The sequence below is a fragment of the Tauraco erythrolophus genome, chromosome 1 (genome assembly GCF_009769465.1).
Source record: "Tauraco erythrolophus isolate bTauEry1 chromosome 1, bTauEry1.pri, whole genome shotgun sequence".
In the NCBI taxonomy this organism is placed as follows: Eukaryota; Metazoa; Chordata; class Aves; order Musophagiformes; family Musophagidae; genus Tauraco; species Tauraco erythrolophus.
Window position 1 is genome coordinate 25,318,887 of NC_141465.1, and position 144,179 is coordinate 25,463,065.

Below are 144,179 nucleotides of genomic sequence, written 5' to 3' on the forward strand. Positions count from 1 at the left end.
TGTTTTGAGCATGGCAATAGAATAACTTTAGTTTTTATTCATTTATACATGCGGTTAATTGTGCTACAGAGTCCGTCTAGCTACTAAAATCAAGACAGATATTCCTCTGAACAGTTGTATACAGCTGAAGGGCACGATAACTCTAGAAAAAAGCTCACAGAACATCTAAGAAAACTAAGTTGCAAGCACAGTGTAGAAAATTTCCTACTTGGAGGTTTTCTTTAGCACTCTTCATTCTCCTCTATTCCATTAGAAGGGAGTTGTACTGCAAATGCCCCTCAGCATCTTGACAAATAAGTCTTTCCTCAGATTATTCATCAAAATATATTAAATAATATCGACCAACAAAGAAAAGCTAAGCAAACCTTCAGAAATTTTGCCTCTCACTGTATATCCTCCAGCACAGGTGAAAAAAATTTTACAATAGTCAGTGTATCCGATTAGGTATGCTTAAATTTTTATCTTTTTCTTACCCCTGTGGCTTTATATACATAGGCCACTAGAGCAGATTCCATGGCTCCTTTGAAACAAAACATCTTTTACATTGCTGCTTGTAGTTGTGGTGCATTCCTAAAACACCTGTGTAGATCCATTTGAACTCATATCAATTTCTATTCAATCACCAATTCAGAAAATGAAAGAAATGGAACAATGTGAAGTATGAAATTCAGTAGAAGTATGAAGGGAAATAAATGAAATTTTTTCAGGATTTGAATTTTTCAAAAATTGGAAGTCAGGATCCTTAGTCTTTCTTCTATTGCAGATTACACAGGTGTACCTCAGATTATCTACAATTTGATAACAGGAGGCATAAAATTTATCTTCAATTAAATTTGTTCATCAGGTATGATAAACTTGTTATAAATACTGGAAATATCCAAAGAAACTTAACCAACTATTAAAAATGTGTTTTGAATAAGACCAGTCTAGTTTATAAGATAATTTAAGTTCAGAACAATGAGATAAGACCTTAATATCAGTCATTTTATGTTTTTATAAAACATGGTAGTCCTTATCAGCTACATATCAGATCCAACCCCAACAACAATTATTTTTTTTAGTCTATCAAAACTTATTTCAGTTTTTCAATTCTTGCATCACTGACATATAAATTTATTCCTACAGAATGACTTTGCACTTGCCCATGCAGGGCCAGGTATGTCCTGCATAGTATTCTTAATAGCAAGTTAGCCAGATCAAAACTCAAAACAAAACAAAAACAATTTCCTTTTCCAAAATAAAACTATTAGAGTGGGCCTTACCTTACCTTGATCTACTTCTAGTATCTACTAGAACAGTTTTGAGAAGAAGGTTTCTATCATCGTGCTCCTCTGATATGCTAAAGAAAGAAGGAATCTAAATTGCTAAATCTCTACCTTAAAATGTTAAAGTTAGCCAAGGTGGTCTAGTGTGCATGGCACCAGACTGACAGCTTGGTGGCCTCAATTATACCCGTAGCTTTATCAGTGATATACTTGGTGAACTAAGACACCACCTCGTTTTGCTATTTTTTTTAATTGTCAACTCTCACACACTGTCGCTATGAATCTGATTTGCAGGTATAAAGGCCACATATTTCAAACACCAGCTTTTTTTTTTTAGAGGTTCTTATTAAGGTTACAAAAAGAGTTTGAAAGTGTGATTTCTAAAATAACCAAAAGCAGATAATAAAAGATCTTCAAATGTATTTAAAATATTTCATAATTTGTCGATGATCCTTTTATATCGTCAGTATATTTTAACTATATAAATTTATAAATAACGAAATTTTAAGCTCTTCAAACCATGTCACCTATCTTGTTCTATTTGAATAGCGCTTTTACAGTGCTGACCTAACTTTAGGCAAGGCTTCTAGACATTTTGTTTAATAATTGAAAAAAGTGCTGCCTAAAATCATGGCTACTCTTTCTCACAAAAATAATGTGTAGATGACCTTTTCAATCTAGCACATCCTCAAATTCTGGTTTGACTTTAAAGCAAACTGATGTTTTTTCAATATCCTTACAATGATTATACAAGCATTGAAATGTTCATAAGCAATTGCTCAGTTCATGTTCACCAACCAAGTTTTCTACATTTTCCTTTTTCTTTTTCCTAATCAATACTCTCTAAAATTATTCATTAATATTAAAAATGAAAACCAACCACAATTATGCCACAAATGTGATTGGCTTCTATTCAAAGCTATTTAGCAATAATTAGGGCACCAAGACAGCTGTTAACATTGGAAAAGGATAGCTGCAGTTATTATTAATTCAATAAAACTTGATGGATAGAAATGAACTCTTGGTCCCAAATACGTTTGGGAAAAAGAATCTCACGCTGTAGAAGACAATACTGTAGTAACGATAACTAACAATAAGTGTGACTCAATTATGATTTTTTTCCTCTGATTCTTAATAGTTCAGGTGTTGCCACTGTTATACCGAAGTTGATAAGAAGTAATGCTTCCGATTGATAAAAAAAACACAGCAAAATTGTGATAACTGAAAAAAAAGCCTTTTGTTCACAAGTGCTATTGCACTCACAGATAATTATTTCTGTTGATTCTATAATGAATATTACTTGAGAATTACAAGCTGAAGGAACTAAGAGGTACTTAAGGTTTTCACGCTTATCAGTACAACAGTATGTCAGATTAAGGGCACCAATTTTCCAGATTCCCCTTGTCTCACTTTCCAGCCTGGTCTTCCTGGAAAATTACAAGGAAGAGCCTTAGTTATCCAGCTGTTATAGCTCACTGTCTGGAGTTTCAGAGTTGCTAATATGTGTCAAAAATTAATATGCAGAAAGTAGCAAATTCAAAGAGAGATTTATCTAGTGTATACTGTATATCTTATTTAAACTTAATCCCACATTTTTATAGCAGTAAAAAGCAAAAATTCAAGAAATGTCTATGGGCAGACATGAGTCCAGATGTTAATTGATAAAGGCTGTCATGTGAGTCTCTTTATATTAAAATCATAACATTAAAAAATTGGGATTGATTTAAGAAAACTTGCTGAAGCTTGTATGAAGTTCAACTTCTGATAACAAGCAAAGAAAGAAACTCTTTAATCCTTTTTTAATCAACATAATTGACTGTTAAATAGGTAAGTTATGTTTGGTATTTTTCCTTTAAGTAAGTATTTTTCCTGTAAGCATTTTTCCTTTGTTTATATTAAGGTTCCCTACGTATCACTATTATAAAATAAATTAGATGTAGTGGTGCGTGCTTGTCTCTCCCTCTCCACTTTCCCAAAATGTTACTCTTCTTTCTCCCCTGTTCCCTCGTCTCAGATTCACATTCCCTAGGCTATTCCCTAGGCTACTCCTCAGGCACTACTGCCTCTTGTGCAAGCCATGTGGTGAGCCAGATCAGGGAACTGGTCTGCCCCAGACTAACAGCAACTACTTCAATTTTCACTGGCTTATCTCCCTGAACAGACCTATTGCTACTGCCACATGCATCAGAACTAGAGCACATGTGCTCCTGAGACCTGCACTTTCCATGTTCATACAAAGAATTACATAGTGCATGGATATTCGTGCAAACAAAATAAAATGGCCTTGAACATGCTGAAAGTTATCTTATGGCTACAGTTTCAGCAATTATTCAGAAGAGGTGTTTTGTCATAATTATAGTCAAAGTATAGGAACTGTCAAGGAAAACAATCGGTCAAAACAACACTAAAAAGACAAAGACGGATAGCAGTGAAGGTTATCGTTGTATTGATTATTGTATTTTGAGCAGGTATGTAACATCCAAAGAGCTTTGCAACCTTGAAAACCTGATGAAATACAGGATGTAATCATTGAATGGTTCTTTCATCTAAGCATCTGGTAATGGAAAGAGTTTTTATATAGTTACTGATGAAATGTCTCACTTTTATACCGTCAATGTTGAACTGTTGGCAGATAGGTACTATTAGGGGAGTTTATTCCAGAGAAGCAGGAGTCTTTCCTATCTCTTTTTATTCTAAGCAAGAGATTGCTAACCCATCTTTAAACAGCTTCATCCTTTTCTTTACTCCTTTTGAGGAGAATCAAATACACTGCTTTCCACTGACTTTGAAAAGTAGGCAAGGAGACGGAAGGTAAAAGTCTATTTTACCTTCATCAAAAAGGAGCACTTCAGTTACAACACTATTTAAAAACTTTGTAAAGTCCCTTTACAGTCTCAAGAAAGTCCCAGATTGAAATAATGTCACAAGGGAAGCAAAGATTGAACAGAGCAGCAGTTTAATATCTGCTATGTCCTCTGCTGGGTGAATGTATGCTGCCCTGGCAAGAGAATGGAATTTTATGATCTAGTAATGGGCCTTTTCCATCTCTAATTACTACCTCACAGGGGCACAGTGAAGATTATTTAGTTAATGTTTGCACAGCTCTCTGACCATGTAAAGTACTGTTAAAGTGCTAAGCATTACTGTTATCAACCAATTGTATAATCAATCCAAATTTGAGTAGCACTAAAGTTCCAGTTCCAATTATGCTAATGAAACTGCAAAGGGACTGTACATCTAGAAGAACCTACAATATCCAGTGCTGTTGCAGTACTTTGAGAATCCTCGTTACACTGACTTTGCTCAGCATCCATTGAATGTGTATTTACTTGAGACCTGACTGTGAACTTCAGGTATGCACCTGTGCAGAGACAATACTGATCTGTAGAGTCCTGAAAGACAGAGGGTGAATATTGGGTCACTAGGCACATATTTACTCTGAGGTCCACAGTACCAAGGCATACATTCAAAACGAACACAAAGTCTAGGTTAATTAATCTCCTGTTTAGATTGGTAAAGGCCTCATCCAAGACTCAGCAGAACCTTGGGACAGAGTACTGGTGGTGGGAATGGCTTGCCTGTATTTTGGAACTTAAACAGTATTCAGGTCACAGACCTGAAGGGATTGTGAAGCTTTCCCATCTGCCCATCACAGTTGGCTGTGGAAATTCAGCAGGAGAAAATGGAGGGAGAAGTTAAATATCTTCTCTGCAGTACTTCTCCGGTTCTCCAACATCACCTTGAATGGCAAAAACCTGCAAGCAGACAACTAGAGAGGAGTGCTGTTTCTAACCATTTCTAGGATCCAGCTTTACTCTAGGATCACCTGTAGTACTTAAAGCTCTTGCACAACTGACAGCTCCTGTGCCCATTAGTAAAAAGGATCTAGATGATGTGGATACTCTGTGAAGCCAGACCCCACAGTCTGATTGTGAATGTAACAGCAGCAGTTCTTGACGTCAGAGCTTGGGCTCACGTGAGCTGTCTGGGATTGGACTAAAGAAATCCAGAGTTGCTACCCAAAACAGCAAATCTCACTGCAGCTAAGAATTGAGGTATAAATATATCATATATATCAGCCTAAGAAACAAACAAACAAAACCAAAAAAAATACTCCACCCAGCAATATCAGCAGAAGCTTCTCTCTCCAACATGGGAGCAAAAGCTCTAGGAGAAAGGAGCTTCCCCCTCTTTAACTAACACTATTCACACAATGTGGAAACTTGATCTCTTTCAACCTGTCCCTTTACTAGCTTAGCTGGTGTTCATACACTCACGATAATCAACTACCAGATTAAAGATGAGGAGAGGATATCTCTCCACATCAGTTTGGAAGAGGCTGTTGGAGTTTTAATGTTGGTCTTTCTTTTTAGCATAGTTGGTGGCCCACTTCCTAGGATTATTATTACCATCCAATTGATTTCCTGGCTCAGCACTGGTACATTAGGTACTGGTTTTGATTTGTCCTAGTGTTTTCCTTTGGTGTGTATAGTTGTAGATTATATCCTTGACTAAGGAGTTTACATGTGTTAGAGGGTCCTGGGAAGATAAATGCAGTACATATTCTAGGAACTCTTCAGAGGTAAGGGCCTGCTACATGATAGCAGGCAGTGTAGCAATTCAGGTGGGGGCTTTCAGACCTGTGCTTGCTGTAATACTGTTAATAAACACACAAATGAGCTATTGAGTGGCCTGTGCCTTGCCTCTAGCTGCTATTTTCTTCCATAACATCTTCAAAAAGAAAAGATGGGGAAAATGACATATTCAAACCATTGTCTCACTACTCAACTTGTATATCGCCCAGTCTTCTTCATGCACAAAGAGTGTCCCGATCTATGGAGGTTTTAAGCACAGCCTCAAAGTCAGTTACAAACCCAAATGCACAAATTCCACCTTCACTCTTCTACACTCTCTCTTACAGACACCAGAGAAGGAAGATGTGAGTAACAACCTCAAAGCAAACAGTCAGTAATTCTGACACACATCTCTCAGTTATCCATCCAAGGGTGTATGTATCAGTTTAAGGCTCTTAGCATATTTGTACCATAAAAGCAGATGTTTTTTCTTTTATTCTTAACAATATTTTATCTGAGTCTTTTGGAGACTTTAAAGCTTTATCCGTATCTAAGGAATCTTAGACTACATAGTTCTACATTTATCTGTATTTTTAATACGTTAAAACCTCAATTTATTAAACTCACACAAGTCAAAACTGCTTCCCAAATACATAATCCTAGCAATCATGGAAATTGGAATCCATGGAATCATTGGAAAGGCAGTGGAAATAAAAGGCAAAAACAAATAAAGGGATTATTTTTTCATCATAAAAACGTGATTCTACAAAACATAACTGTTCAAGAGTACAAAATACTACAACCTATTACGTAACAACTTCGAAAAGTAATGCCATATAATGCTGTGTCTAACAGAGAAAACTGAATCTGAACAGAGTCTTTGGGCATCTGGGTAAAAATGTGAAGATACAAATATCCTGAAAATATTATAGTGTATAACGAGAGCATTATCTTTACAAACTGAATCCCGATCACGAGGCTGCATAAACGATGGGGCAGATTGTCAGTGGAATGAGAGAGAAACTTCTTGGAACTGATCCAAGAATTAGATTTTGATAGATGGAAGTGTCATTTTATTTTCTTTCTGGATGCTTACAGGTAAGGCTGCTAATGACTTTGTTTATATACAAATGACAGTAAATGACCAAAAGAAACCCAGTCCAAACCTAGATGTTCTGTTTCCAGGATATTAAAATTCTTACATGCTTAAACCTGCAGCAGTGCCTTCCACCTCCAGACAAAATATAAGAAATAATATGGCTACTGTTTCATTAAACTGCATGTGCTTGTTGAGAAACTGATAATGCAAGGCATTATTATAGAAAAGAAATCTTCCAGCATTATAATTAAAAATCTTCCATAAATTTCTAACAAACACCCTGCAACATGGGTTATCAGAGGTTTTATTGTACAGTATGGAAGTTTTTGACCACATTGTAAAATATTGTGCAACCGCAGCAAAAAGTACTGTGCGGATGTATTGATCTTAATTATATTTTTGTTTATATTTATTTTACAACAAACCTAGCTTAATTTTTATTACCAAAACATCTTTTTCAAAATTCCTTTGTTCTTAACTTGACAACAACTTTAACCTTATAATTTAATGCATAGAGCATGTGGATTTGAAATTACTAATTGGTATCACTGTTTATAGCCATCTCCAAAAAGAGCAGGCTAGTGCTTCACGCAATTGAAGGCACTAGTAGAAACTTGGCAATTAATGTGAAAGGAAAAGAACAAATTCCTAAAATATTCACTGTGGCAAAGTATAACTAGATTGTGTACCCACATATGAAATAAAAACTGAACTGGCAAAGATAATTGGTAGTTGTATAGCCCTCAAATTCACTTTCTCTCAAAAGGCATGATAAAACTAGAAAAGGCCCAGAATTGGATAGTGACATTCAGGAAAAGCTTCCATATATTGAAGATCAAAATACACTTAACAAAGCGACGAGAGAGGGTACAAGGAAAATAAACAATAAAAGGTGGAAAGGTAACAATTATTCACTGTTTCTCATAACACTGAGGCTGGAGGAAATTCATCTACCAGTAAGATGAAAATGTCAAAAGTTACAGTGGTGCAAGTTGTGATTAGACAGCTATTATTACTATTACTATTATTACTGTCTACTTATGTTAAATTATCATAAAAGTAAGACTTCAAAGTGCTGATGTGATTATCTATCAGTACAGTGAAGCATTGTTTTCAGGAGATTTGAATATCCACCAGCTTTTTTAATCAATCTTATTTTTCTCATATTTTATGGAATATGGAAATTGAAATGTTTTTGTATTTATTTGTAAAGTAATCAAATTGTTTATTTATTTCAACAGTTGTTCAATAACGATTTAACAAACTTCACAGTAAATAAAGTAAATTTTGTCTTAGATGTTGAATGAAACAACAAATGAGCATTCTTAGAAAAAAATCAACATACAACATTTTAACAATTTCAAGCACCATTCCAATTAGGAAAGTCAATTAAGCAAGCATTTTCCAGTCTATAATTTCAATTGAGTTGAACTAACATTCTCCAGTGAGACATATTTATCAGAAAATGTCTGGCAATACGCTTGCCAGTAGTGTCACTGCCTGCTAGAATAATATCTACATCCTTAACTAGAGAGTTTGTTAAAGACATACATTTTGTTTTTAAGAAAAAAAAAAAGCCCCTTAAATTTAACATTTTGATAGTTTTAATATTCTGTAAACTTTAAAAAGTTAATCTTTGAGATAATTAAAGTTAGGAAGTGCAATTATTCTTCAGCTTTCACTTTTATTGAAACAAAATTGTATGCATTAATTTAATTTAAATATGTAGTAGCACGATTAGACAATCAAACATAATTACTTTTGTGATGGCACTAGGTTGTTGCAAGAGCATATTACCTTCATGTGATGTTCCTTGAAGAAAAACAGAAGATATATTGAATTTGTACTTCACTGCTTATACTTCTGCAATATTTTGGTGTTGTTTCAAATCTTTGCTTTTTATTTCAGTTTATGTGTGTATATGTTTATGTATGTGTAGCTATTGTAATTTGGTTATGGGAAGAGATGAACTTTATTCTTGTTTACTGGCTTTTATCAATTTGAAAAGAAAACCCACATGGCTATGCTGTTTTCTTGTACAGGCTAATACAATGTAAACAAATTTCTGGATGAAAAAGTGTAGCACAAATTTCTCGATTATTTTTATTACAGAAGTCTAGAATTGTAATAGTAACAACAACAACAACAACAACTTATTATAGAATCTTCATCTGAGTCTTGACTGAAAAGGTTACATGCCCCTCTGTGGAGCGTAGTAACTGGATTCATCCCATATCAAATCAGAATGATGTTTTATCTTGTGGTGAGTTGACCTTGGTTGGCTGTCAGAGGCCCATCCAGCTGCTCTCTCACTCCCCCATCTTAACAGATAAGAGGGGCGAAATAACATGGAAAGCTCCTGAGTGAGCTCACCTCCAGCACCTCTCCTCTGCACCTCGTTATCGCCACAGGTTACACTCAGTCCTCCCAGTGCAGGCAGTTCTGGTGAGTACACAGCAGCTTCTCTCTGCTGCTCCTTTCTTCTCCCTCATTTCTTCTGCTCCACCATGGTCTTCTCCAGGGACTGCAGGGGATTCTTGTGCGGGTGCCTGAAGCGCTTCCTCCTCCTCCTCTTCTCCCAGGGCTCGCAGGGCTGTTTCTGTCACTCTCCACTCGCCCCTCACTGCCAGGCAGCATCTTGCCCTTTCTTACACATACTTTCCCCAAGGCACCACCATCTCCGCTGAGGGGCTCAGCTATGTCGTGTGGTGGGTGTTGCGGCCGAAGACGGGGAAGCAAGACGCATCAATATGATGAGTAAAAAGGCTTCAGCTTTATTCTGTGACACTGCTCTTTTTATAGCATAGCTCGGTTCTGTACATGCCTTCATGCGCTGTACTTAGCAAGTTAATTGGTCTAGCACTACTGTTCACGCGACAAGCACGAGTATGATACACACTGTGATTGGATACAGATTTCTATATTTGTTACAATATTTTAATATTTTTGCAGTTAGTATGTTTTGCTCAGAATCTTGTTTTTCATAGTTTCATCCTTGTTTTTTTCCCAGGGACAGTGTGTTTTTCACAGCTTCAACCTACCTTCTTATCTCAAGGACAGTGTTCTTTTTATATTCGCTGATACACATTCCTTACTGTTAACACTTTGGCTGCAACATCTCCCCCTCTTTTTTCAAAAACGGTGTGCGCTATAGCTGACAAGCGTTGGGTCACACATTGCATTAAGCATGGTCCAAAAAGCAAGAGAAAGCCTAACAACAAAAGAGGCCCCAAGCACGTTTTGATGAGATCTCTCACCCAACCATCTATTCCCCAGGAAGTCAACCATCCATTGATGCCATCTACCTCTTTCAAGGCATGTAGTTTGTCCTTTAGTTGTTTAAGTTTTCTATGCACTGACTCTCCTGGACCTGTTAAATTCATACAACACATTCCTTCGATCTCTTCGCAACCATGCCCATGGGCTAAAAGCAAATAGTCAATCGCTGCTCTGTTTTGCAATACTGCATGATTGACACTTTCTACATCTTTCGTTAATTCATCTAGAATGCTGGATGTTAAGTTTATCTCGTCACGAGCCCAGCAACCTAGTTGTTTTGCTAAGGTGAGCGCTTTTGCTGCTGCTAACCCTGGGAAAAGTGTGGAGGCAGCTACTCGTCCAAATTCACTCCAAAACGTGGGATTGCCTACACTGCTACAGTCTAGATCATGTAGGCTTCTTTTTCTCCTGGTGTGATTTTCACTCCATTTTCTTAATAGGGATATATTGGGATGGAATAAGGCTAGTTGGCCTAAATAACAAGGACCTCCTTCTGGTTGTTTTGGAATGCCATTCCATGCCCTGTCTCCACAAATTAAGAAAATTCCTTCGGGCAACCTTCGAGGTTCAGTAATGTTGCTGCCATTGCAGCTCGAGTATAGAAAGCGAATTACCGATACGCTGTCAAGATTAGAATCTAAGGTTGCCCATAGTTTCCTGTTTTTATTCAAGTTGTTTGGGTCTAATGGCAAAAATGAAAACCATCCTCCTATTTTCCCAGCGGTAGTGTTTGCATGCATGCTACCAAGCAGGTCTAATTCTTCTGGATCAGACTGGAGGGAAGCATTAAGTGCATGAATAAGCCGGCATTGTACTGCTCCGTCATACTGTTGAGGGGTCGCTCTATAGATTGTTGTGGTATTGAAGTTGCTATATGTTAGGTTAGTGGTGTTTACTAGCCCTCTAAAGGCTGCCACTTTCCATGTTGGTACTCCTATGAGACAGGTACGGAATGGGTTTCCAATACCACCCAGGGCTAGGCAGATTGATGACTGGTTCGTTTTGTTAGCAATGGTTACCCATATGTTGTCTCTCGGGCTAATAGAGTTGATTCCGTAGGCCATTTGGCACCACACTAAGATTCCTGTTACTATAGGTATTATCTTACCAATAAATTCCTCCATCCCTGTCATGATGTCTACACTGCTTCTGATATCTGGTACCCATCACTTGTGTCTTTTGTGCTACTTCTACAACAGTCAGTAGTTATTGTAACCTAAAAGCTGCGTGTGCTAATATAGCTTCTTCTGCACTTTCAAACAACGCAGTTAATCTTTGTCGTGAAGCGTTCTCTATTTTAAGCCAAGCAGCGAGTGCCTGGTATGGGTTAATATCTAAAGCGCGTCTACAATCTGCACAGCCTTGCACTGCGTCACGTTGCGATTCATGACATATGCGACTACAACCTCCACACTCTACAGTTATAACCTGTAAATTTCTACATCTACACCTGCAGTGTGTTAGCGGGTATAATTTTGCAGCTTTGCGTGTACGTATCAAACTACGGATAAAGGCAAAATCTATCTCGTCTGGATCAGAGTCGTCTAATATGTTCTTTGGAAGATTTAGCACTTCTTCTATTCTTCTGCAGAAAGGTCCGAGTCTTTGGGAACTCCTGGATTGCCTCCGCCTTCGCCTTTCAGTTCGCGCGTTGGGGGACATCTCCCCCTCTTTTTTCAAAATGGCAGCGAGTCGCTTTACATCTTAATGGCACCGTTCAATAATAGCCTGACCCGTACTGTTGTACGGAACACCTTTTCTGTGTTCAATTCCCCAATCCGCTACAAATGCAGCACATGTTGTTCCTGCGTATGCAGGAGCATTGTCTGTTTTGATGACTTGTGGTAAGCCAAGGGCAGCAAATGCTGAAAGCCAATGTTGTTTTACACATCGGAAGGCGGTAGAAGGCGCTGGTGTCGCCCATACAGCTCTGCTGCAAGTGTCCACGGTGACGTGGATATGGCGCAGTGGACCAAAGGTGGGAAACTCAGTTACATCAGTTTGCCACACTCCTCTTGGTTGCAATCCTCGAGGGTTGGTGCCTTGCAGCGACGATGGCACGGGCTTGTGCTCACGACAGTGCAAACTCTTTCTGAAGAGGTCAAGCAGATTGGTGAAAAAATTTGTGTGATCGATCAGTGACAGCGTTGCCCCTTTTTCTTTTCTTGCACGAATAAAACCCTATGTAGGAGGCTGGCAATTTCAGTTACTAGCATATTGTTTTGGTACAGCCTTGCAAAAGCAGTTTCTAGTATACTACTTCCCTTTCCGAGGGCCTTACTATTTCCACTATACCCAAGATTTCGCTGAGCAGGAGGGTGTCAATCGGCAGGGTCGTTGTGGAGAAGGGAGGCAGGCACGGCACCTTCAGGGCGTCCCCTGTTTATCCACACAGTGTGCTCTGCAGCCTCCCTCAGCTCCGCTCTGAGCCATCTCCTTTCACCCTTAGCAGAGTCTATGACAAAGGTACTGACACGGCGTTGCCGCACGCGTGGCCAGTGCGCGCAACAAGGCTGCCCAGTATGTGCTCTGCCGGCTAACAGCGGTTTTTGCGAATCGCAACATGTTGTTCAATAACAATCCTCCTAGCTTCTCTTTTCAAAGTTACGTGCTTACAACTAAGTCCAGTTAGTAATTCTTTGTCATTAATTTGGTACCAGTTAATTCTTTTCCTTCCAGTAGCTACGGGTGGAATCCATACACTTTCCGATCGGAGAAAAGACACAAAGCATATATACAAGCAACTTTCACACACATAATATACCTAACAATGAGAAACATAAGAACAGTTGATATATTAACATGAAATCTTCTATTACAAGTCTGTCCATTTGAACCATTCTCTTCATTCGGTGTTTCTGTGATCTCTGCTTGCTCTGCTGATTCTTGGATCTACCCTTCTCTATTTGTAGTTTCAAAAGTCCTGGTTGGCTTTACGTTTCTTGCTGGTAACCAGTATGGACCTGTGGGAAGAACACAAACATACCCTCTTCCCCATGTAAGTAGAGGCGCAGGGCCATCCCATGAGTTGAGTCCAGCTTCTTATAACATGCTGTTGATTTTTCTGCAAAAATGGCACTGGGTTTAAAATTGTGATCCACAGCCATAGTATGTTGCCTAGAAGCAGACAAATTAAGAAAATTTAAAACATATGTGGCTTTGTCCAAGGATTCTTGCGGGGAAATATACGGAAGACTGCCCCTTTTTGTTTATCAAACATTTGTTTTAACATTAAATGAGTTCGTTCAATAACAGCTTGTCCCATAGGTGAATGAGGGATACTGGTAGTGTGAGTCACTCTCCAATCCTGTAAAAAGGCACCATACCGGATCACTGTCTGACCCGATTTTCTTTGGTACTTCCATGGTTTTCTTCAGTGTGAGCAGTAACAATAACAAAGGCAGAAAACATATCAACAGTTACATGCACATATTTAGATCGATTAGACAATTGAATATAAGTAATATCAGTTTGCCATAATTCATTGGCACATATACCTGTTGGATTTACTCCTGCTGGAGTATTTGAAGGCACAATACGTTGACGGTCAGGGCAGGCACGTACAATTTGCTAAGCTTGATTTACTGTCTGACCTGACAGAGAGCATCATCTACTACCAATTGACAAACTGTAGGACTATTCATCATTTCTTGAGGCAGTATAATCCAATGATATTGTTGCGTGGGTCGTTCATTGTTAAGCACTGGAACTGAAAAGGCAAATCTAGGACAATCGTTAGGGTGCAAATAAATAAAAAAGTAAAAAGGTGAAATAACCCAATCTTTTAAATCAATCGCCATCAAATGCTAACATTCTGGAATCATAGTAGGATTTGGTACACCCGGTTGTAATGCACCCATTGGTGAAATGATTGTATTAATAGCTCTTAAATCTTCTAACATAAATCTCCATTTTCCTGATTTCTTTGAGATAACAAATTTTGGAGGGAATTATATGTCCTAATTTGAGCTGTTCATTGACTAATTTTTGAGTTCAGTTCAGTCACTCACCTTTTAGTGGCCACTGATCAACTCAGACCGGCTTGCCAGCTTGAGTCAGGGCTGGACATCAGTGACGTGTGCTAAAAATTTGAGGTTAGCCTCACATTCCACTGATTCAACAAATCCCGACCTCATAATGTACATGGGACATCAAAAACATATGGTCTCAAAATAGCTTGTTTGTTACCTGGGCTTACTGCTAACAAGGTCTGTGCACTCTGCTGTGGGATCTGTGTTCCACCTACTCCGATCACAGCTGCCAGGGCTTGTATCAGAGGCCGAGAGGGCGGCCAGTCAGGATTTTTCATTATAGATACATCAGCCCCTGTGTCAACTAGGCCAGAAAAGCCTTCCCATTAATGATTACTGTTAAAGGAGGCTGTGCAGCTGTGACTGTCTGTGTCCAAAATTCTTTTGTAATAGCAGAGTGACCTTTATTGTTGTTATACACGCAGCTTTTATAGATTATTACTCTGGCCACGATGTGTCTATGCGGCTCTCACCCAACTGTGATTGATTACAAACAATAGTGCACGCACCTATTTTAATTTTACTATTGGCTATGCCTAAAAAGGAGCTATTTTTTACTTGCTAAACTAAACATCATTTTCTCACACACTCTATATCAACTTCCCAAACTCCTCATGTCAACTTCTCACACTCCCTGCACCAGCTGTTCACACTCCCTTTTCTTTCTCATCCTTTTTATCGGTGTTTCCCAACTTCAGAAAAGAGCACAGGCTTAAATCATCAAGGTCAAACCTCAACTGTAGCTGTGTGTATGATGCCACAACAACTCCCCCCTTTTTTGTTTTTCTGTGACCATTACTTGATGAACCGTACTCTGTACCGCCTGCTGGGAGCGTGACAATAGGCAGGGGGTGATTATTGCTATGCATAAAAGAACTACTAGCAATATAATGTCTGCTTTATTAAAGATTTTAACCATCCTGTCAATTAAGAGCATTGATAAAGCAGAAGCTGTAGCATTAGTTTGTTTTGCAAGCTAACAACCCAACTTATTCAGTGTAGTTAACACCTGTGCCACTCCAACTCCTGGTGCAAATATTGAAGCTGCAATGATTTTAGCTGGTTCCCAAAATTTTGCTTTATAGTGTTTCGAGCCCACATTGTGACACGCCTTTACTAAATCTGCAATTGTTTTTGCCCGATTTCTGATAAGATCAAGAGCTTATTGACAGTCTGTGTTAGCATTTTCAATGGCTAGCTGGAATACCAACACATCTGCAGTAGCCGGATTTTCTGTTTATCTCTGAACTGCCATTTGTAGCTGATCAAAGAAATGCTCATAAGGTTCCTGTGCTCCGTGCCGAATGGAAGCAAAGGAAGCCTCCCCTGTCCCAAAAATCAGGGACACGTCTTAATGCTCTCGTAGCCAATTCAGTCAGCTGTTGGAAAGCCACTTGCTGTAACCCTGCCTGTGCCTAATTTTGACATGAGTGACATTTTATTCATCCCAAAATGTTTAGCTCTCGATTTAAGAGATTTAACACCTATAACACTTTAGCTATTGTTTCATTGGGAGATTTCCCCATCATTCCCCTTTCTTGTTTCAAAAGCATATTCTCCAAAGTACCATGTGCGTGTTCTATGATTGGTTGCCCAGTAGGATTGTAAGGAATACCAGAAACATGCTCAATACTTTATGATGACAAAAATACATATGTCTGATAAGAAGTGTATGCCGAAGTTCCTGCGAGCGTAAACCACGAAGATTAACACCATTCACTGGTGGCATGATCATATTTTAACAGCTAGTACACAATTGTACGATTGAGCGGGCTTATTGTCGTGTTAAACCAAATTGTCACTTAATAGCGTCAGTATCCTGATGGTAGAAGTCCTGCAAGATTTTGCCTGTATTAACGAGTTTGGTACCAGAGCTGCACTCGTGAGAGGCTCAGCTCGCCTGTTCCCTTCTGCTATAGGCCCTGGCAGCGTGGTGTGCGCTCGCAGATGTACAATGGAATGTGCATGTTTACGGTTTTGCAACACTGATATTAACTGTTGAAATTGCTGGAACAAAAGAGGATTAGTTATTTCCCGCGATGCCGATCGAGACGATCCAAGTTACGATGTGCTCTCTCTTGGTACAACCTGGGCCACAGGCAGCGGCCGGGCGGGGGGGGGGGGGGGGGGGGGGGTCAGCCCTCCCTCGCCTCAGCCGGGCGGGGTGGCGATGACGACCCAGCAGCCCTGTGCCGCCCCCCCCTTGTTGTTGTTGCTCTTGTTGTTGTTGCCGCAGCTCCGGCCGCTCGCGCTCCGTAACCGCCGCCGCCCCCTCCCGCCGAGGGGACCATCAGCCGCGAACGAACCGGCGCAGCGGGGCCCGCAGCGCGTCTCCGTCCTTTCCAGCCGCGGTTCGTTCCCGCACACGAGCGGCAGCGCCGAGGCAAACGCCGCCCGCGGCCCCGGCCGGCAGCAGCAACGGCGTTCCCGGGGCGCCGCCGGGCGCGGTGGGCGGCGCGGCGCGGGGGTGCCGGTGTACCGACTTCGTTGGAGGAGGGGGAAAGCAATAAGTCTGTCTTTCGTTCGGGGCCCTGGATCAAAAGATTCGATGATGACTTTTCCAGGCCAGCAGAATCCCCACAGGTGGCTGCACGCCAAAGTTTAACGTCTATAGTGTCCCAAGTCCTTGTCAGGCCTCCGGTACATGGGCTGATACCCAAACCAGGAGTACCGGGAGTTTTATCAAGTTAGAACTGTTAGTAGTGCTGGTTTCTCTAGCACTTTGTCCCAGTCGCTTACCTCCTCCTGTTGAGGCAGTTGTTGCTTTTTGTGTTTTGGTTTTTTTTTTTTTTTGGTGGTTTTTTTTTTTGTTTTGTTTTGTTTTGTTTTTCAGTTGCTTACTTCTTTTGCATACCCCCCTGCAATCAGGGGCCAATATCTTTTTCCAAGTTTTAGTCCACGCTCCTCTAAGAAGCTTTTCAACAACGACAATGCAACGTCCCGTTCCATCATCTCGTTCCCAGGCTGTCATTGCAGCATTCCCATCCCGAACCAGACCTCGGTCTGCCTGACTCACCGGTCAGTCCGTAGCGCTACGATTCCGCCTCTCTCGGACGATCCGCCTCTCGGGCTATTCCGCCTCTCTCGGGCTATCCGCCTCTCCCGGGCTATCCGCCTCTCTCGGGCGCCGGGATGGCCGTCCTCTCTCTCGTCCGCGTTGTGGTCGTTGAAAACCCTCTTGATCACGTCGGGGTCACCAGATGTTGCGGCCGAAGACGGGGAAGCAAGACGCATCAATATGATGAGTAAAAAGGCTTCAGCTTTATTCTGTGACACTGCTCTTTTTATAGCATAGCTCGGTTCTGTGCGCGCTTTCATGCGCTGTACTTAGCAAGTTAATTGGTCTAGCACTACTGTTCACGCGACAAGCACGAGTATGATACACACTGTGATTGGATACAGATTTCTATATTTGTTACAATATTTTAATATTTTTGCAGTTAGTATGTTTTGCTCAGAATCTTGTTTTTCATAGTTTCATCCTTCTTGTTTTTTTCCCAGGGACAGTGTGTTTTTCACAGCTTCAACCTACCTTCTTATCTCAAGGACAGTGTTCTTTTTATATTCGCTGATACACATTCCTTACTGTTAACACTTTGGCTGCAACAGGTGGGTCTGTCTTGGTTCCAGCACAAGAAAGCATGCAACATGTGCTTGCCTCATATCACAAATCAGAGATCCCCCTCAGGATATGTTGCGAATGCCTCGGTTGTGGGAAAAGCTTGATCACAGCTCCTATCTCATCAGGCACTGAAAAATTCAAAGTACCTTTTTTATTTTCTACTCTGTTGGCTGATCTCTTAATCTTCAGATAACTCAGTCCCTTCCTGTGTCACTGGAGGAAATGCAAGAGAGTTCCCGGGACAGAAAGTACCAGGACCCTCCTACTCCACCACAGAAATCTTATATATTCCAGATATCTCCTCGACTTCTGACAGGACAAAGCAGACAGTTCTCAAAGCATCTCTTATAAAGGATCATTGCATTTGCACTGTCTCTGGCCACCGAAGATGAATTTGTAGCTGCAAAGCCTTCTTACTGAGCCAGCTCAATGGTGGTTAGCCAAATGAGAGGCACCACAGAGAAGATTACGTGACTTGGGGCTACAGTATTGAGTCTGTATGTTTGACTAGAGGGGAATCTTCTGTTCCCTCACACATAGCAAATCCAATCTCCAGCTGAGATGGCTGCAATTTCCATTCACTCTTGCTCTTGCAGACCCAAAACTCCAAGATAAACATTCAGAAAAGTGGAAAATTATACCAAACAGGCTTCTAAACTTCCTTCTGTGCTGGTGCTGTGATGAAACTTATTTGTAAGAGAATCTCTCCATACTCGTATTGTGCTTGTGTATAAGGAGAAAAACACACTTCAGCCAAAGTTTCTGATCAATCTGCCCTTTCTTTGTCTGACTTCTCACTTTTCTTATCTCCTGACATATCTTCACATTAGAACTACAGTTTATGGCAGGAAGCCAACAGTGTTGGCAAGCAGAGTGCTCTGAGGCAATGTAAATCAACAGAAACACAGCTTTGTCCCAGGGCAGATATTAGGAATAAACTGGAAGGTTTGGAGGTGCAACAGATAGGAGAAAAGAACATTGCTAGGCCTGGAAAAAATTTATCATCTCCAATATGTTAGGTCCAGTTCCACGTTTTTTGCTGTCATTTATTGCCCTCAGCTCTGCAAAATCTGATGAAAAATACTGATTTAAGGAGTTACGTTCTCTTGGTTGTTTATTTTCTTTCTAGTTTTAAGATTTTGCCTTCTGGTTCAGGAACTTCTGTGATGTTTTTTAAAAATCCACTAGAAAAAAATGTTTCTGACAGATTGCCATAGATTCTTCAGCTAAAGAATGAGGTTGATTCCAGATTCCACATTTTGATTTCTTTCAAATGAGTTTGAAAAGAATGCTGCTTCTCTTATTAACTGAAAAGATTTCTCCAGACTCATATCTTAATTAATTCATACAATTTTGTCAAGATTTCCTGTTATCTTCTTGGTTTAATGTTCACAAACCTATCTTATTCTTAGACAATTTGCCCACTAACAAATTTAGAGATGGCAGTCATCTCCAATCAGACATTGTTAGAACTTATTGATTACTGCAAAGTCACAAACGATGGATTTATGGATCTAAAAAAATTTTTGTAAACAAAATTACATATTTTCTACTTTTGTGCATTTTATGTTTAACTAAGCAATTATAGTCAGTGAAATAAAGAAATCTAAAGGTGTTATTCTAACAACATGTTATTTAAAGGAAGTTTTTCAAGCACTTTGCAAATTTAACAAAGTTTTTTTTTCTTTCACTTTTCAGAGATCCTTCATGAATGCTTGTACATTATGGTTATTATATGGAATGTTAAGACACCATATATTTAAGCTGACTGTTCTAGTGATTTAAACACATGTACAAAATAGATTTCAAGCCCTATATGTATACTCAGGTTTGGGAGATCATTTGGGACAGGAAAGTGAGACCTCTTTTCAAATAAAGAAGAAATAAATCCTTGCATATATATATGTTAGATGAATTCTAGTCAAATTGATATTTGTCAAGTGTTGTTTTTAAATCACCTAATACTATCTCTATACGGCTTTTTAATATATTTATGTATATATATATAAAAACACTATATACAAAAAACTTCAATATGAATTAAGAACATTAACAACTGAGCCAGCTTTATGAACAGCAACAGCTACATGTACAAATCTATGACTTCATGAAGTACTAATAATTCCTCTCTCTCTCAAAATCAACCAAGCTATGCTTTGCTGAAACAGCTTAAAATCAAGTCGCATTTTGTGTGTTCCAAAGTTTATCCTGTACTAGCAATAAATTTATATTATTTTTTGCCTCTCTGGCAAAATTGCTTTGAACTTTTTGCTTGTATCTCAAAAATCAAGAGCCCATCTTTCAATTTTCAGGCTACTATCAACTGAAGCTAAAACTCCTTTGAAATTTAATTTCATTTCCAAGCATACCTGAGAAAAACACACAGTCAGAAGCATGTCTCAGGCTTTGTATTATAGATAGAACGAAATAGTGCCATCAACATACTTTCAGAAAAGGAAAGCAGAGCTCTTTTGAGGTTGTGGGATTTTTTGATCCTCTAAAACATTACAGCTATTGCTTAAATATTTTCCCCCTGAAATTTCAGAGATCGTTTGCTAAAAAACACTGCAAAAAGCAAAACAAGCCTCCTCCCCAAATGTCCAAGAATTTGTGTCCAGAGAAATGTTGCCAAACTCTGACTTTCATATTTTGATATAGTTTTGGATTGTCTGTTTTTTTAAGGGAAGAGTAGAAGGAAAGAAGAAAACTAGAGAAAAAAAGAAAGAAAAAAAAGAAAACAGAAAAATAGAAGACAAAAATAAAAGGAAAAATACTGTCCAAAATGAAGTTTTTCCACTTTATAAGCAGTTCAGATTCAGAAGAGGAAGTTGTTCTAGACACACAATTCAAGTGGATGTTTATTCAGCCAAGGGACCACAACCATACTGTATGCTGTAGAAGTACGCACCACTCCAGGAAGTGCTTATGAGGTGGCTTGGTAACATTAACAGTCCAAAAGCACAATAACATCTATGAATGAAAGCTAGAAATTGTTTTAAAAATAATGAACACAGTGATGTTCACCCCATTCAAGACTGCAAAATCTGCAGCAGACGGAGGGAAGGAGTGTTATGGTGGTGAAAGTAGACAACTCATCACCTGACATTTACAAAACTTGCCATTTCTCTCCCAACTCCAGCCTAGCAAAAAAGCATGTTTAAGAAACCACAAACAAATTTAATAGTTTCTCCTTTATGACCTGATCGGCATCACAGAGACACGGTGGAATGACTCCTACGATTGGTGTGCTGGACCAGAGCAGTATAAACTTTTCAGGAAGGACAGGCAGGGGAGACGAGGAGGGGATGTTACCCTCTATGTCAACGAACGCCTGGAATGCATGGAGCTCCACCTGGCAAGTGATGACGAAAGAACTGAGTGCCTGTGGGCCAGGTGAAAGAAAGGGTAGGAGACTTTACAATGAGGGTGTGCTACAGACCACCCAATCAGGAGGACCAAGTGGATGAGGCCCTACATAGGCAGATAGGAGTTGCTGCTCGTTCACAAGCCCTGGTCCTCATGGGGGATTTTAACCATCCTGACATCAGTTGGAAAAACAACATGGCGGGGAACAAGCAATCCAGGGGATTCCTGGAATGCATTAACGATAACTTCCTTATCCAAGTGATAGAGGAATCAACAAGGAGAAGTGCCATGTTAGACCTCGTTCTTGTCAATAGGGAAGGGCTGGTAGGTAATGTTGAACTCGTGGGCAGCCTTGGCTGCAGTGACCATGAGATGGTGGAGTTTGAGATCCTAAGGGCAGCTAAGAGGGGGAAGCTCAGCAAGCTTGAAACCCTCGATTTTAGAAGAGCTGACTTTCGCCGCTTCAGGAACCTCCTTGGTAGTGTGCCATGGGATAAAGCCCTGGAAGGACTGGGAGCCCAAGATTGCTGGTTGACTTTCAAGGATCATCTCCTCCAAGTTCAAAGGCATTGCATCCCTAAAAGGAAGAAATCGGGCAAAACCACCAGGAGACCTATATGGATAAACAAAGAACTCCTGGCTAAAATCAAATACAAAAGGGGAATACACAAAGCATTGAAGCAGGGACTGGTAACCTGGGATGATTACAAGGCAATTGCTCGTGTACTCAGAGACCAGGTTAGAAAAGCTAAGGCCCTGATAGAGTCAAATCTGGCCAGCGATATTAGAAATAACAGAAAAGGATTTTATAGGTATGTGAGAGAAAAAAGAAAAATGAGAGAGAATGTGGGGCCCCTCCGGAAGGATACAGGTGACCTGGTTACTGAGGATGTGGAGAAGGCTGAAATATTCAACAACTTTTTTGCCTCAGTCTTCGCTGGCAACCTCTCGAACCACACCACCCGAATCACAGAGGAGAGATCCAAAATCACTCTGGGAGAGTAAAGATCCCAAATCACTCTGGGATAGTGAAGAACCACCCAGGGTAGGAGCAGACCAGGTCCGGGAACACCTAGAGAACCTGAAGGTGCACAAGTCCACGGGTCCTGAAGGAACTGGTGGCTGAAGTTGCTAGGCCACTAGCCATCATATTTCAGAGGTCCTGGCAGTCTGGTGAGGTTCCTACAGATTGGAAAAGGACAAACGTAACCCCCATCTTTAAAAAAAGGACCAAGGACAACCCAGGAAACTACAGACCAGTCAGCATTACCTCTGTGCCAGGTAAAATCATGGAACAGATTCTCCCGGTAGCTGTACTAAGACACATAAAAAATAACCAAGTGGTTGGTGACAACCAACATGGCTTTTCTAGGGGCAAGTCATGCCTGACTAATTTAGTGGCCTTCTACGACAAAGCTACAGTGCTGGTTGACATGGGGAAAGCAACGGATGTCATTTTCCTGGACTTGTGCAAGGCGTTTGACACTGTCCCACATGACATCCTTGTCTCTAAAATGGAGAGACACGGATTTGATAGATGGACCACTCGGTGGATAAAGAACTGGCTGGATGGTCGCACTCAAAGAGTTGTGGTCAATGGCGCAATGTTGACATGGAGACCAGTGTCAAGCGGGGTTCCTCAGGGGTCTGTTCTGGGTCCAGTGCTGTTCAACATCTTTGTCAGCGACATGGATGACAGCATTGAGTGCACCCTTAGTAAGTTTGCCAACGACACCAAGCTGTGTCGTGCTGTGGACTCACTTGAGGCAAGAGATGCCATCCAGAGGGACCTTGATAGGCTTGAGAAATGGGCCAGTGCAAACTGCATGAGCTTCAACAAGTCAAAATGCAAGGTCCTTCACCTGGGCCGGGCCAGTCCTAGGCACAAATACAAACTGGGCACAGAGTGGGTTGAGAGTAGCCCTGAAGAGAAGGATCTGGGGGTGTTTATAGATGAGAAGCTCAACATGAGCCGGCAGTGTGCTCATGCGGCCCAGATGGCATCCTGGGATGTATCAAGAGAAGCATGGTCAGCAGGTCAAGAGAGGTGATTCTCCCCCTTTACTCTGCTCTTGTGAGATTCCACCTCGAATACTGTGTCCAGTTCTGGTGTCCTCACCATAAGAGAGACACAGATTTGTTGGCGCGTGTTCAGAGGAGGGCCACAGAGATGATCCAGGGGCTGGAGCACCTCTGCTACGAGGACAGGTTGCGGGAGCTGGGATTGATCAGCCTTGAAAAGAGAAGACTTTGGGGGGACCTAATAGCTGCCTTCCAATACCTGAAGGGAACCTACAGGAAGGCTGGGGAGGGACTTTTTACAAGAGTGTCCACTGATAGGACAAGGGGAAATGGGTTTAAGTTGAAGGAGAAAAGATTTAGTTTAGATCTTAGGAAGAAATTCTTCAGTACGAGGGTGGTAAGACTTTGGAATAAATTGCCCAGAGAAGTTGTGGATGCCCCTCTCTGGAGGTGTTCAAGGCCAGGTTGGACGGAGCCTTGAGTAGCCCGTTCTAGTTGAGAGGCGTCCCTGTTCATGACAGGGAGGTTGGATTAGATGATCTCTAAGGTCCCTTCCAGCCTATGCCATTCTATGATTCTATGATTCCTTTACATAAACAAGTGTGAAGATACATAAACATACAGAACTTCACAACTTAGCAGAAAATAAAAGTAATAAAATGTTAAAGCTAAGGAATTATACTGAAGTTAAATCCTGCCTATTCATAGAAAAATACCCACCAAAATAAAACATAAATATAGTGGAAAGTTCTACTAGATCTGGAAAAGTAATGGTTGTCACTCTTGCTAGAGAAAACTCCTAAGACTTCTTTCTTCAGATGGGCTGAAGCAAAAACTATATTGATGCATCGGAGTTCGTTAAACTCACAAAAAATATCAATACATCATCGTCTTTAGATGAATGAATTTCAATTAAGTACTAATGGTGGATTAAATTGAATATGTGTTTATTAAAAGAAAGTAATTTTAAAAGGAATCAGAAAATACTCCTGAATTATCACCACTGTCTAATTTTCCCTACAGCAAAATCAAAATTTTTTTCGAGTATTTTGGTGCTAAATGCTATGTGTATTCTTTTGCTAGTTCAACAGTCCCGGTTTTAAGGTACAGATGGTGAAATTGACTATAACAGTGGTTTACTACTCATGCTCTCTCTAGAGTTTTAAGTTCAAATTGTACCTATAAAAAGGGGTAATTAGTCCTTTCTGGTTTATTGCTGTTAGGGGAAAGGAAGCCGTTTCAGTTAACTGCCAACTAGACGCTACTTCAGATTAAATATTGTAGATTCGATACCTTATACTAGCTTTCAAATACCAAACTGAGAGTTCAAAGAAAGTAGGAAATGTCACCTTCCCAAACACTATGGACTATTAATTATGTCTTCGCACTGAACTTTCTCAGTGCAATTAGTCTACAAACATGAAGATCATTCTTTGTAAAAGACTATGGGCTGGAACAAGGTTAATTCCAATTTAAATTGTGTTAATAACAAGAGTGACTGCATTCAGACAGTTGAACAATTACCTGATAAGCAAAATATGTTTAATGAAGCAGATAAAATTGACTAATTTTAAAATAAGCATAGATATGCAACAGTGTATATGTTTTTCTTTTCTAATACACACACTCTTGTTTTCCTGTGCTGCCCTTTTAACTATCTAGTTCTCTATGTAGAAGAGATTCGTAACAGTTAATCACATTTAGCTATAAGTAAATATGTAGCAGTGTTTGAAACAAATTTGACAGCCGCTTGGGAATGTGGGTCCTTTGGGGCTACTTAATGAAAAAACTGCACAGAAGATTCCTGTCCTTTCAGTTTGACACCACACTGAACTCATCAATAAAGCTGAGTGCCAATCGCACTCGTGGTGGATGGTGACAGGGTGAGCAGGAGATCTCAGGGTGGAATTTCATGTCACAGTTTCTCTGGTGGCAAATCTCGTTTAAAAGATTTCTGACCACTTTTTTTTTTTTTTTTTTTTCCCCCCAGATCTTACTTTTCCCAGTGAATTTATCAGACACTCGATAATACTCTGTAAAATGAATAGGTGACAAGTTCCTGTGCAGAAGGTGCCACAGAGAGAGCTGCGCTGATTCAACTGAAGGGAATATATATGTCAGAAGGAAGGGGAAAGCTAGAAAGTGAAAAGCTTCTTAAACTGGTCTTGCTAGTGTTGAACAGTACCTCCATACCTTTGAACAGTACCTCCAAGCACAATTAACAACTAGACGGACCCAGCCCATAATTTAATGTATTTTAGAAACACAGTACTGGGCCTGTACCTTTTAACATCTGTTAAGAGAGATAAAAATAAGACTCAATGAAATACTCTTAAACAAACAGATAAAACATTTTGCTTTGTAAGGAACTGTAGATAGTGCTACTTTTTATGGAGTGGAGAAAATTGGGTTGTGATTTCTTTCATTGTTTATTTAAGAATAACCTAATTCACTGTCTTTTAATTTCTCTTCCAGGAAGGAAAACAAAACATACTCGCTACTATTCTGGGATTTAAATCTTATTTCTAACAGACATTCAGACAACCACCCTGAAGTGATACTCAACTATTCTGGATCACCCAAGATAAGATAAAAAAATTATTTCAGTATTACTGTGCAGAACAGTACTTTAAAGTCTCTGTGGTGGATTGACCTTGACTGGCCATCATGTGCCCACCAAGACATTCTATCACACTCTCTTCTCAACCAGACAGGAAGACAAAATGCAATAAAAAGCTCTTAGGTCGAGATAAGGACAGGAGATTACTTACCAATTACTGTCATAGGTAAAACAGACTCGACTTGGGGAAATTAATTTATTGCCAATTAATTGTAACAGAGTAGGACAGTGAGAAATAAGAACAAAATTAAAAATACCTTCCCCCGCCCCTCCCTTCTTCCCAGGCTCAACTTCATACCTAACTCTTCTACCTCCTATGAAATTACGAAATATTATGATCCATCAGACAAATACTATGCATCTTTAAGTGCTTCCTGCATGCATATGCATAACCTATGAAGCATAATTTTTATTAATGGTGTCAGACTGGTCCTGGAGTACAGTCATGAAGTGTTCCTGAATTCTATAATTCTACGTTTGAGATACAAATAAATACTAAAAAGACTTCTCAGTTTCAGAGTACTGTATTTACTGTCCTGCTGGTATGCATTTGATTCTGCATGGACACAAGGTTGTATTTTTATTGTATTGGTCAAACCCTGATAAGAGTTTTTATGTTGACAGAAGTACAATGGACAATGATCTTTTGGAATGATTTAAGATTCAGGACATAATGTTGATGTTTTTGTCTCTACTAACAGTCCCTTGCATGAGCACAGGTGAGAGGCAGGACAGCGAATATTGGCCAAAATCACTAAATTGTCATCTTCAAATAAAATGTAAGAGTATGATTTAAGGCTTACCATTTCCCCTATTCTTTTTACTCCCTTTTCACCAAATTTTAAATCTTTCTCCTGGGATTTTCAAACTTGCCTTCCTTCTCTTTGAAAGCTTCTCCTACATTCTAGCCTTTTGTTTATAAATTTCCATTTCTTATCAACTTCTCTCTTCTATACAATACATCAGAATGCTCCTTATCAGATCATCACTGCTGTGTTTGCATACAAATAGCTTCCCTGACCAAAGTCAGTCAGAGGCCACAGTTGCCTCTCAGTTTAAATATTTTTTCCAGGTTCACTACTTCCTTTCAAGAAACTAGGCAGCTGATGCACTGCTAGTTAATGATAATAATAATGACAGTGATAATAATAATATAAAAAAATATTTACCATAGAGCGAACCATACTGAAGACTGATTGCAGGGGGAGTCCATACAGGTAGCTCAAGGCAGATATTTGGCCTGGTGAATTCCATCCTAGGTTTAATCTCATGAACCCATCTGCTCTAAGTTTTATTTATTTAAGATTTTATTTAAATACCCTATTTGTTCTTCTGTCTTCAGCCATTGCATTTCTATAGACAGCATGGCAATTATGGGCATGTTTCCAGTAAATCTGTGAATAATTACTGTGCAATGCAATCATGATCAATTTGTATCATGCAATTTAATTGAGAATTGAGCTGAACTTTGAACTGACTGAATGGCCTGAGAAACAGAAATTAGATGAGTAGTATCTGTGGCAATGCAAAGAGAGTATGCTAGAATCAAAAGAATTTTTTTTTTTTTTCAAAGTGGGGAAAAAAAAAAAGGAAATACATAGTCATGCTTCACAAAAGATACTGTACTTACTTGGCCTCTTTCATTCCATTTCACATGTTTCAGTAAGTAGGACCCTTGTTGATTAGTTTTCCTGTATATGGTGTGAGTCTGACTTCTAGAGAAGCCCAGGCAGAAGGAGGCATCAGTCACTACTTGCACATGGGACTTGTACTCCTTCCTGAGTTGGCCCAAATGTTTCCATAGTTATTGTGGATAAGGGTTGTTTTTCCTCCTGTGTGATAGTTATACTGGACATGTTTACTCCTCTGTGGTTTAGAAGCCTCACACATGCATTGTTCTTACTTTTTAACTCTAAGTGTCAACAAAATATTGCCTCACTACCATGGAACTACAGAAGGAAAATGCTGGTAAGGATAGGACTTGTGAATCTTAGTAATGGATCTGCTATTTTCTAATTCCTAATGAAATAATGTGTTCCTAACTCTTAATTCTAATCCAATATTTTGTACAGAAGAGGAATGCTGATGTGTATGGTGAAATTTATAAAGCACTCTTGGTTGAGGTCTTTTCTCATTTGAGTGAAGGGAAATTCAAAGGCATATCACAGTGGATTCTTTTATTTGTCTAACTGTTTCAGACTGCTAAGTAGTAATTTTCTTATCTGCCAGTTAATTACTTATTAGTGCAATGTCTAATTTTCATAATGACCGACCTCCTCATTCTTCAATACTGAGATGAGTTAGAGACCGGTGGCATTTTTATATGCAGTAGAAGTAAAGAAATGCAATCAAAAGAAATTATGCAAACAAAACCCTGCATTAAAGAATTATTGTAGTAGAACAGCCAAACACTCCATAACAAGAAAAAGTCAGATTGTTGTTTTCTCATCAACCTTAATTGAACTTCCTCAAGCATAGGCAATATGGTGTTTTGGTTAACTACACATTCCTTGTGCTGCCCACATCTTTGCTTCATGTAATGAAGATCATCCTCTTTGCGCCTGCAGCTGGAATTAATTTTTTTTCCTGTCATTCTGCCTGAAGCCTGGGGACGTGTATGTAGTGCCCTGGTCAGATCTTGTTTTGATTGCTTTCCCCATGGCAATGGATAAGTACGTGCCGGTGTAGCGAGTGGCTTCCTCCCATACACCCAAGGAGGCCGCAGCAGAGCAATGAGTCACACTTCTGTGCACCCAAGTCTGTCCTTTTGCCGCCACGGCTCATGGGGGGAGCTCCCTGCAGAAGTTACGTTTGGTATTTCTTACAGTAATTGGGGCCCTGACAGTGCGAGTGATGAACTCCCCCTCCTGATTGCCCGGTCTGTACAACACGGCAACAGGTAAGCCCTCCTTTTGGGAAGCTGATCTCTGTGGTCAGTCTGTGTGCAGAGCACTTCATCAGCCACCTACAAAGAATTTCACTGTTTTCCCCCCGAAGTGTTTCTACTCCAGCTGAGCAAGCCAAATTGCTTTGTGTGGTTTGATTTCTATCTTCTGCGCTCACAGTCGGCTAGTTTCCTCTACCGTCGCTCCAGTGCTTAATGACATTCTGTTTGATATGAGTTTGGAATCCCTTTGATATAACTGGACCCTCATTATCACTCACTAGACACTTCTAGAAGTTTCTGTGCTGTAAATAAGTGTTCAGGGCAGCCGTGACTGCTGTATCCCTGGCAGCCAGCAGTGCATTTGCAGTTTTTTGTTGTGGTGTTTACAGCATGATATGAATTCTGTCCTGACCTTGTTAAAATTTATTTTCCTGCCGCATGTCTCTAAGCAGTTATTTAGTTTTCCTTGTTTCCTGTCACTTTCTAGGAAGGTTTCATTCTCCGTGCCATAATGAAAACATTTTGTCCCTGTAAAGACAGATTTACTTGTTATTCACAACATTAAGAGGTGGTATTTCTGTCATTTTCAAAAAGCTTGTTAATAAATCTAGCACAACAGTGCTCCTGTAAGTGCTGACTTGAACTGATAGACTCTGCTGCTTTCTGAAGTTAGTTTGCCCTCTCACGTTTCCCTTCTTTGTCAGCTGACATTTGCCCCGAGTCTCGGATGTTAACTTGGTACTCATGTCACAGCAGATGCTCTAGAAGTATGCTATCTGTAGTTATTATTTGAGATTTAAACTACTCTCTTTCTAACATTTTATATTTTGTAAATACACTTCAGTAAAATAATCGTGAATCACAAAAATCTTGCACAAAATGTTGTGTTAAAACTCATTAAAATAGGATGCAAATTACACAAGTAAAATGCATCACACTATAGTAATCTTTGTCATATTTACAAAACACATACTTTACACATGCCTATTAAAACCAAACTGAAAATGGAACATATTTTTCTCCACAAAAAGCACAAGCTTTCTGTTAAATTCTTTGCAGAAACACCCCTGTGCATCACTTTTACATTGCTGCTGCTGCATCGGTGACAGATATTCAGAAAGCAGATGGCCAGCCTTCTGAATGACATTATTCATGTTTCCATAATAATATTCTAAAGACCATAATACTGCACCTGTTCTAACTTTTTTCCTTTTTAAGGATGGAGTACTGTCAACTTTCAAATGTGCAGCTCTAGATGCAAGACTAACTGTGATTTTAATGGAACAAAAGTGGTTTATCTTGTACTAACACTTTTTTTTTTTTAAATGCAATTGTCAGGTCTAGATAAAGAGTAAATTTTCTGTTTCTTCTCCTCCCAGTCACTTCTGTGCTTGCGAAACAGCCTCTGACCAGCTTAAAGACTGGAGTTACTTTTCGTTACAGCAGCTCCCTTGAGCCATTCTGTCATGGTTCTACAATCTGAACACGCCAAAAAGATGCTTAATTGTTGCCCTGTAGTAATCTCATTAATTATATAGGATGCTGTCAGACCAGGATATAATCTACCAGTGAGTCTGACTGTAAGGATCACAGTGAGCCACCTTGATTCCTTAGGGAAGAGTTAGGAATATGTAATTGCTGTACTGCATCAAAGTCAGGGTTCACTGAACCCTGTGTCCTGTGTATGATACTGAGAGTAGCTCAAGTGCTTCAGAAGTCTGTATATGACCTCCATGGGAAATACGGATTAATCTTCTGTCTTAAATCTCAAACTGAAACAGTAGCCTGAATACCCATATGGATTTCCAATTTCTTTTAGACCTTTGTTAAAGTCTTGACTTCAAAAATTAAGTCTGTGATACGAGGACTAGTCTGTTCTACACCTTCAGGTGATGGGTCTTGTACAGTCCAAACCAGAGGTCAAACCACAGCTGTAGCTCTCTTCCTGGCAGGGAAAGAAAACGAATGAGACCCAGTGGGAGTGATCTGCACCCAGCTGTCTGTATAAACTGCAGCCATAGAATGCTCAGCAGAGCTATCATCTCTACAGCACAAAGTCTGTGACGCTCTCAGGTGTGGGGCTGTTCAAATATTTAGCTTTAAGAAAAGGACTGACCAGTTTTTAAATTTGTATTAAATGTTATTTTACTCTGGAAAGTATGCTTTTACTTAAAAGTATTTTATTTAGCGTTTTTCCCAGCTAGGAAGCTGCTATCGCTCTAGCCTTGTGGACCTAAATCACATGGAGGAATGTGGAAGATTTCATCATCTGCAATCTACTTTTGGTACCTTTTAGAATACTTTTTCTTTCCTTCTTTGCCTGTGTGTATTTAGTGGCTCAGTTCTCTCTTAATTCCACCCTGTGACAGTGGCAAAATAGTGGGTCCAAAGCTGAACTTAATCTTCTTACCTAAGTTGTCAGATGGGGGCTGAAAGTTTTGCTAGACTTACCTGAATGGCCCTAAAATTACCGGGGAATTTAGTAATTTGCTTGTGTAGCTAAAGGAAAGATTAACCAAGGAGGACTGCAGGAAAAGTAGATAAAATCAGATGTTCATCAGCTACTTTTGTATTTACTGTAAAATTATCTAATTTCTATAGGTTGTTTAAACTTTCATGTGAACTTCTATAGGTAAGATACAGTTCTGTATCTCATAAACATAAAAATACAGTATAAAAAACATAAAGAAGTATCTTGTAAATATAAAAATAAATAGAGCAGAACGCATCCTTGAGTCTTCATAAACTGTCTCATGAGATGTTTTCCAATGACTTTATGTGCTGTTTACAATTAGTGTGGTAAGTACTAGATTGAAAAATCAATCCCATAACTAGATCATGTTTAGTAAATTCAGCCCAGATCAGAACCATACAATAGCTAAAATGTATACAGCTATAGGCTAAACCACATGCATCGTAGGTATGGGGAGGGAATCTCCCTAACATACATGTGGGTTTGAGCGTAATCAGTCAGACAAAACTGAATTCATATCCTATTTCTGTATGAAGAAGGGAGATTTTTTTTTTAATTTTCTGCTCCCTTGGATGCTTATATGTGCACTGGAAAATAAGTACCACATTACAGTCAGTATGAATTATCATATCTTGGCCCTCCAGACAAAGAGGAATGGAACAAAGGCTGTCAATTATTTCCACTGCCACAGCATCATTTGGAAGTTCAACTGTGGTCTGTGTCTTGAGAAAACTTATCACTGTTTGTGAGTGAGAGCTAGGTATAAAAGAGGCAGGAGGATTTTGATGTAGTATGGTTTTTGAATAAAGCTGAGAACCCTAAAGCATGTCAGAAGATGACAACTGTATCATTATTTGAGAGAAATGTTACTTTTAATTTAAATATATATATAAGATGCATTGTTCAACTGTCTTGTACATTCAATAAAACCCTTAAGGAATACTTACTTTTTTATGTAAAGGTAGATGGAAAACTGTCATTAGTCAATAATACAGAGATAAAAAAAAGAAATTTACATGAAGAAGCAACTATATAACCTAAAGTACAGTCTCCTAGTTATTCTGTGACGTGACATTATCTGACATCTGAAGTCATTCAGGTATATTTATGAGACTACGCATGACATTAAGAGTGAAAAATCCAGTTTTTCAAGGTATGAAGTAGCATCACACAGTGTACTATCCTTTTCATAATTTTTTCTTAACAATTTTTCTGTTATTTATATGTATAATAATAGGTGCCTTTACTACCGTGAGACTTTCACACAAGCGTTGGATTTTTTTGTTTGCTTTACATCTTAATTTTTTTAAATGAAAACACAAATATATTTATGATCAAGGAATATGAAGAAATAAGTAATCTAGACTCACAAAATATTGGTCACTTTGAAAAATCTGTCGTGTGCATGCTGCTGCTTTGTTGAGGCTTTATCTTCAAATATGGAATAGCATGACTGAAAATTCGTTTCCCAGTTTATACCAAGTTGTATTTTTTTGTTTTACTTTGTCTGCACATCTATTTTATTTTTCTTTTATTCTCTTCCAGACAACGACTTTTCCTTGCATGCTACTGAGAACAGATCTTTAAATACAAGTATATATTGCTCAAAAATATTGCTTTCTTATTAATAATTTTAGTAACAAATACTGATAGCGTTCAGACTATTGTAGTGGAAACGCATATTGATAGAAATCGAACACTGTCAAGGGAAATGAATAAAATCACTTCTTTCATCATCAAGATTTTTTATTTCCCACAACATTGGTTCATCAATTTATGAAAATTTCTGATTTTTTGAATCAGCAAAATGAATACAGTTGGGTGTCTAACTGGTTGGTGGCATATATTTGCCCATGGAATATGATATTTGGAGTTTCTATCTGGCACGTACTGCATTGCAAAGTTAGTTTAGGTTCAGTGACAGGAAACTCATCTGCACACAAAGAAAGCACAGAGGAACAGTGGCAGGAGGAGTAAGTACGCTGATTAATAACCTGCCTCAGCTGCTCCCAGGCCCATCACAGGAGTGACACCAACTCGTCAAAGGTCTGTCACCACAAACCCGGAAAAGCACAGGGGCACAATGACAGGTGGAAACCCAAATTGCAGATTCTGAAGGAAAAAACACATTGTCTGGACCCCTACCAGGGCTGTTCTAGCAGAAACCCATCATCTCCATGGGATGCCAAGGAAGAGCATTTTGGGATCGCACATGATTTATGGCATGTTTCAAGGCAGAATCAAAGTGAGGAAAGGGATGGACTTAGGTGATTTAATGATGTACAAGTGCAGCAAAACAGAGGGGTAAGTGGATAAAAAGAGTAGTTGCATGGAAAAAGTTTGCTGGTTAGTATGCTTGTCTGGCCACGCCCTGGTCACTGCAGTCTGTCGTATTTCTTTATTAAACTCCATCTTCAGCTGTTTTCCAGTGAGAGGACCTTGCTTCAGGTGGGTCTTTGTGTATGGAGGTCCGTGAAGTCAGTAACTGGAGGGAGCATGGGCCTGCAAGTGAGTGTGTGCTGATGAGCAAAGCTCAAGCCAGATGAGCTGGCAAGCAGGTGTAGTGATCTGGGAGCCAAGGGGATGTACGAGTCTCCAAGTGACAGCTCTGAGCTGTGAGAGTGCCCGTGCATCTCTACACGCAAGTGCATGGTCAGTCAGATACTCGGACTGGGGGAGTCCTGACATATGTGTGCATACGTGTGTGTGTGGTTTGGAGGGGGAAGCATCTGCATCAGCAACTGCAGTGGGGCTGTGGCAGCAGGGGGTTGTATGTCCAGGTGCCAGCAACAGGAGAGATCAGGGCCACAGGCCAGCGACAGGGCAGACGTGAGCCCCGCTGCTGGAGACATCCCGCTTCTGTATATATGCACACAGATATTTACTTGTGCTAGTAGAAATCCATCCTGCCTAGTCAGAAAGTTTAGCATGAGGAGACAACTGGTGCTGTCACTGTTCTGTGAGTGAAAGTGTTTCTATTGGAGAGACCAGGGGCTGAGCTGGACTAGGAGGAACCTGTGCCCCAGAAACTGCCATAGGAGGTCCAGGAGACGAGGGAGGAGGAATCTGCTAGGTTCTTGAGCTTATCTCATAGGGTGATCTCAACAGTTACAATGAAAGGGGTGATAAGAATGACCAAAAAACGCCACACAGGCTATTCACTACAGACATCTCAAGACTGTAATGGCTCTTACAGCGTCAAAATCATATGAGATGCAAGAGAGGATGTGATTAGGTCACAGTGCCTATAAACAAAAACTTGCATCAGTAATCTTGAGAGATTTCAGAGGCTGCTCTAAATCGTGTCATATAGATCAAAACTGGATTACCACTGCTATCCCTGAGGATTAATTGATAAAGGAAATGTTTCTTTTGAGATTAGAAGATAATGGAAGTAGGTCAGGTTAAAGCAGCACTCTAGTCAATCATTATCTCTAGTTCAGATTTATCCCAATTGAGGTAAAGCACTGAGTTAGAAGCTAGTTGTTCTGGTTCTGGTTTCTCTATGCAGAAAAAAATTTAAATATCCAGAGAGCGAATTAGGTGATCAGAATAAAAATGCGATTTTTTTTTTTTTTTTTTTTTTTTGCTTTGAGGGTGGAATGATACAAATTATACAAGTTAAGCCTGGGACAGAGCTCTAATTTCTTGGCCTAGTCTCTTTGAATAATTAAAACACTAAATTACTTTCAAAATAGATGGAGGGGAGTGGGAATGCGCTCGCAACTTTAGCGTAGTCTAGAAACAACAGAAGTGCAAAGTTCTTACTTTTTTCCTGCTTTTGTCAACAGTAGGAATGCATTTTTACATTTCCATCCAGTCTGATGGACAGCTGGATGTGCACCTCAGTCACCAAGACATACAGAGTTATAGAGTCATACCCTGCATTTCAAGGGTAGATTTGGAGTAAGACAGCCTCTGTCTGTCTCTAAAATCTGGTCTATTCAGGTATGAAGTACTTCACTCAAAGGTTAGGGCATGACTTGGGAATCCCTGCCACCATTCCTGTTATAAAAAATAAAAATATTCTAAAGTGCATAGCTAAGCATAAGCCACGGCTGAGTGCACAACTGCTGATACATTTACTTACACATTTAGTACACTACCAATATTTAATTTACAGCTTTATGAAGTGCTCTGTAATACTTTAACGATAAATGATGAAGTAGCAAGGTAAAATACTTCATATTCAATTCAAGTAATCATCCATGTCTAAAGTAGAAAGGTCAGGGAAAAAGAATTTCAAAAGCATAATACGAATTTTCCAGAGCTTTTGGTATCCCTTTAGGAGTCCAGAAATTTTTTCCCCTGTATAGAGATCTCGAAAAATACCTTGTTTGCTGAGTTTTCTCTGTTTCTCTGTGGATATCTCTGCAAATCATCATCACGGTTCCATACCTCTCAAGAGTCACTGAAAAAGAGGGTAAGATAAGAACCATAAGATTTTTGTGGTTCTAAATCACAACAAACTCGGATTGCCTTGTAAAAAAAACGTACTAAAGGAAAACAAAACCCCTCACTTTTCTGCTTCTGAACCACTGCCCATAGAAGGGCAGAATCTTTAAGATTCTCTAAAGATTTAAGAGGAACAGTTCAGTATCTGCCATACCAAAAGAACACAACAAACAGATGACAGAATAGGGAAAATGTCATTCTAGATAGTTGGTTCTGAGTTTTTAGAAAGTCAGTCAATAAAGAACCAACAACCCCCTTGGTACTGAATTCATCTGATTGAGTGAAAAGTAAGGCAGAAGGAAAAATATGTTAATGTAACAATTAGCAGTAACTATTGCAGGAGTTTGTACATGGCTGCTGTTTTCAAACAACATACATACAGAATAATTTAGGTTGGAAGGGGTCTCTGTTAGGCCTCTATTCCATCCTCCTGTTCAAGGCAGGGCCACCTTTGAATTCAGACAAGGTTGCTCAGTGTCAAGCTTTGTCAAGCTGAATCGTGAAAGTCTCCACTGAGGGGGACTGCACCTCTTCGATGCACCTGCTCCAGTGTTTGTTTGGAAAAGTGATCTCCATATATCCACTCTGAATCTTCCCTGTTTCAGTTTATGCCCTTCATCGTTCTTACCATGCTGTGAAGAGCTTGGCTCCATCTTCTCCATGACCATGATACAGGCAGGCAGCTGTTAGGTTACACTCACACTCACACACACACACACACACACACACACATATCCAGGGCAAGCGAGTCCTGATTCCTCAGCCTCTTTTCACAGGGCAAGCGCTGCTGCCCTGACCAGCTTGGTTTCCCTCCCCTGACCTTGCTCTAATTTGTTGATGTTTGTCTTGTACTGGAGGGGAGCAGGGTGTGAGTGTGCAAAACTGGACTCAGTAATACTGATATGGTTTAACAAGAACTGAGTAGGGGAAATAATCACTTCCCTCAATCTAGCAGCCACACTCCTGTTGATGCAGCCCAGGATGCTGCCAGAGCGCAATACTGGTTCCTGTTTAGCTGACCATCCACCAGAACCTCCAGGTTTCATATTTCAGCCAGAGCAGCTGCGTAGCCAGTCATGTTCCCAGCTTATCCTACTGGAGGGGGTAATTCCACACCAGGTGCAGAAATCTGCCTTTGCCACATATAGAACATATTAATCAGGGAATATCGTAAGCATATGTTTGATAGATTTCAAAGTCCAAGAAGGATAGCTTTAAACAACAAATTGAAGAGTTGAGAAGAAGTTGTTAACCTAGTATACTTTGCCCTTGTCCAGTCGTCTTGGGCAGTAGACCAAAACATATCACTAGGCCATATTCTCAATTTCCAAATATTGAGCAAAATTAAAAGCTTTATTTTTTTCTTCGTCAGTTCCAGAGCTTCTGTAATTCTGCTATTATATAGCCATGAAAGGAAAAAATATTTTTCTGATACATGCATTGATCACTGCAGATTGTAAGTAACTTTTGGTCTACAACAACAACACAAAAGAAATCCTAAGAAAAAATATTTTCCAAAATTGAATGTAATTAAGTGACATAATGTAAATAATAACAGATTGATGAAGTACTGTAAGTGTGGAAAAACAAGTGCCCAAATGTTATACAGTTAATAACAAAATAAAATTCAAACTAGATGGATTAAAAACATACTTCTACTTTCATTACAGGCTTTTTCAGAAAGATTTAAATGGACATCCTCACCTAGAGTCTTAAGGGTAGCTTAAATGCTTTTACTATGTATATTGAGTATTTAAAAAGAACTGCATAGAGCCCCATGGCAACTTGACTTTTTGATTTTCAACATCACATATTTCAGAATGTATACTGAACTCTAGTTAAACTGAAGGCACCTATTTAGCTTTTATTTCTGTATGTAACTCTATCAACTTCAGACTCAAACCTCAGACGAGTTGGAAAATAGTTTGCCCCAAGAGTGTCTATGGCTTACAGAATTCAAGCCATTTTCAGAATACCTTCTACAACTGAAAGCTGGTCAGACAAATCAATTATCACTGAATTTTTTTTGCCCTCTTTAAACCAATTTTGAACTTTTTTTATCAGTCTGGTTTCTTTGCAGGCACAAGCGAGCCACTCTGAGTTTGTGCAAAAAAGTTACATTTTCTAGGATCCCTGTCATTTTCTTTACTTTCTCTGACAAAATTAATGCATATTAGAGGGACACCAAACTTAAAATAAAATCAGAGTGAATTTTTTAAAAAAATATTTTTTTTTTTCCATTTATCAGGCTACTACTGGAAGCCTGAGTTGCTTCATAAAGATTTTTACTGAATATTTCTGCACTGAATATTGGCTACATACTGTTTAAAAACTGATCAAAGCAGACATGTATACAGTTGTGATAGACCAGATTCAGATCTCAGCATGGTATAAATCTAGAGACAATTTGATTAAATTTGGTGACATGTAATTGCGTAGAGCTGGCAAAATGGTAATTACTAGAAGTTGAAATGTACCGAGTTAAGTTTAGGTACTGTTACTATTGCTATTGTTTGATTTGATTTTCTCCTCAGAAACAGTGTATTCAAATAAAATTATCTTGGTTTTGAAGCATAAATTATTTCAATGTTACTATTGTAAATTTTGCTCAATCTGTAATTGCATGACTAATCTCGTTCTTCCGGATTTCTTCGTCTTTTTCTCCCAAGTAAGTATTTAGCGATAGAATAACAAGTACCAGATGTCCTAACAGCAGACCTGAATGAGATGTGGCAGCTAAGCCATTTTGCTCCTGCTGGAACCGCTGAGGTTCATCAGGCCAGTTGGGCCCAGCACAGCTGCAGCAGAGAGAGGACTGAGATCTGAGAGAAACAGCTCTGCAGACACCAAGGTCAGTGAAGATGAAGCAGCAAGGAGGTGTGCTGGAATTGAAATTCCCCTTCAGCCCATGGTGAGACAGCAAGTGGTCCCCATGCAGACCATGAAAGAAACGATGGAACAGAGATCCACCCACAGCCCAGAGCAGAAATGCCTGCACCCAAAAAAGATCATGGAGGATTGTCTCCTGTGGGCAAAGACCCCACACTGCTGGAGACTGATGGTGGAGCAGAGATGCATCTGCAGTCTGTGGAAGGGGACCCCATGCTGGAGCAGGTGGCTGCGCCCTAAGAAGCCGTGACTCCATGGCAAAAGCCTGCACTGGAGTAATCTGATGGGTAAGAATTGCATCCTGCAGGAAGCACTCACATCAGAGAATTTGTGGAGGACTGTCTCCCATTGAAAGGGACCTCATGATGGAGCAGGGGAAGAATGTAAGGAGTCCTCTCCCTGAGGAAGAAGGAGCAGCAGAAACAGCGTGGGATGAACTGACTTGAAATCCCTATTCCCCATCCCGCTGCACCGCTGCGGGGAGGAGGTAGAGCCGGAACGAAGGCAGCAGTGTGCGGAAGGTTTTTTTTTAATATTTAGCCTTGTTTCTTGTTATCCTTTCTGAAGCAACTGATAACAAATTAAATCAATTTGTCCCCAGGCCAAGTCTGTTTCACCCATGGTCATGGTTAGTGGGCAATCCTTCCCTGTTATCTCAACCCTCAGACCTTTTGCTACATTTTTCTTCCCTCCACCTCACCAAGGAGGTGGGGGGTGGGGAGTGAACAAGCGGCCATGCGGTAGCTTAGCTGGCAGCGGGCTAAACCATGACATAGAGTGATGCACTTTCTGGAAAATCAAAACCAAACTCAACCTATTTTAATGTCTGTTAAAAAAAAAAAAAAGACAATATGCATTACAATATACTGTAGTTAGTAGAATTATAAAATTACAATAAATTATTGTAATGTATACACCATGGCAAATAAGTTTTGTATACCCTATCAAATTCCTTTGTTTCTTAAAGTGAGACTTTAAGAGAGAACTCTTTCTGAAGAAAAAATAAATTTCAGTACGCACCCTGTAATTACAAAACTTACACAATATTTACAAGACTGTTTCGAATTTAAATTAATCTATATAAATCAATGGTAATTTCACTGAAGTCAAAGATGTTATACTAGTTTTACAGGAATCTGAAGAAACAATCATGCTTACATTGTCTAGAGAATATGGAATAATTTACAGAGGTTTTAGCTGTGTGTGAACACAGCAGTTTTGGAGAAGGAAAAAAAAAGTTATATTTTCTCCAGATCTGTAGTCATTGATACAAAAGATCAATCACTTTCGAATTTATTTGCTTTTTAAAAAGTCTAATAAAAGATACCCTCCCATTATTAGGTCATCTTCATTGACTGAGCTAATGGATTTGGACAGAATACTCTTTCCTTTAACATTGCTGCTTGCAAAGAGCAATGTCATAGGCATCGTAATGCCTTATGGGAAAAGACCTTTCCTTAAACAACCCTTGCACATGACTACAAAAAAGATAGGTACTGTAGACTCGAGTACAAATTCCAGATACATTACTTTAGACTTTGAAGACTTATTTTTTGTCAGAGAAATGAGATTTCTTTTGGATACAGGACAGTGAGTCACTCATCTGAAGAGAAGGAAATGAAGCCTCATGAATATTTCCAATTCTTTGTTAATTCCATAGATGCAAAAAAGAGACAGGAGTCTCTATCAGAACACACATAAGCAATTCATCAAGGAAACTATACACTTAGAAAAGGCTTGCTAGCAAATTGAAACACTATTCAAGATAACTAATGCAAAAAAAGGAAGCGACTGATACCATAAACGCAGCCAATGTGAGAACCAGCAGCCCCACAATACTCATAAACCAGCTCAGCTATAAGCTCGTTATTTGCAACATTTAAAGGTTTCCGGTTCAGTCACCTGTCTTGGCAGAAAGTTTTGCAGCTGGGAATGACTGAGGTCAGTCATTCCTGAGCTGTTTGATTGTACTTCAGCCTCTGTCTCTCTCTCCTTTTGAACCGCAGCTTAGCTCCAGAGCACCATGAGGGCTCTCCAGCCCAGCACCAAACTGGCAGCTCTGAAGTGATGTGCTGGTTTTGGCTGAGATAGATTTAATTTTCTTCATAGTATCTAGTATGAGGCTATGCTTTGGATTTGTGCTGACAATAACGTTGATAACACACTGATGTTTTAGTTGTGGCCAAGCAATGTTTACATTAAGCCAAAGACTTTTCCAGCTTCTCATATTCCCCTGCCCTCCTAGTTTCTTCTCCACAAGAAACTGGGAGGCGACACAGCCAAGACAGCTGACCCAAACTATAACCAAAAGGTTATTCCATACCATAGGACATCACGCTTAGTATACAAGCCAGGGGGAGTTGGCCGGGGGTGGCGATTGCTGCTGGGGGTCTGGCTGGGTGCTCATCGGCAGGCAGTGAGTGGTTGCATCACTTGGGTTTTGTCTCACTCTCTTTTTTGTTGTTTTCATTACAAATTATTATTATTATTACTACTACTATTACTATTACTCCATTATATTATATTTTGATCATTAAACTGTTCCTAATTCAGCCCTTGAGTTTTCTTACGTTTTTCCTCCAATTCTCTCCCCCATCCCACTGAGGAGGAGGATGAGCAAGTAGCTGCGTGGTGCTTGGTTGCTGGCTGGGGTTAAACCGTGACAGGTGGATGGGGACACACCTACAAGAAAGCCATGTCTTCATGAGTACAAGCCGGCTGATGGGCTGCCAAACAGGGCAGCGCCTCAGCAGCAGGAGGTGGTGCCTGGGGCAGGATGGGAGTTTCCTGTAGCCCCATCACCTGAGATTAGATGTATGCTGCTAGAGTGCTGCGATGGCAGCAGAAATCTGTCATGCCTACAGCATGAAAGATTCCCTGGCTTCAAACTGGGCATGAAGCATTTCTACAAAGTATTTGAATCCTTTCATTTCTTTACACTTGTTTTCTCAGTAGAAATTGCTGGTCCCCGAGGTAAATAGAAAGGTCTTATTCTGTGTACTCTGTGGTGTCAAAAGAATACATCTACACAAGATGAGATGTAATTTGTAAGCAGGTCATGTTTCCTACATGGCCCTGGTACCTGCTGATAGCTTATCTTAGAACACTTTAAATAAAAGTGATGTGAGATGATAGCAAGCAGAAGGGAAAATAAAGAAATCTGCAAACCAAGGCAAACTGCAACTGCTGTTGCCAAGAATACAGAGCTTCAGACTCCACTAGTGAATACTTATGAAAAGGGTAAGCCTAAATCATCTTGAACACATACCAAATAACACCTGAACATAATTTCTGAAGACAAATTGCTTTCCAGACTTGAATGAAATATCCTTTTACAGAAAGTTATTAGGTGACCCAGCATCCAACAGTTCCTCTTTGTGATTCTATATTATTATTCAGTCTTTGGAAAGGCACATACATCGACAAATATACTTATCTGATGGGCAGGGACTTGGAATGACACTCAACTGCCTCTAGCAGATTATTAAGCCTGTTAAGTGACCAAGTTTCAGCAGCGCAAGGAACTGTTAATACTCATTTAGTAATAGATCTTGGAATATGAATCTTGCTGTGACTCAGAAGAGTTGAAATATTTGGCTGGCTTTAACACTCAAATTACTCTCATTAGGTCCCCAGGTATATGATTTTCAATGGTACTTTCTTACAGGAAAGTCATACCAATAACTCCAAATTTAATCTAGTCTAGAATATCGAGAGGGAAAAGGTGTGTTCTGAGGACAAAACACACCAAGTCACATAGACTTGAAAAGGAAAGAACAGAAAGAAACATAGCACTGTGATTTGATAAAAAGAATGCTCCTAGACTATAACTGAGTCGCATCTTTGGATTTAAATGTGCCATCTCAGCCCTTTTCAACAATATGAGACAATATCAATGTTGACTCTATCATCATTTTACAGAAATCCACCAACATCTAAAGTCTTCAAAGCATAATACACTATATGTGTACAGTGCTAGTTTCTGAGCTGGTGTTACAGTATCAGTCAACTCGAAGATGCTGATGCACACACAATACAACAATGATGGCATGTCAGTGCCAGACAAGCCAGAGAGTCTTAGACTGAAAGGGATTGTCAGGATCACAGGCTTAGTTTCCTATCTAGTGCTGAACTCGAAGTTTCAGTCAGTAACTTTAGCAGTAGAAGAAATAATTCCTGAATTATGTACAATTGCACATTTCTAGAAAACTTGCTTGTGAGTTTTAAGGGAGAACATACACACACGTCTATAGACATACACCATTCATTGCTGTTACTGCACAGTTGAATAAAAAAGAAAATATACTCCAGTTATCTTAGCTTTAATTTGTAGTATAAAAGAAAATGTGAGCAAGTTATCTTTTTTTCCATGCAATTTCGCTCCACTGAGAATGCCTTACTTATGGCTAGTTTGCTATTAGTCCAGGTGGGAGAAATAAGATTTCAAGAATTGACTCTAATATCAACTCTGTGTTATTGGGAATATTCTGCAGAAGTAGACTAGAGTTACATCTAAATAAAATAATAAGAGATATTCCAGCAAACAGATTCATTTTATCACCCTGTACATAAAACTTTCCTGCTGCCTTATAAATATTCCAGGACTCTGACTTCTGTTGCAGACTTTTTTATAGACAATTTAACATGAGTAATCCCTGGTCAGTTGGAATAATCCGGTAAGGTACACAGTGCAACAGGCTGTGACACGGGCAGAAAGGCTGTTATCTGCTGAATGTGAACGTAGAGATGTATATAAGCATATATTCAAAATATCTAGTTTGACATATAATTCAGAACAAGAAAATGCTAGATGTGTCTGAGCACCTCTGCCTGCAGCCTAGTCAGACCCTGCATCCGTACATAAATAAATTAGATTTCAGTGAACAGCTAAAACAACCAAGTTGGCATGGTTTTTGTTTCATTTGCATAGGGTTGTTTTTCTCATTTTATGATGCTGAAGCTATGAAAGATTTATGAAATACAAAGACTGAGAGTTTTGTCCTTGTTTGACAGTATATTTATATTATGAAAAACTTTAAACCTGCAAAACATGCATGTTTTGCATGGTCAGTCATACTGAGTTTCTTGTACAACCTCTCTGAACAGTACAGGACTAGCCAAAGTCTGTTACCCCTGAATTTCGTGTAAAACCAAAGAAAACCTTTGAATGTCTGGAAGAAGTCACAAAAAGAAGGCTCCAAACTCCTGGATGAGTAAAGGGGTTCCTCAAGTGGGAACTCTAGGCCAGTAGGCGACAAAGGTTCCTGTAACCAGGCACAGCAAGATGGGGCTGAGCCCGGTCTCAAGACAACCTAGTAAAGTCATCTTTAGTCGAACAGATGTAATTCTTGGCCATTAACTGATAATTGAGATTTCCCACTGCAGTCTCATTGCTGGCGATATGCAGGAACCTCAGTTTAAGATTGCATTTGACTACCTGTGGAGCCACAGTCTAGTGACTGCGGAATCAAACATTAAACTAAGTTAACTAGCTTATCAGCAGCTCAAATGTGAGAAACTGTTACTTGTACTGCTATTGACTTGTGTTCTGATCATTATTCTGGTAAGTTTTTAATGGAAACTGAGGCCTTAATGATATAGTTTGTCAGGAAAATCCAAAAAGATGAGACTGTACATCATTGACACCATCAACAGCAACTAATATGCACACATTAATACAGCCAGCTGTTAGTGACCTTCTCTAGAAGAATAGCTTCCAAAGCAATAAATAATAGATATATTCATGTAATGCAAGTTGTTACAAGATTTTATCAGCAGGGTGCATACTTATTTTTGTATTATGTGGTTGATCGAAAAATTCCTTTTGCAATGTTTATTAGTATTCTGAGGCTGAGTTTCGACCCAATAAATAAGAGAAAAAACACAGCTACAGGATTTCAGTTTTCATCTTTGGAATTTTGTTTAAAGCAGTTTTAGAACAGGCTTTTCCAAGGCTGATTCTGATCAATAACTGGCTCAAAGCAGAGAGTTCTTCAGGTATGCATATTTATTTCCTGCTAAAGATTATGTTTACCTAATTCATATTGAGAATCCTAATAGGCGAATATTCAGTTTGGAAAATCCTGGCTGTAATGTTTTGAAGAACTGCTGTGCCTGTACAGCATGGATTGGGAATCACCTTCTCTGGGAATGCCTCCTGTTCTCAGGTTTGCTTCAGCAGAAACTGAAGCAGGAAGAGTTTCGCATAATGAAAATCCATGATACTTATCGAAAGCAAGTGTTTCTGCATTTGTTGATTAAAGTACTAGCTTCAAGTTAATCTCTGTTCATCTAAACTGCCACCATCTCCCACACGAGTGACTGTTGATATACCTCAGGCAGCTACACTGCAGCCTGTGCTGATTTACCTGAGCTCTATCTCTGATGGATATCCATCAAGGCCTGCTTACGAGACCATATCAGGGAAGACTGTACATGAGATAAACTGAGTTACAGTGTAATCTTATTTATATGACCTTGGGATATGCCCTAGTTATATAAATTCTCATAATGTACCACATGAATTCAAATGGCTAAAATGAGATGGGAATCACGAGGTACTCCATCCAGCAATCATTAAAATAGAAATGTGATACATTTTCTATTCCTCTTTAGATAGTACAAGCAGCTTCAGAGGAACTGAAATATTGAAACAAGCCATGACATATGTTTTCATTCAGCTTAGACATCTATTTTTTGATTTACGCAGAAGTTTGGAATGGTTCAGAAGAAGATATGACAGCATCGGTGGACAAGGGTCGACCAACGGATGTCATCTACCTGGACTTGTGCAAAGCTTTTGACACTGTCCCGCACGACATTCTTCTCTCTAAACTAGAGAGGCATGGGTTCGATGGATGGACCACTCGGTGGATAAGGAATTGGCTCAATGGCCGCACTCAGAGAGTAGTGGTCAACGGCTCGATGTCCAAGTGGAGACCGGTCACAAGTGGCGTCCCTCAGGGGTCCGTGTTGGGCCCGGCCCTCTTCAACATCTTTGTCGGTGACGTGGACAGTGGCATGGAGTGCACCCTCAGCAAGTTCGCCGATGACACCAAGCTGTGTGGTGCCGTCGACACGCTGGAAGGGAGGGATGCCATCCAGAGGGACCTCGACAGGCTGGAGAGGTGGGCCCGTACCAACCTCATGAAGTTCAACCAGGCCAAGTGCAAGGTCCTACATCTGGGTCGTGGCAATCCCAGGCACAAATACAGACTGGGCGGAGAATGGATCGTGAGCAGCCCTGAGGAGAAGGACTTGGGAGTACTGGTGGACGAGAAGCTCAATATGAGCCGGCAATGTGCTCTTGCGGCCCAGAAGGCCAACCGCATCCTGGGCTGCATCAAGAGGAGCGTGGCCAGCAGGTCGAGGGAGGTGATTCTCCCCCTCTACTCTGCCCTCGTGAGACCTCACTTGGAGTATTGCGTCCAGTTCTGGAGTCTCCAACACAAGAAGGACATGGACCAGTTGGAGAGGGTCCAGAGGAGGGCCACGAAGATGATAAGAGGGCTGGAGCACCTTTCCTATGAGGACAGGCTGAAAGAGTTGGGGCTGTTCAGCCTGGAGAAGAGGAGGCTCCGGGGTGACCTGATAGCGGTCTTCCAGTACCTCAAGGGGGCCTACAAGAAAGATGGGGAGAGGCTGTTCAGGAGGGCCAGTTATGATAGGACAAGGGGTAATGGTTTTAAGATAGAGGGAGGTAGATTCAGGTTGGATATTAGGAAAAAATTTTTTACCATGAGAGTTGTAGAACACTGGAACAGGTTGCCCAGAGAGGTGGTGGATGCTCCATCCCTGGAGACGTTCAAGGCCCGGTTGGATGAGGCCCTGAGCAACCTGATCTAGTTGGAGATATCCCTGTTCCTTGCAGGGGGGTTGGACTAGATGACCTTTGAAGGTCCCTTCCAGCCCTAACGATTTTATGATTCTATGATTCTATGATTTGCATGTTCAATGTCTTTCTTCTCTCTCTTAGGTCTCTTTCCCCAAGCTGTTTTTCCATCCATGAAACATTTTGGAACTTAAAAAAAAATAAATAAATATATCTGCTAAGTGGTTACTCTTAATTTACCTGTTCTTCTCTGAAACTAGTAGGTTTATCCCAGAAATATCTGAATCAAAGCTTTAATCTGAAGCTTGTAATTCTTAGCTTTACAATACCTTATTATTGATTGCATCATTGTGAACTTTCTTTTTCCCAATAAAGTGTGTCTGTGGCTGACCAGTGCACTTGTACTACTATATCAGCTAAACAAAATAAAACAAATATTAGAAAAAACTGCAGAAGATACTGACTCAGTAAATATCAAAAGCATGCATAAAAGAAGTTTAACACATGATCAAGTAAGGAAGAACAGTTTAATCATGTATATTACACAATTTCACAGCCATGATGCTAAATTATGTTTGTAACTTTCCCAATAATTAGAAATTGCTTGCTGTCCTGGTCCATTTTAAATGGAAATAATTTCATTAACTTTTTAAGGCCTAGTTATAGCATGAAACACGACTCAGAGACTGTTCTTAGCGTTTTGGATGACTACATATTCCCTAAGGAAAAAGAAGGATACAAAGAGCAGGTGCAATGTATCTCTGAAAATTTCATTGATTGGTGTAACAAGCATTAACTCTTTATTACAGAGAAGCCATGTGATTTTAGAATGTTATAATCTATTTCCAAAAATAATGCAAACCAATCAACAAAACCAAAAGACTCTTCTATAATCATGATAGACCTCTTGAAGCAGTCTCCTGAATAAATAGTCATTTTCTGAATATTTTTATATTGGGCATAATTCTCTACTGCTATAGAGATTTTTCCCATTCCTTTGTTCTAGCACATCACTATTATCTATTTTCTGTAGTTCTGTTCACAAAGTTCTCAATCTAGATTAGAATGTTCTATTAACAATTTGAAGTAATGTAAAGGTTTTAAGGTTTGCATTCTGAATATTGGTTTAACCTCAGCCAGCAACTAAGCACCACACAGCTGCTCGCTCACTCCCTGCTGGTGGGATAAAGGATAGAACTGGAAGAGTAAAAGGGAGAAAACTCATGGGTTGAGATAAAAGCAGTTTAATAGATGAAGCAGAAGCCACACACACAAGCAAAGCAAATCAAGGAATTCATTTGCTACTTCCCATCAGCAGGCAGGTGTTCAGTCATCTCCAGGAGATCAGGGTTCCGTCACACATAAAAGTTACTTGGGAAGACAAGTGCCATTACCCCAAAACGTTCCCTGTTCCTTCCTTCCACAGCTTTACATGCTGAGCATGATGTAATATGGTATGGAACATTCCTTTGGTCAGTTGGGGTCAGCTGTCCCAGCTGTGTCACCTCCCAACTTGTGCGTCTCCAGCTTACTTGCTAGTGGGATGGTGTGAGAAGTAGAAAAGGCCTTGACTCTGTGTAAGCACAGCTCAGCAGTAATGAAAACATCCCTGTATTATCAACACTGTTTCTAGCATAAATCCAAAACGTAGCCCCATATTAGCTACTGTGAAAAAAATTAACTCTAGTCCAACCCAAACCAGCACAATATTTAAAAGTAACTAAGGTATTTCTAGGAATGGATATGAAAAATTAAGCTATTTTTTTCTTCCCTTAATATTCTTATTTACCTCAATAACATTCTCCAGGTTGCAAAATTGCTACACTTTCCTGTAAAAATGTGTTTATTTTGAAAACTTGGTGTTTTCAAACTGGACGCAGTTCTGCCTGAAATTTTCATCCGTCTCTGCTTCTTCTACCAAAAAATATCAAGCCCTATGACTCAAGACTATGATTTCTTGAAATAAAAGCACAATTATACAAACATAAATAAGTTGACAGTAATGCATAGTTTTTAAGATAAAGGTTCACGAAAATACATATGCAGACTTCCTCTGTTTACATGAGCATATCAATAACTGGTTTTATGTCTTACAAGTAGGTCTCACAGCTTCATTTTGAATAATGCACTCTTCACTGGGGACAAGGTGGAGAATAGTCAAGTTCCTTATTCACTGGGTTACAGCTTCAGAAATAGGAAAAGAGTTCTTTGGAATTTAAGCTCCAAATCTCATCACTAAAAAGACTTCTAATGAAGCAGAACAGAAAACACAAGTCTACTTTGCCTTTGATTTCATACAGGAACCAGAACTGTGGAGCAGATGGCAGTGCAACACAGCTTTAAATAGCCCTGGCCTTTTAACAGGAGTAGCCTTCTCCTGCCTTTAGTATATGCATTTTCCTAACAGTTCTGGAAGTTAGTAGAGCTCATAATCTGTGTCCCTCCCAAAAGTGCTGCAAAGCACTTGGAAAATGTCACGACTGAAACAAAGGAAGGTTTCTATTTCACAGCCACAAGAAAGGTACTGTACACTAGATTTACATCAATATGCTGGCCAGATCTTCTCTCGCACTGTGTAAAGTGTAGATCTTCTTAACGGATACCTTGACTGAGCAGAAAAGTCCCTACCTGACCTCAAATCAAAGAGAGGTAATGGCAATGGGTACCATGGGAAAAACTTATTTCCGTCTTCAATCCAGCCCCAGTGGCAGTTAGCTTCAAAGTCACTCTTGCATCTGCAGCTGCACGATAAAGGAGCATCTGACTATCAAAACAGGTGGTTAAGTCCCTAGCTACTGTATAGTAAGTGGCTAGGGTTTTAAAATGTTTTTAAATTAGATTTATTTTATTGTTTAAGATGTGAATTTTGAGAACATAGATGAAAATTTCACTGTAAAATAAAATATCAACAACTTCAAAATCAAAGATTATTTAAGATATGAAGATCTTCAAAAGCTATTATTTGGTGTTCATAACAACAGTAAAAATTAGTGAAAGGTCATGGAACATACCTATTTCGTTATCATTTCTATTTTATTATTATAATGTATTTCTTGCGTCCTTGCATCTCCAATAGTTGGCAAAGTATCTTCTTTTGTTGTCTCTGGAGTCATAACACCCAGCAGGACAGCATTTCTCTCAGAAGCATTCCTCCTCATTTCTGTCTGCATTTAGTTAATCTGCTAATACTTTTTACTCCACTGTACCCTTTATCAATATTTAATTAAACACCTAAACTCACCATTTGAGATCTAGAAGCAAAGCTGCCACCAGGAGGTTTGCTACTTTGTACTGCTTTTCTGGTCAGCTCAGCAGAAGCCTTGGTGGTCCTGCCTCTTCTTATGGATAGAATAAAAAAAGTTTAACGTAAAGTTAAACCCAGACTCCGTGCATGGGGTGTGGGTGCCCAGGTGTCAGCAGGGGACTGCAGAAGGACCTCTGTGAGGAGAGGCTGGGGCTGCCCCATGCAAGCAAGTTTATCGTAAGTGACTGAAGCCTGTGGAGAGGACTCCATGCAGGAGAAAGGGAAAAGCATGAAGAGGAAGGAAAGGCAGAGAGGAGCTGTGAGACGACTGACCACAACCCTCTGTCTCCCTGCACTCTTGACAGGGAGGAGGTGGAAGAGTAGAGAATGAAGGCGAGACATTAAGCCTGGAAAAAAGTGTTTGGGGGGAAGTGTTTTAATTTTTTGTCTTTGTCTCTTACTACCCGAATCTATTTTAGATGGCCATAAATTTAATTTTCCCCGAGGTGAGTCTCTTTTGCCCATAAAAGTAACTGGTGATTGACCTGTCTTTATCTCAGCCCACAAGCTTTTCCATCCTGTTTTCTTCCCAGTCCTGTATGAGGAGGAGTAGTGACTGAGCACCTGTGTAGGCTCTGGCTGGTGGCCAAGGCTAACCCACTGCACCTTTTTGTGTTATCTAAACTCCTCTCCACTTCCATCTCCTAATGTATTTGGTTTTCCAGATTCAGAAGCAGCATGAGTCACAGGTGTCCCTTGACAGGTCTATGTGCCTTTATTGGGAATGTTGACAGGAAGTCGTCCTTGAACCTTTACAAAACTCTATTTCAAATAAGCACACGCTTGCTATGGCAGGCAACTTAACTAATGTATGTTCTTACACAGCTATGCATCTCACTCCTTTAACCACGAATAATTACTCAGAGATATCAATCAAATACATGCTTCAGTTGGATAAGAGTTCTTTTCTAGCAGCGTTTTTTAGGATTCATAAATTAAGATGTTTCATCAAAGAAGGACACCAAAATATGGATTTTAACAGTTTGAACCTCTTCATTCACATTTACTCAGATTTCATTTGATCAGTAGTATTTCAAACGTGTAATCCTAACTGTTGCCTGCCTGGTCACAAAGTTTTCAGGTATCATTTGACTCCATTTCCTGATCTCACCTCTTCTCTTCTTTCTATTGAATTGATCTGTATGCTCTACTTTGCAGACCTCTTTTATACATCACAAGAAAGAAGAAGCACGTGCTCAATTTTATGTCTTCCCTTTGCTGATCTTTACAGTTACATAGCATTTTCCTATGCTGCTTCGAATGTCAGAAAGGAGTTAAGAAGAATTAAAAAAAATGCAGCTGAAAAAAATGGATTCAATTTAACAGAACATAACAACCAATAAACTTTCAAAATAGACAGTCAAATAAATAATTTCTAGCAGAAAATCACAGAATTGTCACTGCTACAAGTATTCAGAGGCTATGTAAACTGGATATGAACATCCCTAACAGATGATTTAGAAATAATGAAATGAAATAGCTATAGACTGAAGATAGCTTAGGTAACAGAGCAGAGGGTTCTCTCGTTCAATAGTCATTTTTGTGACATTGCCTGGAAATGTCCAGCAACAATGTTGCTACCAGCAACCCATTGTAGCTGGTAAAAATTAGGACCTACGAAGTTTTCCTACAAACACTAGATTTAATTCTGTGTCACAACTAGCTTGAATATTATCCCTATTAGTTTTGTTGGCAAATCTCTTTTAGACTGAATGTATTAAGTCAGATTTACTTTTCTCTCTTCTATTGAACTGGGAACAGATTAGCTTGTGTCAACTACTACTATCATGACACTAATCTCAGAAAAATATCTCTAAATTCCATACAAAATTTTATAGCCACATGAAAACTACACTCACAGTAGATGCACAATTTTTAGATTAAGCTTCTTTCTTAATTCTTATTCCACAATAATATACTGTTTTCAGCTGAAGAGAATTTGAAGATAATGTAAAACTCAATAGCATATACATTCAACCATCATTGATTAATGCTAGGATTTTAACAAGGAAGAAATATAATCTTCTGCAAAACAAGATATCAGGATACTTCTGCAAACATAATTTAATTTTAAATTTGATCATCATTCAGTCTTGATTTCAATTAGAATTTAACTTATTACATACCATCTATTTTCTAAATATCAACAAGTAATCTGAAAAGATATCTCTAAAGGAAAAAAAAAAACAACAAAGAAAGAAAAAAAAAAAACACCACAGCAAACCTACAAAAACTTGTGCCACGTTGTTTATCGTTGCTTTATACACTGGATTTTTAACCTTGTAACAAAGCAAAAATAAAAATAAAAATAAAATTGATCAATAAGATGAGAAATTAATATGTTAAAAGAATGAGAATGCAATGAATGATAAGCTTTTTCAGAAACATTTAAGCTTTCATATATTTCTGCTTCAACTACATGTACTTCTAAGTAGACCAGGGAAATCTACATAAAAACACAGTTTAAAATATTTTTTTAAATCTAATTTCCTTTTTTTAAAAAAAAATCTATTAAGATTATTATAAAATTCTTCACACAAGAATACAATCTATGCACTCAAAAACTCCCAAGCCTTATGATGCCATCGAGTCCTATAATAGTCAGTGGAACTCCAGTAGTCATAGGTGTTACTCAAGCTGAACTGATTGCGTTACAGAACCATGGCAGAGTACAGCAGCTCCTGGAAGAAGCAGATGGAGAAGTTCTCATTACAGAAACACATACAATTGCCATATAAAATTCATAGAGTTTAAGGTCAGATAAGACCAGTAGATCATACAGTCTGATATTTTGTTTGTTATTGCTACATTTCATGTAGTGGCTGAGGGAACTGGGGTTGTTCAGCCTGGAGAAAAGGAGGCTGAGGGAAGGTCTTATCGCTCTCTGCAACTACCTGAAAGAAAATTGTAGTGAGGTGGGTGTCAGTCTCTCCTCCCAAGTAGCAAGGACAAGAGGAAACAGCCTTAAGTTGAGCCAGGGGAAGCTTAGATTGGGTATGAGGAAAAATTTCTTCATCAAAAGGGCCATCAATAATTGGAACAGGCTGACCAGGGAAGTGGTTGAGTCACCATCCCTGGAAGTATTTAAAAGACTTGTAGATGTGGTGCTTAGAGACACAGTTTAATGGTGGACTTGGCAGTGGTAGGTTAATGGTTGGACTGGATGGTCTTAAAGGTCTTTTCCAACCTAAATGATTCTATGATTCTTCTATGAATTACCTCTGTAAGGAACTCAATAATTTACGTTTAATTAATTCATACATTGCATTTAATGAAGCTATGTCTTCTGGAAAGGCAGACTGCTGTGATCTGAAAACATTGAAGAGATGGAAACCCCACTATTTGTCTTGGAAATTTGTTTCCAAAGTAACTATTTCCATTAATTTGTGCCTAGGAAATTGATAACATTCCATCTCTTGTGCCGAAAGTCTTGTTACGGGCAAAAATGAGACATCATAAACATAAACCCAAGGATTTGTTTTTAGTGTAATTATGATCTCAACAATCTAATTGCAGAATTAGTTCAGATTTACTGTGTAATTAGTATTACCCAGAGAAAGAGGTAAGAAACAAAGAACACAATTACAGAAGACAGGCACAATAATATATTTAAAATTACTGTACAAAATCTTCCCGGCACCTGCCCCTTTCTCAGGTTTTACACTTACTCTTCCAGCCCTCTGTGTCTCAAAGTCAATGACTTCAGTCTGTGGATGGGTGTGGTGAGATGTCAGCACCTCGAGTGTTTAAATAGAATATGAGGAATATAATGTTGAAGTTAACGCTTTTACATCCCAGAATGAGGAAGAAGCTTTGGGTCATTTTTATGTTTGGTATCAGGCTTTTCACCCTGATCTTTCTTCTGTCATCTGCAGATCCATGTTACATCTAAAGTTACTACATATGAAGTGTTTTTACTTATGTTAAACATTCCATTTTTGTTCTCTTTGTTCCCTAAAACTAGCTTTTCCCAGTGCCAGGTCTGTGCTCCTTTAACTGACCACTCAGGAGATTTTTTGTAGCCACATGTCCTCCATAGCCAGCCAGTCCTCAGTGCCTTTACACTGCATCCTGTGCCCTCATGTTTGAGGCCTGCCATACCAAACCTGTACACCTCTACACTCTCTCATTAAGTTAGAGATTTGCATGGCTTTGCTAAATGCTTAATTCTTCAAAGAATAACTATATTCCCTTGGCTTCTTGGACCAGAATTTTTGTTTGTGGTAAACATGCATCACTCTGTTAATTCTACCGCACTTGTGAAGATCCACACAGCCTGTAGGTCTGTCTTGGGAGACAGAAACATCTTTGAATACAAGTTAAAATCCTCTTTTTTTTGTGCAGTTCTTTTCTAAGTTTTCCTCTTCCTTTCCCTATATTTGCTTTTATTTGTATGCACAGTGAGATTTAATATCAATTTTGCATTAAAAAAAAAAAAAGTTACACTTTCTCCTTTACTTTATGCCTCTTAATTTACCTGATAGTATTTTTAGTTTGCTTGGGAACAGGTAGAATAGTCTGAAGCAGCACATTTTTACACTATTCTACAGCTTACTGGAAAAAAACAATTTGTATGATTCTTCTCAAATATCTATCCAGTCAGAAGCTGAATAAGTGAGTTCTTACAAGTGTTTGAGTCATAGAAGAGATGTGATCAAGAGAAAAAAGGGGAAATTCTGTGCATATGTAAAACTAGGAAAATCCAAGTTTTAAAAATGATTGCATTTACCAGGCAGTAAACTCGAATCTTGAATATTTCTGCGCGTTGCATTCTAATCCTCCTGCCCTTACAGTTTTCCCAGAGACTTGGTGCGACGCTATGCCATATATAACCAGGTTTTGTTCACTACCCTGTCAGTGGGCAAATGATGTGATATCTCTGCTGATGCACAAAGAATATGCATGTATTTTACATTGTTTGCTGTAGTTCAGTGAAAGAGCCTATTCGCAATTCAGAAAAATTAATGTTTTGTTGTTAACAATACTGATGTTTCTATATCAATCTGACACTAGCTTCACAAAGTATATTTATCAAAACTTGGTGGGTAGGTACATATGGAAAAACAATAACAGGAAAGAAGAATCAGTGTAGTATTTTAATTAATTTGATATTTCAATTATTTAAGTGTTCAAGTATTTCAATTTTCTGGTATATTAGTAGCTTCAAATGTTCAACTATACTGGAGCTTTCTGAAACTGTAATCCAAGGGGGAAGACATAAGGAAAAAAAAAGGAAGAATGAGGGCAGCATCTATAAAAAAAGATAATGAAAGGTGATCAGGATCCTACTGATTAGGAGTCTCAGGCAGGATTTAGAAAAGAGATAGACAGTCAGGTGAAAGAAAAGAGTTATTTAAAACTCTAGTCACTTCATGAAGCGTGAAAAAAGTCATTGGTAGGTGATTTCTACAAAATGAAGAAAGCCACATATTGAATTACCTTAAGAGACACAGCTATTTCTTTTTTCTTTGTTTGTACAGTGCCTGACACAATGGTATCCTCTGGTAGGATTCAATGACACAGGGGTAACAAATGAAAAATACAAGACGTGAAATCAGGAACTACCTTGCTTATCTGTCTTGTTTCCTAGAAAGAGAACTGTTAGACCACAGTTTCACAACAGATCTGTCTCCAAGACTCCTTCTTTAAAAATCTGGCAGAGGAATTCCTTTCTATATAATCATCATTCAAAGATGTCAGCAGTATTTTGATGCCGTTCTTTACCATCAAGCACCATTAGAAAAAAACCCTCAGACATCTGGTCTTCTGCAAGAAGTGAAGAACTAGGAAAAAACCCCAAGAAATCTAGCATAAACTCTGAAGTCTACGCTGAATTATTAGGGTTAACTGATATAAACGGAATTGCATGTCTGTGTCTGATTCCAATCAGGTGTTTTGTAGTGGGAAATCTTATGGCACCCAGACCTGGCACTCATGACAGTGGGGGCTATGGCATGAGTATGAGACAGAAGCTGAATTCTGTTTTGAATCAAATCTGCCTTTACACCTCAAAGAACAACTCAAACTTCAGAAATTAAAAAAAAAAAGAACTTCAGAAATTTAAAAAAAATTAAATCAAAACCAACCACTTTAACAAAACATCTCTTCTCAACATCTGAAGGCAGAAAATAAAGACTGTTAAGGGGTTTATTAACATTCTAAAAATGTGAAAGGTTTGGCTATTCCACCTGTATTTCAGGTAAAGAACTTTTTTAAAGAACATTTGCTTCTTGATTGTAAAGGGGTATAGTGTATATGTGAGTGTGCATGAGTGTGTGAGCAGGTGAGCCTGGGAGCACATGTGCAAGAGAGGAACAAACGGATTATGAAACTCAAGTTCTAATACAAAGTCTCAGAATATTGGGCTACTCTATGAATTTTTCAGATTCTATGGCTTGACATAAGATGTTTGCAAGGTCATTATGGAGGATAATTATATCTGCAGTTAGAAAGGCTTTTCTGACAATAAAAGATCATTTTATTTGAAGTTTATTTCTAAAAGGTCTTACTGTAGTACTTTTTCACAACTTATTTATGACACTCCTTCCTTGAACCCTGATGATTAGGGACTGAGAAATGACTGACAGACAGAAAAGCAGCTACGAAAAATGTTCCAATAAAAGGACATTGTATCATTTTGATTGTAAAGGCAAATACTAAAAGTAGCTAAGATACCTCTGTGGAATCAAAACCTAAGGCCTTGGCTCTACTCAGTTTCACCAAGGAGTCCTTGTCATGTTTTAGCCCTTCCAGCAGCTCAGCCACCCTGAGATTGCTTGTTCACTCCTCCCCCTCAGTGAGGTGGAGAGAAGAAAAATGTAACCAAAGGCCCGATGGTCGAGACAAGAACAGGAAGCGATCACCCACCGACCATGGCCATGGGCAAAACGGACTCATCTTGAGGACAAATCAATTGGATTTGGTAACGGATTATTCAGAGACGGTAACAAGAAACAAAGCCAGATCTGAAAAACACCTTCTCTCCACCCCTCCCTTCTTCCCTGTTCTACCTCCTCCTCCAGTGGTGAAGGAATATGGGAAATGGGGAGTCGCAGGTCAGTTTATCACACATTGTTGCTATCACTCCTTTCTTAAAGGAGGAGATCTCCTTACACTCTTTTCCACGGCTCCAATGGATCCCCTCCTCATGGGACAGTCCACAGACTTCTCCAACATGAGTCCTTCCTGCAGGATGCAATCCTTACCCATCAGATTGCTGCAGCACAGGTTTCTTCCCCACAGAGTCACAGCTTCTTAGGGAGCTGCCACCTGCTCTGGCGTGGGGTTCTCCACGAGGTTCAGATGCCTCTCTGCCTCATTATCAGTCTGCAGCAGCTCTGGGAGACCATTTTCCATGACCTCGTTCAGGCACAGGCATCTCTGCTCCAGCGTAGGGTTCTCCACGGGCTGTGGGTAGGTCTCTGCTCCACTGTTAATCTCCACGGGCTGCAGGGGGCCATGCCGTTTCTCCATGGGCTGCAGGGGAATCAGCTCTGGCACCTCCTCTTGCTCCATCTTCACTGGTCTTGATATCTCCATAGCTGTTTCTCTCAGGTCTTGGTCTTCTTTCTGCTACAGCTGTGCCAGGCCCGATGAACCTCAGCAGACCTGGCAGGACGAAGTCCACCTGGTAATCATCCCGGGAGCGGGGCGCTGTGGAGCTCTCCAAGCTGCACCGCTGCGGCCATCTCCAGTCGGGTAGGGCAGCCCCCGCCTCCTCACTCTCTTCAGAGTGGGTCCAGCCTCAGTTCGGGCTCCTTTGTCCGAGTCTTAAATAGAGCGTTTGCAGAGGCACTGATGGCTCAGCCCTGTCCTGAGGGGATGGGGGCTCCAACCCGGCCAGAGGCTGATCTGACCAGCTTTGGAGATGAGAAAGCTTTTCACAGCGACTTACAGGGGCCGTTTCTGCAGCCTCTCCCATAAACCCAGCACAGTACTCTTTCCTGTCGAATGAGAAAATACATTGAAAAACATGTAAGAGAAACGTATTTTAAAAGTGAGAGCAAAAAGAGACAACAGGAGGTTTCTATGCTTGCACTTTATCTTTACAGTGCAACCTGCTTATTAAATAAGTACAGTCATGCTAAATCAGGGAAGTTAAATCAGAAACATATGAGGACTCTGTTTTTTTGTGGGAATTAAAAAGATTAATAATAATTTAGAATAATCTAGGTCATTTTTCTTAGTAGTCACCTGGTTTTCTTTCAAGTTCTGAATATTTGCTTCCAAGATGAAGTTTTAGCGAAGCATAACCTTGTGTCCTGAAACGTACAACATTTCAGTCTCCAGAATTTCACAATCAGAAGTGGCCTTTTGATCCCGCACACAATACCTGAGGCACCAGAAATGGCTTATGCTTTTCACTAGTCACTTGTAAGTGAGTGAGGATGAAGAATTTGTCTTAAGAGATGTCAAAAATAGTCCTACTGGACTGACTCAGATATAAAAATTCCTATCAAGTCTTGAGTGTTCCCAGTAGAATAAATCAGCTGGCTTCTTCAACCTGACTAAAAGGAAGAAAATCTCTTTAGATTTTGTAGGTTTTATTATAAACTAATGCTTAATAATTTAGTTAACAGAGCTTTAAATTCAAGCAAAGGTATTACACAAGAACTTCGTCTACAAAATGGACTTTAGTCCTTATTACATTCAGCTTTGTAAAATGCATTTTTAGCAAATTTTTGTACTGTACTGAAACAGACATCTGTGAACTAGTTAATGAATTGAAATGTATGTAAAACTTCATGGAAAATAGACACTCTGGGCTTTGTTGTATACAGCCTATCTCTTCGACCTAAGTTTGACTCTTCGATATCAGGTTACAGCCTGGCTTGGTAAAGCTACTGAAGTCTCGCACTGAGCGTGTGTGCTGACATTAGACGAAACTTCTAAACTGAAACACTACTATGTTTTCAAAGCTAATTTAACTGGAGAGTCACATTTTCTCACCTGCCTTAAAAGTCTTAGAAGTCATATCTGGAGTTCTATTTCTCTGTTATCCTTCTTTTGTATACAAGAGCAAGGCACTCGGAACAGTCTGGTTTGCACCTGGTTTCACTACTTCTTTGTTGTCCTGTTAGTTTCCTCCTCCGTTTTCACAGAGGAGAAAAAAGAAAAAAAAAAAAAGAAAAAAGAATGAAAGAATGATATCTTAAGGCCATCTGATATTGATATCAAGTAAAGAAAGATGAAAAGAAACCAGTGGGATTGGAAACACCTTGTTTCATTCATATCAAATGTAGGTTTTCAAATCACACTGATAAAATAATTGGTATAAGAAAACCCTGTAAAAACCAGGAGCAAATCAATAATATAACAAAATTTTCAAACAGGTAACTAAGTGTAATTTCTTAAAATATTTGGTGTAATTTGCATAATATTAGAGTTATAAGCAATGCTGACTTTAAAGACTTGATTCTGCATCATTAAATATACCGCTTTTTTAAATTAAACACCAGCAATGTAATTTATTTAGCTTTTCCTATTCCCGTTTCCCTTCATTATCTGCTTTTGGCTAGAGCTCCGCTATTCCACCGAAAAAAGTTTTGAACATATTTTCTATTGATGTGCTAGTGTATAAGTCAAAAACTAAAGCTGTCAACCTGTTCTGTGCCTCCAGCATTAAAACCAGCTTTAAAACACTCGTCGTAAGAGGCAAATTTCCTAATTTACAGCTGTTTCAGAATAGTACTGATCTTATTAACAGAAAAATAAATGGTGTTCTATAAAATGCAGTGGAATTGTCTTGTATTTATTTCCAGACATAATTATTTAGGTATTTGTCCAACACACCAAACAGAAAGCTAATATATGTCTTTATTCACACATACAATGTATATATTATATATGGAAACTCAGCACCCATATTTTGTTTTGTTTTCTACCACTCTCTCTAGAAGATATTTTATTGTTTGTAATGTCATTTGATGGGCAGTTAGTGATGATATGCCTGACCAGATACTGATTAGGTATTGAAGTCTTACCGTCAGCAATGGAAAAGCTTAGCAGAAAATCATCATATAACCCAATATCACGCATATGAAATGGATCAGCACTGAGAATCTGAAAATTAATGATCTATTTTTATCATATGAGAATGGCTAATGTCAGCTGTATGGGATGTATTATACAGCTATATGTATATAACATTTTCGTTTTATTTATAGTGGTTTTATATAACTTTCTACTAATATGAGATTTGGAAATCTTGTATGGGTTTAGTTATAAATTCTGTTTTAAACTGCTTTCTCTTTATAGTAGATAGTAGGATATTGGTGGTTTTTTTCAGTCATTTTCAAGAGCCTTCTCAAATTTCTTTCATGAAAACAAATGTCAAAATATTGAAGAGTTATATCATTTTGTGCTGAAAAATATATGGCTAGTACAGAGAAATTTCTTTTCTCTCCTCCACTTTTTGAGGCTGTTTTTTTCCCCTGGTAGCTTCTAACAGTGTACAAAGAGTGAAATAGCTTTTACCATTTCTTTTACTACTTGCAGCTAGCCCTCAGGACACATGGCACCATCCTAGATCCAGTTCTTCCCACCAGAATGAACAAAAAAATAGTGGAAGGTTTGCTTAACAATTATGCAACACAGAACTAAAAGTGCTTCCTCCTGCTACCCCAGTTCTTCAGCATCTTGCGTGTTTTAAGTATGCAAGATAATGATGGATTTGGTTTTTAAAAAGAATATCACCATTTTTCATTTTTCCATGGGAGGAGACGTGTCACCAATTAGGCTATACATTTAAATTAATCTTAAAAAAGTACAATGCTGAAATCTTTAAATGACTGAAACATTTAGGAAATGCAAAGATAAAACTTCTTATCCTTATTTTGGCAGTAGCTGTAAAATCTTTGCCATTGAAAGTCTATAATGATGTATATTTCTGACACGTGCAGGTAAGTTAACCAAAAGATGAGCCATAGGAGGAAAATACAAAAGATATGAAAAAATGTAATTTTTAGAGTATCTACATTGTTACATCACTTAGAAACATTAAAGTATTTTGTTAGATATGTGTTTTGCTGATATTTACTAAATCAATAGCACAAATATGAACTACTTTCTTAGATGAAGGAAAAAAGTTAAAAAATTTCAATGTCTTATTGTGATTTGGGGGTAAATTCTCTTCCAATTTTTCTTTATGGCTTTCAGTTATAGTCGATCTTCAACACGTCATTAGCAAGCATATTTTGTTGAGTTTGTAAGAAATTGTTTGTAAGGTACAATTACTATATGTACCTTTCTTTGGGACATGTAGATAAAGTTAACACAGGCCTTAGATTGGATGAATCCTGAATAGATAGGTTTTATTACCTGATTGTAGTAAAGCTATTACTGAAATACAGTATCTTTTCTGATAGACACTATATGAAACACATCAATAGAGTGCTCAGACTTTGAAAGTAATTGCATAAGAGTAACCTGAATTTTTAAAACCTGTCTATAGTTGGAAACTGTGGCTCAATGTGTATTTAAAATGTGCAAGATAAAGTAATACAACTTGATCTTAGCCTACAGTATTTATACATGAGAAAAAACAATAGATGGATTTTTACTCTAGCAGGTAAAGGTAAGCTAACAGTAGAAACTAGATACACTAATAACAAGGACAATTCAACTGCTCCACTGGCTACCAAGGAATAGACCTTTCCCTGTTAAGTGTTGAAAGCAAGATTAAATGACTTCCAGAAGGCTCCATAACACAGGTTCCTGAAGAAGAGCAGAAGTTCAGCATGGGCAGGTCACATCTGTGCCACACAGGACAGCCCAGCTCCATCCTTAAGCTTCATGTAAAGTGAAAATAAAAGATGAGTGCTACAGAGAGCAAGGGAAAATGATCTGACCACAGTAATTTTCCCCCAAGCGTGGTGTCTGCCTGTCTGTCAACCACTTCCCCTCCAGGCAGGTGCGGGTAAATGCCCACCTCAGCAAACCATGTGGATCAGGAGTGCCTTCCTCTCCCTGTGCCTATTCTTCCCCAGTCCTCCTCACATACTCTACTGCTGCTGCTGGACCACCTGCGGCAGCCTTTCCCCTTAGAGGCTGGCATCCCTGAAGCACTGCAAGCTGCTACCTGCTGTCACTAGCAAGGAATATAGAAAGGCATCTGAGAGCCAAGAGAGGTCCTTTATTGGTGGCAGCCACTAGCAGGACAGTGACTGCTGTGGGAAAGGCAGGCTGGTGCCTGCAGCCAGAGCTGCAAAACAGGATGGGTAACTGGGGATGAGTCAGGTATCCAACTCCTTTCCCAGGCACCAGCAGAAGAGGCAGCTACCTGAGAGCAGGATGCCGGACAGAGTCCTGAGGTCTGGATGTGGCAGGAAACCATGGAGGAAATAGGAAAAAATGGATCTGAGGAGCATACAGACTCAAGGACCAACTCCTTCAACCTTTTAACTAAGGTATCTTCTTACACATTGAAAAAGAATAAAGGAGCGATAGAACCTTTATGCAGGTGAGATAGTCCTAATTCCACATCTGCAATATAAATTTAACCTTGATTAACCTTATTTAATCTCTACTTCTTTTTTTGTAGTCTGTTTTTCCTTTTCATTTTGCTCAGTTCCAAAAAGCTGCCTATTTCTCTTAGTCTCCCATAAGAAAAACAATAAAATGGACAGAAGATAAGCAATGAAAAAGAACAAATTGTGCAGTGCTGGCAAAATGTTCTCCTTAGGAAAAATTCCCACTGATCGTGAGAGACAAGAGATTTCAATTGGAGCTTTGCCTGAAGAAATAACAGAGAATTAAACCCAAATAAAATAATCACATAATATGAGTTCTCACAAGTGGAGAAATTAAATTCTATTTCAATTGTCACATGGACAGCAAAGTCTTTGTCCCACTAATGGGCAATAGGAGTTTGCAATTGATTTTCAATGAAGCCAAAATTTCACCTCAGGGCATTTTGTCTCATATCCTATTTATCATCTCTTTACTAAAACATATCACATAAGTATCAGCTAATACTTGCAGCCTAACGAACAATCAGGTATTCCAAGACCAGATATCAGTATCCATTGTAGGCTTGCATATATAATAAAGCTTTTATTTCTAGAGGGATTATGACATTTTGAAGAGGAAAATAGTATCAGCTGAATTCTAGCATGGAAATTTAAGAGAACCAATACTGACCATTAAATCCTTTGCAGGAAAAGAAATCACTGTACATAGTCAGCTGCTGACTCTGTCATTTCCTAAGTTTTCTGTTGTACTACCTCTTGAGAGAGAATAAATATGCATCTCGTTGACAAATTAAGAGATAAATTCATCCAAATAGTTTAACGCAGTATGGTAACCATGTCATGCAAGTGAAAATTATGGAACTTTAGAAACATATCACAATTGATGGATTGCAGTTTTAAAGGAAAGTATCATAGACTTCAGGGTTTATTATGGTAATAACAAGTCAGTATTTTCTTGCTGCATTGAAGAATACTTGTCAAAAAGCTATGCTTCTATTCAGCAACGATGTCTTGAAGAAGGTAGTAAAATGGAATATTTTGGGGAAAATACTGCTGGACTCTCAGGGGAAAGCAATTTCTGAATAGTTTGCAGTGTATTTTGCTGTAACACAGATGGCTGAAGAGCCGTTAGTAAGTTCTTATACTGTAAGTAGAGAGCAGCTGCAAACTTGTAGCTACAAACTGAGATGAAATATTTTAAGATCTGCAGATGTGTCCTGGGAAACTTGGTTTCCATAACAACAATTTTTGGTGCCATGATTACGAGGCTGTCTGCACCTCTTGATTTCTGTAGCCATTCACTTGTACTTGCCAGTAAAATACTGCTGTTTTGGTTTGGCACTAAATGCTTTACTTGCACTTGTACATTTGCACAGCTAGAGTATTACTGGTGATTTTCGAAGACAAAAAACATAGTCACTAATTTACCTTAAAGCTTTGGTATAGTTATACAAGAAGGACAATCCTGCTTTAATATTTCACTGGTTAATAAATTTGGAACGCTTCTGTGCCACTGAGATATTATAGTAGGATAAATATTTATGTGCTTAAAATATCAAGCAACCAGGAACTAAATATGGAAAAAAAAAGAAGAGTTTTCTTCTGGGGTTATTACTGAATCCAAGCGTAAGAACTCAGCTATTGGGATAACAGACTTGAAATACAGAAGTGAGATACATAAGATAATACAAAATTCTAAATTGTTCTGAGCACAAAGGAAAAAGCAACTCAGACTCAAAGCTTTCTCTTAGCAAGACAGATCCCAGACAGTGCCTGTGAGCATTTTCCTTTTGAATGCCAACTCCAGCTGTGATGGTTTGATGTGGGGGGGTGTTCTGGTGGCAGGAGAGGGGATTTGCTCCCTGTGCCACCAGATCTGAGTCCCATCCCCCTCGGGGGGTTGAGCCAAATTGGCGCCTCTGCGAATTGCCATATTTAAGTTGAGACAAAGGGGCGGGAAAGGGTCTTTTGCCCAGGAACAAGGAGAGGGCCGGAGGGCGCTGCTCTCGCTCCCGGCCGGGCGGCCGCTCGGGCCCGGACCTGCGGCACATGCTCAAGATGGCGCTGGGGGAGCCGCAGGGCGGACTTGGGAAGTGCCCCGCTCCCGGGGTGCCCGCCGGGCCGAGCTCCCCCAGAGAGGATTAAGATCTAAGAGAAGACAACCACAACGACCGGGTCAGTCAAGATGGAGCAAGAGGAGGTGTACTGGAGCTGAAGTTTTCCCTTGCAAATCGGTGTGAAGATGGCAGGCGGCCCCCCTGCAGCCAGGGTGTACTCGGCGGAGCAGAGACCCGCTTGCAGCCTGTGGAGAAACCCACGTGGGGGAAGAGATGCCTGAGCTCAGGAGAGGTCGTGGAGCATGGGGATACACGACGAGATACTGTTAATCATGGGCATGGAATGCACGACGAAGTCGTGGAGGCATCTGGAATCCGTGGGACGACCCACGCCAACGCGAGTGGCAGCAGCTCCCTAAGAGGCCGAGACTGGTAAAGCTCGAACTGGTGCAATCCATGGGGAAGGATTGCAATCCTGTGGGCAGGACTTACGCTGGAAAAGTTTGGGGATTTTTTCCTCGTGAGTAGGGGATCCACCGAAGCAAGGGAAAAATGATGTAAGGACTCCTCCTCCTTTAAGAAAGGAGCGGCAGTTAACATCATGGATGAACTGACCTGCATTCCCCCATTCCCTGTCCCCGTGCGCCGCTGGGGGGCAGGTAGAGCCAGGAACGAAAGGAAATAGGGGGGTGGGGAGGTTGTTGTTTTTAAGATCTGGCCTTGTTTTCTCTTTCTCAAGTAACCGGTTTCGTTCCCTTTTGTCTCTTGTTAAGTAACTGTTAATAAATTGTTTTGTTTCAAGAAAAAAAGCCTGAGTCATGTTGTGCCTGGGACCATGGTTGGTGAGTGCTCCCTCTCGGTTCTTGTCTCGATCCTCAGTCCAAAACCACGACACCAGCAGGCACAGACCTTGTAATGTTATAAGTAGAAAAATTAAGGTCTTTATAGCTGCTTTTTAATAGCAGTACATGACCCCATATAAGAGTATAATATCAGTATCTTTACTACAACACAGTGATTCCCTTGCACTGCTTCTCAGGGAATAGTTACTCTGCCTGAAGTGCAACTGTTAACTGATGATGTTATTTCAGTTTTGAGAATTTAATGTTGTCTGGCCACTGTCTTTGCCAGACTTGCTCTTAAACATATTCCAGTGCAGCTACCTGACTAAATCTCCAACTGTTTTCTCTGATTCCTGTTTTTATAATATGAACTTTGTGTATTGCTACTTTTTTGCTTTCCTATTTTCTCCTTGGTGACCCATCTTCTGCTTTTATCTTCCTCTTCTCTTAGTATCAGGTCATTTTGCATGTTTATTTCTCCCCTATTGCTTCTTTTCCACTTTCAGTTTTTGTTGTTAACCAGTTTGCTATTTTGTGTTCCTATATATCGCTCTTTTTCTTGATCCATATATTGTTTAATGCCTCTCTCCTTTATGAGGATAAATAAATTAATAAACAGCAAAATTTTTGGCAAGGTAGATAGTTGAGACCACATCAGGAGAATATTATTTGGGATTTAATTCCTGCAATAGGTCTGCGAGTCTGTGACTGAGCTAAAAGAGAGAACTGAGTCTTGACAGCAAAAACTAGAGAATCACCTGGCCAGAGCTCACATATAAAGAACCTTTGCTTAGAGGTAAAGGAAATACAGTTACTTTGCAGGGTAATTGAATTTCTTGACAAACTTATTTGTTAGTCTCAAAGACTAAGTGTTTTAAAAAAGGAGCTCCCTGTGGTTTCCCTCACCTGTGCAATATTAGATGAACTTCAGACAACAAAAGCATACAGTTATCTGAGTATAATGATTGTATACTCTATAAAATTGCTAGCAAGCTAAATGTGTTTGTAGGAAAGAACTATTAAAATCAACCAATCAGAACTACGGAAGAAAACAAGAGCTAGATTTTAATAGAAAATGGCCTTCAGGAATGCTAGTCACATCATTTAGTTCACTCTTGGGGGCCCATAGATACTAACATAGTGTATTTGATGCAAGACTTAAAACATGACAAAACCGAACAGAGAAAATGTAATTTTGCCAGCCTCGAACTGAGGGTAATGGAAAGGAAATGGATTCAATGGAACAGGGAGCAGTGATGGGTGTGAGATGAAGGTTAACCATTTCTGCCATTTTTCAATTTCTAACATTCTGCTACGCAAATGCAAATACTTTGCTTCTGCTTTGAGCTCGCATTGAATAGAAAATATAAACATCAGTAAACAGTTGGGAAATCCCAAAAACTTAAACAAAAGTAGGACAAGTAGTATTTCACATGGGAGACCATCTCACACCAAGATCTTCTCCATGAATCCACATGCCCATCCTGGGATATATAATCTGATGTATGACTAAGGTCAAAGTTATGTTTCTGAAAAGAATGGGACACAAATGGGCTTTGTACATGTTTCCTTGGCTATGGAAGGCCTGATTTATATTTACATGGAAGTAAAAAAAATCTCCAAGATAATTTTCTTTAAATAAAGATTATTTTTCTTGCCTGCTAATCGTTCAGAAGTAAAAGTACTCTGCATTCCTTTGTCAATGCTTTGGGCCAAACTATTCCCATTCAGATTTAATTTTATCAGTTAACAAACAAAAAATAACCTTATAATTCTTTTATCAATTATTTTAAATAATTTTTAAGGAGCTGTTAGTGTTTTAGATGCCTTCTTATTTCTGTCTCCTATCATTGATTATATTATGGTAGGATATTAAAAAAAATAACCAAAAACTAAACCAAAACCAAACCTGCATAAAGTGCAAACTGTATTAAACAGTGGCTAGGATAAAAGGAGAGCTGTTTTCACAAGTCCTAGTTAACAGTTTGCAAATGTGCAATTAAAATTCTGGCTCTTCTCTAATTATGGAACACTTCCGTTAAATGGCCTCAATAGACATATAATGATGGCTTTATAAACCTACAGTTACTTATAATCTAAAGTAATTTCTACTTCACTTTAAAAAGCATCCATTAAATGCCTATTATGATCTTTATGTAATTTAGCAAGACATTTAATGAATGCTTTATAAAACTAAACAGCAATTATTACCAAAGACAAGTGTTAACCATATAGATTAACATGCTATTAATGTAAATTAGCTTTTCAGGTTAAATAGTGAAACTTGTACTTAAAGTCTGTTGGGATGAATGTGGATTAAAATGTTATATATGTTTGTAATGGAAAATTTAGGGATGCCTAAAAGGACAAAAAGGTGCTTAATGCAATTTTTCATTAGGGTATCTATTCATTGAAACCCTGGTCAAGCTGCAGACATCTTAGAAAGCTAACTCTATAATAAAAATCCTTATTTTTCTAAAGATAATTGTCTCATGTTTATCAGCTGTGGTCCTCAACTCTGAATCTTCTAGAGTTTTCCAGATAATTATAGAATTCTAGGTTAGTGAGATTTCATGGAATTATATTATTAGAAAAACTAACTCTATCTCAGCTGAAACCAGGACAAACCTCTTCAAGACTATGTACCTAGTTTAAATTTAGTGTAAATGTCCAGGTAAAGGGCACTTTTACCATTTCATCTGAATCAATATTAATTATGACAATGACTAAAGATTACAAAAATGAAAAAAAATAGAATATGTATCCAGAATCCAGTCTTAACATTGTTTCAGTCTTGTGTTTTATGTGTTGTCCTCTCCCCCACCCCGCTCTGCCCCCCAAAAACCCCCCAAACTCCAAACTTTGAATTAGTAACTTTCTTTTTGAAAACATCTAGGAAGAATTAGGCTGTTTTATTCCAGATATACCTAGAACTAGGACATTGTAATTTAAAATATGTAAGCAAAATTTGAACTGATAGAAATACTTGAGTGAGAAATTTTCCCTTGGCAACCACATGTTCCAGTGAAATCAAATACGAATAATATCAGCATATCTAGTACATCATCCATGGAAAATATGTTGAAATAGAATATTTTGACAACAATTTTTGTCAGGTTATTTCATTATAATCTATGTATTGTAGGGAAATGAACTATTTACAGTTTTGCCACTTAATATTTGCCTGTGGTTTAGTTTATTGATATTTAATGTAAGCTTTAAAATGTGATTGATGATTGTGTTGATATTATATGTAGTTGTTTTCCTTCTAAAAGTTCTGAAACTGCCACTATCTTCATTCACAGGAAATCTGAAAGTGTTGAAATTTGCCATGAGATGGAAATCTTCTTTAACAAGTCCTGCTTCTACTGCTCTGTCTTATTTTTGATAATACCATATGAGAAAAGCCTGAAGCCACATAATCTTTGCTTGTTTTCACCAAGCATACCAGGTTACCTTCTGCTTTACTGAAAAAAAGACTTCTAAAGATCTGAATTCTATTTCAGCCTTCATATTACGGTTTGGAGAAAGTCCTTTCTATACCTACCCTGATTTGTGAGCATCTGGTTTATAAAAAAAGAAAGAGCAAGCTGATACCTCACAACTTTTAAGAAGTTTCGATATATAGATTTTAAAATAATATGACCACAAACCAGGAATAGATGATACTGTCTTACCTGTTGTCAGATCAAATATCATGGATCAAGATTTATGTTTGATTTATGTCATAACCAAAGTTAAGACAGAATTGGATCTGATGTCCTGACTTTGAAAGCTTTACTGCCATCTATTTTGGAGAAACCGCAAAAAACAAGATGAAAACCAAGCTTAATAGAGAATAGAGAGTATTTGTGTGCTTGAGGGGAGAAAACAGAAATGGAGAAACTGAGTGTGACAGATAAAAGGCAATGAACGTTTAAAATACGTAATGCCTTCTGCAGGATGCACCTTCTGCTTATTGAGTTTCTACCCTAAGAAAGATTCTGACCATGATTTTTTATAGGATATGACAGAAGTGACACTCTTGGCACTAAAGCACTACATCATGATACAAACAATGATTCAAATTAAACTGTATTGTACCTTTCAATAGCATACTTAGCCTGATAAATTAAACAAATGAGGCTACAGAAAAATCAATTTCTGTTAAGAGAACATTTCTATAAGGAAAGAATGAAAGAAAATCGCATCATATCCTTAAAATGCAATGAGGATTTTTGTTGGTTACAAGTATATATTTATTAATACTTTTTGCTTTTTTTAATTGAACATTAAAAAAGGAATAAATTTTTCCTTTAAGACGTAAGAATGTTTACGATCTCAGACTGATTGACAAAGAATATTTTGTGAACCTTCTAATAGCAGTAACTTTCATGGAACTGCATTCATTCTGACTGTTCTATTCCAACTGTTAATATGATTGTTGTAAATTATTTTTTAGCTAACAAATCCCACATTGCTATGGGAAACTATACTAACAGAATCCTTTTAAAAACAAAGACTTGAGGAGAAAATTGTCCTATATTAAAAGTACGAAATACAAAAAGGCAAGAGTAATTGTTAAAAATCATGCAGCCAATATAATTTTATATTCTTTAATGTCTGCTTCTCTGGATGTGAAGATATTTATATGTATAATACAAAGCTGAATTACTGTTCGTTACTAGGAGCACAATGACCAGTGAAAGTTAAGTAGACTTTGTATTCCAGGAACAAATAGAAATTTTATCAATCTGTTTAACTCAGGAAGGAAGACAAAATTTTACATATCCAGCCCACAAAACAGTTATTTCTCGTGATTTTCGTGTCAGAACTAGGGCAGTAAACCAAGAATTTTTCCTTTCTGTTTTTCAGAAATGAGGAGTTCAGAGAGACTGGAAGACCAAATCCAGACACTGCCATCTTAAAGAAATTGTGGAAAGAGAAGAGTTAAGAAGTACTCTCCAGCTAGAAATTTCTGAAATAATTTATTCACTGAAAACCACATATTTCCTATACTGAAACGGGTTGGTTTCAAATAAATTAGATTCTCTTAATGATGGCAATAGAATATTTGGATACTTTAAATGAAAAGTTATGGTTTCATAGCTCAAAAATAGTTTTCCTTTCAAAAAGAGTTAATCACCTTAAAGTCAGGAAAAACAACAGAAGCCCTCAAAAGATGAAACCAAAAGCTTCAGATTCACTCATGGCTGAATTAATGTGTTTGGATTAAAGAAACAGAATTTTTTTTGTTGGTTTACAGACTTCAGAATGCCATCGTTTCATTTTTATTCAGATTTGTTTTTATAAATTTAAAATTAATTCAATAAGATCACAAAACATTCTCTATTCAATATTAATGTGAATTAGAAAGATAGAGGAGAACAAGGCACAAACTCAATTCTTTAACTTCCTCCAACAGTATTTTATGATGTTAGCTTTACCTCTAGGCTATGATGTGAGGCTTGAAAAAAGAAAAATAAAAGCTGACATTATTACTAAATATTACTATCTGACTACACAAAAGCATTTGATATCATGGTAATACGTACAAACCTTGTATTTCAACTAATAATTATTAAATGTAAACAAAAATAAATAAATCCATGGCTTGTTAAAATTATTTTTCATATGGTAATATTCCTCTTCTCATTAACTTCTGACTGAGTAAAGAGACATTTGAACAAGATGTCAGCACACACTTAAGGACAGCATAAACAACTGAGCACTTAATTCCAATGATGCTCACGGTTCCTAATAAACTTGTATCAAGGCAGAAGAATTAAGAGGTTGTGTCCTTAATATAGTGACTGTTCTGGTGTCCTGAAGTCTTCAGGGCAATATTTTATCACCTACTTTTATTCAGAGCATGAGATTTTCCCTTCCTCCACATATTCGCAGTGTTGGTATCATAGAATAGTTTGGGTTGGAAGGGATCTTTAAATGTCGTCTAGTCCAACCCTCCTGCAATGAGCAGGGACATCTCTAACTAGATCAGGTTACTCAGAGCCTTTTCCAACCTGACCTGGAATATTTCCAGGGATGGGGCATCTACCATCTCTCTGGGAAACTAGCTCCAGTGTTTCACCACTTTTATTGTAAAAAAGGTATTCCTTATATCTAATCTAAATCTACCCTCTTTTAGTTTAAAACCATTACTCCTTGTTGTATTGCAACAGAACCTACTAAAAAGTTTGTCCCATCTTTCTTATTATCCCTTTTTAAGTATTGAAAAGCCACAATAAGGTCTCCCCAGAGCCTTCTCTTCTCCAGGTTGAACAACCCCAATTCACTCAGTCTTTCTTCATAGGACTAGTGTTCTATCCCTCTGATCGTTTTTGCATCCCTCCTCTGGACCCGCTCCAACAGATCCATGTTTTTCCTGTACTGAGGACTCCAGAGCTGAATGCAGTACTCCAGGTGGGGTCTCACGAGAGAAGAGTAGAGTGGGAGAATCACCTCCCTTGACCTGGTGGCCATGCTTCTTTTGATACAGCCCAGAATATGGTTGGCTTTCTGGGCTGCAAGCACACATTGCCAGCACATGTCCAGCTTTTCACCCACCAGCATCTTCAAGTTCTTCTCCACAGGGCTGCACTCAATCCCTTCATCCCCCAGCCTGTATTGACACCAGAGGTTGCCCCAGCCCATGTGCAGGACCTTTCACTCAGCCTTGTTGAACCTCATGAGATTCACATGGGTCCATTTTGCAAGCTTGTCCATGTCCCTCTGGATGGCATCCTACCATTCAGGTGTGTCAGCTACGTCACTCAACTTGGCAGGAGACAAGAAGGCAAAGACTGACTCAGTTCTGACCTATCTTCTGTGTCCCATAACATCCTTGGCATCTCTTGACTAAAATGTCACTCTAACATTGAAGATGATTTTTTTTTTTCGATTTAGGTTTTTTATCTTGTTCTAGGAGGACGTACACTATGGCTCCTGGCTAATAATTTTTCTGACAAGGAGATTACATTTGGACATTCTAAGAATCTCTCCAACTTCATCTGTTTGGCACTAATGAAAAAAATGTTTGCAGCATCCTCTTGCATGCTTTTTTTAATGAGGTAATTAAACAGATGTGATTACTGCAGGGCAATTGTTCTTGCTTTCTAGATAAATAAATAAATGTGCATAGGGGGCTGCCTTTTGTTAGGTAAGTGTTTTTTTCTCATGAGAGAGAGAATGGTATGCTGAAACTGATCAGCTGCAGTATCAAAGCAAAAAAGCAATGCATATCCTGTTTAGTGATGAAGTATGTCTAAAAAAATCCCAGTAAGAAGATGTATTATATTTGGAAGAACAGGAAAGAATCAACACTACCATTTAGCAGGTTGGAAAAACCCTATAAACACCAGTTAGGTCTTCAAAATTGTTGATTAATAAAAAATAAACCTGTATGTTACCTTTAAGCAAAATTGAAGAGTCTCCCCAGATATAATAAACTGAATAATTATTGCTCATTTACAAACTGGCATTTCTGAAGCAGCTGGCCACACCCATTAAGCATTTTGATTATCAAAATCTACTGATTGAGCTTCATTTTTTTTCATTATATATAATATTTTGATTTTACCAGTGTCTTTTAACTACTAATGGTCCTAGTTTATGATATTTCCCTTTAAAAACTAGTTTTCATTGTAATCTGATGTATGCTAAGAATGGCTACTGTATTATGGATTATTGATTTATTAATAAGAGAAACCTAGTTTTGCATAATAATTCAATCTAGATGGTAATATTTTTTAAGACTTCTTTATAAACCAACTTTATCATGTAATGAAATATAATGAAACATAAAAATGTGACCAATACTCTTATTGAGTTATATGTTAAATACAATATGACTCATAAAATTTACATAGATGGGCATCACAGGGTTTTAGCTGCAATGGGAACCCTGTTTTGGATGAAATGTTTTGGAATACAATATTTGTATTTATTTTACTAGAATTTATAAAATATTATGAAATTTTAACATAAACATCAAACAATTAGTGAAATATTTAGAAGAGTTGTTGTTGTTGTTTTTTTTTTAATTTTATTTCTCCAGCAAGATCATTTTTCCTTAAACCTGTGAAGGAACCAATATTCCACTTATCAACATATAAAAGTCTAAAACAAACACCTGATCTACAGATGGAAAAGCAGAGAGACAGAACAAAAACAGAGAGAGTATGAGCACACTACTTATGCTAAAGTCCAATAGGCGCTAAATATACTTGGTGATTTCAGTATTTTAAGATGATATATATTAGAAATTAATATAAGTATTTTGGATGTTGAACTTTCATTTATTATTTTAACTTCATTATTTCACTATTTCATTTTTATTTCACTTTATTTGACTAAAAGTATTTGACTAGTTTGAGTGCCTAACTATTGATGCTTCAAGTAAAAACATTATTCATTTTAATGTCAGGAAATAAGAATCTACTTTACATACCTTTTAAAATATTTTTTTAAAAAACCTTTCCTACTAGAAAGCTCCCTCCCCCACCCCATCCCTTTAAGAGACATGCTTATATGAAATATGAAGAAAACAAAAGTGAAACTTGGTGACTCTGGATATAATGATATCTTAGGTCAGTTAGGATCATGACACATTCGAATCTACCTGCTGGCTTATTGTGCAAAATAATTTCCTTGTTAAACCAGAGGGAGATACATGACAAATTTGTAGAACTCAATCCTTAATTAAGAGCCTACTGTCCTGTCCCACTCAGTAGGGTCGGGGAGGTGAGCTTTTTTAATTGTGTGGTATCCAGGAGTCACAACAATGACCCAAGTGTTTCAACTGAAAATAAAGCTTTACTTGGGATGCAGCAAAGCTGCAAAAGGTGGTAACACCAAACGACATTACTTTTAATGCAGCGAGGTTACAATGGATAATAACTCGGCAAAACTTACAGCAATGTAATGTCTGATGTTGCTAAATTACAAAATATAGCAGATTGACAAATTTACAACAGTTCTACTCTTACGTGCCTATAAATCAAGTCAAAGGTAGAGAAGGAAGTATATGAAAACAAAGGAGAGAGAAAAAATATCACCTTCCTTGTATCCAGCGGTGGTCTCTGCTGGATACAAGGAAGGTGATATTGTTGTCAAGGTCCTCCAGTGGCAGGCGTGTGCGGAGAGATTTGCCCATTCTCCTTCTTCATGTGCCTGTCGCCTGTCCTCAGGGGAAGAGTACTGTTATGTGTGCCCAGTTGTTGCTCTCACAACTTCACGAAAGTTCTCAAAATGGGTGTGGGGGATGTAGAGGTGTTCTAGTGGTCATTTGGGTAAGCACCCCCTACTCATTCTGAGGTGAAATTCACTTTGGGTCACAGCTGTGGTTGTTGCTCTTGCCAAATGCTGGATAAGCATTCTGTCTATAGATTGCTATAAAGTTACATACGAAGTTCCATCCTTGGCCTTGTTAAAGTCCTTCATGATCATTGCAGAACTAGACTATGCATGTGCCCTTAGCCTCAAGTCAAGATAGGGAAGATCATGCAAGAGACAGCAGCGCCCTCTGCTTGCACAAGACTTGCAAGTTATCTGCCACTTCCCTATTTCTGTGGGCCTGCAAAGCCAGTTTATTTAAGGCATCCTCCATAGGTCCCTTCTCGAGTGAGGAAGGTACAATGCCTTCTTTGAATTAGAGCTTGTTTTCTCAAGACAGACATTTGAGATAATCATTCACTCCAACCTGAGGCTCTACAACTATGTGTACACTTCTGACAGCTTATGTGTGGTATTTAAACTGGTTCTAGAAAACTAAAGAATACAAAATACAGGACTTCTTGTCTATGCCTTGCACTTCTTAGTAAGTTGTCTGTTAACCTTAGGTTTACTGCAAAAAACTCCATTTAAGATTCAACCATTGCAATACTAATATAATAATCTTTTATAAACCAGTTGTCTTAATCAAAAATGAACACACCTGGGAATAGCTCTTATCAAGTATATAAGAGAAAAGCAAGAGATGCAAAAGAACGAGAAGGTGAATTAGAAAATTATTCACTCTACACAGACAGAACTGATGCTAGTTTAATTCTGATTACTACTGTACGTATTATGGCCATTTTCAATACAGAACTGAGTGGGGGAACAATCCCTCCTACCCCTCCTTCAACCACCATTCATTTTTTGTGTAGAGGCCAGCCACTCTGAGTCAAGTCACATCTTCCTCATTATCTTTTCCATCTGCTCACACGTTACTTTCTGAAACAAAGAGGTACACACTGGACTCTGGAGCTATGCCTCCCCTGAACCACCCAGTACATCTAGTTAAGTGCTGGAAAACACATGCCCCTATCTGTAGTACAGTCTATACAGCTCCAGAATGTGGTATAAAGTTTGTGGAGAAACCTCATTGTGCAAGATAACACATGTTCTGCTAAACTTAATGGTAATTCTTTTCTTTTTGTTCTCTGAAGTCAAACTTTAAAAGTGGAATGGAAAAAAGTTAAAAACACAAATGCATACTGCTCTTCTGCGTTCGTTGATCATAACATTGAAATACACAGAAGTAGGTCTAATAAGTAGGTAAAAGAGGGAATAAGAAAGTTTGCTTCTTTTCAGCACTTAATTTGAGATTGATAAATTGAGTAGTCTAAAATTTAGACTTTCCTATCACATCTGCCAATGCTACTAGTAGAGCATTGGGATCCACTGTAAGACTCTTGACCTTCATCTACATCCTGACCTGAAGAGATATCCTAACAGGCATGAAAGGCAGAAAGAGATGCCCCTAGGTGCTAGGAGAGCTACAGGGTTTAAACCAAAAGCTGGACGTCCCTCAAAAGAGTTGTAACTTGCATTAAGTCTCTTCTCATACATCTGTTTTTCAAGACTCATTATCTTCTCTTTGCAGTCTTTTTCCTCTGGTTTAGTATGACCCTAGCATAGCTAATCAATACTGAAGTCTTTTAGAAAACTACTACTAAGGGGGGAAAAAGTATAAAGGCAATGCCTTAGAGGACTGATAGCACACATTTACCAGCCATTTCCTGACTTTACTAAACTGTTTGTTTTGGCTGTCTTTGGCAAATAAATTAATGGAAAGCATCAGAACCAGTGCTAGATTCCAGATTTTACATATCAATTGTTTAAATTTTTTTCAAATCAAAGTATACATTTTTAACACATTTGTCTATAGGAAGGCAAGATCAAACTCCAGCAGGAATAGTTTCAACTGACATAATCCAAATTCTCATCCTTTTTTTCCTCCTCTCTTGCTTGAAAGACTGTTACTGTTCTTTACATGGATGTGCCTGTGTGCTCTGTATGACCTAGGTACAGGCTTCTCACAGCTGAGAGAGCACCTTGAAAATTTACTGAGGGACTGAGAAGAGTCAAATATTAGTGGCCTTAAGATTAAAGCAGTTAAGACCTTCATATTGAAAACTCTGGATCTTATTTTGAGAGATTAATGTTGTGATACACTAATATTTCAGACCTTGGCATTTATCTGATCTATTAATTCCAACTGAACAGAACTAGTGAACTGGGAAAATTTACTCTGAACAGTGCAGACTGCAGTTTTACTGCTTCAAATTCCTTCCTAGTTGTCAAGGACACCACCCAGTCCTAGGTGTTTTCTACAACATACCTATGTTTAGCAGGCTTCTTTCTTTCTGTTGTATTTCTGAACGAGTTTCTCAGAAAAAAAGGCTGTACTGACACATAAATAAAATTAATGATATAGAGGTCTTATGTTCTTATTTTACCTAGTTTGCTAATGGCCAAATAGATGCCACCACAACAATTGTCTCATGGGCACCTGGAACAATTTTACTGTCCTTGAATTTTTAAGAATATTTCTCACTCAAACACTTGGAGGTGTTAGTATCTCTGGTAAGAAGAGAAAGAACAAAAGTAGTAAGAACAATCCAGAATATACCAAGCTGTTAATTAAGTTTTGTAACCAGGTGTAAAGGGGTTGAATATAATTCTACACAATCTACAGATTCTTTTGACTTTCTACTGAAAGTTCTTAGACTACCATAAAAAGTTTTGAATGCTTCCACAGACAAATTTAAATCCCTCCTCCACTTATTTCCAAAGCAAGCTAATTTTAAGTTAGGCAGTCTCCAGCATGTGCAAAATGGACCCTTCCCCCACCCACCCCCCCAAAAAAAACCCCAAAAATAACAGTTTCAAATTTTGTCAGTAGAGATCAACAAAGATATTCACTAGAAAGGTCTTCAATATATCATGCTGTCATATACTGAATGTTTTGGGGGCTGTGTGCATTGCAGTGAAGCATGTACATCATTACATAGGAAGGAGAGACAGATCTAAATGGCCTGAATCACTGTCTTCTATAGAACTTGTCTGAGGAATTTTGAACTCCCCTATTCTGTCAAGGAAGCCATTTCTAACAGTACATTTACATTTAAAAATGCATTTATATATATTGCAAGAATGCATAAAAGAAACCTTATAACACTAGAAAAGATATTGACCTCAGTGGAAGAATAAATACATTCTCTCCATTACGGAGAGAAAAGCAGCAAGAGTTTCCTTCACATACAGAGATTCTGGGGAGATAATTCATGGCTAAGGGAGCCCTGAATACATTAAGTATCAATCTTCTTGTTTTATTCAACTTAGGTGTTAAAATTGGTTAGGCCTATTGACAGTATAATGAGTGCTTAAAGATACTTTCCTATTTATTTCTTCTACTGAGCTTGAGAAAAGATACAGCTTTTGTTTTATGTCTGAAATACATACATTTTAGCTACTTCTTTTGGAAATGTTCCACCTTTTTATGGGGATCGTACCTAAACTATATTTAAAAAAAAAAATGTGGCAGAGGAAGGAAGAGTTGCTGTAGAGCTGCTGATTCGTTAGAAGAGATGTGATATGCTGGCATGAACAAATGCTTGCAACATGCGAAACTGCCTGATCATCTCAGAGACTTGATAGAAGAAAAAGTATGACCAGTCAGTGCAATAGAAAGTATAGGCAACAATAAAGTATCTAATCTTATATATGAAGTAGATAAATTCTGCACCCCTATCATTTGCACGACACTGTAGAAACAATCAGCTTTCAAACTTTCCTTGACAGCAGGATGAATTTACACTTTTAATATCAATATTAATTAAATTATATATTTAGTATTTTTAACTACAGCAATTTGAAGCAGCCTCCACACAGTATGATTCTGGGTCAAGAGTGACAATATTAATTAGCAAAGCATTCCGATAGCTTCTTCCATGTCAGAAGATATAATTAAGGTGGCAGAGAACAATATAATTTATCACTTGAGATATACCAAATTACTCTGATCTGCATAATTTAAATATAACACTAGACAATATCTCGTGCTGCTAATAACACAAGATTGTAGCTAGTATTACCTATTCATGAGTTTTCATTAAAGGCTTATTCATAATTTATAGTTCTGTTGGCTTGGGAAAATGTTTGGTAAATGAAAAATGTATTGTGGCCCCGTAGTTAATGGTTAGGTTGATGGAATTAGGAGCCTTCAACGAGGGCTAGAAAAGTGTTTGTCTGAAATGATAGACTTACTGAAATAAAACATAGCTGTTGGAGGTTTTTTTTTGATTTTGTGGTTTTAGCACACTTTTACTTCTTTGTTTTCAGCAAAGTTAGCAGCAATAACAGAGCTCTTACTCTATTCAGCATTAGTCAGAGCAACCCATCTCATTAATTTCTGGGAATTCATGCTTTGTCAGCAGAGCCTGAAAAACACATGGCTTCCCAGAGGAAGGGAATGATGCACCCAAATAGTTGCAGTTCCGTTCTTTCACATTCTGCTATTCCTACCTTTATAAAACACAGGAAACCTACTGATGACAGAACCGCATTTCATAGCAACACCAACGCTACATGAAATTTTCACAATACAGATTTTTCAAGAGGAAATGTAAACATCTTTAAAGAACATTTGACCACATGGAGATTTAATTAAGGATAGGATTTGAACTTGTTTTCCATGAGTAGCACATGTGACAGGGTAAGAGGAGTTGACTTTCATTTATTCTGATTCCAAGACTAATGCTCACTTCATTTAGAGCAGTGATTAGGCTTTATGCAAAAGAGGCAGGGCTCCCAAGCTGACATGTCTGTGGAGCAGAGATTTTACCTCTTACGATTGAATTTCTCAGCACTTTCTTAAATTTATCCATCATTGTAGGAGTAATGACCATGTTTAAAAGCTGTGAAGTTAGCAAGCCTATCTTTTTCAGGATCACTAAACTCTTAATGCATCATGCAGAGTGGATTTAGAGGTACATTTTCTCCCTTTGAAATTGTAGATTTTTGTCACTGTTTAACTATGGCAAGACTGCTGTGGAATCTTTTCTTTAAAAACTGCATTAAGCTACTAAAGAAGAAACATCTTTAGCAATAAGAAACATTTATTAAGCGCATTGACTATAATTGTACATGAGGAATATAAGAAAAATTATTTTCTTTAAAGATACTTAAAGATATCAATAAATCATTTAATCTAACCTATTTTGAACAATAATGCCCAAGTAACATAGAGATACGGTAAAGCTTTTTATTGGCAAGCCTTATGACTTCTCATCAAACACATCATTGTATTGCAGATGTCACTCCCTCAAGCATTTCTTCAAATCAATATCTTTTACTCCCTGCTAGTCTGTCTGATAAGACAGTCTGCATATGCAATATTGACTCCAATTCTATTAGAAGATAATCGTGCGTACCATTGAAATCCTCTAGGTATCTCTTGTCTAATGAAAACTCTCAATGTGAGCAAGCCGTAAGGTTGTTTCGACAAGCCAAAGAATTATACAGAAAATGTGTACATACTGTTTTATTTCTCATTACAATAACAAAGTGCAATTTCTTGCTACCTATCCATTCCCATGTACAAATGGATACATTTGTATACACATAAAGTACAAAAAGTTCTTTTCTCAAGATCTTTTCAGCTGACATTTTTAAAACTTTTTTTACTAGAGGGCATATAGAGGAAATAAAGACACAGCAGTATTTCTTATAAAGCTTAGCAAAATACTACTTTGAGCAAGACGTTAAAAATAAACTATCAACTAGACGCTTTGTTTTCTTCTTTAAGCTTTCTAATAACTGTCTTATTGCTTTCAGGAAAAGGTTTCCAGCATGAAATGCATGCTATACTGAGGAAATATTAAATATTCAATATTTATTTGAAACATATCTTAATACATGTGATCTACACTAATAAAGCATTTTTCCTTTAAGCATGGTTTAGTACAATAAATAAAAAGAACCAAATTTTTAAAAACCTAGGGAGATCTGTCTTCATATATAGGTTTTTACTTCCCTTGAGAAGTTTTAATAGCTTTAAAAGCAAATGCATTGAAGTGAGAAGATAGAGTTCTGTTTGGAATCAGAGTTTCTTTGAAAACAAGAAGTTCCATGGAGACTTGAGGAACGGACATTATATAAAGCATGTGAGAAATACGAATGTCGTTTTGATTCAGGTTTTTTGCTTACATTACTTTTCTTGGGCCTCCAGAAAAAGCCCCCTTCAAATCAGCACGTGTTCCAGCTACATGGTGGGCAGGTTCAGGCAAGTGATTAAAGATCAAATCTCCAAACACATAGCTGTGGCTCTGGCTACTGCAACTAATTTCTCAGAAGCAGCTTGGCAAGAATACACAGTAAAGCAGGTATTTTTTATTTTTATTCCAGTAGCAGTGAGAGCCTCCAGCTAAGAACAAGATGAGCAGGTACTGAGCAGAGAGATAATAAAGATCTTCAGGACAGTGACTACCACGAGGAAAGCACAGAAACAGAAGATATCTTCGCTCAAGCACAAGTCATACTGATGTCTGTATTCTCCCATCTCAGGGGAACAGCTTAGAAGTGTTATTAGACCTCCTTCAGGAACTAATCAGAGTCCGAGATTCGTGCTTTCTTGAGAACTGATCGGGATTGGGGAGAACAGTTCAGACTGAGAATCCTAGGATTTTTGAAGCTATTGTTAAAGTGGAAACTTTTCTGCACCTTTGATTACATGGCTCCCGCTTCCAGAGCGGTATCAAGGAAAAAATGGAGGAATTGCCTATACAGCTCTTCAAAGGTCTCCTGCCTGAATCACACCTTATTTCTAATTATGAGGAAGAGAATAAAAGGGACTAAGATCTGGCTCCTGAGCTGCCACTATCAGTTGTATGCCAAGATCCTAGACATTCACTATCACTCTGACACTTATGTACTCATTGTTTTTTTAAATCTGGTGTTTTCCTTCAGCTTCCTCACACCATTATTTTTTAAGCCTTCAACAGCTGGCCGTTCCCAGCCGCTCTGCAATTTCCTTGCAACACATACTGGCAGTACAAAAAATGGAAGGATGTACCAAGTTTACAGCTGCTGAAAGCAAACAAAATGCTTCAGTCAAGAGAAACATTTTTTTTCTAGCTGTTCAGCTGTAGGAAGACATGAGGCCTCCTTGAACTTCTTTTATCAGTACAAATAGAAAAAGAGTGTAAAAGGAAGAGTCAAAAGGGGTCAAAATGTGTATATGGTCAGGAGTTATTAGAATAAAATTAGTAGCTGTAGATAGGCCATGTAGTGGAGGCCAGGCATGCTTAAAGGCTGATCCTCATGGGAACCATAACCAAAAGAAATCAAATTGCAGCACAGCAGAAGAACTGATTCAAGAAGACAGAAAGGTCTGTAGCATCAAAGTTTGCACTAAAAATCAAAGAGAATGAGGTGTGTGGGGGGAACTTTTTCTGTCAACAGTGTTCTCTGGTCATGCTAGAAAGAATGCCTTTGCTGGGAGAAAAAAATGAGCCACAGGTATGTATATGCTTATCATACTGAGAACAAACAATGATTGCATAGTGGTGGGGGAAAACGACAAGAGATCCTCAAAAATATAAGAATATTTCTGAGCATATTAAGAAACAGAAGGCTGAGATATAGTTATTAGAATGATAGTAAAAAAGACCACTCCCGCAGAAAACATACATCCCTTTTCATCTCCGTGTGTCTTTCAGTCTCAGGGCTCTCATACAGAAAATTGTCTATATTCGCTTACTCGTTTCTTGCACAGATATTGAGACTGAATGTGATCAGGTTAGTTCCTTGCTTTTTCTTCTTATACCACAAACACAGAAATAGTAAATGTGTTATGGAACAAGCATGGACTATTTTTGCTTAATTTTGCCACCTCTGTAATTTGTTCTATACATTCCCACTTAGCACTACTAATTACTGGCCTCATGAGAGCCCTGTGAGATACAATGATGTGACTTTCTGTCACTCAGGTGTAAACAGAGGAATGAAGGCTATTCCTCTGGTGCTTTTGGCAGCCCTAGGACACTGCCTTAGAAGCCACCTGCAGCTCCCATCCCATGAAGCAGTGGCCACTGGAGGTTGACTGACCTTTGACAGTCTCTTATTGTTGCTCAGTTGTTGCTTTCCTCCTGTCCCTGGGAATTCATATGTCTTCCACTGCCAACATAGAGTAGCATGGAAGCTGCCTGGGGAGCAACTATCCTGCAGGCTGGTGACCACAGGCTGTTTGGTTTTGCTTCTCTGTTTTTATTTTTGTTTCAGGCAGGACTCTGGAGATGAGGGAGGATGCCTCAAGTGATGCCACTTACACCTGCAATCAACCAAAACATAACACATCCGTCCACATGCTAAGTTTTACGCATCCTTTCAAGTAATGCATTACAGTGACAGATGATTTTTAGGTAATGCGTTTAAAAAGCAAGAAATCAGAATATTGTTTGTTTATCTGTTTTATACAAATGATGGTAAGTGATATTTATTCACACATTTATTCTAACAAAATAAAATGGAAAGTCCTTACGTTTAGCTCTAAATAGGTTACTTGACTTTCTACTTTCTGAAGTAAAATTAAAAGTAAAAAATTATATTAAAATACAAATTTTAGCCTCCGATAGTTAATATTTATTTTGCAGATAGTATCTAAGTATATAGTTCTGTTAGGCAGAAAATCCATGAAAAGGCATGTTCCAGCTGAAACTCCTTTGCAGTCTACTATTGTAATTTTAACTGAATTTACCCAATGTCTTTCAAAAGTCACACACACACACAAAAATCCCATTGTGGACTGATATTTCTGCAATTACTGACACATCTTCTTTCCTTCCAGCAGTTAAATATTCTGCAGAGATCCTGCCTAAAACTGATTTTCCTCAACGTTTACAGGTTATTAGCTTTGGATCTTGTACTCACATGATAGTTAAAACCCAATCTTGTCAACACGGAATGAAAGTAAACTGCCTATAAACTAAAGCAAACTTCACTGCCCTGAGACCTAATTAGGTATTAACAAGTACAAAATAGATCCAGTCAATAGGGCACAGAAAAGAGCTGGTTTGCATCACTAGTTAATCCATATACATGGCTCTACAATATTCACTGGCAGTAAAAGCAACATTACACCGTTTATGTTAGATGTTCTGTGGGGTTAGTCAAGTACATTATCTTGTCATTTACAGGTAAAGACTTCACCTCTCTCCTTTCCTCCAGCATTCAAAGCATGAATAGTTTTTTATAAGTAGAGAGAAAAAAGTGCGTAGTAAGATTAATGGGCAATCACTGCGTATCATGTTTAAGAGAAGAGCAAAATTCCAAAGGAGTCAACAGTGTTCCTTTCTGAATAAATACCTCTGATCATTATATGCTGTGGTAGAGCAGCTATAAAAAACATGATTAGGTCTGATGCTCTGCTGATGTATGGCAGACTGAAGGAAAGTTAATGGTATAGTTATCCCGGGCCTGGCTGCCTTTCTTTTCTCATTTTCTAGGCTGCAGTGTGGCATAGCCTTTAGCCAATATAGCAACTCCCGACTGAGAACACATTAAACTGAACAGATGAATGGCAGCATTTTAAAGCAGATCTGATAACCTAGACATGCTTGTGGGTTTTAAAGAGTCCACATCAGACAAAAAAGAACTACTGGGCACTTGAAAGCTGACGTATTCTTCTAAAAAGAGAGGATGCTAAGAATTCAGTTGGGCCATAAAGAATATTCTAAAAAAAAAGATCAAAAAGAGCAAATGTAGTTTTCATATCACCAAAAAGAAAAAAGGAACAGAGAAATACAAAAATCATGTCACTCCAGAAATATACTCAACTGAAAAGACATTTGCATACATCTGCATGGTGCTACTCAATACAGAATATATCATTCATTACAATAATTCCGTAATTAATAACTAATGTCTTCTATATATAGATCTTAGCCATACAAAGAGAAATTAAGCTTCAGTCCTTTATTAGTAAAGTTAGTGCATTGCAGATTTTCACTAAATTGAGGAAAATTAACTCAAATTTCATTTTCGTATTGAATGCCCACTTTTACTCCAGACTTAAAGGAGTAAGGCTTTTTATGAATTTACTGTAAAGCAGAAAATACAACTAACATTGTATTTTCATGTTGCGATTTCTAAGATAAAAAAAGGAGTGTTGTGCTCTATCCAGGCATTTTATCAAACATCCCTGCTCCTTGGATCCAGTGTGTCTGAACATTCTTTTACACAGTTGTCCTGGTTTCAGCTAGGATAGAGTTAACTTTCTTCCTAGTAGCTAGTGTAATGCTGTGCTTTGGATTTAGTATGGGAACAATGTTGATAACAAACTAATTTTTTTAGTTGTTGCTTCTACTAAGTGAAGGACTTTTCAGCTTCCCATGCTCTGCCAGCAAGGAGATGCACAAGAAGCTGGGAAGGAGCACAGTCAGGACAGCTGACCCAGTTTGTTTTGTATATTCTATTATTATAATTTTATCTTCCTTTGGTGCCCTATTAAACTGGCTTTATCTTAACCCATGAGTTTTACTCAGTTTTGATTCTCCTCTCTATTCCACTGAGAGGGTAAGGAGCAAGTGAGCAGCTGTGTGGTGCTTAGTTGCTGGCTGGGGTTAAATCATGACAGCAGTTAACTTAAAACCAATGGAAATGCACAACATTTTTTTTTTCTAAGGTTAAATACACTGATGGCCATTTAACTGTTTGTACATTAGAGAAAAAAAAATCAAAGTGTTCAGAAAAATGATGTGGAGTTAAGTTTAGTGTTTGAGCCAGCTGCTACAAGCATGCACACACAGTTTTTTCCTGAAAGATATCGAACTGACATGAATGGTGTTATTCTACATTTGATTTGGGGGCATGAGTGCTAGACTGGGTAATCCAGTTGTAAAATTAAAACACACCAAAGGGTTGCTGTAATATAAAAGGTACCAGAATCAACAACAATGTCTTCCTATTGCAAGATGCATTCTCAAGGGTGAAAGTGCTTCTGGCCAAAGTCTGGTAGGAACGAAAAACACAAATTGAAGTGTTTTCTGTATGCATTGGAATACCATAGATTCCCATGCCTTAGGCCAAAAAGTCAGACCTCTCATGACTAAAATCCACAGAGAGCTACTAGCAGCTCCGACTACTATAATCCATGGATAGATTTGTATTCCTTTTCCACATTTTTTAGTTTACAGTTAATTTCCTCTGAATTCAGAAGACAAGCAAGGCTGGGAAAGCTCTGTGCCCAAGGATGCTGTTTTTCAGTTGCAGCCTTGGGAGGACAGATAGTCCTGTGAGACATGGAGGAACCCTAACTGAAAGCCCATTTGGACCTCTTTAGGGAAGGTAATCTCTCATGCAGGAGAAGTTTCTAGTGCTTTGCTTGTATAGCAAAAAGTTTCTAAAGTTCACACGTACCCTTTTGTTTTCTACTTTCTACAGCACTGATGCAGTTTCTCTCCCTAGGGCTTGAATCCTGCTATCTAACTACATCAATACTAAGAGTTCTTAAAGTGTAATCACAGTGTATGTACTTTCATAACTGTTAATATCTCAGTGAACTAATGACAGGAAAGGGAAGAAAAAAATTATAGAAAGACTCCTTACAAATATATAAGGCATAAGCAATTTTTCTTGATTCTATCGCATCATTTTAAGTAAAATACTTGCTAAGCCAGTTGTTGATGTTGGAAAGTACCAGGCATAGCAGATCCAGACAATGGGAGTTTCAAGAAACTGAATGAAATCTTCTCCTATATACTTTGATTTTTGTTAATTGTTTTCTTAGCTGTTCCAAAGCTATATATTCACAGACCTTTGTATCTATAAAGTCTGACGGTCATAAGTCTTATTCGGAAGTTATACATTGAGGTGATTGGATGAACAAGAGAATATTTTACCTGTAACTGGTTTCCATGCCAGCAGCAGTCCAGCCTTTGTGTCGGTACAGACGAGAAAGTATGAATCTCTTCTCATCTTTCTCCAATTTAAAATACTGCTATTTAAAATTTAAGCAATTTTGATGATATACTTTCTAAAACATCTGTTTCAATGTCCTTGAACATATTTCTATCAAGTATGAACAACATTTTAGATACTGGATGTTTAAGGAGTTGCATACTGCCACCTGATCTTACGTAACCATCCCAGAAAATATTTGATAGCTCATATACAGAAGCAGAACCAAATCAATGACCCTTTTGCGAAGACTGATGCTTTAACAGCTGTTTTAGATGCTTGTAAGAGTGATGTTAATACACATTGAAGCTGAACATTTCCAACTTGGAAGTGCTGGGATATCTTTGAAGGGTTGTTACCTGGGTAACACTCACAAATGCTGACAAGTCATAGTCCCCAAGTACCCATGAATAAGTACCTTCAAGGACACTTACCTCTGTAGAGAAATGCATCATTTTTAATGCTATTTGCAGAATGTTATACGAGAGTTCTTAAAAACATTACAAAATATGGCATGTGAGTCTGTAAAATGTGGAAGCTATTTTCACTGGAACTTCAACTTTTCTGTTCTTCTTCTCTATCCCTGTTTTCTTTAGCTCTCTAACACCATCCATTTTTCTATTCTTTTATCACAATAGTTTATTCATAGAATCATAGAATGGCATAGGCTGGAAGGGACCTTAGAGATCATCTAAACCAACCTCCCTGTCATGGGCAGGGACGCCTCTCAACTAGAACGGGCTACTCAAGGCTCCGTCCAAACACCTCCAGAGAGGGGCATCCACAACCTCTCTGGGCAATTTACTCCAAAGTCTTATCACCCTCGTACTGAAGAATTTCTTCCTAAAATCTAAACTAAATCTGTTCTCCTTCAACTTAAACCCATTTTCCCTTGTCCGATCAGTGGACACTCTTGTAAAAAGTCCCTCCCAGCCTTCCTGTAAGTCCCCCTCAGGTATTGGAAGGCAACTATTAGGTCCTCCCTGAAGTCTTCTCTTTTCAAGGCTGATCAATCCCAGCTCCTGCAACCTGTCCTCATATCAGAGGTGCTCCAGCCCCTGGATCATCTTTGTGGCCCTCCTCTGAACACGTTCCAACAGATCTATGTCTCTCTTCTGGTGGGAACACCAGAACTGGATGCAGTATTCAAGGTGGGGTCTCACAAGAGCAGAGTAAAGGGGAAGAATCACCTCTCTTGACCTGTTGACCATGCTTCTCTTGATACATCCCAGGATGCGGTTGGCCTTCTGGGCCGCATGAGTGCACTGCCAGCTCATGTTGAGCTTCTCATCTATAAACACCCCCAAATCCTTCTCTTAAGGGCTACTCTCAACCCACTCTGTACCCAGTTTGTATTTGTGCCTAGGACTGGTCCGACCCAGGTGAAGGACCTTGCATTTTGACTTGTTGAAGCTCATGCAGTTTGCACTGGCCCAATTCTCAAGCCTATCAAGGTCCCTCTGGATGGCATCTCTTCCCTCAAGTCCATGGCACCACACAGCTTGATGTCATCAGCAAACTTACTGAGGGTGCACTCAATGCTGTCATCCATGTCGCTGACAAAGATGTTGAATAGCACTGGACCCAGAACAGACCCCTGAGGGACACCGCTTGACACTGGTCTCCATGTAGACATCGCACCATTGACCACAACTCTTTGAGTGCGGCCATTCAGCCAGTTCTTTATCCACCGAGTGGTCCATCTGTCAAATCCGTGTCACCATTTTAGAGACAAGGATGTCATGTGGGACAGTGTCAAATGCCTTGCACAAGTCCAGGAAAATGACATCCGTTGCTTTACCCACATCAACCAGCGCTGTAGCTTTGTCATAGAAAGCCACTAAAGTAGTCAGGCACGACTTGTCCCTAGTGAAGCCATGTTGGCTGTCACCAACCACTTGGTTACTTTTTATGTGCCTTCGTACAGCTACCAGGAGAATCTGTTCCATGATTTTACCTGGCACAGAGGTAAGGCTGACTGGTCTGTAGTTTCCCAGGTTGTCCTTGGTCCCTTTTTTAAAGATGGGGTTACGTTTGTCCTTTTCCAATCTGTAGGAACCTCACCAGACTGCCAGGACCTCTGAAATATGATGGCTAGTGGCCTAGCAACTTCAGCCACCAGTTCCTTCAGGACCTGTGGATGTATCTCATCAGGTCCCATGGACTTGTGCACCTTCAGGTTCTCTAGGTGTTCCTGGACCTGATCTGCTCCTACCCTGGGTGGTTCTTCACTTTCCCAGACCCAGCCAACATCCTCTGTGATTTGGGTGGTGTGGTTCGAGTGGTTGCCAGTGAAGACTGAGGCGAAAAAGTTGTTGAAAATTTCAGCCTTCTCCATGTCCTCAGCAACCAGATCACCTGTATCTTTCCAGAGGGGCCCCACATTCTCTCTCGTTTTTCTTTTTTCTCTCACATACCTATAATATCCTTTTCTGTTATTTCTAATATCACTGGCCAGATTTGACTCTGTCAGGGCCTTAGCTTTTCTAACCTGGTCTCCGAGTACACGAGCAACTTGCTTTTAGTAGATTTGGTTCATTAGTGAGTTTTGTTTCCTGAAGCCATTGGGCTTTTCATTAAAAGAAAAGGACAGTAAAGCTTTCTATACTCTGATAATGATACATTCTAGTCTGTGTGTCTGTTTACTGTACCAAAGTCTTAAAGAGATATAGTGCTTCTTCAGATGGGAAAGAAAAGGCGTGACTCAAAGAAGTTTAATGATTGTAAAAATCAGATTTTGGTCATTCATGATCTCTAATCACCACATCTTTATATACATTTGTTTTCGGCAGAAAGAATATGTAGTCCGCATTAAGGTATCTTGACACTGGATGTTTATTCATCCCTTTCACAAAATTAAAGGAAACAAAAATTCTTTTGGGCTAAAGAACATTGACCTTTTGGAACAGAAAAAAAGTAATTGGCAAAACAAGAATTGTATTTCAACAGTTCTGGAAAACCACTCTTGTCTTATACCTTACTTGGCTGAAGACATGGCTAAGAGAACTAAGAGCAGAGTTCCAAGATCTAGAAAACAAGCATCAGAAAAATATCAGTTAAGCTTCTTATAGTAGCCCATCTATATATTTTTCTTGTAGAGACAAACATAGTTACATAGAAGATTCAATGGCTGTATGAGATAAAAAATAAACAAATGGATAAATTAAAGCCAAAACAAAACCAAAGATGTCTACAGCCTCACAAAAGTTCAGGCCTAACTGTATGCAACACTAGAAAGCAAATTAACTCTAAAAAATTCAGTGAGGTAAGACAATAATTTATAAGATAGTTTTCTGAAAATCCTGAACTAATTGCAATTGCTTTTCCATTTAGTGTTGAGATCCTCTTGGTTGAGGTTTGTTGTTGTTTCTTTGCAGGTTTTTGTTTGTTTGTGTGTTTTTTTTGTTGTTGTTGTTGTTGTTTTTAATCCTCATGGACTTTAACATTTTTGTGCTTGTGTATATATTTTTGTAATATGCCATAAATGCTATGATTCACATATATACCACCTGTACATTCCAGTTTTTCATTCCTGAACTGTCATAAACTACATTTGTCTTCTTCTCAGAGTCCTGTTTTTGTCCAAGATATTAAGAAATCAATCACCTATGTGTGGATAATTTTGCAACCATGGAAAAACTCAATCACATTAAGGTGAACAACAGTTCTCAGATAAACCTAATTCAGCCAGAAGTATACCAAGGAAGTTTTCAGAGTTCTGCAAACCCCACTTTAAGTATAACTTCAAAAACAGGAAGAAAACGAAAAGGAATTTGTGCAGTTTCCCCAGGAAGATGATGTAAATGGAGACAAAAGGGGAAATTCTTACTTGCATAGGAAACATCTTCATTTATAAAAAAATCTTCTCATTATAAGTGTCAGTTTCATTCAAATACATGTATTCAAACTAAAATTTTATCTATCAAAAAAAATACTTAATGTCATCTTCATGAGTAGTGTAAAACATGATTTCTTCTGAAAGGAATGTCAACTTCAGGATTCATTTCAGATCTTCATGTTCCCAAAGGAAACTACATCTCCCAATCTTTTTCTATAGTACAATTCTTTGTAGACTGCATATTAGAAAGAGAGGCAAAAAAAAGCCCCAAACAATCCCCAAAACTCCTAAAAAGCCTAAAAATATTTTTCCATTAATTTAAGATGTTCTCAATGGAAATCATGAGGATATTGCAACAAAGTTTTTGCCTGTTAATAACACCTAAATGATCTTGAAATTATCACTTTGGTCTGCAAACAAAACATTCAGAAACAAAAATGGACCAAATTTTATTTCTAACACAAATATACATTCAAAACAGTATAAGTATTTTTAGTAATTGCACTGAACAGCAAAGAGAGACATACTTCAACTAATTACAGTACTAAAAAAAAGTAGTCGTCATGGTTTTAGTAGTTGAACAGGATGGCAATTATTTTCAATTTCGTGGAGATTAGTTCTTTCTACCAACAAGAATTAACCTTATAATCTAATCAATCATCTCCCTGTGTTCCCACATATCAAGTATTGGGTTCAATGCTGACAAAAGGAAATTTTATTCTATCTATCCAGACCCTCCAAAAGTACATGCTCTTTCACATATTTTAAGTTAATATCAAACCCTGGCTCCTGCTAGGCATTTTTGCCTTTGAAGTTTAATTCTCTCAGAAACTGGAGTAAGAGTAAACCCTTGTGACCCAAGCAGCTATAAGCTTGCCCAGCTCCAAAACCGTTCCATAAAGCCGGTTCTTCATTTCAGCACTCATGCGATGTAATAGTCCTCAGAATGGTTTTTGTCTGTGAGCACAGATGGACGGACGAATCCATTCATGCCTCTAGAGCCTGTGTTCTGCCCAGGTTTACCAGCGTGGACACAGCCATAGGCTCAACCACGCAGTTACCAGACTAGATGTGGATTTTACATCACCAGTTTTACATGTATTCTAGTACATATATTTTACTGCAGGAACTGACTGCTCATGTACCCTGCTGACTGTACTTGGTGTGCAGCAGCTAAAGCAAATATGAAGCTGTCTCAGCCCAATTGTTCAGATACATTCTGTGTAACAATAGCTCCTGGAATTATCAATTATCATTATATATGAGCTCAAGTAACACATAAATTAAGAAATCTTTTTCCTATACCCTTTAACACAATCCTCCCTCCTTTTAATGAAACACTTAGGGGAAAAAAATAAAAAAAGCCATTATTTTGGAGACTGCACTAAGTAAATTCATATGAAGACTTAAGGCAAAGAATTTATCAGTCATCCAAACTTTTTATTGAAATGATGTGGAGTTCCTGAATGCAATAAAGAGAAGTTCTGCATTATGGATTGTTGAGGTCAAAGTGAATATGATTCCTATAGACATTTTCTTTTAGATATATTCATAGGTATGTTTAAAGCAAACCTTGGGCTATGTTTAAATAGAAAAGGCATTTTAAGATCTTCAGCAGCTGTTATGGTTAGATAGTTTTTCTGATCTATTGCTGCATTTAGACCAGGATAGTTTATTGCTCTCCATTTTTCACTGACAGCTGGCATATTGCAAATTTTTTTCATCTTCCTTATTACAAGCATCAGCTTAAATGATGCAAGTGTTGAAGTGAAGAGCTGAGATTTTTCATATAATACCACTTCTTGAGACTGCGTGATGTTGATACTAATAAGAATACAATGAAATGATACAATATACTGTTCTTCTTTGAATAGTGTAATTATATCAGCTGTGGTGTTCTTTTCAAGTTTCTTTACTTGGAAAGTATAGAAGCTACAAGCTTTTTGCTTAGCTGTTCTACACTGAGGTAGAATCTGATCTAGCAAAAAATGACCCAATATAATAGTGCTACACTTTATTTTGAAAGGGCATAGTCAAGATGAAACTGAAAATATATGTCCTTTCACATACGTAAGGTCCCTCAGCAACTTAAATCCATCAAAACTGAAAAGTATAAAAAGCTGTCACTTAAATATGATGTATGCATACATTCATGTAGCTTAGACAATTAAGTTTTTCTGATTCCAAATTGTTTCATTTTCAGATTCTTTTCATTCCATTGAGTTAATTCTCAAAGTATGGTAATTTTAATATAACTTCTCTCCAGTGGGAGTTATACTGACCCTTATGAGCTGCTGTGCCTTATAACTGTACCGAAAAAACCCAACCACTTAACTCACTTCGACCACAAGTGTAAGGCACTGATTCTTATCTTTCTTAATTTAGGTTTTAAATACAGAAGAGTCAAGCAGGAAACAGGCTTAAAATAAGTACTTGTTACAAGAAAGTGCCACTGCAGAGGAGAGGACATGTACATGATTGCAAGTTCCTAGCTAGCGCTGTATCTGCATTGCCGTTACAAGGACACAATCACCTGATACTGAAACAAGTACATATATATATTTGCAGCCATGCATGCACAGTAGAATTAGACCCTCATTGTAAAGTTAGTGACAAACATACATTTTTACTTCAATTTTTGTGGTAGTTCCCAACAGTAATTTTAGTACAGCTTTATCTGAATGCTTCATTCTACTGCTTCAACAAAAGTTTTGTTTATACTCTTGTTGCCTTAAGAAGCTTTCAGTTAACAATATTGTCTGCTTGTCTCAAATTCACTCAAAAAAACCCACAAGTGCATGAAAGCATCAAAATCGGAACTATGAGACCGTTTTCCATTTTCTTCATTCACACTAATTCTTCCATAAAGAAGAAAATTTGCTGATAATTCTTGTAAATGGTTAATAGAATACACCACTTCTGATTGAGAAATACTGGCACAGTTGACCCTAAGACTGAGGGAAACATTGGAAGAGTGAACACAGGGACAGATACAAGAAATGATATTACTTACATTTATATTTTTATATCCTTATAAAAATATTTTATGTTTGTATAATTCATTAAAATTTTCTATAGTAATTAATCCCAACGTTAGATTGCTCAAATATTCACTGAACTGACAATGTCTTTTTAGATCCAAACACACGCACAACAGTTTCACTCCTGCCCAGAATAAGATTATGATTGTAGATCATTTGTTCTGCGAATCTCAACCAAATCTTAGCCTAAGAGCTTTAGAACTGACAAGAAATTGTAACCTCGGGTACTTCAGAACAAAACATCGCTTTCAGCAGAGATGCTATGAAAAGAGGCTGATTTTTTCCCTTTAGAATTTTGGACTTCTTCATTACCTTATAAATTGTCAATCTACAGTTAGAAAAGTAATAGTAGAAAGAAAGGGAGTAGCTTAGCTTTATCTGAGTGAAATAAAGTTTCAGTAATGATGAGTAAAGTAACACACCAGAAATCATCTCCATACAACTTGGGGAAGACAGGCTGATTTGTTCAAGTCTTTTATAAGAAGTTGGAGGTTAGTGGAACAGCATAGAAGAAGTCAATAGGCAGTTCTTTAAAAAAAAGATGAAACTAATACTACACAAAAATATATACATCAATATTAGTATAATGTTCAGACCAACTGGGACAGATCTGTATAGTAACACATCTGATGCTGGGGACCCAAAAATCAAACAGTTAGAGTCTAGATGCAACACTTCAGACTAATTCTAGTCTGGTCCTGTGGTCTTAATGCCCCTTAGTAGCTGAAGTGCATTAAGTGCATCTTTCCGTCCAGCTTAATCTGAAAGGAGTCCTGATCATGCACCTTGAGCACACTATGCAAAGCAAACCAAAGCACTTGCAACCAAGGTGCAAGTGGGATTTGTAGACTCACTGTAGGAGAACAGCAACTACAGGGCGTGCAGAACAGTTACACAGGACTCAGATTTGAAGAGAAGGCTAAAGAAGTTTAAATGGGAAGTAAACAGGATCTAAATGAGAAAAGGCAGGGAGGAAAGGAGAGAAAACTGCTGAAACAATATGTAAGAAGCCTAGGATAGGGTTTCGAGTGATTGGAACAGGGGAGAAAGGATTAAAACTGTTGCCTCGATTGATGCAGCTTGTGTTCAGATTGTTAGACAAGATCAACATGGTGACTGCTGATAAATGTAAAAAAATTAAAGCATTAATTCACACTATAGCTATAAACTTTACTGAATCTTATGCCTGTATGAATGGGTACTGCCACACAAAAGAGTTGCTTCATTCTACCTCAATTAACTTTACTAACCAGTGGCAGTACTTCTACCTTGAAACAGAACTGGTTGTTTCTAACTCTTTCTGAGACCAAAGCAATCTGCCTTTTGTTGGAGTACAAAGAATAAAGCACTGAGAGAAAAGAGAGGCTCTATATGAAACATTAAATTTCTATCATAAAATCTCCAGTTATATCCATGAGATGCCAGTCAATATCATTTCTGGAGAGAATTTTCCTCTGTATCCAACAAGCAATCCTTTTGGTTCCCTTTGCTTTCAGAGTTCAGCTCTCAGTTGGAGGGCAACTAGGAAATGTAGGTATCTTCTAATGCCTCTTAGTTGCCTCAGCATTAATTGGTAGATGACTTGCCCAGAAATAAAAATAATCATTACAAATAATCCCTGTAAGCAACATATTTCATGAGTAACATTACTATGGGGCAGTTCTAGACCTGTCCTTGGTTGCAGGCAGAAGAAATACCAGTTGCAGCCTAAAATAAGATAGAGATACAGACAGATTGCTGGAGATCTTTGTACTGTCTTCTGTCTCTGAAGCTATCATTACCCTACTGAGCTGCTTGCAGGGAGCTGGTGTAAGAGAAATCTTCTTTGGGATTTAAGGATAGCATAGGAAGGCTAATAGTTATCTGAAGATGCTGCTGCTGTGAAATCCAAAGTATTTTGATGACATACTCAGAAGACCCTATCTGTGGTCATATTTGTAGGTAGCTATATGTCTCTGTTTTCTTAAACAGATATATGCACCATATGTTGTAGCTATTACCAGAAATGGAAAAAAAAAAAATCACAGCTGAACTAATTAGGTTTCAAGAACTTAATTATACTCTTGGGCTTAGCTTTGTCACAATTTAAGTGGTATTGGTACAGCAATAGAGAAAAGAGGGGGAAAAAAATAAGGCAGCTTATTGAGTACATACAATATATTAATGTGCTTTTTATTATGGACATAACTCCTTATGAGAGTAATCCTACATTAGGAGATCCATAAGTTGAGTGGTGGAATGCAGCTGATATAAATCTAAAAGAGATAATTAAAATCTGTTTATAAACAGCTATTAATTTTGTTTTCCAGACTGTTTAGTCCTTATTCATCCTATAACTCATTGATTTCAAATGAAGTTATAATAGAGAAAAATTACAAGATTTCACTTAAATCCTGAAAAATTCCATTAGTTTCTAGGAAGCGTGTTTTTTTGTTGTTTTTTTTTGTTTGTTTGTTTTTAAAGGAAAACCTTCTATACATCCTTCCAATTTCTGTTTTTTCTCGTAATTGAGAGACTTGTGGTTCATAGCACAAGAGAGAAAATAGAGCAAGGAGGATACAATTCAGAGGCCTTGAACAGGGCTGGCTGAACACTAACAGGAGGAATATGAAGAAGTACTTAATAAGTGAAATATTCCTTTGCCTAAAAGGTAGGAGAACTGTAGCTCTGAAACCTGATAGTTTCCTGGCAGTTCATCCTTGGATAGTTGCAACTACCTCTGTACAAGATTGGATATGCCTTCAAACTCACCATGTCCATCTTATTTACATGCAGTTCAAAATATATATGTGTACACACATAGACACAAAAAGATTTTTTAATATATTAATTTATGGGCATCAAGACCTCTTTACCTTTTAGTCACTTCTCCAAAACAAGGTATGTAATCCAGTAAATATGATTTCGTTCCTGTTAACAAGAGGTCACAGACTTTGAATTGCTCTGATCTGGGCTGCCCATAGACTGAGTGGGGCTGAGCTGGATTTACCAGATGCCCCATGGCCAAGTGCCTGTTGCCCAGTCTGTCTGAGCTCCAGCTCTGTGAGTGCCACCAGGGAAGGGGCTGAGAGCCAGACAAATGGCCCCTGGAGGTACAGAGGGACTGCAGGGCAGCTTTCAGTCCTTCCCTTAGAGCAGGGGAAGGCAGCAGGCTGGGATGGGAAGAAGTAGTAATGGCTCCAAGACGACTCAAAATTCAGGAGGAAAAAAGCATCAACATGATGTTTCTCCTGCCACCCTCACCTTGAGCATCCTCCTCCTCCACCTCCCAGTGCCTACCGCAGCATGCCAAAGAGCTCATTTTAACTTCCTTCTCACTGATTTTGCTCAAGGAAGACTAATGTGGTGTCACCTTTAGGGCACCTGGGAATATTAAAAGACTGATAAAAACACTAGAATAAAGGGGTAGGTACTAGGTATATATATTTTTTTTAATACGATTTTAAACTTCTAATTCATGAGGCTTTTCTATATTCATTATTCAGTTTCAACTATCAGATTTGTTCAAGTTCATTGGACTAACAGTAAATTCTTAAACTCTACCCATGTTCCCTGTTGTGCATATCCCAGTTAACAAGAAATCTAAAAAATAGAAAAACTTAGATTCATGATTATAAAACTACTATTTTTTTCTTACACAGTGTAAACTGCAACAGTGTTATCAGATTTAATGATGCCAAGGTATCTGCCTCATGAAATGAGGCTCTGTGTGCAGACCTCCAGTAAAAGCTTTGAGGATTGCCTACAGCACTGAAACTTTTGGAAGCATAGATGCTATTTCTCTGTGTACAAGTTCTCTGGCCCATTAAAATATATGTGAAAATTATAGTCGGAAAATATAAAATAAAAATCAAAGCAGCATTCCAGCTACAATTATGAACTTAGTGCTTTGGTGCTGAAGAAACAAGGTTAGTGTAACCACAAATCAAAGATTCTTCATTAGTCGCTACTTCTACAAGGTTGCTGAGGCAAATTTTACAATTCAGTTTTAAACATCATTAACTTCATGACCTTACAATTAATGTGTTAATACACAGATTGTGTTAGTGAGCTGAGTAGCTTCTCTTGTGGAAGTGTTATCTTTTCTCCCACTTCCTCCCAAGTCATTATAATAAGAACGCACAAAGGCAAATAGGGTTCGAGCAAAACTAAGTTTACCTCTGACTAATGCCACATGTTTAATGTTTCCTTTATGCCGTAAAAACCAAGCATTTGAAACAAATTGGTTCATGCTAGTGTTTCTGAAACATAACAGTATAGCTAAAGAGGATATATGGGGAATTCCCTTTAATTTATGAGCCTACACTCTGAAACATACAGATACTATATTCAAGTGCTTCAGTGGAGAAAACATTTGGTAGCAGCATGCACTTTGATTGCAATATTTTGGCAGAAGTACTAGTTTTACAACTGAAATGACCTGCCAACAGCACTGTAAGGAAAAAAACAATTATAAGAAAGAATTATTATAATAATGATAGACCTGCACCTGTTATTTTTCACTGCTACCCAACCACAGTTTTATCAAAACTAAACAAGAGTAGCACCAATGAAGAATGAGGTGCGAGTAAAGGCGGTGTGTTGATGGCTTGAGGCTTGGTAATCCAGTTACAGGGTTACAGATTTTTAGTTTAAATGGAAGGGAACGAATTATTTGGCTAATGCACGGAGAATTTCGCCACATCATTTACAACTGCTCATGTGCTTTGAATAACCATGTGTCAAATAAACGTTGTTTCTTAGTCATTTTTGACCAAGTCTTACAGCTTAGATTCTTTCCAATATTTTGAAAACTTATTCTAGCTTCAATAGAGCACCTTTCTGTTAAGAAATGAATAGTACAATGTTGACAAATCAAAACCTTCTGTTCACCTTGATGTGTGATTTGGAAAAGTTAAAAAAAACAATAATCAAAAAAGCAGAAATATATAAACACACAATTAGAAGTTTGCCCTTGTTACTTGAATATGTAAATTGCAAAGGAAGATACAGGCCATGTTCATCCAAATTAGTTTAATTTTTAATCTGTTTCGTTTGGTTTTGCAAGGCAGAGGACACTAACAACTTATATTGAAGAGAGGAGGGGGACAACAACATCATGCAAGTAGAAGCTGTTTCCATTTTGTAAGAATAAGAAAATGAGCACTTTTGTCTTCACCTTACCAATATACTATTTTTCTCATGATCCATTTTAGTGTATCACTAATCTTTAAAAGTATTTGAAAAGTTGTTCTAGTATTAGATTTTTGTAATTAAAACAAATATTTTTAATACTACTGTGGTAAAACTAAGACCAGTGCTGACACAAATTGTAAATAAGTTGATACAAAGCCCAAGTAATGTGAGAACACACTACAGAAGATGAGACTTTCAGCTGCTCAGTAGCAGTTATGATACACTTTGGTCAGCTGTGATCTTTCCTCTCCCATATGACTACTTTCTCATTAGGAACCATTTCCTGAATTAATAATATAACTAGCTAAGAGAAAAGGGTTGTCATATACATCACCAGAGATTAAAGGCAACCACAGTGTTCAGATCAAAACCTACTAGACTATTCCTCTAACCTTTTTTTAAAAACTTTTTGATGCACATTGGTTAAAGCTTAATTATATGATCTCAAATATGAGAAAAACTGCTAAAAATCATAACAGTATAATATAATAGAGGGGAAGAAAAGATCAAGATCATTACAGAATAAAATACTGTTCTCCATGATCCACTGTTACATGTTCATAGACATACCAATTCTCCATAAACCACTTGTTGGAGATTTGTGTTCAAGCAAAACCAGACAAACTCTGAGAAACGGTTAGATTAACAGTTGTGACTTGCTTCATGTTGAAGGAACAGTGTTATAAGCCTCCCATGTATCAACCTGAAATGGGTCTCAAACACAAAGTGAAAACTCCATAGTCGTAGACTCAGGACGCTAATAAGATTTCATGTCCTCAGTTATCGTATCTACTACTTGATTTGCTAATCTGAAACCAACCACTTAAGCTTATAATCAAGCACTCTGCTCCTCCGAGCACTCACCACCTGAGCCTGGGATTTCGCTCCTGGCTGAGTCAAGCTGTTTCCTCCATCCTGCTTTTCTGTCATTTAACATCTTATTATAGGAAATTTTCCATGACAGCCCGCACAAGGTACAATTTGGCCTTGCCATTATGCTTGGTGGGGCTTTTCTTCAGAGCTTCCAGCTAGACTACAATGCCATTTGTGAGGAAACAAATCAAAAGATCAAACACAGTTTTGGGCATTTGGAATAGCTGTTGTGGTTTAACTGTCCTCCTCAAGCAAAATGAGAAAATTAAAACAAATAAAAACAAACAAGCAACACACAAAAAAAACCACAAAGAAACAAAGAACCAAAACCAACACCAAACCAGCTGCTTGTTATACACGGTTATAAAATCCTGATTTAAAAACAAGACACCAGTATAGTACATTTTTCCTCGCTTTGAGTGTTTGAGTAAAAGTTTATTATTCCCTCCCAAGGGTAGGAAGTGATAAACTTAAGCTGCTTGGCAATCTTTACAAGTTCATAGGTGACTGAGTGAAGAAAAAATGAAAAAAAAAGTAATGCATCTAAAATATAAATCCGCTGGAAATATTGAGAGGAAGTAGCTCCTGCTGTGCTAAACACCTTCTCTCAAAAAAGCAAAACATGCCCCCTCTGCAAACAAACCCCATATAAACCAATCCCTCACCCCACTAAACCCAACCCCAACTAATCAACATCTCCTTGTGCATGGAGATACAGATTTACTTAGAATAATGACATAATTGGCAAATAAGTAATTCATTCTGTAGAAGTTTTGATGTCTGGATGTTTTTTTCAGCTTCAATTATCCTGTTAATCAGCAGAATGCTGAACGTATACAAGCATAGCTATCAGTTTCTTCCTCTCCCACATAGCAGCTGAACAACAGACTTTTATTTAAGCACACAAGAACAGCTAAAAAAATTTAACAACACAGCTTGATCTGATGAGTTGGCAAAGCAGAGAAGATAGACGTGAAAAAGTGGACTCCATGAAAATATCACTGGTATAAGGACAAGACTTCCATCCTCATCTGCATGTATTTTTCCCTCCTAGCCTCAAGAGAGAAGTTTGTCTGTCCACAGATCACCCTCAACATTATTACCCATATAAAGAATTTTCTTATTGATCATCTCAGCAATTCATTTGCTGGGATGAATATACCAAATTAAAATATATCTAGTGATGAGTCTTATGCTATAGGAATTGAATTTACTCAAGAAATATATTGCCCTGAGGCAATATACGGAACTCCTATGGAATTAATCTGTGCACATTCTCTGCAAGCTGCAAAGACTACAGTGGTATTCGAGGTTTAGACCAGAGAAGAAAATTAAGCTGACAACATTGCCTTCAGCATTTTCCCTTGTTTGAATACCAATGAGTACACTCCTAGAGTCTCATTATTCCCTTGGCAGGACTTCCACTACCATTTACATGTGAGTAATTTCTTTTTATGGACCCAATATCGTTTTGTTCAAAACACATTTATCATTACAGAATGTGATACAGTAGGAGCAAACAGCAAGTGCTTCTCATCAGCATTGTCTTTGAGAAACTGCACATGAAAAACAACTAAGTATGTGAACCTGAAAATGCTTGTTCTACCATATCCTGCAGTTGCCAGGGGCTTGCCCATGTTGAACTTACTTGCTCGCAGAGCTGAGTATTGAGTGCAGAGTCTTGTATAGCACATACTGAAGATTCAGTGAGAAGTAAAATCTGTGACTGAGATAATTTTATCATTAATATCTTTTTACTATGAGTAATACAACACTCAACACTTAATAGAGCTTATTAACTCAGAGATAAAGTATTCTCTTTCATAAATGAGAACTTCTAGGGTGACATTTCCTAATTGCATACATGCACTTTTGCAGACACACACATATTTATAATTTAGCACAACTTTTTGACAAGGCAGATCTGAACACAGACAAAACTCTTCAACCAGAACTAAGTGTGTCTTCAGTCTCACTTATACTGGTACAATTCTCCTAAGCAGGTAAAAGGAAAATAAATAAAAACGGTAGGAAGGTCACAAAGGAATAGACATAGATATTTCACATCCATCTGCACATGCTCCTGCATGCAACAGCATATTCACTGTTGTCTGATAAAAACCCCTATAAATACACTGTAGAAAGTTAGATGAACAGAGTAACTACAGCCCCATTGTGTCCTGTAAGCACACCTAGAAATGCTTTATCAGCCAGAAGAACCATAGCTGTTCCTCAGCTGGCCTGTGGCATGTGAAAACTCAACGATTCTTTTGACTTGGCCCAACTGTTAATTCAAGAGCTGGTTCGATGCTGTCTCGGCATTCTGCAGAAACACTCCTCTGCGGCTTGGGCCAGGAGCACATGCTGTGCCTGGCACTGACAACAGGAGAGCTACAGGTTGCTCTCACCTCTCCTCAGCATGAGTCTGGCTGTTATTCAAATGCTGAACAAGAAATGGCAATGAGCTTATTCTTATATCAAAGTCCTTATGTGCCAGTAAGACTGGTTTCTCACTCTGTTTTTACTTCTTTATCAATAATCAACCAAGATGGAGTAATCAAATACAGTAGGAAGCACAGAAACAGTAGAAAGGAAGAAAGGAAAAAAAGGGAAATAAAGTGGTAAAGAAACTACACGCACAAAGGATCTATAAAGCACTTGTTCTCAGGGTGTGACTGTCCCAGAACTCATTTCTTAGAAGACAATCGCTTATTGCTTGAATTTACTTGGTTAACAGGAATCATTAGTGGATGAAGGGTTTCAAATTTTTCTAGTTCCTGGCACCAGGTGTCAGCAGTCATAACCAGAGCTGCTATTACACTTCCTACACTGATCTATCCTCTACCTGCAGGTGACAAAAGCTTCCGATATTGAGGCACTAACCATTGTAGAGTAACCATAGCACAAAGAAACCATCACATTCAAAACCTGGTAAGACTAAGCAACGTTCTGGCAATGTCCAGAGTAAGTAGTCTGTGAGTTTAAGAGAAAGAACTTGAGAGACTGCAATTCAGTCCAATAGCTTACAGAAACCTGGGTCTTGGGGTTAGGTCCCTAACACAAGTCAAACGAACAGAGCGCCCAAAACCACTATGGTTAGTGAATTCTGATAACATTTATTTACTCTTACTGGAATTATGTCTGTACAAAGAAAACATTGGTAGTTTGGAGAGAAGGGCATGGGAGAATGTTGTTGGTTTAGGTTAAGAGCATTTCCTAAAGAACTATTTCTCATTATTTGTGTTTGCATTTTCCCCAGATGTGTTCATCCCAACTTGCACTTCATTTAGTTCATGCAGTCAAAAGCTTGGCTTCTTAAGCAGCAGTCTCTGCAACATTTGCATGTACAAATGGATCTTTGCAAAAAGACTTTCAGGCAGTTCAAGTCTTTACTGAAATGTTAACAAACAGGCTCTCTGGGATAGACAGGGCTTTGTGACAGGAGTCATGCAGATAGGAACACCCAAGTTGTGGATCTTGCAAGAGCAGATTTACTTAAACCAGAGTGGAGCTGAGGCAGGGGGTAAGGGGAGCAGCAGATCCCTGGAGTTGTTGAAATACAGCAATTCAAGTTCTGGATAATTAAAATATCTCATTTCAAAGGTTCAATAATGTATTCTCAATACCAATGTAATTTAATGCACTGCTTAAAAATCAAATCCAATTGTAATGTTGCAAAACAAAATGGAAAACAGCGCACAGAAATTCAGTTGGAAATTGCTGTCACAGTGACACCTCCCTTCCCAACAAGGCTGAAGCTGGGGACCCCTTGCGCTTTAAATGCTGAGAAAAATTAAGTTAGTCTTCCCATCACTAATAGGTGTTTACACCTAGGGCTTGAACATCTAGGCACGTTGCTTCAGTACGTGCTCTACTAACCAGTTTCACTGTAGCAAACAGGTTTGTAAACTATTGACAAGCCTATAACAGAAACATACTTATATCAAGTTTAGATGTACAGTCTTTTTCTTTCCAGTCAGAAAAGGTTCGGAAGAAATATCTGAGAAGCAGAACATCATCCCATATAGATTTGATCATCTATAAGCACTGTCAGGCACCTCAAAGAATTGATAACACTAGTATTTAAAAGCCAAAGCAATATTGCCAGCTGAATAATGTTCTATTTCCTAATAAAAAAAGTCACCAAAAATAGATAATTTTTGGGAAGAACAGGTAGTTGACTTGAATTAAGAAAGACCAAAAGTGTTAGAAACAAAATAAGAAATTAAGTTTTCTTGAAGAAAGAGAAGAAAGATTCACTAAAAAAAACAGAACAAACTGGTTTCCTGAATCATATCACCTACATACAAGCTCCTTAAAAATCTTACAAATGCAAAAAATGAAGGACTGCCCATCAGAAAGGTATAACAACACAGAAAGACTGGAGATTCTGTGCATCCACAGAAAAGCATTTATGCATTAAGCTCAGTGCAGTTTTTAATCACCTGCTGTAAACCACTGTCGCCAGAAAGTTTTATGTAGAGAATTATGCATAAGTGCTATTCAAAATAATAAACTTAGACCTGCTAACTGGAGAAAGAGCAAAATATTAGCAGAGCCCCAATTATCCATTTCTTCATCCTGTGATGGATATTTTCAAATGAAAATTATGAGAGGTCAAAAACTTCCAATCGAATATTTTCAAAACAAGGTATTACCCTTAAAAAAACCCAAACAACAGTGTTATAAAACTGTTATAAAACTGGCAATCAACATTAACACAGTTAGAGCTACAATATCCAAATAAGAAACATATCTTCTTACACTGAGCAAACATTTCAGTTACTTTGGTTTCTCATTTTGCTGAGAAAACCAGGAGACTTAGTTCAGCCCACATAATTTAAAATATTTATATACATGTATTTTGGTTATTACTGTGCCCAGCTGGAAATGACTCACTCAATATGATCTGGCCTTTATTTCCAAGTGACCTGCTAATAGATTTGAAATGTAGAATTTTAGGAAAATAAGTATGAGAATACAGTCACAGTAGCTATATTCATTGATGCAGTGAAGGCAGTGTTCACTGTGTTAATAACCTATTAACTGCAGTGAAGTGCTGTGCAACAAATCCCTATTTGTCTTCCCTTTATCAGCCTCTTGTTTGACAAAACCGTTTTTGCTGTAAGGCTCCAAATCCATTCATCTTCTCAGCTATCTTGCAAAGCGGTGAACTGATTATTTACTGCCTAATATTAGGTTAGTCCTTTAAGGATGTATAACAATATTTACATAGAAACATGGTTTCGAAGCCTGGACCAGTGAGTCAAACCACAGCTTGGTGACTTCTGGAATCAGGTAGGGTGCAAGATCTGCACATAAGCTCAACCCACCATCTCTCTTCAACAAAGACTTATACGGGCAGCCCATGCTACAGATTTCACCTGAACTTTATGTGGGCTATTCAGTTTTCCTCCAGACCTTTCTTTCTAGCTCTAGCTTTTAATCACTTGTCAAACCTCTGATTTCCAGAACTGGAAGGACTGACAAAATGCCCCTCTTGTAGTCTGCAGTTTTTCAGTATTACCAAGTACTACTGAGTACTCTTGATTCAATAGGTGTATTTCCATATATGCTGTCTAGATTGACTTATGATTCACGGATAGTGCATGCTGGAGATGAGTATTTTAATTAAATTAATCTTTTCTGTTAAATTGATGATATGATAAGTCAAAGAGAAATTGGAACCTCTGGAATATCCATAAAATATTCAATGTTAAGCTAAAGAACAGCAGGGTATCATAAAGAAAATTATTGATTATCTGACATATTTAAGCTATTCTAAGATGATTTAATGCAGGAACGGCCTATGTTGCATAGTATTTCCTCATGCTGAAGAAAGACCTTAATTCAAATAATTTAAAAGGTCAACAAAAATATCACATACTCAAAAAAATAGAAACATTCCTCTCAGAGGGGTAGTAAGAGGGGGGAAATCAGTATCATATGGTTAGTCATGCAATGAAATATTATTTTTGTTATTTTAAAAAGTTTCTGTTGAAGATAGATCTCTGTAAGAGACACCTCTTTCTGTTGAGCATGTTCAATGTACATCATCTTTCCTTTTTCACCTAGAAGTACAAGATGATTTATCAAAACCTAAAACATTTGAAAATATTTCGGCTATTTGATGGAACAAAGAAGTATTACCTGTTACTTTAATTACCTCAAAATGTCAATTCTGAACTGCAATAATATTGTATGGTCAGCTAGACTAAATTACTTAGGAAATATAAACAAACATACTGAACTGTTTATTGGATTAAGTTTCAATTGTTTCCCTAATGATCTAGCATTTAAGATGACATTTTTATTAACTAATAATATGAGCCTTAATAACATTCTGCAAGGAATATGTTCAGTTCTTTTAACTGAATTTACAGTCTTTTTGTCATCCTGATTAAGCAATTGCTCTTATCTTCACTTTATATACTTACCAATATTATTACACATTGTGATATATGGTGAACATTTTTTTTCTTTTTAATTTTAATCTAGAAGGAACAAACTTAAACAAATAAGATGAAAATTAGAAAGGCAATATATCACTATGATTTTTATTTCCTAGTTTTTAAAAATGTTATTATTTAAAAAAAAAGTAAAAAGAAAGCTCAAGTAGGCAACTGAATGAAGCATCTAAACACAGCATTGAATTAACCAGCTTTTTCCATGCTCCTTCTGGTATTTCTCTGTTCACAGAAAGATGTACTTTGAGAATACTGCCATGTAACCAAAAGCAAGTTAAAAAAAACAAGCCAAACTCATACAGGATCAGTTACAAAGCACATCTTACTTCTGGAACAAGGTAAAAAGAAAAAAAGCTGTAGAATAAGGCATGCATTTAGTTTTCCAGAAGTCTTATGTTCCAGTGGAGCTAAAACAACAGAATATTAAACCTATCCCTGTGCTGAATTTGTATTCATTACTTTGATTTTCAAACGTAGCCATAGACTACAAATGACAATCTTTCTATAGTTCTGGAAATCATTGAGTGGAAATCAGAAGCAAAATAAATCACAGTATTTCTTCTGTGATCTTTTCAGTATGACATTTAGAAAATGCGATGCATATATGCAAGACAAATCAGAAACAGAGATGCCATGTGAATGGTGCCAAGTCATCTTTTTGTTCAACTATGTTATGGGAACCTCTTGGGTTTTATTTCAGTCTTTGTTGAAAAGTTATCACTACTAGATGTTGTTAGTATCAGATTAGCAACAATATTACGAGTAAAAATATATATTGCCTTTTAATGAGGAACACACATTCTGATCATATAGGAACACTGATCGCTCGTGGCCGATGGCACTATTTTGAGTTGCAGAAGTGCTGCTTCTGACTACTGGCTTGCCAAGCCACACTCCCAATCCAGGCCCTTCACAAATACCTATGGCTATGTCCATGTTGAGCTATTTCACAAAATTAGAGCGAGTCTGCTATGATTACTGACAGAATGCATTTATCTATTAACCTTCAAAAAACCTCATCAGGTCAGAACTATTTATGTCTAGTTTACTTCTGAATAAGAATATTGCACTTTCAGTTCATCATGTTGTCATTTGTGCTAGCATTTCTGCATCCTTACTGGGTTCACCTGATAATTTTAATGCAGTTGAACATGTAGTCTTTTTAGACTGATTCCCCCTCCACTTTTCAGCAGAAATGGTAACGCTTCCCTGCCCCATGAGGGTGCTACAAAAAACATAGCTCAGAAACACAGTAGGTACCACCATACAGTCAGGTTAGACAGGGAAGTGAATTCTATAGAAACTATGCTCTCTGTACATGATATAAGCTTTTGCACTTTGACATCACAGGTTTTATGAAATTTTTAAAAAGCACACAACCTTGAAGGCTACTCAATATTACTGGTTATTAAGTTGGGAGTAATTATTTTTAAACTGCGCAAACAGTGAAATCACTTTGAGATGCCTTTGTAAGATCCTGTTCCATGATTAGACAAATCATATTGCAAATATGTAAGACTCCAGACATGTAAATTAAAAAAGCATAGATCAGCAGAAAGTTCAAAGTCAGTTTTCTTCTATTTTGAGTTTGTGAACAATTTAAAAAAAAAAGAATATCCACACACCTATATAAAGCAGTAAGTATCAGACTGTAAAACGTCTGTCCATGAATACCTGCAGGCACTTTATAACTTTTGAGTGAGATGACAGAGCCTATTTTGCTCATATTTAAGTGCCAAAGATGCAGATTCTACTGAGTGACTGAGAGGAGAAAGACTGAACTCATGAGAGAGAGAGAGATGTGGCCAGGGACAGAGAAAAAGAGTCTAGACATACCTCTTCTGTTAAACTTGATTATTGCAGTAGCACTTGAAGGCCAGAAACCAGCAGGAACTCCCTTGTGTCATATACTATAAATAACAAACTTTCAGAAACACAAAAAATTCTGTCTAAGAGAGAAGACTTAAGAAAATACCTCTCCATTTCCTTTGCTTTGCAAAGTCTCACAGAAAAAACAAAAAAAGACTCAGAAGAGTATCCGTAAGAATTCCTGTTACTACTTGAAATTGTGTTTTGTAACAATTCCCTGTAAGATTATCTTATTTTTAAATGCATTAATTTTGCTGTATTTGGCTCTCCTCTTTTTCTATGACAACTGAAAACGCTCAGACTAATTCAGATGGAATATGCCAAAGATTCCATGTAAGTACTAGTCACACCAGACATACTTCTACCTGGTTTCTCTCTTATTTCTTGTGTTTTGTCATGGGGAACTCAGTCCTTGAAAAACTGCTCTCAATGAGCCTAGTACATACTTAAACAGTGAATAAAAGTCACTGAGAACTAGTTCTACTGATGTTGCAGCCACAAACACTGATGAAATCAGCTGTAACATTTTCAAAGTCTTGCCATGAGCCTATTTAAGCTAACATAAGCTTGCACCTTAGTATAAACTCATGCATAGACTTCATCATCAGGTATTGTGTTGAGAGATGTAGCTCTGGAGAATCTTTTGCTTATGTATAATTTCTATAACCTAAAAACCCTCTGTAAGTATACAATTAGGTAGTTGAAATAAAGATACTATTATTTATGTGAAAAACACAGAACTAAGATGAACGAGGAATTATATAGGTAGCAGAGCACTAACACTCTAAAAGTCAGCAGCTGAAACAACCAGAGAGACACAGACAGATACAGAGAGCTGAACCCACCCATCAAAATCCCCAACCCATGTTGGTATCCTGTGGTGCTTCTCCCTCATTGATAAGCAACGTGAGAATTTGCAAAGGAACAGTGTGGAAGGAAGACTATCGGGACTTCCAACTGAACTTGGACTTTACACTGAGCCACATGCTCTGGACCAGAAAAACAAACACATAGTCAATTAGAAATAGGAGGCTTACTGAGAAACAGCTGCCTCTTACTGCTAACCAACTCTCAGTGGAGTTCACTGTAACACATATCAGAAAACCAGACGCAGGCACAAGTTTGGCATGTTTGCAGTAAGCCAGGAGTGAGCTCTAGACCAAAGAAGAAAGAAACCAGCTCCTAATCACATAGATAAACCCTACAACCTCAGCCACTTGGGAAGAAAAGGGGGCAGAGAAGCAGGGGCAAGTCTTTCATCAGTCAAGGAACAGGAATTACTGTGGTCAAGCGCAGTTATACTCTCAAAGAAAAGCATGATTTTTCTTCTAAGTAGCAGCCCAAAGAGTTGAGACAGTATTTCTCCTTAGCTAGAAGCATCTCCTTTGTCTACTACTTTGTAACTTTAACTAACATTTTACGTGAACTATACATCTCTGCTAAATCAATCACAAGTGAAGAAGTAGCAGCAGACACCTACAAATCCAAGGCACTGGGATAAACCCTGGACGATGATAATGATTTTGCTTTGAAATGCTTGAGAAGGAAGAAATTCCATGCAGTGGGACATCCTAACATCATCTCGTTGACTGATATCACCATCCTCAGCCACAGCTTCTGAAGAATCATACAGAAAGACATGGATATGTGTAAGAGAAAATACCATTTCGATCCATCAGAGCAACAACCCTTTTATACTCCTGGGGAAAGGAATAGGACAGATCCTGTCCTTTTCACTTCCTGGAATCTTAACTGAATGTTTCTTGACAGATTAATCATAGTCTTGCTGGACACTGGAAAAGAGACACATATGTGAGAGGAGAAATCTGAGTGTGAATGAAATATTATCTTGAAGAGGGTAGAACAAAGGACTGCAGCAAAAGTTAAATACCTTTTCCAAGAAAATCAACAGCTTGGGCTGGCACAAGAGACATGGGGCAAAGCAGAGAGAAGCAGTGAACCATGTGACACCCCACAAAGAAATATTTTCTTCTATATGAAGGATTATTTCAACTATCACAGGATGACCTGAGTGGCCAATCCCCACCAGTACTCTCAAAACAAGAAAGGTGTAGCATTTTACTTTAGTAACTCTGCTGAGTTACTAAAGTTGTCCTTATTTATCATCTTTACTTTAAAAAAAAAATGAAATAGAAAAAATAACTGATAAGGAGATGGGAAAAGTAAAAGTGTCTGAGTCTGTCCATTAAAGCACATTTTAGTGAATAATATAATGCTACTGCCGGCAATGGGCATTCAGTCATTCACTGATCAATATCAAACAGTTGTCAGAGTCTTTCAATCAAACACTTAAAAGAGCTTGAGGAAAAAAAAAAAATTGTCAGCTTTTAGAGACAAATAATATGCCGATATCACTATGGCAACCAAAGTCATCTTCCTTGCATGATGCTGAGGAATGTTACTGACTATCACATGAAGGCTGTTGTCACAGTATTAGATCACAGTTTTGGTCTTTATTTGTCAAAGAATAGTCAGATGCACCACAAGGATGAACCTAAATAGTACCATAAGGCTTGGAATGACAACAGTGAGCAATAACTACTTACATCAGCACAGTGGCAGGTCATTTCGTAGCTGGAAGTGTTAACAAGAAGTCAATAATTCGACAGTGAATAATCTGCCCAGTAACATTAACTAAATCTATGGCAGTGCAGCATACTTGACAGTAGCAAAGCTTTAAATACAAAGGGAAGGAGGGTAGAAAGGACGGTGGCGAGGGGAGAAGTTATTTCCAGCCTCACTCTTTACAGTGGCAATATTTATTACAGGCATTATGAAGACCACCTTTTATTTCCTGCAAACATTTCCAATAAAATTGTGACAAGAGACAAATACTCCTTGAAGTACACTGTCTGTTACTGTACACCTTCAAACAGCAAGGACAAGTCCTTCTCCTCTAAAACCACTTCTTACCTGCAGTGTAATGAAATGGCTTATAGACAAAGAATGGTATCTGGGAAGGTTGCAAATGGAAGTGGTAAGGACTATCTACTTGCAACGGAGTTTGGCTGCTGACTTTCAGCAGCCTGCAGTTTTAAGTATTAGAAGCTATCCTCACCTTAAGGGAAGTTATACTGGAAGTGTAAGTTAAGGGGGAAAAACATGTCAACTGTGGCAACAGATTTCCTGATATGCTGAAACTCTTAACTAAATTTTTTGCCCAGTGTAAATCAAACAAATCAGAGTCATACCATAGAGATCTGAAGATTTTATTTTTTTTTAATTTTTACTTTTCAGAAGTTATTTGGCTGCACACACTTGGCACGTCTACAAGGCATATCAACTAAGAAACACTGGAAGCTATGAGTTTTGAGGTAGCAGTTGTCACAGTGCCTGGATGCCTCAAAGGGAGCTGAATGGGTGACTTTCAAGAAGATTTCTACTTTTCAATTATTTTTAGTCCAAGCTACGATATCACTAATATTATCTAAACTGCTAGTAGTTTCGAGCCATAAAAACTACATACTTACATTTATTATACAAGACAAACATGTTAAGTGAAATAAACTGTCACTTATAACTCCAACCTTGGATAGCTCAAATCTGTTTAAGTATTCAGTGCTTCCCCAAGACATTCCCCCCACTTCCCCTTAAGCAGCAAAAGCAAATCCTCTTGGTTTATTTGTGAGATTAAAAAAAAAAGTTCAAAAGCCAGGCTTCTCAGAGGCTAAATTATCACATGCTGTTGCATTAATTAAGGGACACACTTCAAATGCTCCTCCAGTTCTGGGTGACTTGGAAGCACAAAAGGCTCTGCAGGCAGCTTTTCCAACAGTTATCTCACTTCCCCACCATGCCAGTATCTCCTCTATCACACAAATTCTCCTTTTGCTTTCTGTAGTGGATTAAAAACTTGTCTCTGTTGAACAATGGTACAAGATCATTTAAACAGCTTAGCATCTCTTCCCACTCCCCTCCCCAGCCACAGAGATAGAAAAACATCAGTTGCTATGAATTTAGAGGGAATGGGCAGGAATTTAGCTGATCATCATTCACTAACCCAGAAATGAGCATGAGGTTTGGGGTCTGAAATAAACAAGAAGAAAAAGAAAGCGCATAATGTAGCTGACACCGTGGATTTTTTAGAGCTGGAGAGAGAAAAGGCAATGCAAGATCAGTATGCAGTGCCAACAACAGACTAAAAAGAGAATACTTTACTTTAGACTTCCATTGGTATCAAGTTTCCAGTCAGCATCTCAAAGATGTGCCTATTTTTTGTAACATTTGTTTAACATGAAAAATCACGTTTCCTCCATACTTACCTTCGAAGGTACTCAATCAAGCTACTTTCTCACTATTTCAATATTTCAAAGTGAAAATATGGATTTTAAGCTATTTCTTAAGAAAAACTATTTTTTAAAGTAATTTTATCTTCATAAGAGTCAACAGCTGCATCTTCGCTATCCAAGAGGACTCATTTGTGAGTGTCTTCACTCAGAGGAAGAGTGTCCTACTTATTTTTAGGGTTTTTTTTTCCCCTTTGGTCTAAACACAGAAGTCCTTCTCATGTCTTGGGGACATATTCGTGTGTAAGCTTAGAAATTGTACAATATACCTTTAAAGAAAACAAAAATCCTCTCAGTTTCATGAGAAGAATGTTTTGTAAAACAAAATACACAGCCATAAGATCTGAATATTTTTCCTCAGTCATTTTATAGACTATTTCATTCCCCAAATAGTTTCAAATCACATTTGGTCTAAGATAAAACAAGCCCTTCCATATCACAGGCATTTTAGGACTGACATGAAAAAGAAGCCTACTGTCATTTGCACTTTCCTATAAAGGCATACAGAAGATCCATCTCTCTTCCTTGCATTCACATCAGGAAAAAAAAAAAAAACAAACCAGCATCATTTCCTAACTTAGATCCCATCACAAAGGTAATCCTAACCTTTTCAGTAATAACCAAGGTGGTTGGTATCTCATAGAAACAGATTCTTTACCTCCTTTTCCACTACTCGCTTTCAGTATACTGGTTATGGAAAAGCAATAGGCAGAGACTTAATTCCACCAAACTAGAAGGAAACATATATTCTGAAACTCTCTTCACTACAACTCCTAAAGGAGAGAGTCAGTATTAATCACTACATCTAGCAGTAAAGCATAGCTCTAATTCCAAACACTTTCACTCTAAGAGATAAACCAAAAGCTAGCATTAGCAAGCAAAGCTAAAAATCTAGTTGCTTGTACACAGAAGGATAATCTCAAAGTCACCTAGGGCTTAACATCCCTCATACCTGTGCACTCCTCATATTTTGGTCTTTCTCTAGTTACACCATAAGCCAAAGTCACAAACAGGCAGCAGGCACAAGCTTATCTGCCTCCTAGGGCAGAGTCTTATTAGCACACCAGGACTACTTAACCCTCAGCTCCTCTGCACAGGGAGCTGCTCTCGACTGCAGTTACTTTCAGGGCAGGCTAACGAGCTGAACCTGCCAAAGCCATCAGTGTGAATCAATTAACATCTGCCTCTAGATTTGCAGCACCTGCTAACAGGCTGGGTTACTGGAGGAAGCCAGCTATGCTCTCCCAGGGTACTCAGAAGTGTCAGAGTACATTAGAGTTTTAAAGCTGGTTTCAGCAGTAGGTGCAGGTGGGAAGTGTTTTGGTTGTGTGGCCCCTCCTGGCAAGTGTGTGGGAATGCACATTGTTTTCTGTAATAAAATATCATGCCAGAAGAAAAAGGAGCTAATTAATGTGCTGGTTTTTTCATCCAACAGCAGGATAACTGGCGCTATTGCTCTTACCTCTCTGTCTATAAGCTTCTGGATGCTCTCCACAAGCTGAACTATTTTCCAAGGCTTTACAAAACCAGTCAGAGGCAATGGACGTCCTCTGGTTTTGAAAATATATATATGTTAGCACAGGTGCTAAAAATATGGGGGGTTCTGTTCAGCTATTGATCAGTCTGCTAGTCAGTATCATAAAGCAGACTGTTTTGCCAGACTTGTTATCATTTGGAGAAGGATAAAATGGGCACATACACAAAGGAATAGGCATATCAGACACACTGTAGATTATCAAGAAGATCAAGTGACCTACAAGCTGACCCTGTGCAAGTGGAGGACATAGCATTATTTCTTTCTAAACTTGTTGCATCTCCTTTCCGATAAACAGCCCCAGATCATTCGACGGATGCCTATAAAATATTATTCTATGTCATTGCCCTCCTTATTAATTCATTCTTAAAAATGGTTGTGCTTGTACAGTCTTCCCTTCTTCAATGTTTTCCCTTTTATTTTCAAGCTGCCCTTTCTTTTTCCCTCTCTTTTATGTTCAAGTTTCATGAGGCTAGTGTGCTGATGTGAGACTACTGATCTGTCTAGGGTAATTCTATCAGGCTTTTCTTCCAGTGGTCACTGAAGTCTGATCAGCTGCTGCTCTGGGGAAGTTTAGTAGTTCCCTATACGCTAAAACTCAGACACACGCTGAAATCACATCTAATATACTAGTTGTGAATTCTGGGGCTTGACTCCAGGCAATACTTTTGGTAAGATTGCTACCGATACACAGTGAAAATGAAAATGGCTTTAAATAGCTGGGTATATTACGGAAGGTCAAATGTTCATGTTGAGATAAATTAAATGAAAATACAAAAGTTTTGTTTTTCTGATTTCCTGTGATCTTTATTTGTCAGTATCATCAGGAGTCATAAATCCTCCTGCACTGATGCCCTTGGACAGGTATATTCTCGCAGAAAAATAGTAAACATTCTCTTGGCATTTTTAATATTTTTATATATATATATATTTGTGTGTGTGTGTGCAATGTGAGAGCTACGAGAACAAATAAAATGAATTCTGTTTGTTTAAGAGATTCATTCCCAATCTCATGCTCAGTTGGTGCTGCTTCTGAATTATAGTCATGCCTACAGTTTTCCTATCTCTGAAATATATCTCTTCAAAGAAGGCACATAGAATTCAGAGGAAGAAAAATGGCTTAAAGTCATTAAATCTGTCATGGAATATGTTTCTGTAACATTAAATTTATGAAATTAGTAGAAAGGAGAAAAACAAAAATCTAAGTTAGTTGTACTTCTTTCTCCAGATGTTGCTTTTTTTTTAATGTTTATATAGAGTATCACATCTTCAAAGGAAAGACTTGCATCAATGGCTATAAGTCACCAGATTTTTTCAACTGTACGGTGAAAATACCAGCTCTCACCTTTACTGACTCTCCATATCAATAGGAAAGCCTCGATGCAGTTTCCTCAGCTATGGGAGTTATAATTTTGCTGCCATCCGTGCAGATGACACATTGCCTTTTACTGCAAATCATGAAGTGTCCTATCAACTACACGGAAAATAAATGGGGTACTTGTGCTCAACATTGCAGTAAAGGGCCAGCTGCTACTTAGCCCTTACATGGAAACCCAGTAGGAGAAGAAATGGAAGTTCTGTACCTATGTCTGTGAGAGTGGAGAGAATACCCTGCCTCTACACACATTCGTTTCCCCCTGTAGATGTCGGTAGGGTTTGTCTGTGATCTACTGGAGCCAGCAACCTACACTGCATGAAGGGATGCAACAGTATGCATGCTTACTCTGCCTCCTGAGACATGGTTTTAAATTATTTTTTAATGATTATGGCTTTCTGTAATCCAAAAGAAAATTAATGAGATTAATACATAATATGGTTGCATTTTGTCTAACAAACCTAGGTGTTTCATTCAGAAGCAATGAACCATTTTAATGATGCTGGATGTCAAACCTATCAGTAGTGACTCATTTATATGAATATCAAACACATTGAAGTACTACATTGAAATTAACTTTAGAAAATATACACATTAAATAACTTGCTTAAAGAAGATAAGAATATCTATATTTTAAAAAATTTATTTAATGACAAACTTTACAACTTTTAATGACAAACTTTTATTTTAGTTAATATTGAAACCATGCATTCCAAATTCTGCTTATTTCTGTTATTTAAGACAGAAATCCAGCTATCATATAACTCACAGGCACACACAATGGAAAGGTGAGCTCTTGTAATTTTATTATTTTTTTCATTTGTGTTTTGAAATCATCCATATAGAAAAGATAACATGGCTGCAAAAATAGTTGTGAGATATATAGGAATATAAGGAGACAAAGGTTAGGAGGAAAAAAATGCCAACAACAATAAATAAAACATGAAAATATGATACTATCATGATTTTTATGGTTGAATTTTGCCAGATTCTCTCAAATACTTGCTACCATCTTTTAATTCATTCCCTTCTTTCATTCAAGTCTTCACTAAATCTTCTATTTTTTTTTTTTTTATACCAGTGTTAGATACCTTTAAGACTGTCTTCACATGTTCTGGATAAGTTGATTGTGAAGTTGAAAGGTTTATATATGTCTTGGACTGTCTACTCTAATTTCATTTGCAAAGTCCAAGAGTTTTGCTTTTATGTCAGATGTTTGTCACATGCTCTACACCATACATTCCTTCCAGGCTTTCTCTCCTGTGACTTAGAATGTTAAAAAAGGGAATTAGACAAAAAAATCTCTGACTGTATCTTACACTAACCTTCTCAGGAGTGCCCTAAGACAAGAAAGGGTCTTTGATCTCTCATCAGACAGGTTTGGAACTCATTAGGGTTAGTGTCCTTCCTATCCAACTTACACACCTGTTTTCCTCCTCTGAAAACTAGGTTTTGGGAACAAATGTCAGAACTGAACATTACCCAGATCTTCTCCCTTATAAGGACTTGGAAGCATATCCGTGGATCCAAGCATTTGACATAATTAATGGATCTGGTAGCAGAAACGATTTGTATTCATTTTTTGAATTTATGCTTTGATGCTGATCACAAGTGCTAGTGATCACAGAGCTTGGTGTACTGGTATTAAGGGCCAAATTCTTCAATGACTACTGCTCTTTCCCTGCGCAACAGAAGAGTTTTATGGCAGGGGAAAAAACAGCATCCCCACTGTGCAGAGGATAACTGCTAGGTTGCAAGGCTGTATTAAGGTAGCCTTCCTTTGTATCAAAATCAGCAGAGGTCAAGAGGGAAGAAAAAGAGTTATTAACAAGATCAGTGCAGCTTCTTGTTTTTGTGCCATTTAGAAGTGATTTTTTTGCATCCAGCTTTTGCTTGTTCCTGGTGAGTTTGCTGCCCTCCCTTCTTACAGGCACTGCAGTCCCCTATACAACCCTTGATTGCTCAGACAAAGAATCCTCTCTTTGGCTGCAAATGCTTAAAGTCTTTGATATCAAGCCAAGCAAGAAAACTAATGCCTAACTGAATCAATCGCTGAGCTGCAAAGCATACTAGATTAGAATGGAAAATAAGAGTAGAGGTGACTTTAGAGCCGTGTTTTTTTCCCCTGCTTTTGTCAGTGGAAAAACTATAATTTCCTTTTATGTTTTTGCAATGACAAAACATGATTTATTGCCAAATTTTTAAAGCGTATTTATAGTTGTGCTCATGAAAGGTGCCACACTGACAGCTCGCTAGGCTCCACTATTCTTTAAAAATACAGTTAGAGCTGAGGGAATGGTGAGAGCCCTTTTGTGTCTTTTTATTTTTTCTCTTTTAACCTGCTTCCCCACTCTCTGCTCCAATATCTGTTCAGCGCTGCACAACACCCGCTTACTCCAGGCTAGACAGATGCTTAGTAAGAGTCAAAGGATTTTCAGGAAGAGACTATCATCATAATCCCAATGTCATTGCAAATTTTCTCTGCACACATTTTCGAGTTTTATTATATAATCATATAATCGACAGGGCGGAGGCAATAGTCTCTCATGCAAGAAAATGGCAAGATTATCTGTAGTGCAGGGAGAAACAGTTAAATTCTGCAGCATTTACTGCTGTTACTGGAATATTAACTTCAGTGTTCCAAATACTCCTAATAGACAGTATGTTCAAATATTAACGCTTAAAAATAGGAATCTTCATGCATATATTAGCTACAAAAGTGTGTTGCAACCTGAAGAGGTACCCATTTGGCCCCCATTGTTAAGACGAAACAGAACTTCTTTCCCCATTTTGTTATTTGGGGACTAAAATTTCTCACGTTACGTAGAACTGTATATTGCCCAAGTGATTGGAATAAGTATGTGGCCTTAAACAAGTGCTTTCCATTCTGTCTCCTGTAGTTGTGTGGTGGCATAATAACATCTCTGTTCACATACTTGATAGCGTTGATATCAATGGAATGAACTACATTCGAAGAAATTCCTTCCATAATTCGGAAGCTATGGGCACCAATATATTTCAGCTGCTCAAACAACAGGAAATTCTAGTATTTTCCTTTCTTTAACCTGACTTTTGAAATGGTAGGAATAAATCAGTCTGATTTGGTATTGCTATACCACTGGCAAAAAAATACAAAAACCTTTGAAAGTATGTAACAATAAAATCATATGTTTTTAGAGAACAGAGGAAGAAATCTCACAATTTTAGAGTTTATTTGAATGGGTTTCAAGCTAAAATCCCACAAGTTTCACGTGCTATACCTCACTTAAAGTACAGACAAGAGGATCTTATTTGTGGTTACTTTACTTTAGTCACGTGAAACACACAGTAAGTGGCGCAGTTTTCAGAAGAATGAATTCATGTCAGGAATTTTATAAATAATGTACATTGATATGGCTCATGAATGCAAATTTCTGTGTGAGAAGATTCCAAGTGTGAAAAACAGAAATGTCCTATATTGTCAGTTAGCAAGTGTCCTTCTCATCCAATTTTCCTCAACTAGACTCTTTAACCAGTTTTCTTTTCTCTGAAAAAAAACCCAACAGAACAATGCAATAGAATTTATGTCATATAGGAAAAAAAAAAAGAGAGAAATTGATATTTAGAAGAATTTTTTTTTTAAATCAAACCTACAGAAATTATAACAACTAAAATGGCATTTTTTTTCTGTGCTGTATAAAAATACACATTTAACAGTCCTAGATTGTATTATGTGAATAACAGATTGCCCCCTAAAACCTGCATTCATAAACACATAGAGACATGATTTCTGTTACCCACAGTGCAAGTTGTTGCAAATGTCTGAGAAGCTCTACCTCTGGCAGAGCACAGAGTGAAATTGATAGATTCTTTTACCTTCTACTTCTGTAAGAGCAGAAAGGATAGTTAAGCTGTTCCTGAAGGAACTTGGCTCAAGTTAAAAAACATGTAAGTATAATACCTATTAAATGCAACTGTTTCCAAAGCATTTGTATAATATAATATAATGAAAACATTTATGAAATATTCTATATTGAAAGTGGTATACTTAATGAAAGTACTGGAGTGGCTTAAAGTCACAGGTAATCAATCAAGAAAGACAGACAGCCATTTTATAAAATTTTAATTACTATAAGTGGATTAAAATGTAAGATATTTACGTATCTAGCTGACTTCTAATATTAATGATAATAGTTAACAAGAAGGATATCTTTGCAGCAGTTGCAAGGAATGAGAAAGAGTGGTTTTAATAAGACTTTTTCTTCACTAGAGATGACTGCCATTTTGCCTATAAGGAATAAAGTGCAAGCAACATATAATAGTGTAGCAATTATTTGGAAAATAATTCCAATCAGTATACTTGCTTTTTTTCTTGAAAAGAATCTTAAAAAGACAAAAAAAGCAGGAATAAGTGTAGTGATTCTAATCTAGGTGGTCCTGCTTAGGCAGGGGGATTGGACTAGATCATCCTTTGAGGTCCCTTTCAATCCCTAACGTTCTGTGATTCTTTGATTCCGTGTGATACAAAGATCATAGATATATCACAGAAGTTCCCATGAAGAGAAGGAGCAAGTTCATTGAAACATGTTCTTCTGATGAACACTGATTCTGGTCTTTGTTAATTCAGCAGAATTCAGCTCAGTGCCATTTAAATAATGAAAGTTAAGAAGTCAGAAGTCCTCTTTTGTTGCTAGTGTATGATCTGAACTTGAAGGGAACGAGGCCAATCCAACTGTAACTGAAAATGAGATTTGTAGTAAGATTAGTGGCAGAGATCCCAATATATCAGAAATGCATAGGTTGGCACGTAAAGGCTGGTACTGTTTGCATGACGTGAGCCACCCTTAGCTGCACGCACGCTCTCGCAGAGGATATCACTGTACATGTCAGTTTGGTGGAAAGCCACAGGAAGCCTTGGGGTCTGACTGGCTTCGAATGTCACCCAAAAGACCCTGAAAAAACAGGAAAGAGAGTTAACATACGTGCAGCTGCCAAAAACAACTATTCCTAAAACTATGAGTTACAGCTGACTTACAGTTACAGCTTATCTTATAAAGGATAGAAGGCTTATAAGTTTAGATGGAGGGAAGGAAGCAGATGGAATACTCTACATTTCTCTGGATTTAACAGAAAATTCAGCATCAGATGTGACGTGCTGCAGCTCACAGAAGGAATAATGTTGTTGGACTTGCTAAGCCCCAGAGCAGAGCCAGTGAGCCCCAAAGGGCACTGAGCTGCCTCCAGGGCTGAGTCACTGCCAGTGGGGGACGCCATGGCGGTAGGGATTCTCCTGTCTCCTTCCCCAGGGGAAGCAGCCCTTTGGTGCAGGACTCATGGACATGGCCCCACGCAGAAAGCACCTGCAAGGCCAGGACCTGACAAGAACAGGGAGATCTGTGCCAGGACAGGTTTACAGGAGCTTAGCCCAGACTCTGAGAAAGAAACGTCAGCCCTTCCAAGCAGCTCTGGGGCAAAGGTCTTGCTCCCAGCAGCTCCACAGAGGCTCCAGCACAGAAGCCTTGTCCCCCAGGCAGATCTGCAGTCTGTGACCCAGCAGCAGCCTCGTCCTGCGCCCTGCCTGGAGCTGTGGGGCTGGCTGTGGAGGCCCTGAGCTGCCACTGATGGGGGCTGCTGCGCCCTTTCTAGAACTGCTTCATCTGTGGCGAGAGCAGAGCCACCATCCACTGCCATGAGATGGACTGCAACCACAGATTCCATCTCCCCTGTGCCGTAAAGGGGGAATGTGTCACCCAGATCATTTTTCAGTGCAGGTACCTCCTCTCCCCTCTTGCCCACCATCTGGGGAAAAACCCAGCTGAAAGCAGCATGCAGTCTGATAGTAATCAGGCCTTCACTAAAGCTAACTTTTCTGGTTACGTATTCAGGCAGTGATCCTATTGGCTGATTCACCAGTAATTCCTACTTTTGGCAGGATTTATTGATTGTCAACATAAAAAATAAATACATATTGCTTATATAGCAACTCAAGATACTAAAAGATTCAAAAATATTTAGCCTATGTTTTGTTAGAGCTTAGTTATTAAAAATTCAACAGGACTTATTCTTTTCTAAGAACCATAGCAAATATCGAGATAACATTTCAGTATCTGAAACAAAAGAACTTATTAAATTCAATCTATATGCCCATAATATTGTTAGAATCTTTCAAAAACTTTATCTTTGATTTTGCACTGAAGAGGAAAGACTTCTGCTGCAAACTGAGGGCCTCACACACATCAGATAACTAGTAACTCTGTGATTTTCAACCATCAGTATGTACTACACTGTCGCGTGGTCAAAAGATCATTCAAACACTGCAACTGTCCAATCAATGACACTGCTGATTAATACCGCAGCCAAATTCTGTCCTTTATTCAAGCTTTCCTGAAGACCGTACGTAATTAAACTGGCTGAATAAATAAAAACAATTCTCTGGACTCTCATGATTGCCCTTTATCCATCTTCATTATGCCTTTATGATGATGCACCTGTATTCAAATTTATAATTAACAGCAAAATTAAAAGAATCACAAACTCAGGCAAAGAAAAGGGATGTTAAAAAAAATAACCTGGAAAAATAAGAGGTGAGTAAGTCACGGTCAATAAAAATACAGACAAGACCAGTAACTGTATTGTTTTAGTAAAAAAGGGAACATAACTGGTCTACAATCAAGTAACTCAGCCATCTGTATGAAACTGAATTTATATCAGATTAGTTCTCACTTCAAGGTCCTAATGTCACTGTTAGTAGTATAATCAAGCACCATATTTGCTTAAAATAAAACCTGGAAGAAGGAGGCCCAAAAGACAAGCAGCCATGAGTGGATGATAAATTGTCCACAGTATGAAAGAATTCGGGAATTATTTCAATGGATTTCTTAGAATGGTCTTTCAGCAACAAAACATTGTTAAGGCTTTTTGTGTGAATGTTCCTTGTGTTAGGAGGCTATAGTAGTCTCTGGCCTATTACAAGCAACTGATCAGCACTCGCAGAGATTCAAACATTAAAAAGAGCAGAAGGCAATACCAGGATCATCCTAGTCCAAACTTCTGTGTGATAGAGAAGGTAGAACTGCTCTGAACTGATACGTTTCAAATCGTATTTCTTTGTTGCAAATGATACTCCTAAATGTAAAGGGAATACGACTGGAGGCCGTGGGTGCTAATGAAACAAAAAGACCTTTAAGAAGATCTTAGAATCATATAATCGTAGAATGGTTAGGGTTGGAAGGGACCTTAAAGATCATCTAGTTCCAACCCCCCTGCCATGGGCAGGAAAACCTTCCACTACGCCAGGTTGCCCAAAGCCTCATCCAACCCGGCCTTGAACACTTCCAGGGATGGGGCATCCACAACTTCTCTAGGCAACCTTTTCCAGTACCTCACCACCCTCAGAGTGAAATATTTCTTCCTTATATCTAATCGAAATCTCCCTTCTTTCAATTTAAAGCCATTGCCCCTTGTCCTATCGCTACATGCCCTTGTAAAAACTCCTTCTCCAGATTTCCTGTAGGCCCCCTTTAAGTACTGGAAAGCTGCAATATTGAATATTGAATATTCTGCTTGCCAGAATATTCGAAGTTTCCTTCGTCTGTTCTGCAGTGGAAGACAAAAGCATCACATTGTTTCAACTCATAACAAGCAGTCTCTTTCTTAGCATGTGAAATATGATCTTCCTACAATAATGTGAACTCTACTCTGGTAACTGAATTTTCATTTTCATGCTGTTCAGTATTTTTCTGCTGTTCACTGTAGAAGATTGACCAGCTATCAAAAAATCAGAAGTGATTTTACTTCTTTTGACTATACCTAATATCTTACTCTATAACTCCAAGGGAAAGACTTGAGGATCCCATGGAAGAATTACTGCAGTCCTTGCCAAGAACATCTAAAACATTGCATTCCTGTGCCAAATTGATTGCTTCTGTTAAAGGAATAGCTCTCTCTTTGTCCAATACTAACAAGAACTTTGTTTTTCACTCTCATCTGTTCATTTTCTATTGTTTGAACATTTACGTATTATTGATAAACCTTTTTGCTCTAACTTGTATATTTGAAATATAATCGTCTTTTTTCTCTTTTCAATTCAAGAGCTCTTGATGAGCCTGAGTTGATTTTATGGTTTCATCAGAGTAATCAGTATGAGTAGTCTCTTATTTATTAGACCACATGTTCTTTTTTTTTTTATTTTTAATAAAATTTCTCTATGTTAGGACTGCAGACTTGGGAAGGCATTTGTGCTTGTTGTCAAAGACAATTATGGTCATTGATTTTTTTATGTTGTCTACACTACAGCAAAGATTGTGTTATTTTGTATTTCAGGGAAAGGTCTTACTTGTGTGAAAACTTGGACCACTTTAAGGGTAGCACTTTCAGAAATGCTTTGTCATTGCCAACATTTTTGGCAAATAAGTTTTTGACTTTTTTTGTTCCTCCTGCTGGAAACTTGGGTTAATTTTGTCAGGAAACCAAGCTTGTTGTTGTCACATATACTAATTTCCTTAATTTATTAATAGAAATGAGATTGCTGAATCCATATATCAATTACACATAGCAGTTTTTCCTGAATAATATCTTATGTTGATACTGGTTCTGAAATAAGTCCCATGGAAGGATTTAAATAATCCAGATGTATTAAGTTGAACTCTAGGATGATGTTCCCATTCAAACAAAAGTAGTTCATTAAGAATTACTGTCTTTTCAAACTTACAGTTAGAAAAAAAAAATATTTCAAATTATCATCATACATTCCCTAAAGGAATCTGGTAAGATTGATTAGGTGGAATCTTTTTGTTCCCTGGCTGGAAAAGTGTATTTATTTAAATGAGGTCACGAACATGAATATGCATGGAAATAATCTTAAGTTTATATTTACCAACAGTTTAAAATTGTATTTTCTTATGTCATACCTATCCAAAAACTAATTCATAGCAATGTTCATGAAAATGCATACAGCACGAGTGTTGCTCACACTAAATGCAACACTTGAAAACAAATTTGTAAATTATTTTGCTAAATGCACAGACAAGAGCACAAATATTTTCTTCAATTACCCTTAAGGTTAGAAGCAACAAAAACACTGAACATGAATAATATGATCAGAGCCGGTGAGCCCCAAAGGGCACTGAGCTGCCTCCAGGGCTGAGTCACTGCCAGTGGGGGATGCCATGGCGGTAGGGATTCTCCTGTCTCCTTCCCCAGGGGAAGCCGCCCTTTGGTGGGGGAGCCAGGACAGATGGGTCCCTGCAGGACTCATGGACATGGCCCCACGCAGAAAGCATCTGCAAGACCTGGAAGGAGGAAAAAAGAATAATAATAAAAAAACCCCAAGTCACAACCCAGCTCCACAACCAAGGTGGTTTCTGCAAAAGACCGTTGCTTGAGCTCCACCAATGCTATAACCATGTGCACATGTGAAACAGATTGTTTTCCATACTCGACCCAAAGTTGTAGATGAGCTGAAGAACTGTATCAAATAGATCGTTGTCGTATTTGCAGAGGCAAGTAAACAGCTAGAAGTGGAGAAATTCAGTTGCTTTCCAGAAGTCAATTAGGCAGCAAGTCTGCAGCACATGCGACTGTTGCCCGATGTGTAATGCTAAGACAGAAAGAGTGCCTGAACTCTGCAGTGTTGTGATTTCCCCATACCTTGGAAGAGGAGAGCAAGACCGTGACATTATTCTTTCTGGTCAGCCCTGGTTTTTATATTGGGCATGACACTTGAAAAGAAATTTGTAAATTATTTTGCTAAGTGCACACATAAGAGCACAAATATTTTCTTCAATTACCCTTAAGGTTAGAAGCAACAAAAACACTGAACATGAATAACCTATGATTAAGATTTTAAAATTAATATCCTATTATGGCTTTTTTTTTTTTTTACCTTCTAAAGATAGAATTCTGGAGTAAACTATTCCAACTGTTCAACAATGTGATGAATTACATAATTACAGTTCTACTTAAGTTTCTAGGACAATACGGGATTTCAAAAAGGCAATTTTTAAAAGAAGAAAACAAAAATTGTGGTGGTTCAGTTATCCACTGTGGATCAACTTAGAGATAGGTTAGCAAAACTATTAAATCAAAAAAAAATTACTGACATTCAAACAAAAGCTAAGAACGGTCAAAGGTTCTTTAGGGTAATATGAACATATACAAGAAGGACAAAGATACGCTGATTTTTTATATCATATACAAAGTACAGAAATTGTTCTGAGTTTGATATCTCACAGCCCCTGATTGTACTGTACAGTTATGACTATTTTTCCTAACAGGAAGAATTGTCAATACTACATTTAATATCTGTAATATCTGCAGCACCTCTTTCATTTTGGGGAAAAAAAATATCTAGTTATTCACGACAGAAGCCAAATCACTAAATTGTCTTCCTCAATAAGAATAAAAGATGTCTTGCAATCCTCAGTGCTAAAATGCGCTCTATTAATGATAATCTTTATGGTTATTTAGCTTCCCTAAAGTAAACAAACATATAGTGGAGCTATTGTCAAATTAGTCATCCTCACAGCAAAGGCCCTGTGGTAGAACAGCAACAATTTATTTTGCAAAAAGAGTAAAGAAATAAAATAAAGAGGAAATGTTTAAGGACTGTAATGCAAATTTAAATTACTACTCTGATAAAACATTCTAGGGTGCAGTGCATTTTGGGGTTCAGATTTTGATACTTTGAATGAGAAATCAAATATAGATGAACTTGGAAAAGAGGGGCACTTGTATATGAGACACACAAGATATATGGACTTAAAACAACAGAGGCGGATTACAGAGCTAATAAACAGCTTTTTTTTTTTTTTAAGTTCTGCAGCTCTGCAATGATAAAAGAATTAAGGACACAAGCAATACGCTAGGGCAGACCAATTGCCCATCACCTTGCACATACTCTCTCTGACAGTGGCAACAGAAGAGGTTAATTCAGGAGATCACAGCACCCTGGCCAAAATGGAGTTAGAGATGTTAATTAGCACATCCCTACCAAGACTTAGTTTCCAAACAGGTTAGTGTGAAGCTCTGCCTATGAATGTGCCTAAGCCCTTTCTGACCGTGCTGCTACAGCTGCCTCCGCAGTCTCCTATTATCAGCAAGCCCCAAGGGTTCCCAATCTGCTGCCTAAGGTGCTTCCTTTTATGAAAGGAGATTCCTTTAATGTAGAACGAGTACCCCTACAACACAGGAGTCTTCTGTGTTAGTAAAGTCCTTTTCTTTAGGAACATCAGCCAAATGCGGTATTAAAAGGGAAAAGATCTTCTTAACGTTTCCTAGAGGTAGAAAAATAAGCTGGTAAGTTTCCAAGAAGCATCAGATGAGTACGTGCTTATATATATGCCACTGGAGTACAGCTCCTGCTTTCACGGAACACATTTTTCTAAGAATTTGTTCTTTGTTCTCTGCAGTAGGAGATGGCTGATAACAATAAAGGCTTGGCACACACCAGCAAATCTAACATCATGGGCAGTAGAGGAAATGCCTGTGCTAATTCTCACCTCAGCTGGTTTATCTCTCTATTTGTGGGGAGCCATTCAGAAATGCTACCTTGTGTCCTAGGGCAGAATAGCCACTTTAGCACAGTGATAAGCAGGTACTACATAAGTTCACCTCTCAACAGGGCTTATTTCAACCACACCACTACTATACTTAACACAGTTATCCTGCTTTTTATTCCAGAGCAAGCAAGCCTGGCTGCTGCTCTAGCTCAGCCAACCTCTTGCCAATTCACGCACAGCCCTACGAATTTTGGAGGGGCCAAGATTTCACCCAGGTTGACAATGAAGCATAGATCATTGCATTGGTTAGGGTGGTACTCTATCAACAAATAAGTACTACAGAGGATTTGAATCAAATTCATGTGGAGCATCAAATACTGAAGTATTCATAACAAGAAATTATTATGAAACTGTCGCTAAGTCATCTGGGTGATAATGACACTCATAACTACTTACAGGTATGAAATGCTTACATAAATAAAATCCTCTAATTGTTATTGATCTGGTAATATACAAGTATGAATACTGCTCTGAAATAGTTTAATACAATACAGATAGGATTTAGAAATTTGCTGACATGGAAATTACAACATTTATTTGTACTACTTTATTCCAGCTATTTTATAGAGCTTTTTCATTCTGTCTGTCTCCTACTGCCTCACTTTTTTTTTCCCAGACATTTCCTAATTTTTCCTCTTTTTCCATTCCTCTTTCCTTCTCCGTTCTGTTTCAGGGTGGGGTTTTTTTTCAGCATAGGTTTCATCCAAGGCCATTTAATTTTCCTTCTATTGCTCTCTGCTATTCCTAGCCCATTCACTATCTATTGATGAGAAAGATAATAAACGATCATAGAGACAAGTTAGAAGGGTAAAGATGCAGCAGAGAACAGAGCATATGGTGAACAGGCAGACAGAAAAAGGGACGCCCGAAGAGAACCAAAGGAAACTGTTCGTATTTCTGGGACTGCTCAGAGAGACTGTTTTTAACGGGAAAGTTCGGCTCCCTCGGTCACATGCTGTTCTGAAGTCTGTCTGTCTGTCTCTCTCATTTAAATCAAAAATGTCCAGATTTAAGGTAACAGCACTGATCCAAATTTAGTGTAAGCTCTCAGTGAAAATGTCAAGTTCCGTTGATCTTTCCGCAATGAAAGCTATTAGTCAAAAATTCCTCAGCAGCATGACTGTAAAAGTACAAGTTGTTGCACTTCATGTTTGATAAAGAATGTAGCAAATTATTTAGGAGAAGGGATGGAGGACAAAAAGGTTAATGACAGACTTGCTTTTGAAGATGAATTATGAATTAATGGATTCAGTTCAGATACTGTTGGTCACGGTCCAATAGTAATTCATTTATAAAGACAGTTATCATTGGCTTTGAACATCAGAAGATCAGGAGATGGCTTCTTTAAATTAAAACTTGGGAGCATTGCATTAAGATTAAATTATTGTTTAAAAGGCATCATAAACTTTATAAAAGTATGACAGGAGACATTGTAATTTATGCAAATGCAGACTATTGCAAGCAAAAACTATAGTATGCTTTTTGATGGTTCTATTTTTTTCTTCTATGTTAGTCATAGAAGCCATGTTCATATTATGCTGTTCAAGAAGCCTAATCATAGAGGGGGAGAAGAGGATAGCTTATCAACAGTAGATTAAAAAACATAAACCCCCAATTGCCTTCTTTGTGCTATACTTTGCTTTACTAGGTTAGCATATTGAATGTAGATGTCCATATCCAGACTGCTACTCACAGTATGTTTCCCATCTGCATTTCCTTAACTACTCTGTTTTATTGTATCGTGGTAAAATAAAAAGAAAGAGAGAGAAAATGAAAAAAAAAAAAAAAGGGGGACTAAAAAGGACAAATCCATAAGAGAGACTGTATGTCAAAGGCAAATATGATAATTTTCTGAAATTCATGTTGAGGAAGTCACATATACAGAGAAAAAAAAATAGAGTGAAAAATCAGCTTACAGATTCTGTGACATTTTTGTCTCTTTTTCTGTGCTTTATTTGCCTTGCCTGCCGTGAGGAGTACTTCCCATTTCCAATAAGTCACTCCTGCTGGAGAGTTTCTCATGAGGAGACATACCCCAGCGCTGCATGCCACAGCCCTGCCCTCGTGCCTGGCAGTATTTTTTCCCTGGCAGGATAGTCCTTGGGAAGAAGGACACGTGCTGTTTTGAGGACAGCTCCTGATAAGGGGTTATTTCCACTGCCTGTCCCTCCTCCTCCCGGCGAGGAGAAAGCCGTTTGCAGACGGGAGGGCTGTGTGTGAGGAGCTGGGATCCTCATCCTCAGCCGCTGTTATGAGCCACGACGCAAACTCCAGCTGACACGTTCACCGAGTGAGATGTAAACTTGCTAGAAATGCTAATATTTCTGTCATTCTGAATAATATTTCTGTCACTCTGTCGCGGGTGGGCCCGGCTCTGCAGTGCTCGTGGCCAGGCAGGACAGGGCTGCAGGGAGCTGGAGACCAGCCCTGCCGTGGCGTCGCTGGGCAGAGGCTCCTGGCTCCAGAGGGCTGACAGGGAGTCCGGGGCTGTGGGGAAGGAGCCTTGGGATGGATCGTAGGGACAGCCAGGGCTGGCAGTGCCCTCAGGGCTCTGGCAAAGGGGACAAGAAGGTCCAAAAACGTGGTTGGAGACAGAAAGTGATAATCTGGATAAAGTGCCTTCCTCTTCCACCCTGCAAGTTTCATCCCATGCTGCCTGTCATTATAAAGAGGCCAAAGCCTGTTTGTCTTTCCCTGGTGTTCACCAGAGCCACATTTTTCCTGGCTGTGGCAGTCCAGTGCTCACATCTTAGCTATTGTTTGGGCAGGCCACTACAGTTTTCTTCAAAAAGGAAAGCAGGTAAAAGGAGTAGCAGCGCTTAGGGGCGTGTGTGCCAGCAGCAGCTGAGCGCGGCGTGACGGAGAAGTCAGCACTCCTGTGGCGAGAGGCTGAGCAGCCTGTGAAGGTCAACCGAGGCTGCAAATAACGAAGATCTCACCAAAAGAATGATTTTGCCCAAGAAAAAGTTACAGGAATCTTTCGTAATACAAGCTGATAGGTAATTTGTTAATTATATCTTTTAATTACCCTGACAGGCCACAAGTTTTACTTCATTCCTTTCCCAGCAACAGCGTCAGTGACAGCACTTGGCTAGCTGCAGGAGCATATTCTTCTATATTTTGCTTTGGATTACAGTTGCTTAATTTATTTTCTTTAATCCTAGTAAACTTAGCTGCCTCACTCTGACAATAGTTTTTCAGTATAGGGTCCGTGTAAAATTGTCAGCAGGAAACATTCTTGGATTGGTAAAACCCCTGAAAAGCAGAAGAGTTTCACATGTTTTTTTACAAAGTTCTACTAGGAAATTTTCAATAACCCATGCCTGAGATATTTCCTTAAAATATTAGAAGCATAGCTAGTCTGCTACAGCATGTTAAGTACCACATTAATCTTGAAACATACATTACCTAATACTTGGACATTGTAAATTAAGATTCAATTCTGTTGATATAACACTATGACTCTACTCCCCAAAACCTAAGTGTTTCAATATTTATTGTCTTTTGGAGACTAAAACTTTCTTAATTATCTGACATGTTTTATACAGAATACTATAATCAACAGAATTGAATTAAATAAGAAACTCATCCATCAACAGAGCTACAAAAGCTGCCTAGAACCTGTGATAAACGTTTAAAGTCAAGCTCTGATTTGCCTCTTGGTGAAAATGCACAAGCAATAAAAATAGATTCAAATATAAGTTGTTGTAACAACATAATGCAGTGGCCAAATTCTATATGTGCTGAAAGAAGTGCATGAGTTTGATAGCATACCTACAGTTAGCACAGTCGCAACAATTTGTACTGCTCTCAGCAACTAGGAACTACAGTCAGATCATAAATGAATAAAAACAATGCTGTTTAGACCTTCTTAAAGTAGAACTGTAAACAAATGTAAATGAAGATCATTTAGAGCTTTCCAAGCAGGTTGCTAAGCAGAAAGGGATACACCACTGTAGGTCTGGGCTGTATGTTAAAGGGTGATAATCTTGTGTGTAAAAAACCCCAGGAATTCTTCACGTATGACGATAATCTACTTCAGCACAGAAAATAGTGGCAATACTCTGCATTTTACTAAATTTTAAATGGCCAAGGAAAAACAAAGATATGCACCAATCATGATTTTTCACTTCAGCACTAGAAATGGGATTGATGTAATGTAAACAATGACATTAGAGTCATCTACAAACAAATTAGGAAAAGTGTTTCAGCTGCTGAAACATAGGTATTTAAGAACATCTTGGACACTGTGGGGAATCTGCTTTGGCATTTATCCAGTATCCTGTTTTATAAGGATGGATTTGCTTTTATAAAGAAATATACCTTGTAAAACAAATCCAATGCTGTTTCACTCCGCTTCTTATGGAAGGAATAATATCCTCAGGTGTGCTTAGCACTTATATTTAAATAACTGAATGCTGCCCTAGTTGCCATCTTCTGACTGAGTCAATCAAAACCAATAAACATTTATATGTCATGATTTATCTTACCCAAGAGCAAATACTAAAATAACCCTATATCTTAGAAATGACTGGTTTTCTGCATGGTCTAGAAAGATATGAAAATAAATTCCTTGCATAGCTAAAGAGCTAAATCTCATCCCAGGTAATATTAGAAATTTCACCCCAAACAACCAGCAAAGTTTTTTTCGGATTATTGTGATTCTCTGTATCATCTGTTCAACAGTGGCCTTCACCGATACTGAAATTTTACAGAGATACTGAAACAAGGAAATAATAAAACATCCAAGTATCCAGATTTTTTTCTTTTTATTCAATTTAAATTTTATTCAATTTAAATGCTTCTATTTATGCAAATTTTTAGGAGGATTGATAACAAATCAACTTTCTGACAACAGCTCTCTAGTTCAAATCACGTTTTTACAACATTTGCTGAGACATTCAGTGTCTTTGCCACCACATCTTAGCTGTATCCACAAACAGATTAACATGATGGCAGGATAGCATGTCATGTAATGATTTTAATAACATTTATTCATAAGATTGTTACTCCTCCCAGCTTCTGCCTCAGGGTCTGCTAGAACACCATGTAGTTCATTAGTAGACACACTGAGAAGTCAATGAGGCAGATACAATGTGTAGATTAAAAAAACCCAACATTAAGTTTAACTCTTCTGTAACCTTTTAAAACCCATTTATAGGCTTATTTAATAGTAAAATTCAATAATGATGAATATGTTTCAAATTACATGTAATTATGAACAATGGAATATAAACAAGTTCTGTATCAGAAGGTAATTCTGCAGCTGGGATATTTAGCAAAGAAAAAAACCACCAATAACCAAAAATAAAAAAGGTGAAAAAAGAAAAATATGAGGTGAACCTCTATAGAAAAATTCTGAAAATGCTTCCTAAGATTTTGTGTAAATATTAATGTAAAAACGTACAGATAAATTTTTATCTAGAATAATTATATCCATTTTTCTAAGAAGTTGTGTTACATATTTTAAATTATCTTCATATATTAAATTTATACTATCTTAAAAAGTAACAGGGATACTAAAAATGCAAAGAAAAGAAAAGGAAAGGAAAAAAAAATGAAATGGGATTGTATTCTCTGCTTTAGCCGTAGAGAGATATGTATTTATCTGTAGGAATTACCTCCTTTTGTGCAGGGAAGTTAAAATGACAGTTTACAAGCATAACCAATCCGTCCCATACGTATGTATATGGTATGTGTATATATATTTTATGCATATGACCATTATTTTACTGATTAATGTATTTTCCAAACTAAGGAGCAAGGAACTGTCTCTGAGAAAAGGGCTAAAATTAGATGAACATTTGACTATGTCTTTATGACAAAACTCTCAGAGGGCAAAACCATGGTTCTATATTGGCACATTTGATTTGATTAAGGTTTTTTTTTGACTAGAAGGTATGCAAGGGAACCTTTCACACATTTACAAATATACTGTTCTGATTTCACCTCTTGGGAAAATTGATCTTTCTGTCTAATCAGTTTTCAGAGAAGTATATGAGAGATAAAACAAAACAAAACTCTACATTTTTTGGTCAACACAGTTCCTTCATCCACCATAAGACAAATTAATTGCCTAGGTTTTAAATAAATATTTAACCATGTTTTCTGTTTCACAAGGTTATGCATCTCTTGTAGCAGGTTAGACAACTGTCCATAGAACTCAGATTCTTTTCCAGTTTTGATCAATTTTTTTCCATGCATATTTTTTCTTTTTTCCTTGGCTTAGATTAGGTTACACTTGTCAGAGCTAAAAGTTAGAAACAAAGGATTCTTATGTTTCTGTCCATGCGAATAGCAAAGGGATCTGCTTCTGGCATTCCCTGATGAAAAAAGATCTGATCCACCACCTCAGGTAATGATTCATGGAAGGTTATTTCTGAACAGGCAAGATGCTGAAGGAACATTCAGATTCTCCCACCCTGAAGACTGAAAAGTCTGTTAGGCAATGCTTGGATGTGGGAGATGCAAGCTGATGCCACTTGGTTGTTATATAACGTTATGGTGACCTAATCTATTTGAAGGAAGAGCACCGTGTTGCTGTACAAGTTGTTCTGTGAGCAAGGCTAGTGTCAAATACAAAACAGATACAGTAATTGCTACCCTCAGGGTTAGAATTATTTAAGTGAGGGCAACAAAATCTAAATTGAGAACGAACCAAGCCACCAGAAAGGAGCTCCAACATCGGGTGAAGCTTTAGTTTTGAAGCTTTCGTGTGCCAGAAGCTGAATTAATCAAATCTATGAACAACAACAAAAATGAAATCACCTAACATTTGGCAAATACAATTCAGGCTTTGAGTTGGCCTAAAAGCAGACACAAAATACAGACATAGAGAACAAAGAGTGAAGTGGAGCCAATGCAGCATCTGGCAAAATACCACGTTAGCTTTTCTGGTTAGCATTCACCATTACTGTGCTCTAGTGGAAACTAGCTGGAATACTTTGAACTGCAATGTAGTAGTAGAAATGGGTAACCAAACACATGTCAAGATATTTGTGGGAAGCATTGCTATGAGCTCTGCATAACATGATACATATCCACTCAGGGAAAATGTGCTCTGCCTTGCCTTTGGCTAAAAAGAACCAGCAATCCTGCTGATAGTATCACACAAACAATCTTCAGAAATAAAATGTTGATTTATAAATCAAAGGAGTAAGGTAGTTTGAAGTCAAAATTTCGAAAAACATTGTATTTGTTCTAAAATCGTCCAGGTGGTGTAAGCTAGATGGAAGATCTCAGTTTTTCAAGTCAAATTTATTTTGCTGATTATGACTACAATGCTACATTTTCCTGTGGGTTAATAGCAGGTTAAAAAAAAAAAAAAAAAAGAAAGAAAAAAAAGGAATGAAAAAGAAAAAAACGCAAGCCTTTCGACCAATATTTTCCAATTAGAGCAATACCAATGTATTTCAAAGCCACTGGCTCACATAAGCACTCCTGTGGGTCAGTGTCATATTTGTTGCTTCATCTGGTTTGCATTTGTACTGAACAAATACAACCCCCATGTATTTCTTCGTACAGATACCATAATCCAGAATGCACAACGGGAGGAAGAGAAAAGTATTAGTGTCATGTGTTGGCATAAGAAGGTTAGATGCAGTCATTGGCAACATCAAGAGCTGCTCTTCCTGTGCACAGCAATAAATACGTAAATAAATAAAAATTGCCAGTGTTTTCTTCTATTACATAGAATTCAACAAGAGCAATGAAGAGCCAAAGTCGCCAGGATCCATCTGAAGCTTGAAGCTTTTCATCCCAGGAATCTTCAGAACTAGTGTCAAGTGTTTTTCTGAGTAACCATAAACTTTCCCTTCCGCTTTCTACAAAGCCAGATGACGACTCTAAAAATTACCTCCCACCCATCTGTTCATTCAGCTGCTATGTGGCATCCTTCTCCCCATTTTTTTGGTTTTTTATATAAACACAAATTTTCAGGACAGGGACCTCCAATATTTAGAATAAAAAACCACCCCTTGATCTTGACGAAAGTGTTGACTCACAGTAAAGAAGCGTTCTTCATTTAGGTGCCCAAAGACACAAGCAGAGTAAGTTAATATGCCACCCATGATGAATTACTGAAAATATCAGCAAGGAGCAATTACTGTATGTCTGATCTTAATTTGGCTTCAAGTTAGAAATACGATACCTTATGTAAGCTACCTCAGGGAGCATATGCCATCAAAGAGCAACGCAAAAATGTTAAATATTCTGTGGACAGAATTCACTGCTATAGCAGCTCCCCAAGAGAGCAGATGCAAGTTTTCAGGCAGTTTCTGAACATTAGGAACTTGGCAGTATTTTCAAATCCCACCATGAGAATGCTTATCTTACCCATCATTAGCTTAACTTCATGTTAGATTGCAGTGCCCATCTCCACAGAATGGAGAAGTCCGGCTGCTTCCTTGGACTCAAATAAGCATTGTTGCATTGTGCATCCTACATATTGTACAGCAGAAATGTTTCTTCAACTAAGCCATTAAAAACATGCTTAAAATATTCATAACTGCAGCAAAACAGGCAGCAGAGAATGTGATTAAAATATGCTGTTTTCTGGAGTTGTGAAGGCGATAGTTTTGGGAAATGTTTGGCTATGTGAGTACTAATGCACAAAATGAAAACATTTCTTCAAGTCAGTAGACTTCTGAGCTCTATAATTTTTCTTATACTATATTTTTTCCTGCATAAATTGCATTTTTAGCACTGGTGAGCACCTTTCCCCTGTGCAATTTGGACAGATAAGAAAGAAGGCGAAGGACTCTCAAGTTGTTCTTGTCAGTGAGTCATCAAGTCTCGACAATTTTTTTAAAGCTTAATTTTTTCAGAAATAAAAGACTCCGTATTTATCTTGCAGTAACAGATGTTTGGCCAAAGGCTGCACTGATTTTGAAGAGTCAGCAGTCAGTGCTTCCCAATGTATCATAAACTGTATTTACGAATTAAAAGGAAATAAATCCTCTATTCTCTATTGCATTGCTACTTGCTTTTCATCTTTCAACAACATAATTGGAAAAACAACCCACTTTTGTTTTCACAAAACAATTCATCTTTCTAGATCTTCCTTACACTTAAACTGAGATCAAACAAAATCTGAATGTAACAAAGTGTGCAGTGTTGTGAGGCCTGGCATTGCACTCTGATGTTGGCAAATTACAGCTGATACATCTGGTGCTTCGCTTCAAAGGCATGTTTGGTCATGGTCTGTGTGCTGGGTAATTGCATGCTGTGTTGTACATAATAATGTTTTTTAATTGGTCTTGCTCTGCATAACATAGATTCAATTGTCGTGTAATTTCTACCTCTGCAAGTTACTATATTTCTATTTTCTGGTTGATTTAGGAGCAAAACTTCATACAAGTTGCACAGAAAATTTGAGATAGGTTGAGTATCAATTCCTCTTTCTTGTATGACTCAGGCATCTAGAATATCTGCTTTCCCTACAATCTACAGATGAAGAGCAAAGAGATCGAATTACTGAAGGTTGCCATAGAACTTATCCCAGACACTCCTCTGTAGTAAGAACCGGAAATAGATCTTGGATTTGTCACCGTTTCTAACGGAGAGGTTGTTTGTCTGTCATCTAAAAAATCTCGTTTCTTTTTGTTCTTTGGTTTCTCCCTCACCCCCCACTTTGTTGCATTTGGATAGAAACTAGACAAATTTAAGTAGATCAGTAGTATTGTTTCTAAGACTTTTAAAAATAAACTTTGTAAATTAGAGGCATTTAGATAAGCTTTCTACTTAATATGCTGCATAAATAACAGTCTGCCCCCTCCAACGTACACATACAGTCAGCTACAAAACTCTTGTACATTTATCATACCATTAAGGAACCATTTTGTACTAGTTGCCAATCTCTTTCACATTAATGACATGTTTCTAGTAGAATACAGTTCAGCTGAAGTACATTGAGAGTTTAGTGAAATATCTCTGTCTTATGTTGCAAACTCCAAATATATTTTCCTCTTATTTTAAAAATCTCGTTTAGACAAAGAAGCACCTTTAAGTTCTCAATATAATCCAGACCTAATATTTCCTTAGAAATGTCAATTGAGCATTCTGATGATAGACTGTACCAACTCTGTGCATCAAAGTGAGAACGTATTGATCAAGCATCCATTGATTACAGCATTCAAGAGTTATCTGATTTCCTTGGGAAAGAAGGATGTTCATGTGACAAATCATGGAGAAAAAAAGAGTTCAACCCAATTAGTAAAGGATGATTGAATAAAACATCTATAGCTATATATCTTCTGTCATTAGAGGTTTCTAGATTAACACAATGCATTTTTCTTATAAAGTATTTATTAATCCGTTGAGTCTTTACAGAAAGCAAATAAATATTTCTGTAGGGCCTAGAAAACGGAATAACATACCTATTGTTCATAAAAGCTGAAAGGAATGAGAAATACAAGAAATAAACATTTCTCATTATAGTGTGAAGATACAATTTAAGAATAAATGCTCTCACTCTTTTAATGGTACTGGAGATAAATACGGTTGCTATAGAACAGCTCTTGGCAATCAAGATGAATATTTTACTTAGTACAATCATGTTCTACTAGACAAATGAATCAAGATGTAATTAAAGAGATCCACTTATCTGCTTAAGATAAGTCATTAAAAATTATCATGGCTAAACATATTAGGTAGGAAGCATTTGAAAAATTAAAATTTACAAGTTAATATGAATTTATTGAAATAAGCAGAACGTATGCCACATACAACAAATTTTGTTGCTGCCATTTATATTTGAAAGTTCAGCATTTTAAGCTATGCATGCGGGAAAAAAACAGAAAGGTTAAAAGAACAGTCCTGGAAGGGAAGAAAAAAAATCAAACAAATCATTTAACAACAAACACTATTGCTAAAATAAACTGTCAAGAAAGAAAATGCCATGCTAAACAGTCCAATCAATATATAAAGTATTCAGGGCTTGCATTAAGAGTCCAAATTCGAGATAAAATACTTCAGGTGATATTTCAATACCATGAAAATAAATTATAATCAATTCAGATATGATATATATATGCTTTTAACTTTAAAAAAGCTTGGCTTACTGGAATTTGGCAAATGCAACTAATTTTAACAAGGTTGAGTTCTTTATGATCAGGTTGTGCTGGTTAATTAGAATATACTGAACTGGGAAATCCACTTCTAGAAGAAACATTATCCAAAGATCTGATTATACACAGCAATTTTTAAGAGCAGTGGCTGGTTCTTCGTGAGACTGGCAGGTGGTGGAACTAAAATCTGCTAAAAGATCAAACAGAGATCCTTGAAGATGCAGAGATACATTAGGAACAAAATATAACTAAATTATTGGAAGATTTCACCGTAAGGTCATAGTTTTATTTTAAAGAAACCCTTCAGATATCTCTACATCCTTCCAAGAGTATAAAGATGTACAGAGTACTTCCAATATTTCCTGTTGATTTGCTTTCTAGGCCAGCTTCATGTACCACATACTGTGATGGTTTGCTCCCCCCTTCCATTGGGCAAGTAACTAATAGAAGGCAGTATCTCCTCTGAACTGGGCTGGACATGTCAAGGATGTCTTCAGAGAGCAGACATTAATATTTAATTAACAGCATAATTAATATTAAAAGTTCTTCTGAGCAGGAATTTTGGGTAATTAAACTGAATGGCCATCTTGATCAACAAAGAAAACTTTGCCATATTTAAAAGAAAATAAGCCATTTAAGAAAAAATAAAGGCTAAGGAAAGCAATGCCAACATAGGATATCAGCTGACCTTTTCAGTATTTCTGCTCTAAGCTTGTGTTGCTGCAGTCCAAAAACCAGCCTCTTAAAAGATTCAAACAAGAGTAATGCCTCTAAAAGTTGTGATGTTTTAAGATGCAGTGTAGGCATGAGAGGGAAAAAGTTTCTTAATTTTATTATCTGATTGTTGGAACATTGCCATGATATTCATGTCAGAGACTTGCATACATGAATTTGGCTTTAAGAAACGAGTGAGGTAGATTTATGTTTCTGATTCCTGGCAGGTAGAGCTTCGGCAAAAACAGATGGCGGGTTACACGTGGGATAAAGATATACACTGCGTTTTAAAATCTGGAGGGGTTTCACATGCTGAAACTAAGCATACGTACAAGGCATTTTAGAAGTTATTAATATAGAAACAAATATAATTTACAAGAATGAAAAGGAAATAAAATATGAAATAAATTATTAAGCACTCATTTTATACTTCTTATAAGCTTCTGGTACTTTCTGCAGAGGCTTTGCCAGTGGAAATGCCAATAATGAAGCCTGGATTTTTCCACACGCAATCCTTTCTTTAAAATCCAAAATGAGATGGAGATTAATAAATTACATAATATGGTCATAGAGCAAAAGTGACATCTCTTCCTTCCCTCCCATGTTATGGGTTTCCAGCCAGAGCTTGCAAGATGATCTATTATTTGCATGAAGGCAGAAAGAATTCAAATGAAGCAATTATTAGACAAGAATACTTGATAAATGGTGGCAATATGTTCAGTAGAATGTACCTCAGACAGAGTTATTTCTAGACAACCACCTCCATAGTCTTGAAAATTTATTGCTATGAGAGTTTAAGAAACAACAATGCCTTCATTTTAAGCAAAGAAGAATAAAGTGACACAAATATTTTCTTAAATCCTCAACAATAGATATTTCATCAGAGATAAAGACATGGCACAGGTACTCAGCTGAGTGTCCCTGTTCCCCTTAAAATCATTTACGCCACCTGCAGTTAGGGCTCTGCATTTGCCTTCATTCCCTTACAAACGTAATAGCTAAAAGACATGTATATGCCTTGCAATATTGTGCTACAATTTAATTAAAATATAACATGGATATTGTAGTACCTGTGACCTGCTTTCCTACGGTTTGTGAGTCAAGCCAGCTCTTTACAGGCTGGGCAATTCTGCTGCTCTCAGAGCACTATTGACAGTGAAAAAAAAAAAAAAAATTAAAAAAATAGTCAGCCATTCAAATACCAGCCAGGGAAATCCAACTAATTAGTTTTCATTGATTTCCCAATGGCACATCTGTGGTCTACATGGGTGTGTATGCATATCTCCTGCTGTTTTGGGAAGCCCACATTTGCTTCCACCCCAGCCAAAAGAGCAAATTCCAGCATTATCACTAGAAGAACATCTACACTAGAAAATTTGCTATAAATTCTCATCCTTTCTTGTCAACACGGTGGAGGTAATAGTCACAGAAGTTTCTCGATTCCCTAGAACTTTCCTTAATCTCACCAGCTGCAAAGAACTGCAACTACTTAAATCTCTATTAGCCTTGTGGGTGGTTACTGATAGATGTTAAGGAGTTATTGTGTCATAAGTCTAAGTGAAAAGGGGAAGAATATTGAGAGGAGAGACAAAAATCACAAAGCAATGGGAGATATTAATAACATTTACATCTTGCAAGATTTTTTTACACAATGAGAATCATCGCTAACAAGAATAAGCACATTTCTGACAGATAAAACCCATCTAAAATAAGTGTGAATATCATACATTCTCTCTGTAACTACATCAGATAGAAGAGAAGCTGTGCCAGCTTTGAGAGTTCAGTTTCAGATAGCGCCAGGAGAATTGAGCAATCATTTTGATTTGTACCGTACAAGCCCTGACCATGGGCCCATTCAGTGTTTTTGTTAGCCCTGGCATCACTGCTGTTTTCTTTGTCCTTGGCACTAAAGCTAGATATATCTATTCTGTTGTGTTACAAATAGTAAATTTGATAGAAAATGAAGTTTGGGTCATTCCAAATCTATCAGGAATTTCAGAAAAAGGTCAAACAGTTTAGCTGACAAATAAAAGAAATGGGAAGCTAATATAGAGTGAAAAGGCTGCAATATACCTCTTTTATCAACCAGCTAAATATTACAACATACAGCCTTCCGTAGCTTCCTGCTTGAGGAAATCAGCCTACACTTTCCACTTCCTAAGAAAGGGATGCACAAGGATACATGTTTATAGCACAAAACATAGTATCATTATAAAGAAAAAGAGGGAATTGCTTAGTTTATCTGCTGAAACCATTCCAATTTCTAATTGGTTTGATCCCAAACAAGTTTTTCCAGTTCAGCAGACAAACAAACAAATGGAAAGATTAATATAGACCTAATTATCATGACACTTTCCAGAAGAGGGAACTCTTTAATTTCTTTCTTAAAAAGACTATCCATTACACTCGTAGATGGCAGAATATTTGCCATCTTTTTTTTTTTTTTTTTTTAAAGTAAGGTCTGTGGTATCAAGCCAGTAATTCTTGCTTCTGTCCAAACAAGTAGCTGATTCTGAATTTTCAGATTCAGTTGGCACAGTGCCTCAACCCCCAACCATGCAGATTTCATTTCATCCTGAAGTATGGGAAAGGAATGTGGTGAGCCACCTCTTCCAGAGGCAGAATCAATAAATCTATCAAGCCAATGAGTGTTGTGCCATCTGCTCTTTATACAGGGACGGCATTAATCACAGCAGACCTTCCAGCTGGGTCCATCTTCTATCCGTGAATCAATGAAGGCAAAAAAAGATTAGACTGGACCAATGCTACCAGTTTGCTAGTGTTTACTGGGAGGGGAGGTTCATGGATGTGAACTCCCCTGACATCAGAGAAGGAAGTTTACTCTTCCTGCTTATTTTGTTAGCACAATTTATACTATGAGATGAAATACTCCATTTTGAAAGACTTGCAGCAGGAGGCAATGCTATTCGGTAACACAAATTGACCCTAACTGAGGATGAAAACCATCTACATATTTATGATAAGGCTTGGGCAATAAACTGCAATTTCTAATAATCATTCTCACTACATAGTTCCATTTCCAGATAGAAATTAATGAGTAAACTCATACGCAAATAGATATAAAATAGATATGAGGAACTTACTAAAATGTTCCACAGCACTAGGATGTGTTATATTTTTTTTCAACAGATTAAGAATCAGTTCCGGTTTTATTCTTTTGTCGCCTTTTCATCCTCCTAGCTCTTACCTCAAGCTAGCCACTCACATGATACTTTCTCGCTCTCTCTCTCTCCCCTTAAAAATCTAAACAAGCCTAACAAAAGACAATAACCTAAGTCCGGTAAGGCAAAGAAAAGATATATCTCCAACTGAAATATCACTAATTAAAACTCTCTTTCTTCTATATGAAAACACATGACTCTATCCCTTGGTACTCTAAGTGCTACAGAGTCAGACAGGAAAAAATTCATGGGATAAAGGTAGGACTTACTAGATAATTAGCATGCGAAAGCAGGGAATTCATAAAAATTATTGTTGACAAAATCAAAGTAATTTAATGTTTCATTCTGATAAAGCTTACTTTGAGAAATAAGTACTTCATTTTCAACTTCATCACTTTGTTGGTCTTTTAGATTACATCAAAATGATTTATAGTCTGGACTGCAAAACTCTATTCTTGAACCTCAGCAAAATTGTTTTGGAAGGCTTCTATGGATCATATAGCTTGATGGCTTTTCTTCTTTCCATTTTTTTTAAAAGGATCTGGCAATCTGATATGAACATCACACTACTTGTATATCCCTTATTTTCTCTGGTTTCTGGGTCATTTCTGTCCAACTGACCACACTTACTCTACTGTCTAGGGAAATACCTTATTATGAATGCTTAGAGTTTTCAGAGTAGCATTTTAGCATTTCAAATTTTCAAATAAGAGTTTTAAATTTTGCTGAGTTACAACATGAGAATTTCAAGGGCATTATGAATAAAAACTTAATAGCTAAAAGTGTAGACCAAGGCAGAGAAAATGGATGCTCAATGGCACATAAATCCAGCCTGATGTTCAGTGACAAAGGAAAATAGAGAGCTACAGGGAAGTTTATTTCCCTTTCTTCTTGACCGTAGCTGATGATCATTGCATTCTCTCATGCACTATGGCAGCCAATAACACCTAATATTTTTCTGCATATTCTCTTTTTATTACCTATTCAGTTGTCATTCTTATGCAGTCTATAAACTTTTCATATTCTTGCTCAGCTATTTGTGCCAATAATATCATTTAACATTAGATTTCATAGTCTAATTATTCATTACATTAAAAAACATTTCCTTTTATTAATTTTAAACTGTTTGCCTGATAATTTTAACAAATGCTCTTGTGCTTTTTTTATGAGTGAGCCTGATTTGCATTCTCTGGAACAATAATTTTACTTATTTTCCCTTTTTCCCCCTAAGACAAAACAGAACAATCTGAAGTTCCTGATCTACTCTCCTACTAGCTTGGGATAAGCAGATGCCTGACTTCAATGAAGACTAGCCACGTGACTGCATTTGCAAGATTACAGTCTTAATAAATGATAGCTGTCATTTCTACAATGAAGGCTCTGTACATGTAACTGCAAAGTGTGTGGACAATTAGCTGACAGGAGAAGGCATTTGCTTTTAAAACTTTTGCCCATAGGTTTCAGATGATAAAGGTCACCAAAATTTTGTTCATATTGCTATATATTATTAATATTCACATAGTTCATCAGTGATTTTTGCTTATTTCATTAACAAGTAATTTTTATTGGAAAACTAATTAGGTCATAAGCTAGCTTTTCCCCTTTATGTTGCGATCTGAACTGAAAGAAAATTCTGCTTTTTTGAAGGCACTTGATAATAGAATATTTCCTTCCATGCTTTGCAAAATTTTTACAGCTGCTGTCCAATACCCATTTTGGTCATATCAGGTGTGGGGCCCTGTGGCTGGGACATGAAGGCAGGGGCTGAACCCCTCCCAGCATCTAAGGGGCCAGCACCTGCATCCCCAGCCTGGTGGGAAAGGGGCCATGGGAAACCTAGTCATGCCAGCTGGCATTCAATAGGTGATATTTGTAGCCTTGCAGCATTCAGACTCTCTCTGTGTCTTTATTTTGGGAGGGTTTTCTTAGTATAAAGAGAAGTGAGATAAGATAAGATCCCTCTACCTTATTTCGTGCTATTTCAGGTGGGATTAGAGCAATACACAAGTTACAACTCTTTAGGGAATAAGACAGTTACATCTTGTATAATGCTAGGGCAGTGGCCTGCTTCCTAAATCCCTCTCCATCTCTCTTACTCTTCTCTCTTTAAGTGCAGTATACGTTTGTGTTTTGCTATCTCCAAACAGTGAAAAGAGCTGACAAACTCATTCAGATCAATTGGTTGTTTTGGGCTGCTAATTTAGTGGCTAGATAAATTACACATACTAAGTAACTATTATTCTTCATTATTATAAGGAGGAGAAAAGAGAAAGTCTCTTTAACAGCAGACAAGTAAGAACAACTTTCAAATAGCTCACAAGGATGCCGGTACATCAATCCCAGAGAGCTTTCAAGCATAGATCAAATACCACAAAATACCTGCATGCTAACACAAGAAGCATGAAGGACAAACAAGGAGAAATTGGAAGCTGTGACTAACACAGAAAAATGATATAGGAGAGTTGACAGAAACATGGTGGAAGGATGACCTCACTAGCTTGTAAATATGGTGAGTTAAGGCTCAGCAATAATAGCCAAGGATAAAATAGAAATGTATAAATTTGCACAATCAGGAAAATTAGAGTTGTGCATGATAAACAAAGTAGAATTTCAAAGTACTGGTAGGAATTAAGTCTAAAAATCCTGAAGTTTATTATGAGTGAATCTAGCTGTGACCAATTCCAGTGCTGCTGTTGAAAAGTAGAATTCAATTTTAAGAGTATTTTACAAAGAATTAAATGAGAAGGGATGAAAGTATAATAAGTAAACAAGAATGGCAAGATGTGCAAGCAAAGGTGATCAACAACCTGCATTGATAACTGTGGTTCAAAGAGAAGGAGGAAAAGAACATAATCTACAGATAAAGTTACATATTGACATTAAAATTCTTTTAGAATTGTTTATCTGTAAACAT